The 138305-nt window shown below is 41.5% G+C and overlaps 4 protein-coding genes and 1 non-coding gene across 7 annotated transcripts in view; 2 read left to right on the forward strand and 3 right to left on the reverse strand.

Annotated features, from left to right (window-relative positions):
* Positions 1 to 3427: 3427 nt before the first annotated feature.
* LOC118006494 (60S ribosomal protein L37) lies at positions 3428 to 6275 on the reverse strand. Of its 2 annotated transcripts, none has more exons than XM_034999176.1 (4): positions 6161 to 6275; positions 5365 to 5500; positions 4821 to 4905; positions 3428 to 3543 (listed from the first exon to the last, which is right to left on the reverse strand). In XM_034999176.1, exons 1-4 carry the CDS (start codon positions 6161 to 6163, stop codon positions 3474 to 3476), a joined length of 294 nt encoding a protein of 97 aa, XP_034855067.1. In that variant the 5' UTR covers positions 6164 to 6275; the 3' UTR covers positions 3428 to 3473. The 2 variants fall into 2 exon arrangements, with proteins under 2 accessions (XP_034855067.1, XP_034855066.1); XM_034999175.1 differs by having other exon boundaries at positions 5317 to 5500; positions 6161 to 6247.
* On the reverse strand, positions 3624 to 3704 carry LOC118006587. The gene has a single exon (XR_004678124.1). It is a non-coding gene; the product is annotated as a small nucleolar RNA SNORD72 (small nucleolar RNA).
* A 2492-nt stretch (positions 6276 to 8767) lies between the features above and the next one.
* LOC118006489 (caspase recruitment domain-containing protein 6-like) lies at positions 8768 to 24064 on the forward strand. 2 transcript variants are annotated; one of them, XM_034999167.1, is made up of 4 exons: positions 8768 to 8818; positions 12658 to 12954; positions 14085 to 14636; positions 21595 to 24064. In XM_034999167.1, the coding sequence occupies exons 2-4, from the start codon at positions 12672 to 12674 to the stop codon at positions 23946 to 23948; spliced, it is 3189 nt and encodes a 1062-aa protein (XP_034855058.1). In that variant the 5' UTR covers positions 8768 to 8818; positions 12658 to 12671; the 3' UTR covers positions 23949 to 24064. The 2 variants fall into 2 exon arrangements, with proteins under 2 accessions (XP_034855058.1, XP_034855059.1); XM_034999168.1 differs by lacking the exon at positions 8768 to 8818 and having other exon boundaries at positions 12790 to 12878.
* A 29736-nt stretch (positions 24065 to 53800) lies between these two features.
* LOC118006559 (complement component C7) lies at positions 53801 to 111389 on the forward strand. Its single transcript, XM_034999270.1, has 18 exons — positions 53801 to 53997; positions 56313 to 56368; positions 58293 to 58368; positions 62121 to 62262; positions 64374 to 64521; positions 65895 to 66033; positions 71989 to 72159; positions 74255 to 74498; positions 76877 to 76987; positions 80387 to 80553; positions 82904 to 83132; positions 85196 to 85367; positions 87148 to 87235; positions 89638 to 89770; positions 100872 to 101063; positions 105639 to 105729; positions 109160 to 109344; positions 110962 to 111389. The coding sequence occupies exons 1-18, from the start codon at positions 53992 to 53994 to the stop codon at positions 111141 to 111143; spliced, it is 2532 nt and encodes an 843-aa protein (XP_034855161.1). The 5' UTR covers positions 53801 to 53991; the 3' UTR covers positions 111144 to 111389.
* Positions 111390 to 126413: 15024 nt separating this feature from the next.
* LOC118006511 (maestro heat-like repeat-containing protein family member 2B) overlaps positions 126414 to 138305 on the reverse strand; it is a 63457-nt gene continuing 51565 nt past the window's right edge. The window contains exons 31-42 of the mRNA XM_034999194.1: positions 137666 to 137823; positions 137030 to 137156; positions 136375 to 136562; positions 135150 to 135290; positions 134637 to 134748; positions 133868 to 134014; positions 133444 to 133626; positions 129047 to 129202; positions 128580 to 128714; positions 128068 to 128170; positions 126974 to 127039; positions 126414 to 126520 (exon numbers count right to left, since the gene is read on the reverse strand). Coding sequence (XP_034855085.1) covers positions 126414 to 126520; positions 126974 to 127039; positions 128068 to 128170; positions 128580 to 128714; positions 129047 to 129202; positions 133444 to 133626; positions 133868 to 134014; positions 134637 to 134748; positions 135150 to 135290; positions 136375 to 136562; positions 137030 to 137156; positions 137666 to 137823 — 1623 coding nt within the window. The remainder of the gene's footprint in view (positions 126521 to 126973; positions 127040 to 128067; positions 128171 to 128579; positions 128715 to 129046; positions 129203 to 133443; positions 133627 to 133867; positions 134015 to 134636; positions 134749 to 135149; positions 135291 to 136374; positions 136563 to 137029; positions 137157 to 137665; positions 137824 to 138305) is intronic.

The raw sequence follows: 138305 nt of genomic DNA on the forward strand, positions 1-138305 counted from the left end.
TAGTATTTCCCCCTCTTGCCTCCATTCTACTCTACTCCATCTCAGTGAAATGCACAAACCACCTCTTTGCCCTGGTCAGAACCCTATCATCCAAGACTCCTATCTTCCTGGTAATATTTTTGCACATATGACCTCATGGAATCCTCACACAGGCTATGTTACAGAAGGAAACAGGGCTCAGAAGCTCCCTTCGATTCCAATTTCAGGTATTCTCATTAGAGACCTTCCCAATACAGCCAGCCCCACTGCCACTACTTCAGTCCATATCCTTATGATTTTCACATAAACTTCAGAACCTGCTGCCTGATCTTCCAGCTTCAGTGACATCCATATCACCACCTTCTACACTTATCTTGCTAGTGAAAACGAATCATGCCACGGCAGGGTTGGAACCTTCAATGATTTACCATTCCTTCAGGCTAAAGTCCAAACTCCTTAGCTATGGTACTCGAAACCTTTCATGATTTGTTCAGCTTACCCCTCCAGATGCTTCTCTTGCCAACTCTCTCCCTGTCTCCTGACCTGATAAACCACAGTATCTGTGATTAAAGAGCCAGGTAAATAATACATGAGACATGAAGCACTTGATTATTTCTGCATCTCATTTCAGCAACACACTGGTATTACTCAACTGGTCCTGAGTACCCTCTGCCCAAGAAACAAAAATTTCTCAGCAGTTCAGTATGGGTAACTGAGCTACCTGAGTGGGTCAGGTGTACCTTTTACTGTCTTAATATAATTAAGTGGCACATCTTTTGTCAGATTGGGATCCACTGCCCAAACCTCAACCAATGCTCAGGACATCATCAGATACATCAGACAAGACCCGAACTTTCTGCAAACTATGACTCATCTGAATCCACCTGTTTGCTCTCTATTCTAAATGTGCCAACCCAGCATCATCTCTTTCCCATTTCTTCTCTCTGGGCCTTAAAATCAATTTAACTGAGCAGGGTGGTTTCATTTGGTCCATGAGCCTTCTATGATCTGCAGGGATAATTACCATAGCACCAGAGTAATTTTCCAAACTTAGTCCGTGCTAAGGGCCACAGGCACTGGCAAATGAAGTCAGCTCACCTTACACTCAATAAACACAAGCCTTTGTTAATACATCACTGCCCACCTGGCCCCTTACCCTTTGCACCAATGCTTTTCCTGACCCAGAATTCATAATTTCACAGGTGTTCAGGTCAGTGCCCATTTGTCCCACAGCCTACTATTTATTACATACTGGCCAATACCTAGCTTAGTGGGTCCCTCCATTACTCAGGAACCATTAGTGACACTGGAAGATTTCAGAAAGATGTTGACAGCTAATCAGATTTCAATTCTCTCAAGTACAGCTGAGCCTGAACAATGCAGGTGTTGGGGTACCAACAGCCCATGTAGTCAAAATGCACATGTAAGTTTCAACTCTCCAAAACCTTAGTCTACTGTTGATTATAAGTGTTACTGGTTAAGTCAACACACATTGTGTGTATATATTATACATTGTACTCTTACAATAAAGGTAGATAAAATGTTAAACTTAGTAAAGTTCATAGTACTGTTACTGCATTTATTGAAAACTCACAATTCAGGGGCGCCTGGGTGGTTCAGTCATTACTCAGGGTCCTGGGATCGAGCCCCACATCGGGCTCCCTGCTCAGCGGAAAGCCTGCTTCCTCTCCCACTCCCCCTGCTTGTGTTCCCTCTCTCGCTGTGTCTGTCAAATAACTAAAATCTTAAAAAAAAAAAAAAAAAAAAAATTCCAATGTGTGTTGTTCAAAGGCAACCTGTATATTAAAATCGCTGTTTTTCAATTTCATTAACTTGACTCTAATTACTTTAGGTTGTGACTATGGTAAAAGCAACTTCACTTCCTTACTATTGACTGTGCTCACAAGTCCATAAAGTTACCATCAGCCCTCCAGTTTGCCAGTGAACAGAGGCATGTAAGTTAGTAAAATCACACTAACGAATGACAACCAGCCTCCAGGAACCAGGCTCTAACAATACATCTCTGGAGCAGAGCTGCCACTCTGGTCTCACACCGGGAAGTCCAGTATGTTTAGATGAGCTGGGGCTCCCCCAAGTGAATGTAAGCCGTGATCTTAAGGATGTTAGAAGCTAAAGAAAAAAAGCAGGGCGGCGCCTGGGTTGCTCAATCGTTAAACACCCCACTCTTGATTTTGGCTCAGGTCATGATCTCAGGGTCTTGAGATCACTCAGCAGGGTGTCTGCTTGAGATTCTTTCCCTCTGCCCCTACCCCTGCTCACACACACCTGTGCTTGCTCTCTCAAATAAATGGATCTTAAAAAAAAAAAAGGCAGGAAGGCAGGACTTAGCTAGTATCTTGGGAAAGCATTACAGGGTGCAGTAAAGGTTAAGGTTCGGAAGGCACTGAAGATCATGAAAGTCCTTTATAGGTCAGGTTGTGATGAATGGGAAGCCGCAAATTACTCAGTACCTGGCCACTTTATTAACACTTGCGCTCCACTTAATCTCTGTTCTCTCACTCAGCAGTCCCAACTACATTGGCCTTGTCTCCTCATTGCAAAATACTGGCAATAAACCACCAGAACTGGGAAAGCGTGGCGAAAAATTTCAGTCTTTTAACACAGAAAAATCAATTATCACTCAGTTGACGGTTAAAGAAACTCTACTGGGGACCTATGTATCATTGCCTTTCATCTACAAATGTTAAGTTTATCTGTTTGGCTTTCCTTTACTTTGTACTCAATCCACTGAATTTGCATGTGACCCAACATTCTCTTAACCCATCCCACTCCAGGGTCTTTGACTCACACCTAGCAAGTAGCTTCAAATACTCAGCTGGCCACCTACATCACACACAAGCCTATATGCTAGATACCAAGCAAGCATTTTAGAGACTAGAATGAATTAAGATCACCTTTCCAAAAACAACTCATTCAATCACTATATCCTTCATGTTCTCACTGGTCTCCAAACCCTATGACGTAAGATTGATGACCACTCCCCAAAGTCATTAGACTATAACAGATGGATACTACTAAAAGCAGTTACGCTTTTTCATTTACTTTTTTTTTTTTTTTAAGTTTTACTTAAGTCTCTACACTCCACATGGGGCTCAAACTCGACCCTGAAATCAAGAGTTCCATGCTCCTCCAACTGAGCCAGCCAGATGCCCCTACTCTTAACATCTTAAACACCCGTATGTATCATGAGCTCTGCTGTGCTCATACTGCATTCTTTAAATCGTTTTCCAGTGTTATGTGCTTGAAGGAATCCTGGAATTCTGCTTGTTTCTTATCCTCCTAAGCAGTATCACAACCCAGTTCAAAAGGTAGTGCTCCAGAACAGTCACTTAACAAGTAAATCTAAATATTAGGCTGTCCCATCCCCAATCCTATGGCAATTCAATGATACTACAAGGCTATTAAAAATACCTTAGCACACCAGGTATTTTTTTTAAAACCAGAACGTTTATTGTGACTAATCGTTGAAATCCTTAAGATGAACTGGATGCTGCAACAGCTGCCCTCTTGGGCTTAGGTGTTGTTCCTTCACGGAATCCATGCCTGCATCGTATTAAAAATGAAAACCAGTTACTTCAGCAGTAATATATACATTTCAATTTTTATTAATACAGATTTAAATGAGCTTATCTCAGTTAAATGCTGAAATCAGTATCAGATTCATATGTTCAGACATTTATTTTTACAACCATCATCGATAAGCTACAATATTTTATTTACTTCCTTCTGCTTCAAGATACCTGTTTTAAACATACACTTAACTGCAATTAGAAAAAAGGTCAAGAATTTATTTGGTTGTCCCGATCACCGGGCCAGTACTTCTCTCCTGCTTGCATTAAGAGACCCATTTCTGAAAATGGGTCCCTAGGTTACCAGGCAGAGACCCTAAGTACTTTCCTTTAGTCAAGGCAAAACAAGGAGCATGTTTAATCGCTGACATTTTCCAAACTGCTTAACTATGCTTTACATTTTAACTCATTTATTATACATACACATCCTAAGGAGAAAGTGTACTGTTACCCCATTTTTAAAGGTTAGTCTGCCTTCAGTTCATGCTCTCAAACTCCTACATTACATAGCAGTCCACTCACTACAAGCCCACACTATTGTATTATGCTTTGAAGTGCAAAGAAGGTCTCCTCAGCACATAAACACATCGAAGGGTGTTGTGTTTACAAAGCCCCAAAATGCCTGGTGATCTTTTAGAGCTAGAAAATCTGGAATTGAGGGGGCAAAGGCCAGGGATTCTGCTAAGTTTCACACAGCACAGGACAGTCTACCCAACAAAGAATTATCTTAGTTGAGACCTAAATGACTAACGCCTTAAAAGACACCATTAAAATGCAGTTTCTCTGTAAGTTGGGGCTGAAATTCTCCATTTCTAACAACTCTAAAGCCTGACTTTAACAAGACAGTAAGATATCTTTCTTTCTATACAAATGCAGTAATTATGATGGTTTTCTATAGCAGATTTGCACAAAGCCACATTAAGTGAAGGCCCAATCCCGGACCTCAATCACCACTCTTGTCTTGACGAATTTTGGTAAGAAAGTGAGGTGTAACCTATCCCTAAGAAATATTATTACATTTTGGGCTGTCTAGCTCAAACCGCACTCTAGACATTTACTTATAATGTTGCTCATTGAGAGATTAACAAAATCCAGATTAACTGATCTGAAGGTTACAGTGGCAGCAGAAAAAAATACCCTCCAACACTTCATCCCCACTAACCGGGATAGTATCCTTATTTTAAAGCAGATTAAGGAGGTTCTTCTCCAAGCTCACAGAACCAGTTACGATGAAAACACAAAAAACTGTACCTGAATCTGCGGTATACGATTTTTAGGTGTCTCATTCGACCGGTCCCAGTGGTGTTTCGTCTTTTAGCCTTGGCACTCCAGTTATCTAAATAACACAAATTCAATCAAATGAGAGGGCGCCTGGGTGGCTCAGTTGGTTAAGCGACTGCCTTCGGCTCAGGTCATGATCCTGGAGTCCCTGGATCGAGTCCTGCGTCGGGATCCCTGCTCGGCGGGGAGCCTGCTTCTCCCTCTGACCCTCCCCCCTCTCATGAGCGCGCTCTCTCTCTCTCTCATTCTGTCTTAAATAAATAAATAAAATCTTTAAAACACAAATTCAGGTAAGGTTCTGACCTTCCCCACATACGTTATGGGCACCGTTGGTCAACATGCTTAAAGACTGCCTGCCTTGTTTTTTTAAATCCACTTCACCCGTATACAGATGCCCTTTTACGTTAAGTACCAACTAACGTCCCAAGCCACGCCCACTTCCCTACATCGCACACAGACTACTGACCTCCATCCCAACACCGGACACAGTCGGCCCGAAACACAGTCCACTTACACTTTCTCTTGCGCTTGGCAGGATAGCCGCACTTGCCGCAGGTGGACTTCTGAAGGTGGTAGGCCTTCGAGCCACAGCGGCGGCACAGCGTGTGCGTCTTATTGCGACGCTTCCCAAACGATGACGTCCCCTTCGTCTGCAAAGAGGAGGAACGATTTTGAGATCTCCTGATTTCTATACATATCCCGACATTTTCAGGAAAAGAAATTACTAAGATGTAAAGACAGGTAGGGAAAAGTTTAAAGACAATCTAGGGCTGAAACTGTGGCGGAACTTCCTAACTCCTTAAATGCAAAATCAGAGACCACTACCAGCATTTCACGGTATCTAAAGCCTTCTGCAGGGGTTGCTTTATTTTGAAATCGGCTACATTCTTTGAAGGAGAGAGAAAAGAGACAAGCCGCAAGACGAAATAACGTGGTGGTTTTCCCACCTACCCCGACCCCCAAACCTAAGAGCTCCTGCCAGGCCTCATCAACAATGAATTTTTTTGCTTACAGAGCCAAACACTCCCAGACCACGCTTCTTCCTTCAGTTCTCATCCGAGGGCAACGCTTCTCCAAAGATCAAAAGAAAACAAGGAACCTAGAGTGGCTCCTACTCCACGACTGTAGACTCAGCATCCCCAGGTCCAGTTAGGAGCCATTCTTCTGGCTCTTGAGGGCCACCGCATGCCCCTTTCCTGCCCACCCGCTCCCTCTATCAGCGACCTTGCCGGCCCCCTAAGGATGGCAGGGAGCGCGACGCACAGGACGAGGATGGAAGGCGATTCGGAGAACCACTGGAAACAACTCACCATCTTGTTTCCGCGGCAGACCCCAAAGAGGCCGGAAGAGGAGGCACTTCCGCTATATCGTGCTCAGAAGCTTCCGCCCAGGGAAGTACTTCCGGCAGGGCGCGGTGCACCGTTCTCAAACGTCCGTAGCCGCAGTGGGGGTGGGGTCTAAAGGAGGATGCAGAGCAAGGCAGGGCCAATAGGGGTTTCGGCGCTCCGCCGACGGGAGGGCTCACGGCTTCCTGGCGTCGGAACGGGTGTGTGTTCGCCGGACCCGCCGTGGCCGAGAACTACCTTGATGCCAGAACTCGGTTCTTTGTGCGGATGCTCCTGCTCTCCCGCCGCCTCGTGTTCTCGGATTTGTGGCCACATCGCGGATTTCGGTCCCCGAGCTGGTGGGGAACCTGTGGGGGTACCTCCGCGCTCCCGGCGTGGAGGGTTCCGGATGGGACTGGGATTCCCATCTGGGAGAAACTGGCCTCTCCGGATCCCTCCTCACCCGGCTAGAAGCTTGTGGCTGACGCTGGTTCTCCGGGAGGTCGCCGGCGGTTAGGAGGCACGGACCGGCCTCTGAGGAGCTGGGCTCCGAATGTTAAAAAGAAAGGCGAATAATGTTTTTTCTAACTGTAGTAGTTTAGAGGCAAATTTTTGATGTAAAATTTAAGTATGCTAAGGGATCACACGTGGAACCTTTGAATATAGGAAATCTGATTCGCCCCTTTAGGTAGGTAGGGCCTGGAAGTCTGTACTTAAGCCCTTTCTAAATAGATTCTGAGTTGGTGGTTTCCAGATCTTGATAGACGCTAATCCAGTTGTAACCTCGTACCCAGCAACGCCCCCACTCTCGCAAAACAACAAAAAATTAAAACATTTAAGAGTTAACAGGGAAAAAGATCCCAAAGAGCCATATAATGTGCTTACATTCTATGTAAACCGAGAATTCTTTACCTGTCACATGTGAAATAGCAAAAGTGACGGACTAGTCGGTGGCAGAACAAAATGAACTCTAGGAATCAGGGGTTTATAGGACAGTCCCTGTCCTCATGGAAACGGTAAATAGGGGGTAAAGAGGAAGCCAACTTGTGAATGCTTGGACCAAACTGCCATTCAGGGGGCTTTCTGGATTAGATGCTGTATTAGTTTCTTACTACTGTTCTAAGTAGTTACCACAAAGTTAGTGGCTTAAAACAAAACAAATTAATTAAGCTATACTGCTTTTTAAAAAATTTCATTTATCCAGAGGAATAAATTCTGGAGCTATGTTGTACCTCATTGTGCCTACAGTTAACAATACTGTATGTGTACACCTAAAATCTGTTAAGAGGGTAGATCTCTAGTTAAGTGTTCTTCTTAACTGCAGTTAAAACACACATTACGGTTGTGGTCACAAAGCTGAGATTGGTCTCACTGGGCCCAAGTCAAAGTGTGGGCAGGGCTGCATTATTTTCTTGGAGGCTCTGGAAGATCTGTTGTCACCTTTTTAAGTTTCTAGAGGCTGTCAGCATTCCTTGGCTTATTTAAATCCAGTTAAGAGTCTCCTATCACACCCTTCTGTGTCCCTCTTCTACTTTTAAGGCCCTGTTAAGTTAAACAAGGAGGTCATTGAACTGAGGTGGCTCTAATGCATTGGGGACCTACTAAGCAAACAGAAATCTAAGCCCGTAAATGCCTCAGGATTGGAAAACCAAAACACTAAGGACAGGATGCCTGGCTGGCTCAGTCAGAGGAGCATGGACTCTTGATCTTGGGTAGTGAGTTCGAGCCCCATGTTGCGTGTAGAGATTATTTAAATAAAAGCCAACAAACAAAACAACCACTAAGGACAACCAATCACAAACAACTAGGCCTAAAGCTATAGCCAATCAATTTCCTTTCTTTACTTTTGCACTTTCTCCTTCCCCTGGCTCCAGGAGGCTGAGCATTCCTAACCCACTTCTCATTTGGCACTGCCTTGTTAGAACTGAATTTTGCTCAAACTTCAAATTTTAAATATGCCTCTGTTTACTTTTTAACAGCCGCTTGTGATTGCATTGGCCCCACCAGACAACTTCCTCAGCTCAAGATCAGCTGATTTAGCAACCTTTATTTGTAACCTTAATTGTCCCTTGGTATGTAACCTAACATATTTATAGGTTGTATTAATTAGGACATAGACATTGGGAAGGACAGTGGGAGATCATTATTCTGCCTAGTACGGGTGTTAGAAGAAATGCGATTAGGAAAGGTAAGGCAGGTGGCAACCACTGAGGACCCAAGCAAGCAGTTTGACAGGCACTGTGTGAAGTTCTCTTTTACCTCAGACCCTCCCAGAACTTAGACAAAGTGAAATATTTTTCCTGCTCCTTGATGTAAAGTGGTTGTTTCTGATACCATACTATTTTGGCCCTGATCAGGAAAACCCCTGGCTCTTCAAAGCCAGTTTATAACTTCCAGGTTCCTATCCAAATGCCAGGGTTAGGTGGCATGGATCAACTTTTTTTTTTTTTTTTTGACAGAGACACAGCGAGAGAGGGAACACAAGCAGGGGGAGTGGTAGAGGGAGAAGCAGACTTCCCGCCGAGCCGGGATCGATGCAGGGCTCGATCCCAGGACGCTGGGATCACAACCTAAGCCGAAGGCAGACGCCCAACGACTGAGCCACCCAGGCGCCCCAGCATGGATCAACTTTTGAAACAGATGGTATATGCTATTCCTGATGTATTTGCTCTATGAAATGTTGCCTTTCAGCAGAGAATAATGGAGACTACGTAAATCCTGCATCCGTGATTCTGATACAATTCAAGTCTCTTGACAGAACTTGGCACTAGATCTGCTTTTCTCCCCCTACAATAAATGAAATTACTGCTGCCTTTTCTCTTTAAGACATCACATAAATTTCTTAGCTGCAAACAAAGTTTTTACTCCTTGTGATTGATTTGATTTGAGGGATGTATTTTCAAATCTGTATCTCCTGGCCACCCTTCCCCAGCTCCCTTACATTTGCATTCTAAGCCAGTGCAATGCGAATTTGCTATTACCAAAGAACTGAATTTAAACTTCCTAAGTTTAAATTTCTTTGCTAAATATCCCACTTAAACACTTTCCTTCCCATCAACTTTGAAATCTCCCAGGGCAGGTTCTTGTGGGAGGGGAGGGTATTTAGGGTGGAGCAGTGGGGAGGAGATGGGGTTTGAGGAGCCTATTATAGAATGCCTTACCAACCGAAGGGAATAAAAAAAGGGTTGGCAAACTTACTGATATTGCCTTGTCAAATTGTTAGTATTAGCTGGGATGCACCTCAAAATTCCTACTTCTTTTTTTCTTTAAAGATTTTATTTATTTGACAGAGGGAGACACAGTGAGAGAGGGAACACAAGCAGGGGGAGCGGGAGAGGGAGAAGCAGGCTTCCCGCGGAGCAGGGAACCCGATGTGGGGCTCGATCCCAGGACCCTGGGATCATGACCTGAGCCGAAGGCAGATGCTTAACGACTGAGCCAGGCGCCCCAAAATTCCTACTTTTGAGGCACATTTAGTTAAAACTCTTACCTAAAATTAATTTTTAGTATTACATAAGGATTTGCTTAATCTTTTTTCAACCTCAGGGACAGTAGAATTGAATTATTATCCTTGATTCTTAATACATCCTCAGCATTGGTCCATGCAGCATTGATCCCTGCCTTTATTTACATATTTAATTACCTTTAATAATATAGTAAGGACCTTTAAACTCATCCCTAGATGATATCCTACGTCTAACTCCATAATCTCCCTGTCCCCTTATCCCATCTTATCCCCAACTTCTCCTGAACCTAGGAAACCACCCTTCTTAACTTCATTATTTCCTTACTTTTCATTTTATATAATTTTTTAAAGATTTTATTTTTTTTTAAGATTTTATTTATTTAACAGAGAGATGCAGAGAGAGAGGGAACACAAGCAGGGGGAGTGGGAGAGGGAGAAGCAGGCTTCCCGCTGAGCAGGGAGCCCGATGCGGGGCTTGATCCCAGGACCTTGGGATCGTGACCTGAGCCGAAGGCAGACACTTAATGACTGAGCCACCCAGGCGCCCTAAAGATTTTATTTTTAAGTAATCTCTACACCCAACGTGGGGCTTGAACTTAAAACCCCAAGATCAAGAGTTGCATGCTTTACCAAGTGAGCTAGGCACCCACACTTTATACAATTTTAATGACTCCATGTATATTCCTAAAATGTGTGTATGCATGTGTATGTATTTAAATTACATTCAACTTTTAAAAAGGGTATCATGCGGTATATAATCTTTTGGGACTTAAAGTTTTCCTTTTATATTTTTATGATTATATTGTGGGTCACTGAAGTTCATTCTTTTTGAATAGTGCATACTGGTACATGAAATACTACAGTTTATTCACCTAGTATCCTGTTGATAGTTACTTAGATTGTCTTCAGGTTCTTGTGAACTATGGCACTGTAAATAAAGACCAACTAGGGGAGCTTGGGTAGTTCAGTCAGTTAAGTGTATGACTCCTGGTTTCCACTCAGGTCATGATCTTGGTGTTGTGGGAGAGGCCCTGGGTTGGGCTCTGTGCTCAGCGTGGAGTCTGCCTGGGATTCTCCCTCTGTCCCTCCCTCTCGTGTGCTCTCTCTCTCAAATAAATAAATAAATACTAAAAAAAAAAAAAAAAAGACCAACTAGATAGTTGGGTGTTTGGGTGGCTTAGTTGGTTAAGCCTCCTACTCTTGATTTCAGCTCAGGTCATGATCTCAGGGTCGTGAGATCGAGCTGTGTATGGTAAGGAAAATTGTGTCCTAAGATGGCCGACTGAGCCAGTGAGAGTCCCAGTCCTTGCCCTGGGGCTCTTCTGGGTTCTTCTCCCTGCTCTGCTTCCTGCGCACACCAATCTGGGTTCTTCTCCCTGTCCCGCTTCTCGCACGTGCCAAAAGTGCCAAGTATGTGGAAGTAGAAGTGTATAAATTGCCCCCTTTGTACTCGGGGCTGAGACCTTTGGAGACCACTCTCCTCTGAGCGTGCTGGCATTAAATGAACTTCCTGTCCTCCAAGATCTCCAGGTGCCACTTGGTTCTTCCAACGGGCAATCCAGTCCAGGTTCCGTAACATGTAGGTCTCTGTGCTCAGCACAGAATCTGCTTGTCTACCCCCTCCCCCACCTTGCACGCACATGCACTCACACATACTCTCTCTCTCAAATAAATAAATAAATAAAATCTAAAAAATAAATAAAAACTGAAGTCTGCTAATAGAAACAAAAATGTAAACTATTAAATATGCAGTAGTGTTTAAAGTATCCCCAGAGATAACCAGTGTTACAATTGGGGTATCTCTCTCCTGTCTTCTTTTAAATATATATCTATATATACATTTTATATATGTACATTATACACATTTTAATTTTTTAAACAAAAGTGGGATGTGTAACTTTCTGTCTTTCATAACAATATATCATGGATAGCACTAGTTGTCAATATACATAGACTTACTTCATCCTTTTATTTATTTCTTTATTTTTCTTTAAGTAAACTCTACCCCCAATGTGGGGGTTGTGCTCGTGACCCTGAGATCAAGAGTCTCATGCTCTACAGACTGAGCCAGCCAGGCACCCTGCTTCATCCTTTTAAACTGTTCTTTTCTGTTTCACTGCTGATGTATCAACATTTATTCCACAAATCCCCAATTTATGGAAATCCTGGTTATTTTAAGTTTTCCGCTGTTATAAACAATGTTGTCATGCAGATTCTTGCACATATATCTTTGGGCATTTGTCTGATTATTTCCTTAAGATAATTTCCTAGAAATGAAGTTGCTGAGTCAAATGGTATAAATTTGTGTGTTTATCAGCATTTATTTATTTTTTGCTGCCTATTGCCAGATTTCTCTCCTGAAAGAGTTAATCAATTCACATTCTTATCACAAATAGAGCTCAGAGCAGGGAATACCTAGTCCAAACTGAAGTTCAAGAGAGCCTTCTCGGAGCAATTGACCCTGGGGCTGAGTCAAGATGAGATGGACTCAAGTCATCAAAAGAGTAGATAATCTAATGTCCGCCATGCTACGGAAGGGAAAAATGAAGCGGGGGTGGGGGGTGGGGGAGTGGAATCGAAGGGGAGACAAACCATGAGAGACTATGGACTCTGAAAAACAAACTGAGGGTTCTAGAGGGGAGGGGGTGGGGGGATGGGCTAGCCCGGTGATGGGTATTAAGGAGGACACATACTGCATGGAGCACTAGGTGTTATACGAAAACAATGAAGCGTTCAACACTACATCAAAAACTAATGACGTATTGTACGGTGACTAACATAACATAATAAAATAAAAAAAAAAGGGGGGGAAGATAGATAATCTATAAGGAGCCAGGCCTGGGTGGGCTCAGGGCTAGATTTCCACACTGTCTTGCCTTGTTTGTACCCACTCTCTCCAGTGCCGGGCATCTTTGACCTGTTTAATCTTTGACAAATAGAATTATTCTTTGCCATTTTTTTTAAACCTGTATTTATGTACTATTGGAACGATTTCGTAATCCATTTCCTGGTCTAGAGGACAGAAGAACAATGGCTGCGGGGAGTGTTCCTTCAGAGATCATAGAAAGAGAACGAAAAAAGTTACTTGAAATCCTCCAACAAGATCCTGATTCTGTCTTAGATACATTAACCTCTCGGAGGCTGGTTTCTGAGGAAGAGTATGAGACTCTGGAGAAAATTACAGATCCCCTGAAGAAAAGTCGAAAGCTGTTAATTTTGGTACAGAAAAAGGGAGAGGTGAGCTGTCAGCATTTTCTCAAGTGTTTACTTAGTACTTTTCCAGAGTCAGCTACCATTTGGGGCTTACGGCATGGTAAGTTGGATTTCTATACTTTTTGGGGGGTGAGAAAGATAAGGCAGATTTCCTGAAAAAAGAAAATGATTGCCTTTTGTTTTCATTGGTCTATCTCCCAGAGATATTTTTCACTGAAATGTGATAGAGGGTAAAAGTGTCCAGGATCTTAAAAGCAGGGAACAATGTATCTTATTGGTTTAGGGGATTGATAATTTTTTGTTGAAACTGTATCCAAAACTTAAAGGTTTTTTTTGTTTTTGTTTTTGTTTTTAGTGCTAGTATAAACTGCTTACTATTCAATAAGTAAATTCATGGATATTTAACAACCCCAAGACCAAAGCTGCCTCTTTCACTTAGTATAACGATTTTGGAAATATCAGAAAAATGATTTTTAGCACACATACATGGTGGATCAGTAATTTCATTTTTTTTTCTGTGATAAGAATGCCAGCAGAAGCCTACTTTTCTGGAGCAATTCAAATGCTAATTCTCCAATATTTAAAGATAGTTCGCGGCAGATAAAGGAGTAATTCTTCCAGAATGGATTTAGCAATTCTGTAGATTATCACTAGAGGCAGGTGCAGCTCCTTTTTCTAAAGTTCTAAAAAATATTGAAAATTATTTTAAGAGATATTAGAGAGGTAGAGGCTCAGATAAAAAGGTTAATGCAAATGATCTCTAATGCAGGACAAGACCCATGTGCTTAGAGAAATAGATACTATTATTTCTAGGACTTACTATTCCAAATTCGAGCTGTTTGCTTCCTGATTAGAAATTATTAGGATCAGATTTCATTAGCAATGGCCCTAGGAAATCTGAGTTGGTTTTGGGTTACAGTAAAACCACAAGTAAGCACTATTTATAGGATTCACATTTTCTGTTTTACTCATGTACTCTTAGAGTTTGTTAAGAAGAACTCAAACTTTTGAGCAAGGTAGGAATGTGATCTGATTTTTTTCCAGTGAGAGAAAGAATGACAGTTGACTTGTTATTTGTGTGGGAAATGCTAGGTATTCCTATCCTCCAGTTTTGAAATAAAGAAGAGAGATGATGCTTTGAGGTCTTGGAAACTCAAGATATTATAAAATTTCTTTTTGTTAATTTGGAAAAATGAAACAACTGCCCCCCCCCTTTCTTGTTCTTTTCAGAATTTTTAAAGCATGAGAATATAGGACCTCCTCAGCCTATAAGGGTAAGCAAGAATTCAGAAGATGTTTTTTCCTCTGGAGAGAAACAGCCTGAGAATCCTGAGATCACAGTGTCCTTCACAGAGAAAGAACACCTGGATATGGGAACCTCTGAATCCTTCGGGGACAAGAAAACTAGTCATAAAGAAACTGCTTGGACCCCCAGGGAAAATGAGGAGGAATACAACACACCCAAAGTCATATTGCCACCTTCATTTGAGAACACTGAATATGAAATTCCAGCAACTATTGCATATTTACAGGATGGACAGAGATACGAGGAGCCAGATGATTCTCTGTACTTAGGAAAAGAGGAATATCTAGAATCTCTTGGATACTCTGAAGATGCAGAGCCTGCTGTGGAAGAAGAGAATTATAATGACTCAGAACACAGTGTTTATGATGGTGAAGAGGGTTCTGCATTTTCAGAAACCACGCACTTCTCTGATGAAGAACAGAGCTATGAGGATTCAGAAACTGGCATGTCATTGGAGGAGGAGAAAAGGATTGAAGGTATGGGAACAATTTATTTTTAGGTTTCCATGCCCTAATGGGGAGAAGGGGTGAGGAAGGGCACCAGATGTCAGCAGAAAAGCAGCTGCTCAGAGATTCTTTATGCCTCCCTAACCTGGAATTTCCTTAGAGGTGGGTGTTGACAGAGAGGAAGATCCAGGACCTACACAGTGGTGGACAGTATAAGCAAAAATAAATACTGATTGTCAGCTTATAGGTTTCTGCAGTCACCTCCATGATATATATAAGAAGTTGCTAACCACTAATTTTAGGTGTTACCTTCTAATGCTCAAATTAAGTCATTTTAGTGCCTTTGTGACCAATGGGATATGGAGGCTATGGGCCTAACTACTAAAGTGAAAATCAGAGAGGAGCCTGTGATGAATGAATAAGATCCCAAAATATTGTTACTTGGTTTGATCTAGTCATAAATTGCCATCGTGGTAAGGGAAATTAAATAAGTATCTTTAATTGGAATATTTCTCAATGAAAATTAGAAAACTGAGAAATGTTTCATTTGGAGAGATACTGTTTATGAAAATAAATATCACCAAATATCACCAAGTTCTGAGTAGAGGAGGGGAAAGGTAACTATCATCTCCCATTCAGTTCAAATCCTGGGGATTCATCATCCAGTTCTAGGTAGGAGAGGAGTAATGTCCTCCTCATCATACCTTGTATTAGTTTGCTAGGGCTGCTTTAGTCAAGTACCACAAATGGGGGACCTTAAACAATAAACAACAGAAATTTATTATTATCTCAGTTTGGAGGCTAGAAGGCAGAAATCAAGGTGTCTATAAGGTTGGTTACTTCTGAAGGCTGTAAAGGAGAATCTGTTCCTAGTTTCTGGTGGTTTGCTGGAAATCTTTGGCATTCTTTGGCTTGTAAAAATATCCTTCTCATCTGCCTTCATCTTCACCAGTTGTCTCCCTGAGTGCATTCCTCTAGGTCCAAACTTCCCCCTTTTGTAAGGACATTAGTCATATTGGATTAGGGCCCACCCTAATGACCTCATCTTAACTAATTATATCTGCAGTGACCCTACTTCCAAATAATGTCACATCCTGAGCTACTGGGGGTTAGGATTCCAACATATGAATTTGAGGGGTACATAATTTAACCCACAACACAAATCTTGTCCCACCCCCATACCTCTCCAGTCCATAATTATTTTTAGGCCTCATTATTAATTTTTATTTATTTACATATTTCACTTTTTGTATAGTGTTGACTTAATTATTCATTGCATAGTATCACTATTCTGCAAAAAACAAAACAAAACAAAACCCGTTTGTCTGCTTATTCCATTTTTTCTTCATTCTCCATTCCTCCATAGGTAACATTCTAATATGATGTGTTTCTTACATGTTACTGTTTGGTTTGTGTGATCTTGTTTTCTGTATCAGTTATTTATTGCAACAGTAGTTCTGCATAACAAAGCTTATCAAAATGGTAAGAGTCTCTGTTGGTGGCTAGGCAGTTCTTCTGGTCTTTCCTGGGTTTATTCAAGTGTCTGTGGTCAGCTGGCTATGGACTGGTCTGTCATCTCTTGGCTGGCTAGTCCGGACTTATTCTCAGACTTATTCTAGATGGGGCATATTCTTTTTTTTTTTTTTTTTAAAGATTTTATTTATTTATTTGACAGAGAGAGAGCACAAGTAGGCAGAGTGGTAGACAGAGGGAGAAGGAGAAGCAGGCTCCCCGCTCAGCAGGGAGCCCGATGCGGGGCTCGATCCCAGGACCCTGGGATCATGACCCGAGCCGAAGGCAGACGCTTAACGACCGAGCCACCCAGGCGCCCCTAGATGGGGCATATTCTTATGGTGAGGACAGAGGAGTATAAGAGAGAGAAGGTGAGAGAGAGGGAGAAAGAAAGAGAGACAGAGAGCGGAGGAGGCTTAGACTCAGAACTATCATGCCATCCATATTAGTTTCCTAGGGCTCACCAAAGTACTACAAAGGGTGGCTTAGAACAATGGGAAATTTATTGTCTCATGGTTATGGAGGCCAGAGGTCTGAAGCCAAGGTGTTAGCAGGGTCATACCATCTCTGCAGGCATTGGGGAAGGAGCTGTTTTAGTCTTCTCTCCCTGGTTTCTCGTAGCCTCAGTTATTCCCTGGCTTGTAGATGACCATCTTCTCTCTGTGTCTTCACATCATTTTCCCTCTGTGCATGTCTCTGTTTTCAATTTCCCCTTTTTGTAAGGATACCAGTCATATTGGACAGGGCCAACCCTAGTGCCCTCATTTTAACTTGACCTCTGTGAAGATTTTATTTACAGATCAGGCCACATACTGAGGTACTGGGGACTTCAACAAAACTTTTTTTTTTTTTGCAGGGGAGTGGGGAGTAGACATAATTCAACCCATTACACCATCACTCTGCCACATTCTTTTGGTCAAAGTATATCACAAAGACAGTGCAAATTAAAGGACTGGGGAAAATTACATACCACTTCTTTTTTTTTTTTTTTTAATGAAGTTTTTAATTTTACTTCCAGTATAGTTAACATACAGTGTTATACCAGTTTCAGGTATACAGTATAGTGACTCAGCACTTCCATACAACATCCAGTGCTCATCATGATAAGTGTGCTCTTTAATCCCCATCCCCTATTTCACCCATCCCTCACCCATCTCCCCTCTGGTAACCATCAGTTTGTTCTCGATAGTTAAAAGTCTGTTTCTTGGTTTGTCTTTTTCCCTCTCTCTCTTTTTTTTTTCCCCTTTTTTTCATTTGTTTTGTTTCTTTTTTCTTTTTTTTTTGCTGATGTCCTTTTTTTTTTTATTATGTTATGTTAATCACCATACAGTACATCATTAGTTTTTGATGTAGTGTTCCATGATTCATTATTTGCATATAACACCCAGTGCTCCATGCAGTACGTGCCCTCTTTAATACCCATCACCAGGCTAACCCATCCTCCCACCCCCTTCCCCTCTAGAACCCTCAGTTTGTTTCTCAGAGTCCATAATCTCTCATGGTTTGTCTCCCCCTCTGATTCCCCCCCCCTTTATTTTTCCCTTCTTGCTATCTTCTTCTTTTTCCTTTTGTTCAACATATAATGTATTATTTGTTTCAGAGGTACAGGTCTGTGATTCAACAGTCTTACACAATTCACAGCGCTTACCATAGCACATACCCTCCCCAATGTCTATCACCCAGCCACCCCATCCCTCCCACCCCCCACCACTCCAGCAACCCTCAGTTTGTTTCCTGAGATTAAGAATTCCTCATGTCAGTGAGGTCACATGATACATGTCTTTCTCTCATTGACTTTTTCGCTCAGCATAATACCCTCCAGTTCCATCCACATCGTTGCAAATGGCAAGATTTCATTCCTTTTGATGGCTGCATAATATTCCATTGTATATATATACCACATCTTCTTCTTACAAAGTAATATTGCAGAAAGCCAAAATATATCCAGAAAGCCATTAATTGGGGCTAATTTTTGCAACCAATCTAACACCTTTAGGAAAACAGGTCAAGAAAAGTTTCAGTAAGGGGCACCTGGGTGGCTCAGTCTTTAAGCGTCTGCCTTTGGCTCAGGTCATGATCTCAGGGTCCTGGGATCGAGCCTCACATCAGGCTCCCTGCTCAGAGGGGAGCCTGCTTCTCCCTCTCCAACTCCCCCTGCTGGTGTTCCCTCTCTCACTGTGTCTCTCTCTGTCAAATAAATTAAAAAATCTTTAAAAAAAAAAAAAGAAAGAAAAGTTTCAGTAATAATGTAGTTATGACTTGCAATGTAATTCTAATAGCTAACCAATCCACTCTAGTTGACTGGAGGCATATGGCTATCCTCTGTCTCTTTCGTCTGTAATATTTATTTATATATGTAGCTAGGAACTGAAAAAAAATCCAAAATTAATCTGATTCAAAGGAGAAGAGTCGTCATGCTTTTTGTTTTGTTAAATTTCATGACAAAAAAATATCAGTGTCGAATCTAAGTCTCAGGAAGGCTATGGTGTTGCTCTATGTGCTCTGTACTGTATAAGGTCGACTTGTATATAGACTGTATCAATCTCCTCCCTTCCCCTCCAGCTCATAGTTGAGTTCATCCAGTGGGAGGAACCCATAGATTTACCATTTTCTGCGCCCTTTCCCTCTTCCTGAAGGTCTAAGTTTTTTTTTTTTTTTTTTTAAGATTTTATTTATTTATTTGACACACAGAGAGAGATAGCGAGAGCAGGAACACAAGCAGGGGGAGTGGGAGAGGGAGAAGCAGGCTTCCCGCCGAGCAGGGAGCCTGATGCGGGGCTCTATCCCAGGACCCTGGGATCATGACCTGAGCTGAAGGCAGACACTTAATGACTGAGCCACCCAGGCGCCCCTGAAGGTCTAAGTTTTAATGTGATGTTGTTTCCCTTTAGTCTGAAGAATTTTATTTATTATTTCTTTTAGTGCAGGTCTGTTGGTGGGAAATTTTCTTAGGTTTTGTTTATTGAAAAATGTCTATTTTGCTTTCATTCCAGAATGATATTTTTGCTAGGTATAGAATTAGAGATTGGCAATTTTTCTGCCTTCAGCACTTTATGGATGCCATTCCTTTGTCTTTTGGCTTCCATTGTTTCTGATGCTAGGCCTGCAGTTTTGTTTTGTTTTGTTTTGTTTTTTCATTGTTTCCTATAAGTGTCATTTTTATTCTGGGTGATTTCAGGATTTTTTTCTTAAATTTTTTTTTAGCCATTTTGTTTTTATCCTCGTTAGGGTTTAGAGAGTTTTGTGAATCTGTAAAACTTTTTTTTTAAATCAAATTTGGAAAATCTTCAGCCACTATTTATCCAAATATTTTTTTCTGTCCCAGTTGCTCCCTCCTCTCTGAGACTACAAGTCTCTTTCTAAGACTAAAGTTTTTTTTTTTTTTTTTTTTAAGATTTTATTTATTCATTTGACAGAGAGAGAGAGAGAGTGCACAAGCAGGGGGAGCAGCAGACATAGGGAGGGGGTGAAGCAGGCTCCCTGTGGAGCAGGGAACCCAATGCAGGGCTCAATCCCAGGACCCTGAGATCATGACCTGAGCCCAAGGCAGGTGCTTAATTGACTGAACCACCCAGGTGCCCTTCTAGATTGCTAAATATCTCCAAAGAGACTTAGTTTTTTTGTTTTTTGTTTTTTTAATCTGTTTTAGTTTCCAATTAACCTAACTGGACTCAGATTTGAAATTCTCGTTTCAGTGGTTGGCAGCTAAAATCTCTGATCATTTCTTTTTGCCTTAGTTGGGCTGTTTTCATGAATTTTAAATTTATAAAAATGTATTGGGTTCTAGATATTATTGCTTCTTAACTTTTTCTTTTTCTTTGTATCCAGCTCTGTGCTTATTGATTGTATCATTGTTGCTGTGTATAAGATTTACTCTGTTGCTTCTTGGGGGTATCCCAAATGAGCTCCATAGTAACCCTGTTATTTTTTTTTTTTTAAGATTTTTATTTATTTATTTGACAGAGAGACACAGCAAGAGAGGGAACACAAGCAGGGGGAGTGGGAGAGGGAGAAGCAGGCTTCCCATGGAGTGGAGAGCCCGATATGGGGCTCGATCCCAGGACCCTGGGATCATGACCTGAGCTGAAGGCAGACGCTTAACGACTGAGCCACCCAGGCACCCCCATAGAAACCCTGTTATTACCTTGTCAAGAGTAGACATTTGGCCTGGCCTGTGTGAGTCCTGGTTTTTGTGCTGAAGAAATAGTGGGTTGTTGTCCAAAGACAAAATAGGTGATAGACAAGAACAGGACCTAAAAGCTTTCCTGCAACCTATCCTCTCACTGCCTCCTCTGGGAATCCATTTTGCTAGCCTCAACTCTTCCCTCACCTTCTTACCCCAAAACATATTCTAATTCAAGCAACTTTTAGACTGCCCAAGGATTTCTTAGAGTTACCTTTGTTAGTTCTTAAAATCCATACTTTTTGCTCACTTCTGTTGTTTCTTCCAGGGTTTTTTTTTTTTTAAAGATATATTTATTTGAGAAAGAGAGAGAGAGAGCAGGAAGAGGAGCAGAGGGAGAGGGAGAGAGAGAATCTCAAGTAGACTCCCTGCTGAGTGCAGAGCCCAACACAGGGCTCGATCCCACAACCCTGAGATCGTGACCTGAGCTGAAATCAAGAGTCAGATGCTTAACTGACTGAGCCACCCAGGCACCCCTCTTCCAGGTTATTTTTATAGGGGACCCAAGAATCTTATGCTAGTTTGCCCTCTACCAGAAGTAGAAAATGCTCTCTGGTCTTCTTTCTCTACTAAGCACTATTTCTGTATTCCCAAGAAGTGGTTAGGAGGTATATTAGAAAATGGGAGATCAGGAGAAATTAGGTACAACACATAAATTCTGAGAAATGTTTAATGGAAATAAAATCTTCCATTTCTCCAAACTTTAGCAAGAGATACATTTAAGAAAGAAAACAGTATCAACCTAGAAAATTCCTCACACATGTATATCATGAAGCATTAACAATGTTTTTCATTGCTGCATATAAACATTAGTCAAAAAATTGAAAAACCTAAATGATCATCAGTAGACAATGGTTAAATAAGTAATGGTCCATCTAAATCATGAAATATGATGGATTAGCTAAAATGAATTAAGTCAATCTCTGTATAAACTGATTTGGAAGAATTTGCAAAGAATACCATTAAGTGAAAAGAAGTTGAAGAATCATTTGTTTAGTATAATATCATTTATGTAAAAATAAAATAGCATCCACTAAATCAAAAGGTATATTTCTCTATATGCATGCATACTTATGTACTTGCACGTAATAAGGATAGGAAGCAAACATTCATAACATGTTGACATCTCTTAGAAGAAAAGTGGAATTGGCAGAGTGGAAAAAGGGCAATTTCACTTTATTTGTGTTCCATCTTTTCATAATGAAAATGTCAATTACTTATTTAATTTTAAAACTCCATGAAGGAAGCTTAGACTCTGAATGTGACATTCACTGAGTATCTTCTTCCCTACAGAAAGAAAAAATATGTTTAAAGATGTCCTGTCATGTTTGAACATGGATAGGAGCAGAAAGCTTCTGCCAGATGTTGTCAAACAATTCTCCTTAGATCGAGGATGTATGTGGACCCCTGAGACTCCAGGAGACTTAGCCTGGAATTTCCTGATGAAAGTTCAAGCTCTGGATGTGACAGCCAGAGATACAATCCTCAGACACAAGGTTCCGGGTGAGGATGGCAAAGAGGAATTGCTGGCTGGAGTAGAGAATTTGGAAATCAGGGACATACAAACCATTCATCCCTTTGATGTTCTTTGTGCCTCTATGCTCTGTTCAGACAGCTTGTTGCAGCGTGAAATCATGTCAAACATGTATCAGTGCCGGTTTGCTCTTCCCCTGCTCCTGCCAGATGCAGAAAACAACAAAAGTATCTTAATGCTAGAGGCCATGAAGGACATTGTGAAACAGTGGTCAACACAGTCTTCAGGAGGGCCTACAGTGGACACAGAAACGTTTCCGAAGATGCCTATCATCTCTTTTGTGCGCCTAGGATACTGTAGCTTCTCCAAGTCCAGAATCCTTAACAGACTGCTTGGTCCTGCCCAACCAGGACAATCACACAAAATCTTTCTCCATCAGGATTTTACTGTCCCAGTGCTTCCCCGGCAAATCTCTGATGGCCTGGTTGAGATAATGTGGCATTTTCCTGAGAGCGATAGTCTAAAGGAAAACCCTAGTTTTTTCCAAAAGCCTGTTGCTCTGGCCAACCTCCGTGGAGACTTAGAAAGTTTTTGGACACAGTTTGGTTTTTTGGTGGAAGTTTCCTCAGCTGTATTTTTTTTCACTGACTACATAGGTGAGAAGGAGTGGGACTTGCTAATGTTTTTAGGAGAAGCTGCCACTGAAAGATTCTACTTTGTCCTCAGTCCCCAGGCCCAGGAGAGTGAAGAGGCTCAGCTTTTCCAGAGGATTCTAAAGTTGAAGCTATCACAGCTACTGTTTTGGGAGGGGGAGGAAGCTGGGGAGAAAGGGAAGAATATGGAGGGTCTTCAAGCAGCTCTGCAGGAAGTGATGTCCTCTCCACTCAGATGTGTGTCCATGGAGGACATGGGCTCCCTGGCCAGGGAGTTGGGAATCCAGGTAGACCAAGACTTTGAGAACGTTCAGGGAATTCACAGTTCCCCTAGTGAAAACCTGGCTGGAACAGCTAAAGATGAGAGACAACAAAGATACAGTCAGCCAGAAAGCTCATCTGAAAGCCCAGCTGAGATGCCTGTAAGAGAGCCTGGGGCTAGCTGGAATCTTCAGAATTTCCACCACACCCCAGTATTGGAAAACTTCTGTCCTTTACCAACCAGAATTGGAGGTGACTTTAACCATGTTTCTTTGAAAGCCCCCTGGGTTATGGGCTCCTATTTTTGGTCAGAGCAGAGGTCTAAGTGGTTCCGTCCCTGGCCCTTTCAGAAAACAAGGGACTATGGTCGAGGTAAATGTTTTAGGTTTCAGGACTTCCAACCCCAGAGATTTTATTCACCTGAAAGATTTATGAAATTTTCAAGAACTGCTTGGGGACATCGCACGGATAAAACATTTGGGAGACCACCAAGACCTAAATCTCATCATGTACAGGCCTGGCCTGAGAGACCACAGACAACGGGAGCTCTTGAAAGATCTGGGGAAGTGGTCTCCCACTTAGGTCACTTCCATTCCCTGAGTTTGCAGTCAGCAGGAACAGCTGGGAAGCCACAGCCTAAGCAAGCCTATACCCAGAGAACACAGCCAACTAGGGCAACCGGGAAGCTTATGAAAACAATACCCCATATTGAAGGTCTTTACCCCCAGGCCTTTCAACCAGCAGGAGCCATACAAAAACCTGTAAGACCTGCTTCTCAGCAAGGAGCCAAACTGAAGACACAGGATGGGCCTTCAAATCCAGCTTTCCAAATGGGATCCTATCCCAGGCCCAATAGCAAATGTTTACCCAGCTCCCAGTTCACATCCAACCAGCCCAAGCCATCCCAGTTCAAGCAATCCCAACCTGTGCCCTCTCAACCCAAACCCACTCACACAAAACCCACTCAGCCCTGGCCCTCCCAAGCTAAACCCTTCCCACCCAAACCCACTCAACCCCAGCCCTCCCAAGCTAAACCCTCTCCACCCAGACCCACTCAGCCCAAGCCATGCCCACCCCAGGGCTCCCAATCTAACCCTTCTCAGCCCAGACCCACTCAGCCCAAGCCATGCCCACCCCAGGTCTCCCAATCTAAGCCTTCTCAGCCCAGACCCACTCAGCACAAGTCATGTAGGACCAGTCCTTCACAGGCTAAGTCATACAATCCAGGAGCAGGGCCCAAGAGGGCAGGGAAACGTTAAAATGCTTACTATGAAACAAATCCTTCACCCAGGCCGTTGCTATCATACGGCTACCTAAAGAAGAGTGGCAGTGATGGTAAGAGATTCCTATCATTATCATGACAGAAAAAAAAAAAAGATATGCACAGCCTAACTGGTATCATTAAAATATCTATAAGAATTGTGTCTACCAAAAGGAAAAATATGAAAAGAATTAAGAATAGAATCAAGGAGTAAATAAATTAACTGAACCCAATCTTAAGTATTAGGTAATATATAACCTGAATCCGAGGACTGGGGCTGTTGAGACCACCCCATAAAATAAGGCTCAGGCAGCCTCAGTGTTGCAAGAAAAACTGCTTTAGATGTTGGCTGCTCCAGAGGTGCCTTAGTCAAAGCTTTTTGGTTCAATATCAGCCACTAAGCAGATAATCTTGTTTGTTTGGGATGTTTAAATCCATTTACTTGTGATAACAGCTCCAATTTGCTTTGATGATGTAAATATCTCATCTGACCCTTACAGAAATAATGAGCTAAAAACCAATGAAATAAGTTATTTTGCATTAACTTGGGTATGATTTGTGTATGTTTTATATTTAAAGTACTTGTAATAGTTAAGGTAATTTGGCTTATTAAAAGATCTGATATCCTCATGATTTCAACTTAAAATGTATAATTAAAATTTTAATTTTAGAGTTATAAAGCTTGTAAAGAGCATTGCAATGTTTGTTTTTTTTTTTTAAAGATTTTATTTATTTTTTAGAGAGCGAGCGAGAGAGAAACAGCATGAGAGGGGAGAGGGTCAGAGGGAGAAGCAGGCTCCCCACTGAGCCCGGAGCCCGATGTGGGACTCGATCCCAGGACCCTGGGATCATGACCTGAGCCGAAGGCAGACGCTTAACCATCTGAGCCACCCAGGCACCCCAGAGCATTGCAATGTTTAAGAGAACATAAGATTCACAAAATTTTACAATTTTACTGTATTAGATTCATTCCTGTCCTAAACATTTGAGTAAGTTCTGCCAGTGAAGTTTAGTTAAGTTTGTAAATAATAGCAAATATTAATAAAGGGCCACTTAAAGATTGATGTTAAAATTTGCTAGGTGTAGAAATAAAATAATAAGATTTATAAATTGGATCAAGACCTCTTGTTTTTGAATTTACAACTTTTAAAAAATTAATACTAATTTTAAGTATTAAAATAGCCCCACATTGTCTTTTCTGGGTTAAAAAATTTTTTTCACCTTCAAGGACGCCAAGGGAAAAGAATCATATTGATAAATAGATGAAAAATGATCTTTGAAAAGGAATAACTAATTTCTGAAAACATTCTTATACTACAATAGGCATCCTTCATTTATGAATGTTTTAAACAATTAATATTGAGTATTTAGAGGGTGTTAAATCTCTAAAGTTACTGTAAGGATGAAGAAAGAAAGGACTATGCATGTAGATTTTTTATCTTTTCAAGAGAAAAAGCATAATAACTAGTTCATAACTACAAAATCTTTGGTGTAAAACTGGAGTTCCTCAATGAGAATAATCTTTTTGTTGTTTAAACCTTTTTTTTTTTAAGATCTTATTTATTTATTTGACAGAGAGAGACACAGCGAGAGAGGGAACACAAGCAGGCGGAGTGGGAGAGGGAGAAGCAGGCTCCCTGCTGAGCAGGGAACCCGATGCAGGGCTCAATCCCAGGACCCTGGGATCATGACCTGAGCCAAAGGCAGACGCTTAACGACAGCCACCCAGGCGCCCCTTGTTTAAACCTTTGAAATGAGCAATACTTGGTGATGTTTTTAAAAACATTTTTCTGAATCCTTCAAGATTAGTTCCTGGAGGACAGAACTGGTTGGATTCTTTTGTCACCAACAGAGTCTTTATCAGTCTGGGTCTCGGCAATATATAAATGGTACATCCAGTTTAGACACTTTGAGGAGCGTCTCATAAAGGAACTATTTATAAAGGGCTGGACAAAATGTAAAAATGGGGCAAAAGAGAGTGCAACCCCTTGCATCTAGTTAAAGTGAGGCACATTGCCACCCCAAGATCCAAAGGGAGAGAGGGGGCAATGCTCTGTGTGGGAAGGGTCTTGGGTCTGGTTGGTTGAGGGGGACAGCAGCCTGCAGTGACCCACAGGGAGCTGCCCTAGGGAATACATAGCTATTTATTCCACACCTCTGATCTGTCAGTGCATCCCCTTGGCCAAAGCCAACTGGAAACCAGAGAATAAGGAGCTCACCAAGGCAGTTCATGCTGGTCAGTCTTCGGGTTCAAAGGAGGGTGGAGAGTGAATCTGGAGGGGCAAACAGATGGTACCTAGCAGATTTCTCCCTTTCCATTTCATTCTTCCTTTTCGTTTTTTTTTTTTTTTCCTTTCTTCCTTCTCTTGCATTTATTTATTGAGCATCTATTATGTGTGAGGCAGTGCAAGTAGGAACTGAGAAGGTACGGAAAGAGAATGAGAAATCCTGCTACAGTAGTGAGATCCTATAGATCTGTTTCCTCTTTATTATAAAACTATAAGCTCATTATATATAGTTTCGAAAATGCAGAAATAGACAAGACAGGAACGTAAAAATAGTCTGTAATCTCATAACTCAGGGTAAGTGGTAATGTAGTCCTCTAACTCACTAATGACATTTTCATGTATTTTTTCTGTGTAAATATGTTTACAGGCAGCACTCAGTTACATATTCGAGTCTGTTTTGGGGTCGAATGTGGCAAAATCAAATACAGTGTTGGGGCAGGCAGTATGAGCAGTATGAAATGTTGGTTTTCCAGATGTCTTAAGAAAGTCTGAATTCAAGACATGAAATACAGTTTAAGGGCATCTTTATATAATGCACAAGTTCAATTGTTTTAAGTCAAACATATAAAAACTCAGAACCACTTTTTTGTATGTGTGTTATTTACTAAATTGAGAGCATTCAATTTGTACCTTTTTTTGGATAGCAAATTGAAGAGTCTACTCAATGACTTACCTCTTTCAACACCCGAAAATCCTTTCTTAAACACCTTAAATCAATTTATATTTTGTACAAGAAACCAAATACTTTTTTTAAACAGTGAAAAAAGTGTGCTCTTTGTTGAGATGCTTGAAAGGAATATATTCCAATGGGATACAAAGACAGGTCCTAGGGACAAAGCTGCCTCATAAATCATACTAACCTCATAAATCTAGGTTTTACCTACATGCATAGTGACCTTCTGCATTTGCTTATGTCTTAGAATTTTTTTTATAGTCCCCTTATGTGTTCCATTGTCCATGTACACATAGTGTCTATTAGGGAGGATAAATATGACACTGACTTAAAGGATTCAGAAATCTGATTTAATGGGTGGCTTTAAGTGGTAATTGGCTAAGGGTAGTTTTTAGTGTTCGTTAGGGTAAAGGCTGAGATGCTATAGCAAAGAGAAGGCTAAACTTAGTGGCTTAAATAATTTGGGAGCTAATTTTTCCTTCATGTAACAATCCAGCCTGTCTAAGCTGGTGGAACATCTCTTCTCATTAGGGTTAATCAAGAACTAAGTCCCTTCCGTTTTGTTATTCCATCTCTTTGGACATGGTCTTTTTCTGCACGATTGAAGCCACTTTCTTGTTTCCTTGATGCGATTTACAGAATGTGAGAAAAGCCAAATTCCAGAGAGACCAGCCTGACTTAAGTTAGGGATGATTTGGAAATTGTATACATCTTTCAATCACACTCCATTGGCTCAAACTTGGTCATATGGCCACATGTGGCTGTAAATGAGGTTGGGAAATGTAGTCACCAGCTGAGTGGCCATGCATCCAGGAAAGAGAGAAGCAGCATTTTGCCAAAATATCATAGAATATCAAGAATATCAGAGAGAGGGGCGCCTGGGTGGCTCAGTTGGTTAAGCGACTGCCTTCGGCTCAGGTCATGATCCTGGAGTCCCGGGATCGAGTCCCACATCGGGCTCCCTGCTCAGCAGGGAGTCTGCTTCTCCCTCTGACCCTCCTCCCTCTCATGCTCTCTGTCTCTCATTCTCTCTCTCTCAAATAAATAAATAAAATCTTAAAAAAAAAAAAAAGTTGTGCGTCATTTAATTGACAGTACTTTTAAAAAAAGAATATCAGAGAGAGGCCCAGAAGAGGAAGATAAAGTCACCAGATGGAATCCTAAAACACATCAAATGTTCATTCCTACCACCTGAATCATAATTTTTTGTTATTTATAGAATATATTATTTTAGTGATGGGAAGGGGTAATAATTACCTGAATTGATGGGAAGATTTTGAATGATGTTGCAGTGAAGAGAAGATTTTAGTTTATATACTTTTTATTTAAATAAAATAATTATTCTATAATAGAAATATAGACTGTTCCCTAATGCAAGGTGTCAACATTCTTCACACCCTCTTGGCAAGTTTCCTTAAATTCTGAAGCAGTGAGTGTATAATCTGAGCATGCATAAAAGTCACCTGAGGTGGTTGTTAACATTGCATATTATTAGGGTTCCCCTTAGAGATTGATTTAGTAAGTCCGGGGTAAGTCTGAGGAATGGCCTCTTAACAGGGACTATCACTGTTGCAGAAGATCGAGGGCCACATTCTGAAAACCCAGATATGGCCTGGGCTACAAACCTGTTTTCTGGTGCTCAGAGAAAGAAATTTTCATCTGCACCAGGAATTCAGTCTGGGATAATTTCCCTTCATTATCATTTTTATTAAATTCATTATTCATCTCCTGCTGGAAAATTGGGCACTAAAAAGCTGGTTTAATGAAGCAATAATGAGGTAAAAAGTCTTAGCCATTTAAGATCAGGACTGTTCTGTTCTACCCATAGGTTTCTTTTTTTTTTTTTTTTTAAAGATTTTATTTATTTATCTGAGACAGAGAGAATGAGAGAGACAGAGAGCACATGAGAGGGGGGAGGGTCAGAGAGAGAAGCAGGCTCCCCGCCGAGCAGGGAGCGGGAGGCAGGACTCAATCCCAGGACTCCAGGATCATGACCTGAGCCGAAGGCAGTCGCTTAACCAACTGAGCCACCCAGGCACCCTACCTATAGGTTTCTATATCTAACATTTCCCATTTTGTTTGCAACTTTTGTACCTGATTAAATTTATATATTTATTTATTTTTTAAAAGATTTTATTTATTTATTTGACAGAGAGAGAAAGACAGCACAAGCAGGGAGCTGCAGAGGTAGAGGGAGAAGCAGGCTCCCCACTGAACAAAGAGCTGGATGCGGGGCTTGATCCCAGGACCCTGGGATCATGACCTGAGCGGAAGGCAGACACTTAACCGACTGAGCCACTCAGGCGCCCCTGTACCTGATTAAATTTAAAACGCATCCTTTTATTTTTCAAAATGTGCTTTCTCCTCGCTCCATGCCTAAGACTTGATTTTTTTTCCCCTCAAGCCTCAGCCCTTTCTTCTTCTTCCCCAGTGTCACCAGTTAATATCATACTATTCTTTCACTAATTGGGTCTTGATTCGACACTCCCATGTCTCTAGGCCTCGCAGACCAGATAAACTTCTCTGGGTTGGCAGAAGCAGAGAGAAAGGAGAAGAGATCAAGATACTGACATGTTGTGTGTGTCCTCCAGATGGGCCCTTGCTGCCTATCCCCAGTCCTTGGTAAATTCCCCACTCCCACTTCTGGACCCGAGGTGGGAGCAATACAACCCAAACAGATGTGAATACTGTGGGCCTTTAATGTCTGTTCCACTTCCCATGTTTGGATTGGGTTAAGGGATGAGGTAAGAGAGGAGTAAATACTATTAACAAAAAAGTATATTAATTAGTCCTTCAAATATCATCACGACCCGACAGGAACCTGGGTAGTGGGGACAGAATGCCAGGAGCAGCTTGAGGAAGGGCTGCATTTAAGGGACAGGCAGGGGATCAGTGAGGTGCCAAGGGGAGGACTGGATAGAGAAGAGCCAAGAAGGTGTGGAGGACGCCCCCGGGCGGGGTGCGTTTCAAGAGGACAGCGCAGTCTATCTGGAGCGTTTTCTCAAATCAGGGCCCATTTCCTTACTTTGAGACTAGACTTACTTTTGATGCTTTTAAGATAAGGAATGAGATGAAAGTTTCAGAAACGAAAAGGAAGACCTGTCAAAGGGCTGTTATGCTGCCTCTTCACTCTGCCCCCACCGTATTTGAAACTCAACTGCCCATACGGTTTCAGTCCTGGGCAGCCCTGGCTTGCGCTGCTCGGTTCTCTCGACCGCGCTTGCCGCGGTGCCGCCTTGAGAATCCACTGCAGCGTCCGGAAGCCACACGCGGGGGCGCTGCTCCCGCCAGTGACTCAGCATGGCGCGGGTACTGGAGCTGGGGGCGGGGAGCCTCCCCAAGTCGGGGGACTCCAGCCGGCCGCCTCTGCGCTGGGCTCTGTGCCGGCAGAGACCTCTGAGCTGCACGGTGCTCTGAGGCTCACACACCCCCCGTGCCCCCCCCCCCCCCCAGTCCTGCCGCTTCTCTTTGCCTCCCGGGGTGTCAGGCCCGCATGGCAGCGGGAGGCCCTTCCCTGCCCACTCCTGCTACCTTCTCCCTTTTGCTTCACAGACTTTTCTCGCACGTGAATTCTTTTTTTTTTTTTTTTAAAGATTTTATTTATTTATTCATGAGAGACACAGAGAGGCAGAGGGAGAAGCAGGCTTCCCGCCGAGCAGGGAGCCCGATGCGGGGCTCGATCCCAGGACCCTGGGATCATGACCTGAGCCGAAGGCAGACGCTCAACCATCTGAGCCACCCAGGGGCCCTCTCGCACTTGAATTCTATCTTAGCATATGCTTCGTGAAGGACTTGAACTGGCACAAGATCTTTATGAAAAAAGTTCCTTCTTTTTTCCAAATGTCTGTGCATTCTTGGACACATCTCCTCCTCCCCCAACCCTTCCATGAGAGAGCAGACCCGGCGAATGTTGTCTATCATGCTGAGGGTCAACTTCAAAGAGGGAGGAATGCTTTGAGTCTTTTTAATGACCTCTTTTAGGCTGGACTTTAATTTGGAACATGGAGGGTTTGTTTGTTTGTTTTTACAAGATCTTGGCATGCACTGCATATTTCATCTGTTGCCCTGTCTTTAAGTATTCTTCTTTGCTTCAAGATAACAAAAAATCATTCACAATCTGCTATTCTCTTGTAGCCCATAAGAAAGAAGAAAAAAATCATAATATGGTGAGTGCCAGAATATTGCTTTAGGTCCCTCAGATCTCTTACAACGCGGGCTAACCGTGTCAAATACCTCTGAAAGATCCATAGGCTCAGAACCGAGCCAGGTGTCCTTGCATTGTGTGCTCATGTCAGTTCAGTTTTGGGAAGATAAAGGCACAGAAGCCAGGCTGAGCAGGGTCAAGATGGTAATGGGAAGCGAAGTGGACACTTCAGGAAATTTGATTGAGAAGGAAAGTGCTTCACTTATTTGGTCAAGAGAGGCTTTTCTGGGGTGCCTGGGTGGCTCAGTCAGTTAAGTATCTGCCTTCGGCTCAGGTCCTGATCTTGGGGTCCTAGGATCGAGCCCCGCATCAGGCCCTGTGCTCAGGGGTGAGTCTGCTTCTCCCTCTGCCTCTGCCCCTTCCTTGTCCACCCTCCCATCCCCCGCCCTGCGCTTGTGCTCTATTTATTTGACAGAGAGAGAGAGAGAGGGAGAGAGAGAGAGCATGTGCACAAGTAGGCAGAGCCGCAGGCAAAGGCTTTTCTTTTTATCATCCTCCTCCCTGCCTCTCCCCCTCCCTTTTTCCATCCTTCCTTTTCCTTTTCCCCTTTTTCTTCTAATCCATCTTCCTGTTTTCTAAAAAAACCAAGGTAAAATAATATTTGGAAAAAATTTCAAACACTGGGGAAATATATGTTGTTAGAAGTTCCTCATAATTCTACCCTCTGGGAAGCAGGAGTTCTCAATATCGGTTGCATATTAGAATATCTAGAGAGATACTTGAGCCTGATGTCAAGCCCACAGCCCATGTCAAAAACATGGCACCCAGATATCAGCATTCTTTAAGATTCTCTAGGTGGTTCCACTACACAGTCACGGTTGAGAACCACTGTTCCAGGACTTTGCTACTCCAAGTGTAGTCTGTAGACCAGTGGCATGAGCATCAGCATTTAACAGAATCTCAGCTCTGCATTTTAACAAGATCCCTTGATATTTCATATGCACTATAAAAATAGAGAAGCACTTTCTATAGAAAAATCATAAAAAGCAATAAGGAAGACTTTTTTTTTTTTTAAGGTGGCATTGATTCATGCTTATAGACTGAGAGGAAAAAGCGATAAAGGGGAAAAAATAGAAAGTATAAAACAGGATGTCATAATTGGTAGGGGATTGTCCCAGAAGTGGTGGGAGGTATAGAGCTGACAGCCTGTTGGGAAAAATGAACTTTGAAGAGGAAAGGGTATTTGTCATCTTATGACCCTGGAAGGAAGGATGATAGACTTACAAGCAGATCTGAGGGCGGGGACAGCAGTTGCCTCCTGATGGCTTTTGTTTTCTGCTTTCCTCTGGGAAGAAAGAGGAGAGGTCATCTGCTAAAAATGAAGAGGGCAAAGAGGACTAATGGCTACTGAACACTCACTTTGTGTCACACAGTCTTGTTTTTTTTTTTTTTTTTAAGATTTATTTATTTATTTGAGAAGGGGGAAGGGGCAGAGGGAGAAGGGGAGAGAATCTCAGGCAGACTCCCCGATGACTCTCTCTACCCTGAGATCATGACCTGACCCAAAATCAAGAGTCGGTTCCTTAACTGACTGAGCCATCCAGGCGCCCCTCACACAGTGTTTTACATACAAAAATCATATGTAATCCCTCCAACAGCCCTATGACGATTCTGTTATCCAGATGGGGACATTGATGAGGAAAAACATCTGTAAACATCTGTCCTGAGGTTCCTTCTCTATGTCTTCACTCCTTGGGTGACATGACTCAGTCTCCGGACTGTAAATGTTATCCACACGACCTCTAGTCCCCGATCTGTGCTACAAACTCCCCCCAGTCGTCAACTTGACCTTTCTAAAATGGTGCCTGCCTGATGGGTATCCCAAACTAGGCAGAAGAGAACTCATCCCAAAGCTGCACCCCAGCCTGGACCGCACTCACCATAATAAAGCTGAAAAGCCAGGACTTCTCCTGGTGGTGCTTCCTCCCCTCCCTTTACCCGTCCCAGGTCACTAAGGAATCTTGTCAACTTGATCTCCCTAGTATTCTGAGTCCCTGCACTTGGCTAACATCTCCGGTGTTACTGGGCCAGCCTAAGCCACCGTCGCCTCCTGCTGGGCCAACTGCCCTCTCCTCCCTTGCCATTGACTCCCTCTGACCTGTTCTCTGCCTCTCAGCCAGAGTGAGGTGTGTGAGTGTACGTGGCCATTTAACATCATACCCCCAATCAGGGTGGTATAACCACCCCATCACAGCTGCTCCGAGAGTGATCAATCATTTGCCGATCTTGTTTTACCGATGTTCACACCTTCACATTTTTCTTTCTTTCTTTTTTTAAGTCTTTAAAAGCAAATCCAAGATATTCATGTCATTTCAATCATAAATATTTCAGTGGATAGCTCTCATGGAGAAGGATTTTTAAAAGAACTAGAAGCAGAATGATGATGGCATTCTTAGTGCCCCAGTATGCTGTCCACGTTTATATATTTTATCGCATTTAGCCTTCACAGTGGTTTTGTGGGGTGGGCATTGCTAGATGATTTTACCTACAAGAAAACGTAGATTTAGAGAGTAAGGGACTTGCCCAGAGGGCTGAAATTTGAATCGGGAGTCCTTAAATTCCGTGGTGGTCACCCTTCCCACCTAGTCCCTGTTCCTCTTTCCTACGTGTGAGGGCTTCTGTCCTCATTCCTTAGTGCCTTGCATCTTGTGATCTTGCACTACTGTAAGAAAAGAGAAAATAAAAATGGGAACAATCCATATATTTTCATCGCTGAAAAAACAAAACAAAACCCATATAGTTTCAGATTTTCCTAAATATTTTCCTCCCAAAATTTAGGAAAAACATTATTATGCTGCCATCTTCTGGATCTTTTGAAATCTAACACATCAACAATGATACAGACCATTTAAAACCAGTTCTGTCCCGCTCTTTCTAATCTAGGGCTGACATACTAAACTGTGTATAATTAAAAGTATTTAGTTAATTGGAAAATTCTTTAAAAACTTAATACCTATCAAATAGGAAGTCTAAAGCTATATGTATTTATATATATAAATCTCAAAATATAAGTTATTTTTCTTTATAGGGGATGGAGACAAACATACACAGTAAAAATTTACAAGTAATTCAGCAGCCATTAATTTCAACCTCATCCAATGATAGTTTTTAAGATTAATGTTAATAGAGGTGGTGGGTAAAAAAGCTATTCATTGCTGGTGGGAGTATAAATTATTATAGTCCTCTGGGAAGGCAATTTGACTACATATATAAGAAATAAAAATAAAACACGTGTAACTCTTGGCCCAGCAAACTTACTTTATGAATTAATCCTACATATATTCTTTTTTTTTTTTAAAGATTTTATTTATTTATATGACAGAGAGACACAGCGAGAGAGGGAACACAAGCAGGGGGAGTGGGAGAGGGAGAAGCAGGCTTCCCGCGGAGCAGGGAGCCCGATGCGGGGCTCGATCCCAGGACCCTGAGCCGAAGGCAGACGCATAACGACTGAGCCACCCAGGTGCCCCTAATCCTACATATATTCTTATTGATATATGCAAAGATGTATATATGTGAAGAATGTACAATCTCACATTGTTTATAAAGGACTAGAAAAACCCAGAATACTTAAGCAAATGTGTTACTACACCTGTATGTAATTCTGTGAAGTTGGATGAAAATAATGTTGTAGTTGTTAATATGCTGGTAATAATAACTGATCTTGTAAGATTTTTTTTAAAAAGACGTTTTTAAAAAATACTTTGGCCCAGAACTGGAAATGCAGTTTTGCATGCTATGCTATGCAAAATAAGTACCCTTTCCTATTTTTTTTTTTTTTTACCAGCAGACATTTATGTAGTAGAATCTACATTTGATTTCTGTCACTAGAAGAATGATACACTCAGATTTTTAAGAATGGAACATGAGGCAGTAAAGTATAATCTTAGCTTCATAATCTGATACTATAAATAAGATAAAAATGATTTGAGTGTAAGTTATATTGTGTGGTTTTTACTCAAGAAAAATTTAAATTAACAGGAAGAAAACTTTGGTGCTCTGTGAAATCCGTACCATGAGGCTAAATTTATAGTGCAATGTCTTTTTACTTACTCATTATTTAATAATAAAATATTAGAGTAATCATGACTGATATTTATTGAGTTTTTTCTATGTGCTGAGTGCTGTTCTAAGTGCTTAGCATTGGAGATGTCGGTTGACTCCTCCAGGACTCTGGAAAGACAGTGTAAAGATAATATTCCTTCTTATTTAATAAAATTGAGAGTAAGGGAAGCTGAGTGACTTGCAAAGATCACACAACCAGCAAAGGGTCAAATCAGGAATTGAGTCTAAATACTTTGAATTCCTATGCAGTGTTCTTTCTGTTATACCCAAAAGGGTCAAAGGGAAAAAATCAGTGCAAATGTCTGTACCGAAATGTTTCATAACATGTAAGACGTGCTAGGCCCGCTGCTAGGCTCATCGTAAGTACTCAGAAAATACTGACCATAATTCTTGTTGTTGTTATTATTATGCTAAAAGGAAACAAGCCTAGGTATTTTTCTGAATGACACTGACAAGCATCCTTTCCCCACAACTCTTCCACTGAAAATTCTCAATTGCATTGTAATGTTTTCATACTAGTATGCAGCGTAAGACCCCTGAGGGCAGGTGTTTGGTCTGTTCTGTTTACTGCTACACCCTGACGCCTAGGTCACAGCTCAGACTCAAATGCTCAGCAAGTATTTAGTAAATAGATTGGGAAACTGGAAGTTTTTCTTGTTCTTCTTTTCTTTTCTTTTTTTTTGACTGTGACATCGTTGGCCTACTATTGGTCTGCCATTCTGTATAATTTTTTTTTTAAGATTTTATTTATTCATTTGCGAGAGAGACAGAGAGAGAACAAGCAGGGGGAGAGGCAGAGGGAGAGGGAGAAGCAGACTCCCTGCTGAGCAAGGAGCCTGATGCGGAACTCGATCCCAGGACCCTGGGATCATGACCTGAGCCGAAGGCAGAAGCTTAACCATCTGAGCCACCCAGGCGCCCTGCCATTCTGTATAATTTGTATGCTTTAGAGTAATGCTTCTCAAGTCTTAGTGGTTATGAAACTTCCTTGTCCAACATATAGATACCAGAAAAAAAGTAGATCCCTAGAAAACTTCATTAAGTATTTGTATACCTTGATGAATACACCTCCACCCAGGGTTTGGTTTGGGCCTCAAGACTGATGATGCCATGCACACATCAAAAGGGTATAAAAATACATAAAGAAGTTTCTGGGGATAAGATATCCCCTGGGTAGGCTTCCCAGCTGGCCCGAGAATGGTGTGAGAACAGGGAGAGGGGCTGGCTTGATGTTTTATTGTGATTTGGGTGTGAGACTGGGGTCTCTTCCAGGAAGCTGCACACATCACTTTTGCTGGCATCTCCTTGGCCAGAGCTTAGCATCATGTCCTCGCCTAACTGCAAGGGAGATTATAAAATGTAGTCTTCACATCATCATGTGCCCAGTTCAACATCAGAGTTCCATTACTGCATAAAAAGGGAAGAATGAACATCAGGGGACCAAAACACTCTTGGATCCAGTTACTGAATGACATTAGGTGGAATAACATTAATTATTTCAAGTCTTCTGTGTATAGTTTGCTACTTTTATAATTTCTAGTTAGTGTTCCAAAGGTTGCTATTTTGTAACTTATTTATGGGTTTTAATATGTTCCATAGCATACTAGGTAGGCTGGGGAGATGAAGTTTAATGGAACAGAAAAGGGGGAAGGTGCTTGGGTGGCTTAGCTGGTTAAGCCCCTGACTCTTGATTTCAGCTCAGATTAATGATCTCAGGTTTGTGAGATTGAGCCCCGTGTCAGGCTCGGTGTTGAGCAATGGGGCCTGCTTAAGATTTTCTTTTTCCCTGCGCTCCTCCTTCCTCCCCCCGCCCCCCCAAATAAAGAAAACTAAGATTTATTTCTGGCAATATGCCAGGTACCTGATTGGAGACTTTCATATATATTTTCTCATTTGGACAAGGCAAGAGAGACAAGCAGAAAGAATTATTTCATTCAGGGCCAATCATTGGCAAAATGGTAAAGAAGGCAGTTTTTTTTTTTTTTTCCATAACTCAGGTTTTCACTTTCAATAGGTCTTTTCTAAAACGTGTTTTTTTTTTTTCCCCAAGATTTTATTTATTTGTCAGAGAGGTAGAGAGAGAGGGAGAGAGCGAGCACAAGTAGGGGGAGTGGCAGGCAGAGGGAGAAGCAGGCTTCCTGCTGAGCAGGGAGCCCGATGCAGGACTCGATCCCAGGACCCTGGGATCATGTCCCGAGCCGAAGGCAGATGCTTAACCGACTGAGCCACCCGGTGTCCCTCTAAAACGTGTTCTGTGTGTCTATTCTTTTACAGCAAAATATCCAACATAGAACATAACTGAAAATACTCTGCTGTGCAAAATGGTATGTAGGACTTAAGTACAAGTGGAAACGTCATTTGTCCAAATAAATACTTAGACATAATCTGGGGTCTTATAAAATAGTATTTCAATTAGATGGTTTCTAAATCTGATTGGTTGAGTTGCCTGATCTCTGGACCCCAAATAACAGTCGTTCTTTCCCTGCCCAAACTGAAATAACCAAAATGTGGGAGCATCAGGGCCGGTGGTTGGTGTGATTGCACTTGGTTCCTTTTCCTAAACTTTTCCCTTCCATCATACAAAAATGAGTTGACTTGGGTAAAAGACAATAGAATTTTCTCAAAGGAGAGTGGTTCATATGGTAAATATGGTGAGTATTCTACACGAATCCCTTGGTTCCTATTTCTAGTGAGATTGCAACCAGATGACTTTCTTTGATTTATTATACAGAACAAGAACAAGGGCTCTGTGATATTGTGATTCATAATAAGAAATTTATATTTGGTCTTCTTCCCCTTTCTGGCACGGAGATCCTAAAACTCTTAGAATGTTCCTGTGATGAAAGCCATAAAAGTATGTCTTGTTATGTCAATGCAATGACTTTTAGACAGCACCTAAGTGTCAGGGCTGATTGCCAGGCGAACCAACCATGTGATTAGAGGGTTGGAACTTTCAGTCCCACCCCCTGACCTCTAGGGAGGAGAGTGGGACTAGAGGTTGAATCAATGGCCAGTAATGTAATCAATCATGACTATGTAATGAAGTCTTTATAAAAACCCAAAAAAGGGACTCCTGGGTGGCTCAGTCGTTAAGCGTCTGCCTTCAACTTGGGTCGTGATCCCAGGGTCCTGGGATCGAGCCCCGCATCAGGCTCCCTGCTCCGCGGGAAGCCTGCTTCTCCCTCTCCCACTCCCCCTGCTTGTGTTCCCTCTCTCGATGTGTCTCTTTCTGTCAAACAAATAAATAAAATCTTAAAACAAACAAACAAACAAACAAAAACAAAAACCCCAAAACACCGGGTTTGGAGAGTTTCCTGGTTGGTGAACAGGTGGAGGTGCTGGAAGAGGGCATAGAAACTCTGCATCCTTTCCTCATGCCCTGTCCTAGGTATCTCTTCTATCTGGCTCTTCCTGAGTTATATACGCTTTTATGATAAATTGCTGATCTGGTAAGTAAGATGTTTCTTTGAGTTCTGTGAGCCTCTCTAGCAAATTAACTGAACCTGAGTAGGCGGTCATACGAACCTTTCACTTATAACCAGTCAGTCATAAATATAGGGAAAAACCTGGACGTGAGGTTGGCATCCCCGGTTGGAGGGGGGCTCCTTAGAACCTCCAATTTTTAGTCGGTTGGTCAGAATGCAGGTAACAGCCAGGGTTTGCAACTGGAAGCTAGAGTGGTGTGGGGGTGGGGGCAGTCTGGTAGGACCGAGTCCTCAACCTGTGGAATCTGGAGCGATCTCCTGGTAGACAGTGTCAGAATTGAGTTGAATCCTTGGACACCTTACTTGTGTCCTAGAATTGCTTGGTGTTGTATGGAAAGACTCCCCCAGCCCCATTTTCAAGTTGAGTCTCAGAACACTGGAAGGGGCTCCATCCAGCCCTTGAGAATGCTGGATCATGCACCTGGAGAAAGGCTCTTCCACCTGCGGGTTTGGCAATCCTCCAGCATTCGAGGCGCCCAGGGTACGTGACGTCAGCTCCTTTGTGTTCATGCTGCAAAGCCAGCCACCGGCTCACAGTGTTGCAGGCATAGGAAACCGCCTTGGCTTTTCAATTCGGCTTGCTTGGCAGATTTTCTAACATCAGCTGCCGGACTGGGAAAATCTGCTGGGTAGATGAAAGAGAGTGAAAGCTGTAGCTGCTCCACGAGAGGCCGTATTACCAGCAAACTCCCTCTGGTGCTATGTGTGCTTGCCTCTTCTTCCTAAGAACACCTCCTTGTAGTTACCCTGAAAGGCAAAGAGCAGGGCTGGAGCAAGAAATGTCTGTTGACACTTGTCAGAGTGGCCTTCCAGAAGGAGAACACCTCTTGCCCTTTGGGAAGATGGAATATATAATCCACTGTGCCTTCGTCCAAGGAGTCAGCAGCAACCTGTTGGCTCACACGTGGCATCCGCCATAGCAGCTTCACCCACTCGCTGGGCCACTGCAGTCGTGGAGATGGCAGTGGTGATGCTGTCGTCAAGAAGCAGCTGACTTGCCGAGTCCCGGCAGCAGAATGGGCTGGAGGGGGAGGTGAGGCCAGAGTGGGAGCTTTGAGAGCCGGGAGTGTTGGTATCGGCTGGCTTGGCCCTGCCACTGCCGAGACGGAAACACTAAGGTGTTGCTTGATTTCTTTCTTAGGTTTTTCCTTGCCTTTCTTTTTTCTTTTCCCTTTCAAGTAGGACTCTTTAGTGGCCCAGCCCGGAGAAGGATTATTTGAAGCAAAGAATAAATTGTTGTTGTTGTTTTTTTAAGATTTTATTTATTTACTTGACAGAGAAAGACATAGCAAGAGCAGGAACACAAGCAGGGGGAGTGGGAGAGGGAGAAGCAGGCTTCCCGTGGAGCAGGGAGCCCGATGCGGGACTCGATCCCAGGACCCTGGGACCATGACCTGAGCCGAAGGCAGACGCTTAATGACTGAGCCACCCAGGCGCCCAAGAATAAATTGTTAAAGCTAAATTTTAGGCTTCATGACGGATAAATATTTGGATAAAAGGTATCTGGAAAGTATACCCTGAATAAGTGCGTGAAAATCGGCATGGGGGACTTTTTCATTGAAAGAGAAGCGAAAAAAGAGAGGGCAGAAGACAGAGGCTGGGGCACCTGGAAAAGTCTTTGCAACGTGCTAGGGTTGCTGCTAACTCAGGAGAAACACTGCTTTACTGTACTGAATCTATCCTAGAAACAACAGGCTCAATAGCTCCTTTCATTACCTGGGAGCGTAATTCATCCCTGGCATTCTTTCTGCATGTTTTGAAGGCTGTTCTCAGATGGAATATAAAATGCTTTAGAAACCAATTTTAGTAATTGGCAGCATCATATTTTTTATATTCTTGCTGAAGGGACTTAGGGTGAACAGTGGGTCAATTTTATCTTTTTTTTTTTTTTTTTAGCCAAAAGGGCACATCACTCAGCAGAATACTTAGTGGCTATGAGAGTGAAAACCAGTTCCCCCAGCATAAGGTGTGAGCAACATATTGGATTAGAAAGCATAATATGCTTTCTTTCATGAAATAGGCCTAATCAATATACTTTTTATACTTTATCAGGATCATTCATCAATTATTATTTATTTTTTTTTTTAAGATTTTATTTATTTTTTTGACAGAGAGAGACACAGTGAGAGCAGGAACACAAGTAGGGGGAGTGGGAGAGGGAGAAGCAGGCTTCCCGCGGAGCAGGGAGCCCGATGTGGGACTCGATCCCAGGACCCTGGGATCATGACCTGAGCCGAAGGCAGACGCTTAACGACTGAGCCACCCAGGCGCCCCTCATTCATCAATTATTGATGAAACACTAGGCAAAGCTTTTCTTGAGAGCGTTAGAAACTCTGGCTGGAGTTGCAGCCCTGGGATCTGGGATTGTATCTGTGAATGTTATTCTGCAAAATACCCTGAGCACTCACTATGGGCCCAAATGAAGAGTGTCACTGGGTCTCAGAAATGCACTTGTTTGGGGAAACATTTAAATATCTCTGCTGGAACGAGGGTCACATAATCATTCCATCACACAATGCTTACTTGTAAAGAGAATGGGGATGCAGTCTCACTGAGTGCAGGGTTGTTTCCAAGCAGAGTTTTTAAGGATAAGGAAGGCTGGCTCCTTAGGTTCTTACCGTGAGTAGACAGGATGGGATCTGGGCAACAAGGGGAAGAATTGGCCTCAGTTAGGAGCACAGAGAGTTCACCTGTGGTAGCAGAGGGGAAGGCAGAGAATTGGAGCACGGATGCTGGTGGGCATATACAATGGGAGCGTGTGGAAGTCCTCTTATAATGCATTCCGTTTCATTAATGAAATAAGAAAGGTGTGGGTTAAGAATGAGTGTGAGGCAGTAGATATCAGAGGTATGGTATGAGGGAAAAATTAAGTATGAAGTACTTATCTGCAAGTGTTCCCATGTAAGAAGTCTTGGATTCTTTTTAGTCTAGGTTACACTCACCAACTTTCCCCGTTGCACCCACTACCTATCCCTAGCATCCTGATTATCAATATTAACTAGAAGCCAGTGAAGAAAGATTGAATGTCAAACTTGACAAGATGCGTGAGAGAGGAATGTCATAGGGGACGGACATGCAAGACAAAGAATGGTTAAGCCCAGGATCGATTCTTCCAAGCCCTCAGGGGCTGAGAGAGAGCTCTGTTTCTGTCACTTAAAATTACTCATTTTCATGTTTACCCCAGTGCCTCAGAAGACACCAGTTTAGTTCCAGGGGTGAAAGTTGGGGCAGAGGCACTTTTTCTGGATAGACTGAGTACTGTAAACCAATTTTCTCTGACAGGCATTGCGGGGAATCTGGAGATCAAAAAGACTCGGTGTGGGGCACCTGGGTGGCTCAGTCGGTTAAGCGACTGCCTTCGGCTCAGGTCATGATCCTGGAGTCCCGGGATCGAGTCCCGCATCGGGCTCCCTGCTCGGCGGGGAGTCTGCTTCTCCCTCTGACCCTCCTCCCTCTCACGCTCTCTGTCTCTCATTCTCTCTCTCGCAAATAAATAAATAAAATCTTAAAAAAAAAAAAAAAAGACTCGGTGTGAGTCCAAAGTTACCTTCCTTCTCTTCAGAGCTTCTGATTCTACATGAGGTAGAGTATCAGCTACTGAGTTAGGAGTATAAAGAACAAATACATTGTAACCAGAGGGGACACAGAGTACATTTGTTCCCTGGGAGTAGTGGAAGCTCTCAGTGAAATGGAGAACAAGGTTATTACCAGAGACAGGAGTTAAGTTCATAGGAGAAGTTTAAAAAGGGAAGTGTGAAATAGTCATACGGAACAACTGAATGGACTAGGCAGAGTAGTGTGATTACCACTTAAAGAACCACCTGAGGCTCATGGTCATGAATTTAAAGTAAGACCAGTCAGAGCGTACAGGAAGAGAAGTGGACTGGATTTAACCAGGTTTGTGATTTTGATAAATAAATAAATAAGTACACACACATACACATACACACACACACGCTAGGGATCGATGATGGGATGAGATGGGGAGAATTGACTAGGGGAGCTTCAATCAAAAGAATGCAAGAATTCTTACACTGAGGCGCTTGTGGATAACTACTTCATCCTTTTCCTCTCTTCTCATGCATTCAATCTCCCTCTTTTTCCCCCTCTCTCTCTTCACACATACACACACACACACAGTTTAAATATATAAATTATATGTAATAAAGAGGGGAAATAAAAGCATAAATTTGTATTTTCCTATATTTGCATAAAAGAAACCCCAGAAAGATATACTAAAACTAATACAAATGGTTACTTACCCAAATGCTTACTAATAGGAGGGTAGGGGGACAGAGATGGAGTCCTTCCAGTCCTTCAAAAATTCTTCCCAAAAATAGTAGAGGGCAGAATATGTTCCAACTTACACTATGAGGCTAGTATTACCCTGATATAGAATCTAGAGATAGACATCACAGGAAAACTACAGACTAATATCTCTTATTGTTATAGCCACAAAATTTCTCAAGGAAAAACTAGCAAACTAAATCTGGCAGCATATAAAAAGGGTTACATACCATGGCTAAATGGAGATTTATTCCAGGAATGCAAGACTGGTTCAACATACGAACATTAATCATTGTAATACACTTTATTAAAAGAATAAAGGACATAACCCATACAATCATCTTAAGATGCAGAAAAAGCTTTTGACAAAATCCAATGCCCTCTCATGATATAAACACTTAACAAAATAGGAGTAGAAGAGAACTTTCTCAACATTTATGAAAAACCACATTATAAAAAACATTTATGAAAAACCCATAGCTGCCGTCACACTTTTCCATTATTATTATATTTGTTATGGTGTTCTGCGCTCGGTGATTACAGATTGCTGAAAGCTCGGATGATGGTTAGCATTTTTAGTAATAAAGCATTTTTTTTTTTAAAGATTTTATTTATTTATTTGACAGAGAGAGACACAGCAAGAGAGGGAATACAAGCAGTGGGAATGGGAGAGGGAGAAGCAGGCCTCCCGCTGAGCAGGGAGCCTGATGCGGGGCTCGATCCCAGGACCCCGGGATCATGACCTGAGCCGAAGGCAGACGCTTAACGACTGAGCCACCCAGGCGCCCCAGTAATAAAGCATTTTTTAAACATTTTTTATTGTTATGTTAATCCCCATACATTACATCATTAGTTTTAGATGTAGTGTTCCATGATTCCTTGTTTGTGCATAACACCCAGTAATAAAGTATTTTGAAATTAAGGTGCGCACATTGTGTTTTTAAACTTTATGCTGTTGCACATTTAATAGACTACAGTATAGTGTAAATTAACTTTTATATGCACTGGGAAACCAAAAACTTTATTTGATTCACTTTATTGTGATATTTACTCTATTGCAGTGGCCTGGAACCGAACCCACAATATCTCTGAGGTACGTCTGTATATTCTCAAGAAAAAAAAAATGAAGTGGTATATATACAAAATATTATTGATATATATCCACAGACTATTGTATATTCTGGTACATCCATAGAATACTATTTAGCCATAAAAGGAATGAAGTACTGATACATGGGCTACAAAATGGATAAACCTTGAAAACATTATGCTAAGTAAGAAGTCAGACACAAAAAGGCACATATTAGTGATTTTATTTGTATGAAATATCCAGAAGAGGCACATCGATAGAGCCAGAAAGTAGATTAGTGGTTTCCAGGAGCTAGAGGTTGTGGGCAATGGGGAGTGACTGCTAATGGATATGGGATTTCTTTTGGGAATGATGGAAATATTCCGGAATTAGATAGTGGTGATGGCTTCTCATCCACGTGAATATTTTTTAAACCACTAAGTTATGCACTTTAGAAGGGTGAGTTTTATGTTGTGTGAATTATATCCCAATAAATAAATATACCGGACAGTCAATAAGGGAGGAAATGATATGGAGGGTGGGGCTATCCACTGACAGTATGGATGAATGAAGGGGTATATAAATCAGAGATATATTCTACAGAACTGATGACTGATTGGGTGTGGGAGGCAGTGAGAGGGAGGAGAAATTCAGGAATGATTCAGAGGTGCCTTATCATCTTGTATTTCATTGATTTATTTATGTATCTGCCCATCCCATTAGAATACATCTTCCTCCACCTACCCTGTCTAAATACATAGGGTCCGTTCTGCAGGGAAAGGGAAATAAGTGGCAATTTCAGACACACTTCAGATAAAACATCAACAAGGATTTCTATTTTCATGGTTCTGTTTTATGCACTTCAAGAGCGTTGCTCAGTTTCCCCTGGGAAGAGAGAGGTTGCTTCCTGTGGACATCCTTTGGACGATTTTGAGGTTTCCCCATTTTAGTCTTGATGAGAGAAGCACTAACCTTTATTGACTCCACATTAAGTGTTGGATGTTCTTTTTCCCAAAGAGGTGCTGTCTTTACTTCACCTGGCCACAGGTTTTGGAAAACTTTTTTTTTTTTTAAAGATTTTATTTATTTGTCAGAGAGAGAGCGTGAGCACCTGAGCCAAGCAGGAGGAGCAGCAAGCAGAGGGAGAGGGAGAATAGACTCCCCGCTGAGCAGGGAGCCCGATGCGGGGCTCAATCCCAGGACCCTGGGATCATGACCTGAGCCAAAGGCAGATGCTTAACTGGCTGAGCCACCCAGGCGCCCCTGAAGACTTTTTTTGGACAATAAAAACTTTTATTAATATAAGTTGATTTCACTTTTTGCTTAATCAAAGTTATAATAATGCAGCTGTCAGCTGGGCCTTCTCATTGGTATGAACCATCACTCACAATGCTAGTTGATACAATTTTAATCTAAAGAAAAGGATCTTGATACTTTGATAAGCCTGTACATTCTCATTAAATTTAATTAATTATTTATTTTACATTCTCATTTTAGATCATGTAAATTTCAATCAGTAAAATAGCTCTTGGTCCTGGTGACTATCTTCACAGACCCGTAAGAATCTAACGTCACATAGTTGGTAATTTCCCTGGTAATTAATTATTAATCAGTTTCCTTCTGATTAATTGCAAGTTGATTGTTTTCAGGAAGTCACTCAAATTGTGTATCATTGGAGGAATATCTCTGGATAAACTGGTTTGCTAAAATTTTTCTTTGGTTCACATTTGTTTATGGATATATTTTAAAAACTCACTTATTCATGAGTGTGGAAGGTGTGGAGTTCTATATGTACTCAAGATGCTTCAGTGTGCATTTTACATATTTTGAATTTCATCAGCCCTACAAAGATTTCGTCATCCTTTTATTTTTCTTTTAAGAAAACTGCAGGTTGGGGCAGCTGGGTGGCTCAGTCGGTTAAATGTCTGCCTTCGGCTCAGGTCATGATCCCAGGGTCCTGGGATCAAGCCCTGCATCAGGCTCCCTGCTCAGCGGGTGTCTGCTTCTTCCTCTTCCTCTGTCTCTCCCCCAGCTTGTGCTCTGTCTCTCTCGTGAGCTCATTCTCTCTCCCTCTTGAATAAATAAATAAAATCTTTAAAAAAAAAAAGAAAGAAAAAAAAATTGAGGGTTAAGGGGCACCTGGCTGGCTCAATTGGAAGAGCATGTGGCTCTTGATCTTAGGGTCATGAGTCCGAGCCCCACATTGGGTGTAGAGATTACTTAAAAATAAAATCTTAAAAAAAACAAGAAAGAAAATTGAGAGTTAAGAGGAGAACCCAGACAGCAAGTGGTAAAACTTAAATTTGAGACAGGGTTTGTCCGATGTCCTTCCTGGCAAACGACGTTCTCCCGAGAAGCAGGCCCACACTAGCTGAAGCTGAAGAAGGAGCAAGAAGAATGTGAAACGAATTTCTTGATGCATATGGGTGTCTTACTACATCTTCACGTGTACTGAAATACATATGACCAGTGCCTGTTATTCATATGCTCACTATGAAATGAAGTAGCATACATTTGTAAACATGATCACATAAAAATTTAGGAAATATATCAACGGTGCACTCAAGTGAAGATCTATGAATCACCAGATCCACCTGGCCTCCAGACCAATCTTTCGGCCCTGGTAATCATGAGGCATTTCATTAAGATGCTTGTTTCTATTATTGCAGTGTGCATCCTCACAATCTACCCCAACTCCTTCACACAAATGAATAAGCAAACAAGCCAAGGAAAGACAGAGAATCTTTAGGATGCTATTCTACAGTACTATGAGATAAAACAATGACAGAATAAAATTAAGTAATTTTCAATTTCTTTTTTTTGAATAGGTAATGCATTCATTAATGTATTAGAAATATAAGCTAGGATAAGGTAAAAGGTCTTAGTCCCATCTCTTTTTCTATCCTATTTCCATCTTTCCACCTAGTGCCCTTCTCATATGTATGCCCCATGAGATAACAAGATAACGATTTTTATTAGTTTCTTGTGTATTCTTCCAGCATTTCTTCATGCAAGTATAAACCAGTATGAATATATACTCCTTTTAACCCCAAAGTAACTACTGCTCTGTATTTTTCCTTTTTCTCCTTAACAGTGTATTTTATAGATCTTTCCATATCAGTACGTAGAGAACCTCTTCAGTTTTTTAGATGTGTGTAATGTTCTATTTAATGTGTATACCATTATTTACCTAACCAATCCACTATTGATGCTTGTTTGCGTTGTTTCTTTCTTTTCTTTTTTTAAAGTAGGCGCTATGCCCTATGTGGGGCTTGAACTCACAGCCCTGATATCAAGAGTCACATGCTTTACTGACTGAGCCAGCCAGGCGCCCCTAATCTTTTGCATTCTAGTTCACATTTATGGGATGAGGCTTACTATAGTCTAGGCATGGTGATAATTGCTTTACCTGGATTTATTTAATAGAACAACCCTATGAATTAGATAATATTATTTCTACTTTTCAGATGGCAAGGAAGGAAGCAAGAGGATCAAAGAGGCTGAGCAGCTTGCCCAAGGTTTGAATCCAGACTCTCTGCCTTTAGAACACGTATTTGTACACAGATCAGTGCCTTATTGCTTTCAGGAGAATTCTTACTTTTAAGAAGTCTCTAGTTATGTATTTGTGACTGTTCTTCACTGTTTTCTAAAACTTTTTCACAAACATTTGAAGAGTTGTATAAGTCAGGATTTTATTTCTTTCTACTACTCATTCTTTATTTTTTTCTTGGCCTGTGGAACATGTAATGATTAATCTGATATCTAAATATATCTCTAGAGACAGCTTAAGGAGATAAAACTTAAAATCATGACATAGATTTGACATTTTCCGAAAGTGATTACTTTTCATTTTAGAGCTATAATATGCTGAACTTTTTTTTTAAAGATTTTTTTTATTTATTCATTTGTCAGAGAGAGAGCACAAGCAGGGGGAGATGGGGCAGAGGGAGAAGCAGGTTCCCGCTGAGCAAGGAGCCCGATGCGGGACTCGATCCCAGGACCCTGGGATCATGACCTGAGCCGAAGGCAGATGCTAAACCGACTGAGCCACCCAGGCGTCCCAATATGCTGATATCTTGATCTGGATAAACAACAACAACAACATCAACAAACCAGCTTTCTGCATAGACACCCCAAGGTACTGTGCAGATCAGATAAATGACCTTGTCCTTTGCTAGTCACCCTTCCTCTGCAGGTCTTTACACAAGGCAGGTGTGGAACCACGAAAATCTTTGCATTTTGTGTCTTCCTTCTCAGAGCTCTTTGACTTAATTCAAATTTAAACCAAATGAACTATATCTCGGCCTTGCAGACTACCGCCACAGGGTGCATTGCAGAAAACTGAAAAACCCAGATGTTAGAAACCCAAACCAAGCCAGGCCTTCTCCTAAATTTAGCAGGTGCCTGCCACTATTGAAAACCTTGAAACGCATTAACGACAAAGTGTCGTATTGCTTCCTGATTGTATTTGGATCCTTGCCATCTGCAGCCATCGGGGCCACCGAGGCAAAGGCTAGTCCTGTGTTGTAAATGACAACAACTGTCTACAAGGAAGTGTAATGCCCTGGAAGTATTTCTTAATCTATTTAAACCTTAAACATCATTCTTAGGGACTGGATACCAACGGAGAGTACTAATCTCGTGACCCCACTTTTTTTTTTTTTTTTGGTGACCTCACTTTAATGCAGGCAGATAGTCTCTCCTTTGCTGTCCTGCCCGCCGCTCCCTTGTGGTGTATTCAATAAACTTCTATCTCCTTTAAAATAAATAAGTAAGTAAATAAATTAACTAAATAATGCGCAAATCACAGTATTGAATGCAGTGCTCCCAGCAGAGATGGGCAGCTTCTTATTAGGTATATAATAAAGCCATTTAACAGTCATTGTTTTGCTGAAAAATTCCTTTAGATAAGGAATTGCCTGCCATATTTCATTCTCAAACTATTCACACCATGACACTTTAATGGAAAAAGAGATACCACCTGGAGTACTTACTAGCTTAACAAGCACTTGACTGGGAGACTAAGAAGATTCAACGGTTCTCGCTCCTGAGCGGTTTAACTCCAGAGCCTAATGCTATTCGATTACTCGAGGCACTGCAGCATGCCTGCCACTAGGGGGTAGTGTTGCTTTTTGCTCCAATTCCTGGCCGGTTCAATTCTGACCTTATCAGACTTAACAGAAGATAGGAAAGGAGGCTTTATTTTTCCTCAGCAAGTTTATTCCTCTTAGGCGCCTACAGTCAGTGGAACAATTTAGGATAAGATGAATGGCTAGCAAATGAAATAGGCTTGTTAAAATGTTTTCAAATATCTCCCCAAGGTGGACCATAACAGCTTCTTGATATCATCAGCGGTCTGTTTCATTAGGGTCTGGGGATGTTCAAGTTTTTGAAGTGCTACCAAGGGAAGTGAAGACTAATGGGGAATAGGGAGTGTGTCATAGCAGGAGATACGGAGAGGCCTGAGCCCTTGTGGACCCTTCCCCAGTCTGGCAGAAATCTGCTTTCCTCTTCCCTGGATTCAGTATTGGCTCCGATACCATTTGCTAAAGCATGTCTGCTATGCCAGTTTTGAAGCTTGTCAGAAATACAAGTTCTGGGGTCACATGAGTTTGGGAAATTCTGGTTTGAAAAAAGTTTTAAGAAATTTTACTTGGTGTACAACTTTTAGAACATTTACTTTACAAAGCACTGTGCAGTGTGCTTTGTGAATCTAAGGCTGAGCATTTGCTAGAGGTAGACACCGTAACAGTGGTTCTCAATGGAGGAGGGCTGATTTTGCCTCCTGGGGGCATTTGGCAATATTTGGAGACAATTTTGACTGCCATGACTAAGGAGGAGTGTTACTGGCATCAAGTGGGTAGATACCAAGGATACTGCTGAGTGTCCTCCAGTGCACAGGACAAACTCCCCCAACACCCCTCTACCAACCAAGAATGATCACATCCTAAAGGCCAATAATTCAAAGGTTGAGAAACCCTTCTCTATAATATATGCAGCTTCTTATACTTATTTTTTTTTTAAAGATTTTATTTATTTATTTGACAGAGAGAGACACAGTGAGAGCAGGAACACAAGCAGAGGGAGTGGGAGAGGGAGAAGCAGGCTTCCCGCCAAGCAGGGAGCCTGATGTGGGGCTCGATCCCAGGACCCTGGGATCATGACCTGAGCTGAAGGCAGATGCTTAATGACTGAGCCACCCAGGCGCCCTTCTTATACTTATTTAAACATAAAATTAATTATTTTTCTTGAGGTATCTTGTAGCACCAGAATGGAAAATATGTGGGGAAACTCTGCCCTCAGTTTATCCACAGTGTTTTAATTATGTTTCAATTGCAATGTAGTGTGGTTTTCCCTCAATACTCCTTCTCTTTGATCTCCACTTGTCATTGTTGACTGACATCTCTGTGATTGTCCTGAACTGGTTTGACAGTGCGTTGTTTTCGTTTTACTTCTCCTTCTGTAACCTCTCTCTTTCCTTTTTGGCTCTTCCCCGTTCTTCTGCTCCCTGGGAAGTGGCATGTCTTACGGTTTTATACTTCATTGTGATCATTGTCCCATGACTTCACTTCTCTATGATCCTACTGCCATTGGCTCTACCTATATCCCTATCCAAGGTTTTTTTTTTTTTTTTTTAAAGATTTTATTTATTTATTTGACAGAGAGAGACACAGTGAGAGAGGAACACAAGCAGGGGGAGTGCAGGGGGGAGAGGCAGGCTTCCCGCCAAGTGGGGAGCCCGATGCGGGGCTCGATCCCAGAACGCTGGGATCATGACCTGAGCCGAAGGCAGGCGCTTAACGACTGAGCCACCCAGGCGCCCCCAAGGTATTTCTTATATTCCTTTTCAAAAAGATAGACATTTCTGGTTATGTGTTGGTTGTTTTCTCCAAAATAAAATGTCCCCTCTCCAAAATCACCTCTTCCTCTTCTACTTCCTGTTTCTCTCCTTTATTAATTTGTTAAATTTTTCCAGTTTTCTCAATCAGAGGTGGAATCATGTTTAATCACTAAGCCTTGTGAATTTCCTGGTCTTCTGTCCATCTCTTCGTGAATGAGGCCTTGATTACCCTTTGTCTGACCACTCAGATAAATTCCAAATCATGTGTCCTGCTTCCACTCCTTACCTATGTGGTCTGTGTACTACCACTGTTTTGATCATCTGAAAACAGCTCTTTGATTCTTTCTTCAAAACTTCCATTGAGTGAGTTCCCGTTGTCCTTTGAATAAAGTCCATACAACTTACACCAGTAGTCACATTTCCCACAGTAAGGCTCCCACCTGCACTTAAAGCCTTTGTTCTAACGACTCCTCCATTGAAATTCCTCCTGTTGAAGAAACACTGTTCATGTGAGAGCAAAGATATGGAGATGGGAGAGTGCAAAACACTTGGGGAAAGGAAGGTTTTGTAAACTTTTTAATTGATCTCTGGGATACAGTCTCTGTGAACTGAACAATTCAAGTTCTAAATTATTGTAGATACACTATATGCATGTGACATCCTCTAGACTAAGGATACTCTATACATGGGCTCATATGATCCTTATAGCATGTAAGGAATAAAAATAATAAGAGATATTGCTCAAGGCTTCTATCTGTCAAAATCTTTAGCCTGTTATATTATGCGTCCTCAGTAAACATTTGTTGAGGGGCGTCTGGGTGGCTCAGTCGGTTAAGTGTCTGCCTTCGGCTCAGGTCATGATCCCAGGGTCCTGGGATCGAGCCCCTCATCGGGCTCCCTGATCCGCGGGAAGCCTGCTTCTCCCTCTCCCACTCCCCCTGCTTGTGTTCCCCCTCTCTCTGTGTCTCTCTCTGTCAAATAAATAAATCTTTAAGAAAAAAAAGAAAAAATAAACATTTGTTGAATTAGAATAAACAAATTAATGAATGCATTCATGTACGAATGACAAGCTACCACAGCAGTGCTGTTGGTATCTCCTTATATCCCCTCAACACTCATTGCTACGTGACAAAGGCAAATATCTGCAAATACTGCTGATACCTGCAACAGTCTACTTGAAGGCGCTTTCCCCTCCTAGCTACCAGTGCTGCTCAGCCTACTGCCAAGGCAAACTAGAAGTGTTGGAGAGTTGAGTCTAGAGCCACCCTCAATCAATGATAGGGTGTTGGTTGATATATCCGCTTAGTTGGAATAACTCTGAGAAGTACTCTGCAGTGTCCCCCAGATTTCCACACTGGGACTGAGTTTTAATTGCCACAGTGGTACCTTGCAAGGTAAAGTACCATTTACTGACTACCTCTCCTTTCTTGTCTCACTTTCCCACCCCTCAACAGTGCTTTGTAGGAGCACTTCTCAAAGCAGAAAACAAAACAAAAACAAACAAAACCCAACCAAAACCCAAACCAAACCCCCCCCAACCCCCCAAAAAGTCTACTTGCAATTGATTTCCTGTCTGAGAATCTGCTTTTGGGGGAATGTAAATGAAGCCCTTGAATGTGGAATTGTACATTGAGTACTTTTTTTTTTTTTTAAAGATTTCATTTTTCAGTAATCTCCACACCCAACACTGGGCTTGACCTCATAGCCCTGAGATCAAGAGTCACACACTCCACTGACTGAGCCAGCCAGGCGCCCCTGCACAATGAGTACTTTAGAAGAGTCCATAACATTTGGAAATCATGCAATTGGAGTTCAACAACAACAACAACAAAATCTTTCAGGAATTATGGGTCATCTTCTCTGTGGCAAAATTTCTTCCACACAAATCACTAATGGTTTTAACAAAAGATATGGAAGATTTGTCTCTGGAAGCCCATTAATTTATGAGGGGAGGGTAGGGGTTGGTCTCTATTATTCAAGTTCTTTGGATAAAGAAAGAAAGAAATCATTAAAACTAGAAAATATTCACTAATGGAATGTTTAGTTATAAAATTACTCTCAACTCAAAAAACCCTTCCCACTTAACACTTACGTCTCTCCTATTAATGCCCTAGCAGCAAGTGTCAGAATATTTGGCCAAACCATGTGAATCAAACCATAGCTTCAGAAAATCTGAAATATTGCCCCCAAAATGCAGCATTCATGCAATCTATGAAAGTGATGTTGAGAACTGCTAGGATCAGTGCAAACCTGTGGGGATCGAGGATCTGGCAGAATTAGCCAAGATAATAACCAAAGAGGAGACAATGGACAGAGGATGATGAACATGATAGGAACTTTCCAACAGTGATCTCCACATCAAAGGATTAGGGTAAGAACTTGGGAAAATTAGTGAATGCTCTTTAATATGTTTGCAAAACATGATGCTGTTTTTGACCTTTCTGTTGAAGTCAAGCATGAGGGGATGGATATAATATTGTGTTAGGCCATTGTGTGTGTGTGTGTGTGTGTGTGCCCGTGTGTATTTGTTGTTTCGTTTTCCTTTTTTTGTGTGGGGGGAGGGGTGGAAATTCCACCCCAGAATATTCCATTTATATTCTGAGTGACAGAACTGCATTTAGATCTTTTTTTTTTCTCACAGTGTTTAATCTCAAAGTCTAGTGTACAACACCCTTTAAGAGAATCATGAAAACATCCGCTTAGTTTAGAAGATTGAAATAGAAAGGAGGCTTATCCCTTGCCTTACACAGAGTCTCCTTTGGTTGAAAATCACTTAAACATCAAACTGAGAACATTGGCTGCCTTTCTTGATTTACAGATGTTTTCTTAGAACTATACTTCCAAACAGTTCCAGCTGGCTATAGTTAAGGCCTGTGTAAGTTGATAAGATGCATCTGGCTTCAGGACATGGACTAAATAGAGGCACAGGCTCTTCGTGTCCCCAGAGAATCTGGTTGGGGTAGGAGCTAAGTCTCAGAACCACTTGCTTTATTTATGAGTGCCAAGTTAATCTCCAGCAGGGAGAGACAGGGAGGGAGCAGGCTGCTGGGCTCTTCCTGCTGTTGAAAATTCACCAGGCACTCAGTGGAAATTTTCTTCCTTTCTTCTGCCCTGAATGTTTCCCCAAACATGAAGGTAAGATAATAATTTCATTACTTTTGTAAATGAAGAAATCTCAAAAGGGAGTGAGGCTTAACCAAAATGACTCAAATAAGGAGAAGACATGGGAAAATAGGAAAGAGAAAGATCTGGGGATAACTTAAAAAAAATCCTTCTTTAAATATATTTAACAATTCAGCCAAAGTGAATTCCTTTTTCTTGTTTTGCAGTAAAATTACTGGTTCGGAGGTCTGGGAATCAGAGATTGGAGACAATGTTTATGAAAGTCCTGAGAAAGCCATTGAGAAATACAGTAGTACCATTGTTATTTCTTAGGGAAAAATTCCCTCCAGTGTATTTTGTTCGTTTATTTGTTTAATTTGGGGCCACGCCATGAAACCCCATGATTTGACTTATCTAAGAGCTTTAAAGAAGCGAGTTTGGAGACTTGGAATTTTAGAATTTGGAATCCTGGATGAAAGAAAGGGTCAGGAATGTGAGAGTGGAAGATACAGATGGATGGAAGGCAATTGAAAGTTTACCAAGTACACGTGTTGGTCCAGTGCAATGTATCCCTCTCCCAACTTGAAAGTATATAATCAGTCACCTGTCACAACCCCAGTGCAGCTCCTTCTGACCAGGGGTCCTGTCCCTGTGCTTTAATAAAACCACCTTTTTGCACTGAAGACATCTCAAGAATTCTTTCTTGACCATTTGCTCTGAACCCCAACATTTCCACATCAGGGAATGATACTCTAGTCATGTCTGGGAAAATCTAAAGGCACAAGCTAACAGACAGAGTAAATCAACACAGCAGTATTGGTTACATCCTGGATATCCAGAGTTTGACAGGATCAGGGTGTGTGTAGATCTCCAAGGGACCCAATGTGGACCCCCTTTTTGGCTCTTGCTCTCTCCTTCCTGCTGCTGTGACTCTGGAGAAGACAGAGGCAGCTTGGAGAGGTGGGGAAGGAAAGCAGAAGAATGAGAAGAAGGAATTCTGAAGCAAACACGACCCCACCTGTGTTAGGAGCATCTGGGACAAGGGAGTAGGAGAGAGATTTAAAATCAGATGCTGAATTGAAATTTGCCTATTTAGATTGTTTCAGAATTTTTGTTTTCTGAAAATGCGACTATTTGTTAGTGCCTGGGAGTGACTAAAAAAGCTGTAAGACAGGCTTTCCCAGAGGGAGGAAAAATGAGTTGACATAGCACAGAGTAAAGACATTATTGAAAAATAATTATTGCAGTTTTTAATTAAAAAGAAGAAAACCCTTTAAAGGACTTTTACACTGGGTCATGAATTGGATACATTTGATAATGTACAGAGTCTCTAGTAAAGATTTGAATTATATTCACGGACACCTTCAGTGGTCAAAGTAGGGAAATACATAAAAATAAAAATAAGATAATAGAAATCACCTATAATTTTGTAACAGAAATAAATGATTACTCTTTTTTTTACTCTTTTTTTAAAAAAGATTTTATTTATTTACTTGACAGAGAGAGATACAGCGAGAGAGGGAACACAAGCAGAGGGAGTGGGAGAGAGAGAAGCAGGCTTCCCGCCGAGCAGGGAGCCCGATGCGGGGCTCGATCCCAGGGTCCTGGGATCATGACCTGACCCGAAGGCAGACGCTTAACGACTGAGCCACCCAGGCGCTCCATAAATGATTACTCTTTACTATATTTCTTTCTAGATTTGTTTTTAATACATGTTTGATTTTTCAAGCAAAATGTAACCCTATTTTACATACAGTTTTGTGACCTGCCAGATCTTCAATATTTAGGCTGGTGCTATCACATAAAGAAGATTACAAAAGGCCTTGGAGGTGTTTTACACCTGAGCCAGCCACAGAACTAAGGGTCACGGTGAGCATCACCGCCCTCTGGCTAGAGAAGTGCTTCAACTTTGGTTAACTTTTCATTTATAAAGCTTATTTCCCGTCTAACTACTTATTCTTGGCTGGTCTTTCTTCGAGGCTTCCTCCGCTCCGGGTGTCCTTAATGAGTGTTGAGGTTAGAACGAAGGAGAATGGAGAAAGGAATGAAAAGATCCCTAAAGAAATGCTCTAATGAGTTAAGTTTTCTATTTGTTTGGCCACGACATTCCCCTGCCCCTAGTTGTCTTTACCAGAATGAAGAGTAGGAGATGAGTTCAACAGAACTGTATTAAACTTTGATTTAGAATGGAAATTTAAAGGACAAGCAGAGTCGTTGAGCCTGGCCGTGGTTCCTTCCTTCTTTATATTCCCAACTCAAAAATCTTGACTTGTACAAATGTATTCGCTTTCAACTCATTAAAGAAATGCAAACTAATGTTTTATTCCTCCCTCCCTTGCCATCCCCAGGTAATAACTTTATTCATCTTGGTGGGATTTACAGGAGAGTTCCAAGTTTTTTCAAGGTGAGAGTTTTTTTGGGATTGTGTTGGAAATCATTAAAAATTGTTTTTTTTATTTTTAGGAAGATCTTTAATACATGACCTGATTTTTACATTGCAGCCTGAACATCCTTATCCCTTCAATACTTTATCTTTCCACACTTTGAGAAAAGGCAATGATAGCGAAAGCTTGTTTTATTCTTATTCTTATTTTATTTTTTTCCCGTAAGGAAGAAACCTGAAGGCTAAAAATACCTAAAGGTTTTCTTCTTGTCCTAGTACCGTGATTTTCCCTGCAATTCAGATTATTACACCAACCTTAGAATTGACGTATCTTAGAGCAGAATTTGATTTTTGAATGTAGTCATTGCAAAACATTCTTTGGATTTTAAAGGTTGACAGGTTTTTTTTTTTTTCTTAATTGAAATATAGTTGATACACAATGTTACATTAGTTTACGTTGTACAACATAGTGATTTGACAAGTTTATACGTTATGCTATGCTCACCGCAAGTGTAGTTCCCATCTGGTTGAGAGTTGGTTTTTTTTTTTTTTTTTTTTTTAAGAAATTAGGTTTATTGACTCTTGAGATCTGGAAAAAAGCCAACCTCATTTATCCATGGCCTTGTTTTGCTCTCACTGTCGGTTGGATGGGATAGGACCAGGTCAGTTCACTTTATCGAGCTATCAGAATATGTGCCAGGAGCTGATCTAGTGACGGGGATGCAAAGCGGACCAACACAGTACTGAGAGTCCACTGGATGATTCAGATCTTGAAATAGTCAATTTCAGTACAGATGTGCTAAGATTCCTGGAAGAGGCCTGCATGCCCTACTGTGGGAGCACAGACGAGAGAAGGCCAAGCTAGCTCCCCTTCCTAACCCTTGCTGTTTGGGGAAGGCTTCTGTCTGTCCCTGGGACGCAACATAGAAAAATAGCAAGTTCCAATTGTTCAAAGGTCACAAACACTGAGGAATTTGGATCATTGTTGCCATGTCACAACGACAGATTAGCAAGCTTGGCTCCATAAAAGCATGTGAGGGACACACACTACAGGGGGGACACCTTACTTTCAGGGTCACCTCACAGACTTAAGGTGAGCACAAATCACCTTGACTCCAGATGTCTCCAAGGCTAGGAATGTGCTCGAAATCCAGGAATCAGGAGTCTGAGTTCCTTTACCTCTTGTAAAATGTGCTTTTGGGCTAGGCCAAGCCGTGTGATCTTCTTGACAAAGCTGGAGTTAAGCATCACATGAGAACCGACTCTCCATTTTTCATGTATTTTAGTGGAGTGGAGTTGTTTAAACTCAAATTGACCCTACTTGGGTGTGTTCTTGAGAAGTAGCCTAAATGAACGGGGGAATATCTAAAAATAAATTTCTGTCCCTTTAGTCTTGGCCAGTTTTTAGTTTCTCACTTCTCATAGGGTCTTTTTAGAGCTTTTTCTCTTCCAGTGAAGAGTTTCTGTATAACTCTTCCATTCATTATTCAGAATCCTCTCAAAGGCCAGAATACCTTCCTCCTATATGTTCTCACCTACCCTCCCAAATGTGAACACTCCCTCATCTATATTTCCACAACACATTGTACCGGACACATTTCTGTTATGAAATCGATCAAATTAAATATATTGTATGATCGTATTAGGATTATTTGTTTATACCTCTGCATCTTTGTCCTCTCCCCTATCCGTAGTCAGTGACCTATCTCTCATTGTGTCTACAGCTCAGGTGTCTAAATAGTGTCTGGTACATTATAGATGCTTAATAAATGTTAATCTCTAAAAAAGCTGGTCCCTTCCCCGTATATTTTTATATGTCTCGGGATGCTTTTGGTGCCTCTTACAAAATTGTGAAGGATTTTTTTTTCTTTTTTTTACTATTTTTGACCATTCTTTGTGTTTCCCCTCTCTTTATCTTTCTATCTGATTTATAACAATTTGACAGAGCCTCCACTCCAGTCACTTGCCAGTGGGATTCCTATGGATCGTGGTCAGAATGCAATGGTTGTACCAAGACTCAGGTAGGACCATACAAAAACTTTGCTCTTGGGGCGCCTGGGTGGCTCAGTCATTAAGCATCTGCCTTCGGCTAAGGTCATGATCCCAGGGTCCTGGGATCGAGCCCCGCACCAGGTTCCCTGCTCGGCCAGGAGCCTGCTTCTCCCTCTCCCACTCCCCCTGCTTGCATTTCCTCTCTCGCTGTCTCTCTCTGTCAAATAAATAAATAAAATCTTTAAAAAAAAAAAAAAAGATATTCATGAGACCATATAACATTGGAATATTTTAAAAGGCAGAAATTAGACTTGAGAGCCATGGAAATAGCTTTTAAAAATCTACCTGTGTTAATACAGATTGTGTATTTATACATCATTAAGGATATACCAAAAATAGGGGTGCCTGGGTGGCTCAGTCATTAAGTGTCTGCCTTCGGCTCAGGTCATGATCCCAGGTCCTGGGATCGAGCCCCGTGTCGGGCTCCCTGCTCGGTGGGGAGCCTGCTTCTCCCTCTCCCACTCCCTCTGCTTGTGTTCCCTCTCTCGCTGTGCCTCTCTCTGTCAAATAAATAAAATCTTAAAAAAAAACAAACAAAAAAACCCCACTTTGCTCTTATTCTTTATTTATTGTATATATTGTTTATATTGAAATAGCTGATGTATAGACAAATGACATTAGCTTTTGACATGTTATTTTTTGTTTCTTAATATAATTATTAATTTAAAGGGAGAAAAGTATGGCTTTAGTAATTAATAATGTAATAAAGTAATTCCTGCATTCTTATTTTTCTTGCAGGACTTTTCTAAATCTTACATTAGAGCCTAGAAACATACATAGGATAAAGCAATTCGCTAACTCTTTAACTATTAGAGAAATAGAAGAGCATGAAATGAAGTTAGTAGGTAGTTCAAAATCTCACTACTGGGTTCAACTTTTCTTCTTATTTAAAACTAACACTAGCAAGTACAAAATGGCTGCTTTGTTTTACCTCACAAATAGTGAATGACCACAAAGAGTGAAACATTTTGCACTTTTTTTTTTTTTTTAAGATTTTACTTTTAAGTAATGTCTACACCCAACGTGGGCCTCGAACCCACTACCTGGAGATGAAAAGTTGCCTGCTCCACTGACTGAGCCAGCTAGGCCCCTCTGCATTTTTAAACTTTTTAAAGTTTAATTTCTAAGTAATACAAATAAAATGCTGGACTTGATCTGGAGATAATAGAGTACTTCTAAAAGTGTCTGTTTTATTCCCTTTATTGTAAGTTATTCACTGGAGAAAACATGGGAAAGTATATATAAAGAAGATGCTACTTATAATTCCACCATTTAAAAGAAACCAATATACCATCATTTGGTATTTATTTTCTCAATTTATCTTCTCTGTGTGTTTATAATTTTTAAAAATAGAATTGTTTGATTAAGTTTTATATTCCACTATTAAAAATTTTTTTTGTTTATTTAAAAAAATTTTTTTTAAGTAAACTCCATGCCACACGTAGGGTTTGAACTCATGACCCCAAGATCAGGAGTCACATGTTCAACCAACTGACCCAGCCAGGGGTCCCTATATCTTACTGTTTTTTTGTTTTTGTTTTTTTTTTTGTAAGTAGCCTCTGCACCCAGCATGGAGCCCAACATGGGGTTTGAACTCACAACTGTGAGATCAAGATCTGAGCTGAGAGCAAGATCAGGCGCTTAACCAACTGAGCCACCAAGGCACCCCTCTACTATTTTAAAATTATACTTTTGGCATGAATTTTAACAGCTCTATTATTTTCCATTATATGCATATACCGATCTTATTTATCCACTTTCCTATTGTTTGAGACTTAGGATATGTACATTTTTGTTATTATAAATAAAACTTCAGTGAACATTTTTGTACATAGAAATCTGTCCTCTGTTCTGATAATTTTCTCAGGATAAATTCCAAAAATATAATGCTTGTTTTAAAGGTTCTAAACATTTGAATGATTAAGTATGTTTTTATTGAAATATAATTAGCACATGACATTATTTTAATTTCAGGTATACAACATGATTCTATATTTGCAAAATATTTTAAAGGTGGTTCAGCTTGAATAAAAATGTGTATTTAAAAACCACTTTTTAATTATTAAGAAAACAGAACCATATTACAGAAGATAATTTCTGTTTTGAAGCATCATCATGATCATCATTTTCATCAAGCATTTGGTACCTACATGAGTGGTATTTACAAAGCAAGTTACACGAATGCAGAATTTGGCTCTGGGGAAATAGATGACTACTCTGATTACGTGAATAACAAGGCGAAAGTCAAACACCAACTACAGAAAACATTTTTATAATTTAAAAACAAGTTAAGAAGGAATGCTAAAAAGAAAGAGATGGAAAGTATTTTTCATATTAGCAATTTTTTTCTTTGCATGAAGGTCATCATGCAATGATTACGTCCCTAGGTTATAACGACAAAATTTTCATCCAGAAAGAGACAAGTGAGGATGAAAATAGGGTCATAAGATCAGAATCTGTCAGGTGAGAATTTGATTGTTTGCAGTGGGCAGCACCATCCAGAGAGAGGGAAGCACTCTTTAGACAAACAACACAATCTGTGCTTTGGAACTTCAGAAAAGGACAATTTAATAAGACACATGTGAGAGGTGTCATCATCAATTAAACAGAGAGACTAAAAACTTATCAAGGAACTGTACTGAGTCCCATTCCCCACTCCTGTTCCTCCACAGCTCCTCTGCTTAGACACAATGGAAGGTGCCACTGTCAGGCCCAGGCTGACAAAGCTGCTCACAGAGTAAATTACACTACTGCGACCCTATGTCCGAAAGAATCCCCACTTCTAACCCAACTTAGGATGGATGAAAAGATTCAACTTTGGCTTGTGATGAAGGATAGAAGCAGAAGTGTGTTCACAGTTAGCCCAGAAGCCTGACCTATAGCCTGCATAGTTCCCACAAGGATCAGATACTGAGGGTCTCATGATTGCCTGTTCATCTCGCTGATAGTTAATACTGAGCCCAATGATAAGCACCAGAGAGATCCTGCAAAAGTAGTTTTATGAGTAGAAATTCGAAAAAGACATTTATGATCTGATACTCCCTGCACGTCTCCTCCCCCTTGAGACTAAGTATATAACCACCAGCTTCATAGAGCAAAAGTACAGCTCCTTCTGCCCATGGGCCCTTGTCCCCGCGCTATAATAAAAGCACCTTTTTGCACCAAAAGCATCTCAAGAATTCTTTCTTGACTGTTCCACTCCTGGCCCCACATCAGTTTGTATATATCCTGTCTTCCCTGTTGGTATTTGCTCAAGGCTTAAATTCTCTGGAAGGTCAGATTTTGTTTATTTTTTTTTAATAGGGAAAAGGTGAGTACAGGAAGAGGCTTACACAATGCATTTGATTGCTGTTGGGAGGGAAAAGGATTTTGTGGACCTCTTTTTGTTTAAATATTAGATACATGTCTTCATATTGATTAAGTGAATTTTAGAATGAATTATTTGTTTCTCAAGTAGCTTGATGAGTTCCTCTATTTTTCCCATACTTTCTTTCCCAGAGATTTGCCTTGACATATTTCCCATTTCAGAGGCCATTGATTTTGATTGTCTAGTAGAATTCCATTGCAGAGGTAGCTTCATCTTTGGACTAGGAGGTTTTACATCTGCCCCCCAGAACAATTTCCTGAACACTGATTCTTCAATTGTATTAATGTCTCTTAGATTTTGTTTCTCAGATAAAGGAAAGGACATGTCAAAACGCATTGCCTGTTTTGTGTTTAGACTCGCAGGCGGTCAGTTGCTGTTTATGGGCAGTACGGGGGCCATCCTTGCGTTGGAAGTGCATTTGAAACACAATCGTGTGAACCTATAGTAGGATGTCCGACAGAAGAGGGATGTGGAGAGCGGTTCAGGTGTTTCTCAGGTATCTATTTTCCATTGGCTTGGACACTCCAAGCAGAGTGTAGATTCAAATGCTATTTGATTAACTTGCTCAGTATGTATTTGTTCAATTTTACTGAATTTATAGTGGCCTAAGAATTGATTTTATTGGCATATTAATTATACACTCAGCTATCATTATTTCAAATGCAATATCATTATTTCATCTGGTAATAAAGGTGGAGCTACTCCTTGCTTCTTTGAAAAGAAATATGACTATTGACAGACCCAAGCAGCCCTTGACACTGCATTTTTGGTGAAGATGCAGAGTGAGTCTGGTACATCAAGATTGGGCAAAAACAGCGTTATTGCCCAAATTACTACTATGTTCACAAAAAAGCAACACTGATTACCTAGTCAAGAAGCAGTACAGGTCACTCCTATGCACAGGGTGATTGAAACCTAATTTCAAGTTTGGGCACTGAGTATTTTTTGCCCTACTGTTTAGGTAGTGTTTGTGCAGTCAGATTAATTCAACAACCTTTAGCAGATATTTATTATTCTTATTAGGCTCCAGATATAGTGGTGAGGGTTGTGGATATGTAAATGAAACACATAGCCTCTTCCTTCACAAATATTGAAGTTTATGGGCAGAATAGTACATAAATAATCCCTGTGTTAGAAGTGCTCCTCCACAATACCTGTTGAACTCCTAGTTTTCTTTCAAAACCAAAATCAGATGACTCATCTTTTAGGAAGCATTCTTTAACTCCTAAACTGATAGAGATAACTAACAAATCACTTCTCTGTGTTCCCTATGTACATCGTACCATCTATAATCTGGAGTTATCTGTTGGCCTGGTTATCTCTCTTGTGAACTCCTTGAGGATATGGATAATATTCCTTTAATTTTTGCATCTGAAGTAACACAGTAGACTCTCAACAAATGTTTTTTTGCGTTGGATTGAGTGAGACCCCAGTGGGGTGCATGCTTTACCATCAGAACAGTTGTATGCAATACATACTCTGAGGACATAAACGAAGGACTTGTATTATAGCCTGTGGTGTAGGGATGGAGATAATATTTAATTTGATTTTTGAGGAACAAGTATGTGGCAGGTAGAGAAACCCTCCTAGGCTGAGAGAAGTGTAAGTGCAAGGTCAGTGGAGATGACAGAAAGCCTGGCCTTTTAGTCATGTAGGTGTGATGAGGGGATAGGAAGCAGGTAGAAGAATGGCTGCGGACGATGCTGGGGAGGTAGGCAAGGGTTAGATCATCTGGTGCCCTTCAGTGCTTCCTTGGCGCCTGGGATGTAGATCTATCAGAACAATTACATTGCAGGATTATAATGATCTATGTCTTCATAGTCCTTCCTACTAGATTGTAAAGTATATGAAAAGCCCAACATACCATTTTTATTTATATTTGTGCCCTAACATCTGGAAGAGTGCCTTGCCCAGAGTAGGTGCTAAAGAAATGTGGAATTTTAAACTTTTGACCCAGTTTCCATGCTCTCAAAAGCTTACACATCAAATCACCAAAAAAAAGCAGAGCTTTGGCATCTTGGTCAGTGATTACAAAAAAATAAACTGAAAGTTGAAGGGCAGGATGTCAATGTATCCTCCCAGTGGTTGGCGCCTTTTGATTTTGGGAAGATTCAGACAAACAGCTTGATTATGGGTGGAAGGCTGGATTTTGAATTCAGCTTTTATTTTCAATTTTGTTTCCAGATGAGATCAGAATCAATTTTGTGTGTTAGAATATGAGGGCCAAAATAATCACCAGGCCTTTCCTGGACACCTTGAAAATTGATCTCAAATTCACAGTAAAATATTAATGCAGTGTTGGGGGTCAGGGGCAAAACCTTTTTTTTTTTTTAAAGATTTATTTATTTATTTTAGAAAGAGCAATCATGAATCGGGGGAGGGGCAGAGGGAGAGGGAGAGAATCTTCAAGAAGACTCCCTGCTGAGCACGGAGCCCCACACGGGGTTCCAACTCATGACCCTGAGATCAGGACCTGAGCTGAAGCCAAGAGTCAAAGCTCAATCTACTGAGCCACCCAGGCACCTCTGAGGCAAAACTTTTTTGATCCCAGGTAGTTTTTGCCTTCTTCCCTCTTTTATTTTGTGTGGGGGCTTGTCTTGTGTATAGGCCAGTGCATCAGCAAATCTTTGGTTTGCAACGGGGATTCTGACTGTGAAGAGGACAGCGCTGATGAAGACAGATGCGAGAACTCAGAAAGCAGAACTTCCTGCGACCTTGATAAACCTCCTCCCAACATAGAACTTACTGGAAATGGGTAAGGTACTGGGCAGCTTCCTGTGCATATGGATGGGTTGTAGCTTTTCATTTTGTTTTTATTTTATGGCTTGGTAAATCTAATAACAAATCATAATAGCTAAGCTTTTGGCTCAGAGCTCTTTGCCACATCCTAAAACATTTAAAACAAAATTTTTTGAAGTTTTATTTATTTAAGTAATTTCTACCCCCAATGTAGAGCTCGAACTCACAACCCCGAGATCGAGTTGCACGCTCCCCGACTGAGCCAGCTGGGTGCCCCAGAACTTTTAATTCATACCTGTATACCTGAAAATATATGTGGAAAATGTAGAGTGTCCAATTGTCCCTGGACTATCCTGCTTTTAGCACTGGAAATCCTATGTCCAGGGAAACCCCTCAGACCTGGGAAAACCTGGATGTTGGTCACCTTCTGGGAGAGAGGTAGAAATAGAGAGACAGAGGGAGAACTGGTGCAGTGACAATGATGGGAAGCTACTTAAGAGAATGAAGAGATAATAGAATAAGAACAGAGAAAGAAGAGAGAAAGTGGTGTGTTGGAATATTTAGGCTTGAAAAGTAATTGTCTAAACCAGCTGGAAACTTTCATTTTCAAGTGAAGTTGGGACAATCCCATGTTTGTCTTTTCAAAAAGAATTGTGAAGAACTTTTAAGGGTCAGATCCAAGCTGAGATTTCAAGGCTTTAAAATAGTCTATTTTAGAATGATAGTTAGAGGTGGTTTTTCTATAATATTTTAAAATTCATTAACAGAGAAATGGTAAAATTACTCTAAAGGGTATACCATTCAGTATGCTAAGAGGCAATTTAGTTGAAATTCCCTGTAGAAAGTTCCCTTTTGGGGCACCTGGATGGCTCAGTTGGTTAAGCATCTGCCTTCGGCTCAGGTCATGATCCCAGAGTCCTGGGATTGAGCCCCGCATCGGGCTCTTTGCTTAGTGGGGAGCCTGCTTCTCCCTCTGCCTGCCGCCCCTGCTGCTTGTGCTCTCTCTCTGTCAAATAAACAAAATCTTAAAAAAAAGAAAAGAAAGTTCCCTCTCCTCAAGAGTAATCTTAATTGTATTGGTTTTATCTATAGATTCAACTCAAAACCAGCTTTTGCTATAGATACAAAAGGGCTGTGTGTTTCCCAAACATGTTCTTAGGCTGAAGGGATGTTGGATTTCCCCAGCTATTAGTTTTAGCTATTACACCACCCAGGGGAGGTGGATAATGTATGGTGTGCATTAGGATACTGTTCTCTTTATTTGAGCTCTCTTGAAGAGATGCTTAACTGTAATATATTTCAAGATTTTCTAGAATTCCTTTTTCAGCAAGTGCTGTTTCTGGTTTTTAATCATCTTTTCTTCCTTCCTTTTTTTTTTTTTTTAAACAGTTACAATGAACTCACTGGCCAGTTTAGGAAGAGAGTCATCAACACTAAAAGTTTTGGTGGTCAATGCAGAAAAGTGTTTAGTGGGGATGGAAAAGATTTCTATAGACTGAGTGGAAATATCCTTTCCTATACATTCCAGGTACTTAATTTCATTGATTTAATTTATTTTTAACGTGTGAATTATTGCCAGAGATCATTACTTATATGATATTGATTTTTTGGTATTTGTTGAGAATTTATTTGTGGCATAATACTTGGTATTTGTTGAGAATTTATTTGTGGCTTAATATTTGGCTTAAACAAATGTTTTATATGGGCCTAAAAAGGATACACATTCTTTAACTCTGGGGTACAAGGCAATGATACTTTAAATTTGTCTCATTTAAACTGAACTATTCTGTTGTCTCATTTTCAAGTCTGTGGACCATATGGGCCCCAGACTGGATGGTCTGTCCCTGTGTGGGTGTCAAAACTCAAGGCCCTGGTCAGGACTGGTTGTAATAATCTTAGTGTCAGCTCACTTAAAAATGCTTTTGTTTTTAAATTGTGAAATATTTCATGTATACAAAAGTGTGACAAATGTAAACATACAGTTTGAAGAAAACTAATAAAACAAATACTCATATATGCCCACCACCCACCTTAAGAAATAGAATATTGCCAAAGACTGATTTAAATGCTCTCATCTACCCCTCTCTGGCCACATCCTCCCCACCCCCACTCCCTAGACAACCACTGTCTTCTGTTTTGTATTAATCACTTCTTTGTCTTTCCATATACATTTATCTCATATGTCTTTGTCCCTAAATAAAAACTTATGATTATTTGTGCCTGTTTTTTGGCCACTTATAAAAGTAAATCCTATAGTATATATTCTATGACTTTTTTTTTACTCAAAATTATGGTTTTGAAATTTATTCATGCTGATGTAGATGACATTTTTATTGCTGGTTCCATTTTTTTTTCTTATGAAAATGCCTTGCACATTCTTGTGCATGAGTTCCATGCAAATGAGCTAGAGTTTCTCTAAGGCACTTGAGTTGCTGCCACACAGGTTATGTATAGGTTACACTCTGCTCAGCAAAGTTTCCAAAATGGATGTGCCATCAACTTATACCAGATCAGCAGTGTGGAAGGGGGGCCCTGTGCTCCCTATCCTTAGCAATGTCTGCATTGCCAGAATTTTCCATTTGACTTAGGGTCGCAGGGACTCCATTCCAGGCTTCTGCTTCTTGTAAGCTGTTTCTGTCATACACACCTAAACTTGTTCTGTTCCAGGATTTCCACACAAAATCCACTCACACAGAAACAGTTATGGTTTTAGGGGGAGAATCCTGAGCATATGAAGGGAATATAGAGGAAAGATTTTCTGTTGCAGTCATGCCAACGCATTCAACAAAAAAGGTTGACATCCTCCATCACAAAACATCTATCCTTCTAGAACTTCAACAAATCAAAGTTTCTGGTCTCATCCTATTTCAGCCTCTTGTTCTCTTCTGCCAAGACCTCCTCTTTCACTTCTTTGCTCTCTTCTTCCCAGAATTCTGAAAATTTCCAGTTCAGTGCTTCTTACCTATTACTCCCGAATTTGTAGACCAAAACTATTAGGATGTTCAGACAGAAGGGCTTTTTGTTTACCAAACTTAACCCTCTTCAGAATGCAGTTTTAATTATAAATAGCAAACAGCATCCTCCTCTGACTTACAGTAGAATAAGTTACATTTACGAACTACTGTGTCATGGGGGCACCTGGGTGGCTTAGTCGGTTGAGCATCTGACTCTTGATTTTGGCTCAGGTCATGATCTCATGGGTCATGAGATCGAGCCCTGTTTTGGGCTCTGTGGTCAGTGAGGAGTCTGCTTGAGATTCTGTCTCTCTCTCTCTCTCTCTCCCCCTCCCTTGCTCTCTCTCTCTTAAATAAATAAATAAAAATTTTTAAAAGACTTTATTTATTTGACAGAGAGAGACAGTGAGAGAGGGAACACAAGCAGGGGGAGTGGGAGAGGGAGAAGCAGGCTTCCCGCCGAGCAGGGAGCCCGATGCGGGGCCCGATCCCAGGACCCTGGGATCATGACCTGAGCCAAAGGCAAATGCTTAACTGGCTAAGCCAGCCAGGTGCCCCAAAGATAAATTTGGCCAGAAAGAAAGTCAGTCGTTGAAGAGGTAACCCAGTGTGAAGATTGGGATAGTAAATGCTCTCCACAGCTCAGATAGACCTGAGGCCCCTGGGCATTCAGCTCTTTTGAGTGGAAGATGGCTTTTGGCTTGTTGGCACATAAATATTAGTAAATAAACATGTAACAACAATCAGTCAGTCCATCTTATAATCTCTGTTTCAGTTATCAGGAGTGTAGTTTATCCAGGGCAAACCTGGTTTCTTGTTGACTAAGCCATTATCTTTGATGCCATGCACTTTCTCTGTTTGCTCATATTTTTCTTACCACAAGGAAGCCTTGGACACAGAAACACGTTCCTCTTCCATGGCCACTTTGGGAAGGTACCACTTTGCTAGTTCAGTCTGGAGAATGTTGAAAGACTGTTATGTTCATCGTCAGCTTGGAAAGAGTTGCAGAGGGGAGTAAAGATGAAGGTAGAGAAAATGAATTACTTCCTGGATCCTCCTGTATTTAGTCTTGAATGTACTTCATTATATTTTTGGAACAGAGATCCTATGTGCATATCAAGTAAATAACAAAATCATATTCTTTTTAAAAAGACTTATTTATTTATTTTAGAGAGAAAGAGAGAGAGAGCATGAGCAGGGGGAAGGGCAGTGGGAGAGGGAGAGAATCTCAAGCAGATTCCCTGCTGAGCATGGAGCTCAGTGTGGGGTTTGATCTCACCACCCTGAGATCATGACCTGAGCTGAAATCAGGAGTCGGACGCTTAGCCGACTGAGCTACCCAGGCACCCCGGATCTTTTCTTTTCTTTTCCCTTCTTTTCTTTTTTAAAAAATACTTTATTTATTTATTTGACAGAGAGAGAGCGAGGGTGAGAGAGCACAGCAGCGGGAGGAGCAGAGGGAGAGGGAGAAGCAGGCTTCCAGCAGAGCAGGGAGCCCGATGTGGGACTCGATCCCAGGACCCTGGGATCATGACCTTAGCTGAAGGCAGATGCTTAACCAACTGAGCCACCCAGGTGCCCCCTTCTTTTCTCTGTAATAATCTAAAAATGTGGGTACTGTCATTTCTATTTTACAGTTGAGGAAACTCAAGACAAAAAATGCTGAAGAGTTTACCCACAATCATAAAGTTAATAGATAACAAATATGGACTCTGAACCCAAGAAGTGTGTGTGCAGAGCCCTTGCAGTACACTCTACTTAGGTGGGGTTAGAATATACATACATTTGATAGGAATGAGCCAGTAGAGAATGAAAAATTGAAGCTGTGGGAGAGGGAGTAAGCAATCAATTTAATAAATCCTTAGAAGTGGTGGGAGGGAATGCAATAGAGATGAGACAGAAATTAGCTTTAGATGGAGGAAGGACACCTGTGGAGGAAAGGAAGTGAAGAAATGTAAATACATTTGTGGATTTGTTAGCCAGAAGTTTAGGAGCTCTCATGTCTGATAATGGGAATGTTTGGAAAGAAAGAGGTTAAGGTCATTTTCTGAGAGTGAGGGAAGTGGTTCTAAGATTGAGGGACTGAGGTAGGTGCAGAACCTTTGAAATAGATACTGTAGAGAATGGGAGAGAAAGAGAATGGAAATATAGGGCTGCTGCACTGCTTTGAGGGTTCCCCTGAGACTGGAAATCATGAGTGGACTTACAATGGTACTGATCGGTTAGCTGTGTGATTTTTCTATCATAGTGCTAAGCAGCTTGGCTGCGAGCATTGAACCGGGGCTGGAATTCTGCCAGGCAAACATGATGGCAGAGCAGATCTAGGCAAGGGAGTTAAGGTCATTGGCGAGAGACTGGTTGAAGTCATGAACCATGAGGTCTATCTGAAAAGGAAGGAAGTGAAAAAATGAAGGTGCTGATAGAGAGAGAGAAGGGAAGCCAAGTAGAGGAACTTGTGTCTATAAAGTTGAATAATGGCTCTGGTGATAATAGAATGAGAGTCAAACGAGTAAGAGGTGGCAGGATGTAGGATGTTTGAATTTGTGATTTCAGAGGAGGGATCAGTCTGGGTGAGTCTAAGTTGGATGGAGAGAGTCATTTTAGGTCATTTAAGTCAATTAAGGGTCATTTAAGAAGATCACATTACCTTGAAAAAGATGACTCTTGCAGCTCTGTGTAGAGTAGATGAGAGTGAGGAGATGCTGAACTAAAGCAGCTAAAGAGGCTTATTTGCATTAATCAAGTACTTGAATTGCAGATTTGAAGATGAGGGAAAATAGGCTTTTTTTTTCTTGCATTGAAAGGAAGATAGATAACTTCTCTTTCTTAAGAGAGATAAAAAGTAAATTTGTGTCGATCTAAAACCAAATAGGACCGAAACACTATCTAGTGGTTGCAGAAATCTCTGATGGCATTCTTATTAATGTCCTCTTTCTAGTCAATAATAATACATATATTCTCCATCTCAGTCTGAGCTGAATTTTTGCCTTTGACTTTTAAACAAACCAATTTCATAATGTAATGAAAATAATGCTCTAACAAAAGATATGAGTAAATCTATCTTTTCTTGTCTTCTGGCATGTTCTTAGCATGCATGCATAATTTTTAACATGGGCAGTGATAAAAGTAATACAATATTTTCTGGCATTTTGATGAATTTTTTTCTAGTCTCTTCTTCTTCTTCTTCTTTTTTTTTTTTTTTTAAGTAGACTCCATGCCCAGCATGGAGCCCAAGGTGGGGCTTGAACTCACAACCCTGAGACCATGACCTGAGCTGAGATCAAGAGTCAGACACTTACCTGACTGAGCCACCCAGGCACCCCTGAATTTCTTTCTAGTCTTTTTTTGACTGGGGAATATACTTGTATGGTTGTAATGAACAGGATTATCACATTTATACCCACTTTCTCATTTAACATGAATATTTTTCTTCATAGGCATCATTTAAAATGGCTACATGGTATTCTGTCATTTTCATTCTTCTTAGGTTTGTGTTTAAAGTGTATCATATCCATCAGTTTAATGTTCCCTGTGCTTATTTATACTTTGATCTCAAACACAGATGTGTATGGCTATATGCTAAGAACACAAATGCTTGTGGAAGGACAGTTACTGATTTGACTATTTATGCAGAGCAGACACTGAGAGAGGGAGTCAGCTTGTGTGTCTTGTTTTATTTTCATGGTGCTTGACATTTTTTAGCAAATTAATTGCCCACAATTTAAAAAAAGTCTGGAGATCTTTGTGTCAAGATTTCAGATTTTTCTCTTTTCTTGAAAACAGATAATCTGTCAATGCTAGAACTTGTAGTTACATATGGTAACTGTATGATGGATTTGAGTGTTGGTGTCCCTTTTCAACAGTGTGTGTGTTCACTTCATCACCCTGCCTTCCACGGGATGCCTCCAACATTTATATTACATGCCAGCCCCCATGGACATTTTATTTTGACACTTGATCTAGGATAAAATAAGGAAGGGATAAATAAATGATTGTCTTCTTTGTCAGTGCTGGGGCTCTCCCTTCCCTGTTAGCCACATGTGACTATCCTGTTGTCTGCCTCAAAATTCCTTTGGGATGGCCTTTTCTTCTACCCTCGCTCATAAGGAAAAAAAATTGCATCTCTGTTCCCCTCTTTTAGCTGAAAAATCAAGAACCAAGGGCTTTTCAGTTCTCTGTTAGTGTAATTCTGTTGATTTGCTGACTTCTGGGTTAACTGTTGACATTAAAAGAAAGTGGGAGATGTTTGTACACAGATGTGTTCTGTGAATTACTTGGAATTGCCATTATTGACACCATGTCTCCTTCTTAACTAAGAGTGGTTGTAGAATGGACTCTATTCCTTATACTCATATGGGCCCGGTTGTAATGAGAGCCACAGTCATTTTGTGTCAATGAAGAGCTTTGTCTTTTTGGAGAAGACTGTTTGAAGAAAGTATCCACGTTAAAGGATCCATGGCAAAAGATTTTTGGTTATATCCAAGGCCTTAATTTGGTTACAGCAAAAAAATTTTTCATTTTCTTTATAGGTGAAAATAAATAATGATTTTAATTATGAATTTTACAACAGTAGCTGGTCTTATGTAAAGCTTACCTCGGCAGAACATACATCATCTAGTAGGAAAAGCTCCTTTTTCAGATCTTCATCATCTTCTTCATCTACTCATACTTCACATACCAGTGAAATCCACAAGAAAAAGGTTAGTATGAAATATTAGTTGACTTTTCCATATTTTACTGCTTAAATATTTCTAACATTAACAAAAGTGTATTTACCAAACAGATCAGCTTTCTTTTTTAAATTAGGGTAATAATATCCTCTTCAAAGGGACAATGTAATATATTTCTTTAAAAGGTAAGATTGTGTCTTGTTAGTTCTCTTGGATAATATATTTATTTATACTTTTTCTTTTCTTTTTTTTTCTTCTTTTTTTTTAAGTAAGCTCCATACCCAATGTGGAGCTCGAACTCAGGACGCTGAGATTAAGAGTTATGTGCTCCACTGACTGAGCCAGCCAGGCGCCTCTATACTTTTTCTTTAAGATTTTATTTATTTATTTGACAGACAGAGAGAGAGAGAGAGAGAGCTGTAGGCAGAGGGAGAGGGAGAAGCAGGCTCCCCGCCAAGCAGGGAGCCCGATGGGGCACTCGATCCCAGGACCCTGGGATCATGACCTGAGCCGAAGGCAGACGCTTAACGACTGAGCCACCCAGGCGCCCCCTTATTTGAAAATCTTAAAAAAACATTACTTTCAGATCTACTAGTTAAAATTTTCTTAAATTTCTAATTCATGATTACTATACATGGTTATATAAATGTTATATACAGTTTAAAAAATCCAATTAGTATGTGCTTCCTAAACACTAACACTTAGAAGGTGCATAAAACTAAAAGATTTTGGAACACTTTATTACTTTTGAAATACCCAAATTTTTGTCTGAGGAAGTTAAAAGCCTTATTTTTAGATACTTTGTTGTTTTGAGATACTAAAACTTTTACCTTGGGCAAGCTGAACAGTTGTGAGAGATTGCACTGGCTGATGCACACCCTGCTGAAGAAGTTTTCATGCTGACCATCATTCTAAATCTGCATATTTCATCTCATTCTTGAAGTCAGTAACTTGATTAATAAATCACAGGAAGTATAAAGGAATAGTGGTTTTGCTTGTTTCATGACTAAGAAGCTGACTGTGGAGATAGGAGTTATATAAACATTTATTATTTTTATACTACATTGTTCACAGAAGTGAGGATTTGGTATAAGGTAGATCTGTCTTGGACATCATTACAAGGTGCTTAGGAAGTGTTCAAAGACCTCATTGTATCCACTACTGGGTACTTACCCAAAGAATACAAACACTAATCCAAAAAGAGAGATGCCCCTATGTTTATGGCAGCATTATTTACAATAGCCGAATTATGGAAGCAGCCCAAGCGTCTATGGATAGACAAATGGATACAGAAGATGTGGCATATTTATACAATGGAATATTACTCAGCCAGAAAGAAGAATGAAATGTTGCCATTTGCAACAACATGGATAGATCCAGAGAGTATGATGTTAAATGAAATAAATCAGAGAAAGACAAATGCCATATGATTTCACTCATATGTAGGATTAAGAAAATGAATGAACAACAACAAAAAAGAGACAAACCAAAAAGCAGACTCTTAATTATAGAGAACAAACTGGTGATTACCAGGGGGGAGCTGGGTGGAGGGATGGGTGAAATAGGAGATGGGGATGAAAAAGTGCATTTGTTGTGATGAGGACTGGGTGATGTATGGAATTGTTGGTTCACTATATAGTACACCTGCAACTAATACAGCACTCTAGGTTCATGACCTTAAAATAGAAAAACGCCTCATTATGAAGTGAGGGACCCCAGTATGGAATATAATTTATATGGTCACCTTACCTATAAGTCATTGTGTACACCCTAGGGTCATACTATTTTACATACTTATTTGTGAAATTGTTTAGCAGTTAACGGAGCTGATTCTCTTTTTTTCTAGTTGGGAAGGGCATAACTCCTTGGTTTTGAGATTTTAAATGTCATATATGCAAGAAATTACCATGTTATCACTCAGATATTATTCCTGTTTGGGATTCCAAAAATCCCATAGACTGCGTCAAGTGAGTGGACCCAGAAAAGACCTCATCAAGCATCAAAAATAGAAATTCATATAGTCTGGTTGGGGGTGGCAGCTGATGGAGACACTGGGCAGCAAACTAATTCCACTGCCTTTTTATCACCAACCTAAAACTCTTTTTATGCTCTCTTCTTTCCATAGAGTCATCATTTGTTGGTTGTCCAGAACACCGTGGAAGTGGCTCAGTTTGTCAATAACAATCCGGAATTTTTACAACTTGCGGAGCCATTCTGGAAGGAACTCTCCTTCCTTCCCTCTCTGTATGACTACAGTGCCTACCGAAGATTAATCGACCAGTATGGGACACATTATCTGCAGTCTGGGTCCCTAGGAGGAGAGTACAAAGTTCTATTTTATGTGGACTCAGAAAAAATCAAAAACAATGGTAAAGTATTAAAAAATTATTAAATACAAGCATTGTAGGAATTTTAATGGGGGAAATAACATGTAGTTAGCTTAAACTTTCAGAGCTTTAAAATGTGACAAATAGAGATTAAATTACAAAGGAATCCAAAATGGCAAGAATCCATTATATTCTACTCAAAATTTTTAGGCTCTAAGAAAAGCCAGCCTACTCTTTTGGATAGTACCCTGAAACGTGAGATAGTCATCATCATTGGCTATCCTCAGAGGGTGTTGATTGGGTTTTTGGAATACTTTTTAACCTTATCCATTTCTCAGCTTAAGTAATATTCTTCAAGGAAAAGCTAATGAGGAATTATATTTCAGAAATCAAAATGTTTTAAAGAAGTATTTTGTTTACCTCTGTTATTACCACTCACATTCCTTTAAGAAAATCTGCTCTGGATATCACAAGTTTGCTTACTACATAATTCTTGTAACAATAGCTTAAATTTATCAGAGGCCTTTCTTTCTTTCTTTCTTTTTTTTTTTTTTTAAGATTTTATTTATTTATTTGAGAGAGAGAGAATGAGAGAGAGCACATGAGAGGGGTTAGGGTCAGAGGGAGAAGCAGACTCCCCGCCGAGCAGGGAGCCCGATGCGGGACTCGATCCCGGGACTCCAGGATCATGACCTGAGCCGAAGGCAATAGCTTAACCGACTGAGCCACCCAGGCGCCCTATCAGAGGCCTTTCTTACAACAGGCAAGTTACATATGTTAGCAATGATCCTCACTGCTACCCAGTGAGGGGGCCACTACAATTCCTGTCTTACAGACTGAGAAACGGCGACTCAGTGCTATGATAAGATTCATCCTAGGGCATATAGATTGTAAGGAGGTCTAACTGGCTCCAAAGTCAGCTGAGCTTTTTCCTTATGCTATGTTGTTGCTAGAATTGCCTGATTTTTGTTAGAACCAGTGCACACCACTGAGTTTATGATTTTTTTGACCTCATAGAGGAGAGTCCTCGCCAGCTGTCCCAGTGCGGGAGGGGAGAGGGTGATGTCTCAGTGTCCATTCCTTCTCTCCAAAGACCTTTTGGCTCTGGTTTACTAATATTCTAAGTCAAACCTTCTCCTTCCCAACTTTGTTAAGTTGATATTCACAAATCCTTCTCCATCCAAATCACCTCTTTAGGGTCTTTCTCTTCAGTCAAGCCTCTTTACAACCGTGGAGGAGAGTAAGACTTATTACATGAGATTCAGGGGAGATCTTGTAACCTTCCTTCCCTTGTGGCTGAACTACAATATTTTTCTATGTTTCTATTGCCTTATTTTTTTTTCCATTGAGCTTAATTTTTACCAATTAAGATTTAGCCAGAATTTGAACTTTTCTAACTTCCCTGGTTAGAAATGAATGTACAAACACAGGTTTTTTGTTTGTTTGTTTTGTTTTTGTTTTTTGTAGCAACAACAAAGGCAATGTTTCTTTGGAAAATTAGTCCAGCAATGGCTTAACCTAAATTCAGTTTCACTGTTCCCCCCACTTTTTTCCTTAGTATTTAAAGAAATGGAGAGAACTTTTTTAAAGCTTTCCAAGTTGGTCAAAGTATTTTTTTTGAGTAAAAATTTTACTCTTGAGCAGTTTCTGTTCTTCCTAAAAGTTCTAATGGAAATATAATTAAAACTGCTGAGTTATAATAATATATGCCCCCAACTGTTCTTTAAGAAATATTGAGATTATTATAGTAGAGTTAGCAAAATTATATGAGAAAAATATATTTTCACACTTTATTATTTTCTATCCTTCTTAAAAAATGCATTGGCAAAACTCTATTTGATAATGGATAGAAATTGTTACATTCTAAGGTTATGAGTCATGAGAGGGAAATGTTGGAAACCAGAGATGGTAAAGATATTAAAATAGAGAGATTAAAGCAGTAGACCTCGGGTTTTAGGAATTAATTACTGTAGAACCAGAACCCAGTTTGGGGTTTCCAGCAGGTGGATGGGGACGATTACATGCCTACTTTTATTGATTTGCTGTATGCTTGAGCAGCTGACTGTGGATGGGCCAAAGATATCACTCTTTGGGGTGTTCAGTTTCTGTTCCTTCCGCTGTTTCATGTAGAAATCATCCCAGTCTTCTCCCCTTTCTGGTCAAAGCTAATAGGAGCCAAAATTTGCATTTGAAAGTAAGTTTCAGACACATGATGCTTCATTCCTAGATATATACATGTATGATTATTTTGTTTAATAACAAATATCAAATATTCCTTTTTCTGACCCTTGACCCTTCTAGAGCTCTTGAGCTCAATAGTAGGACATAACCTCTTATCTCCATTCTCACACCTGGCTGCATCTCAAAAGGAGTTTTTTAACAAATGCAAAAATTAAGCACCTTTACAACTTTTCCCTCAGGTCTTGGTTCAGCAGATCTGAAGAGATGTGCTTCCTCAAGTTTCAAATTTTTCTTTACATCATCAAAGGGCAAATGCCAAAAGCTGGAAGAGGCCTTAAAATCAGATTCAGGTAAATAAGAAAGGGGCAATTTGCTTTACAAACTTAATCTCCATCCCTCTCTCTTGTGGCTAATTCCTGGCCTCCAAGGGCCTTTGAGATTTTAACAGGTGTTCTATTTTATGTTTTTTATGTATTTGGTTATGTTTGCCTCTGATCTCTCTTTCATATGTCATGGCAGTGAGACATCATGCAGAGTGGGAAGTTCACTGGTTATCTCTGTGCACTGTAAATGTGTCCTCAGTGTATCCTACCTTTGTCCCCTATGATGACTGCTGGCAATCAAGCTTAGAAAAAGGACACCAGCAGGAGAAGATTCAGTTCCACTCTGACATGGATGCTCAGTGCACTTTTTGGTGCATGCTGCTGCTGGTGCTGGTGCTGGTGGGAGAGGGAGTGGGGAAGGTGGTGTGCTATTCTTTGAGTGATTGAAAAAGGAACTGGAAAAATAAACTGATTTAGATTGTATCTAGATGCCATGTTCAGGAATTGGGATTTCATTCTGATGACAAGGGGTGCCGTTAAAGGATTTAATACAGGGAGTGACTAAATGAAAGATTACAAAGAACATTGTAGAGAAAGAAGAGGGACTGAGAAAGGATAAACTGATAGGATAAGAACCAGGAAAGAAGTGCCTGGCTGGCTCGGTTGGTAGAACATGCGACTCTTGATTTCAGGGTCATTGAGTTTGAGCCCCACGTTGGGCATAGACCCCACTTAACCAAAAAAGAAGAAAAAAATTAAGAAAAACAGGAAAAAAAATGAACCTGAAAAGATCAGTGATATTAAAAGTAAAGGAGAAGGAGAGATAAACAGAGAAATTCTAGAGAGAAGCTAAATAAGAGAAGGACTGGAGACTGACTCTTCATTGAATTTGGTGATTTCAACTTACTGGCCTTACAATGAAGAGATTCTTAGTGTGGTAGCAATGGACTGAGTGGTACTAGAGCTTAAGTTCTCCCAGGGTGGTGGCAGAAATTGGGGCAAAGGTGAAGACTGACTCAGGTGTCAGAGTTCTTACCGAGGAAGTGGGGATTCTTGGGATGCTGGCAGATGACTGCAGGAAGGAGGGAGACAGAGGAGTGAAACCAGGTTTATTTACTCATTCACCTCCTTCATTCATCAACTGTTTCTGGGGCCTGGGTGGAATTTGTTCTAGGCGTTGGGGTACAAGCGGTGGCATGCCCAAGAGAATGCCTGTCTTCATGGAGCTGACATGACAAAGGAGGAGGACAGGTTTTTGAAAGAAAGGGAAATATAGTGATCTGGAAATAGAAATGAGAGTGGGAGCTTTGGGAAGCTCAGTAACATGAGCAACTGGAAGCTGCTCACTGATTTTATTTTATTTTGTGTTTAGCAAACACATAGTGTTTACTATGTGCCCAGCACACTTTTAAGTGATTTACAAAAATTAGCCAACATATTCTTCCTATCTAAGAGTTAGGTATTATTCATATTCCCATTATACAGACAGGGACACTGAGTCACGGAAAGGTTGCCCAAGATCGCAGTTGGTAAGTGTCAGACATGAGATTCAAGGGCATGACATTTGGCTTCACAGTCGGGGCTCCTCATTGTCGCACCAGGCTGATTGTCTAGGGGAAGACAGATTGCCAGCTGGAGCAGGGAGCTCACTGAGGTGTGGACGCAGAGGCTACAGGCTTAAAAATAAAATTAAAACTGATTTCTTAGAATCTGTAATTCGTAAAAAGGTCTGCCAGTGAAGCCCGTGATTTCTCCAACTTTAGTATACACCGAGATAATCTGAGGAAGCTTGTTAAAATGCTGATTCCAGGGCTTTCCTCCCAGCTGTTCTCTCATACATCTTGGAGCCCAGAAATGTGTAGTCATTCCAGGTGGTTTGGAGTCAGGTCCTGCAGGGACTGGATGTTGTGACACGCTGCCTTCAAAGGGAGACTGTTTGCATATTAAAAACAGAGCTAATGATGAAGATGAGGAAATACTTGGTAATTTATTAAAAACATCAGGCTTTAATAATTTCTGATAAATGTACAGTTTTTGAATTTGAAAAATTTTATGAAAATTTTATGAAATTGCAAAATTTAGTTAAAAGAAGTGAACTGAAAATCACCCCAAATCCGGTCTGCAAGAGAGGAATTTCCAATCATGACCAGTGTAAAAATCAACCACAAATGGAGACAAAAAGATTCCTGAAATTATAGGGCACATAAATGTGGAAAAGAATTCAATTAATATTCACTGCTTAGAACACTCTTCATGTGTTAATGTATGCCTGTTAATTAATAGCTTTTTTGCTTATTGTTAGTATTCCAGATGCAATGAACTCCCCCCATTTTATTATGAAAAATTTCAAACAAACAGAAAGAACATAGTAATAAATACCCATAAACCCACCTCCTCTATGTAACGATTATTATGACATTTTCCTGTATATAATGGACATATAATATTTATAATGTGGATTATTCAACAATATATAAATATTATATATTTAAAATATTTATAATTGTACTTGAACCATTTGGAAGTAAATTTCATGATGCTTCATCCCAAAATTTATGCATATATTTTCTAAGAAGGAATACAGCCTCCTATATAACGTAATGCTCTTATTATACCAAGAACATTAAGAATATGAACAATAATTCCCTAAAATCATCTACTTTCAGGTAATGATTATGATTTTCTTTTTTTTAAGATTTTATTTTTTAAAAGATTTTATTTATTTATTTGAGAGAGAGAGAGAACGAGCATGTGTGTTCCTGTGCATGCACAAGCAGGGGGAGGGGCGGAGGGCAAGGGAGCCAGAGAATCCCGAGCTTAATGCGGGGCTTGATCCCACAACGCTGAGATCATGACCTCAGCCAGAGCCAAGAGTTGGATGCTCCACCGACTGAGCCAGCCAAGCGTCCCTTCTCTTTTCTTTTAATAGACATTTTTTTTAAAGAGTAGTTTTAGGTTTACAGCACAATTGAGCAAAAAGGACAGGGTTTCCATATACTCCTGTCAGAAACTGAGGCCTCCCCACGATCAGCATTCCCCACCATAGTGGAATGTTTGTTCCAATTGATGAACCTGCATTGACACATCATGATCACCCACAGTCCACAGTTACGTTCAAGTTCAGCCTTGGTGTTGTACATTCTGTGGGTTTGGACGGATGTCTAATGCTCTGTATCCACCATATAGGATCATACAGTGCATTTTCACTGCTCTAAAAATCCTCCGTGCTCCACCTATTTATTTCTCTCACCCACCACTGCTGACAATCACTGATCTTTTTACTGTCGCTATAGTTCTTCCTTTTCCCGAACGTCATAAAGTTGGATGGGTTGTGTTTTAGTGCTTGATAGACTTTTCACTTTCATGTTCTCCTTTTCGTTTCGTTTGTGCATCCTGACTTACTTGATTTGATTTCTCCTTGTGTAGGAACTCAGCTCAACGTGCTGCGAGGGGACCCGTTTGTCAGGGGGGGAGGTTCAGGCTTCGTGTCTGGTCTCAGTTTCCTGGAGCTGGACAATCCTGCTGGAAACAAACAGCGATATTCCTCCTGGGCAGAATCTGTGACTGGTCTTCCCCAAGTCATAAAACAAAAGGTATGTCCTGCTCTGTTGAAAGCAGCACAAAGCAGGCATGTTTCTTCGCACTGGGAAAATGAGATTAAATCAAGGTGGTTAAACAGAGACAGCTGTGATTAGCATTTTCTGTATCACAATTATGTTTTGTATAGTGAAATGAATGCATACATAATAATAAACAGAAGCTTCATTATCTTCTATGTCCATAATTCAATTGTAAAGGTTAAATGTCTTGTAAATACCAAGAGAAATTAATAACGAAATTTGCATATTAAGCTTTTGACCAAAATTTGATTATGTTTTCCTTGGTCTCTTATTCAGAGAATTATAGATTCTTGCAAGAGGAAAGCATTTAGGCTTGTCTAGTGTCCCATCAGATTACCTTTCTTCCTCTGGCCATGGCATGTAGGCTCTTGGAGACGTGTACATTAAGATAGAACAAATTTGTCTGGCCGAATTTTAGGATGTTTTATTGACACAGTTCTTTTATAATGCAACATATGTGCTTCTAAAAATCCGAGAACTAGGCAGAATTGCACAGTAAAGACCACCTGACTTATGGGGAAAATGGGGTTAAGGACACCAAACTCAAAAACTTATCTGTGATAACTCATTTAAAAAAAAAAGACAGACATCAGTAAAAACAATAGCATGGGTTTCTATGTGTTAAATTGTTAAGAAATGCAGCTACTACATTAAGGTGGCACAATTCCTAGAAAAAGACTTGAAGCTTGCTGGGTGATGGGAGGGTTGGAGCTTCTGAATGATTGTGAAGCGTTAGAAGGAGAGCTACCAGAGGACAGACAGCTGTAGCCCCAGATGTGGATGGGTGAAGGTTAGTACAGGCAGTGACCCTGATGATGTCTGAAGTGTGTGTTTGTATGTGTGCGTTTTGTGCAATCCTATCTTGGGTTGTGTCCACTTTTCTGATTTCACCTGGTTTTTCTTGTGGATGAAATTGTACATAAGAACACGCAAAATTTGCGATACGATCATAGTGTTCCCTAATACATCTGTCTCAATGCAACAAACTCACATTTTCAAAACAAATGCTGTAGCAGAACTGATTCTCTGATCTGTTCACTGTCATGGGAATCAAGCAATGTCCCAGGTGAAACTTGGATACATTTTACAACCCCCCAAATCACAATAGCTCCTTGAGTACCCTCCTAACACCACATGCACCCACTTGCCTCGGAATAAGGGTGAAGGGAGGAGGGTAGTTTTCCCAGCAGGTCTTATCCTGAAGTGCCACCATCGATATTCACAATGACCTATTTTCAATACCAGAGCCCCATAACAAATCTTGAAAAATTCGAAATTGTTGATTAGGGAGAAACAGACATTCCTTCTCATTCTCACCTCTGCTCTTCTCCACATCGGACTGTAACTATCATAGGTAGCTGTGCTAACTCACTATCAGTGTATGTCCACGCGAGGCCATGCAGTCTGTTCTTTCATGATGCGGTGTAAGAGAGCTCGGGCCGAGATGGAGGGAGATGTGGCTGAGTTTTTGAGTTATCCTCATCCTTGCAGTGATGTGCTGCCACCAACTCAGACCTTCACAAGAGCCAGTGGTGCCTATGTCTTCCCAATTCCACGGTCATTGGCATTCCAGTGGCAACCTGAGATTGGCCATGGGGAGAGTTCTTATACTGCAGAAACTGGCAAATGCTACAAATCAGAGCATTTTTGCTCTTAGGAGAGCAGATTGTTAAAGCTTAGCCAGCACATCTAGGGTCTCCAAGTTGCTTTTCACTAGACGTATTCAACACAGAACAATAATGCCTATCTGTTTTATTTTTATTATTTATATTTTATTTTTGGGGGGGCAGCAAAACAAGGTTTATTGAGCGAGAGTAAAGCTTATTGAATGATAGAATGCAAAGCTCCCAAAGAGGGAGGGGACCCGAGAGGGTTGCCCTATCTATCTGTTTTAAACTTCTTCAGGGAAAAATAGTCACGGTCTCCATTAAGAGACATGTTAAGTCTCTTAGAGTCAGGGTATTTAATTGTAAATTTATTTGCACTTGCTTCTTCACTGTAATTTAAATGTATTTCCTTTTCTTCTGTCCTCTGCAAGGGTGGAAATGTACTGCCTTCAAAATAATCTTTCAATAACTAGAAAATGGATGTCCTGTTGGTTTTGAAAAATTTTATGCAAAATACTTCTTACTTATTTATTCCTATTTTTCCTTTTGCCTTGCAAAGAAAGTGAATTGCTTTCTTTTTGTTTGAACAAGAAACAATTGGAATTAACATGAGTGGCTTTTCATTTTATTTTAATGGGGATTGATCCTAAATGCCAGAAGAAAAGTGTTCTTGCCTAAAACCCTGATTATTGACCATGATGTCTTTATCTGTATAGCTGACACCTTTGTATGAGCTGGTAAAAGAAGTACCCTGTGCCTCCGTGAAAAGACTATACCTGAGGCAAGCGCTTGAGGAATATCTGGATGAATTTGACCCCTGCCATTGCCGACCTTGTCAAAATGGTGGCATTGCCACCGTTGAGGGGACCCAATGTCAGTGCCACTGCAAACCATATACATTTGGTGTGGCTTGTGAGCAAGGAGTCCTCGTAGGGAATGATGCAGGTCAGTGTGCTGAATTTTTGCTGGTTATGCTGGACACCATGAAAAGGGAATCACTCTTTCCGTCTGGCCCTTGACATTGTGCTTCTTTGTGTATGGGCACTTTAATTTAGTGTCTCCCTTCCTATTTCACTTCTGGGTTCAAGCTACTGGGTCAAGGCCCTCTGTTGTCTCTGTTTTCCTGTCTTTTTTTTTTTTTTAAGATTTATTTATTTATTTGAGAGAGTGTGCACGCAAGGAGGGGGAGGGGCGGGAGAAGAAGAGAGACAAAATCTCAAGTCAGACTCCCTGCTGAGCATGGAGCCTGAGGGATGCAGGGCTCGATCTTACGACCATGTGATCATGACCTGAGCCGAAATTAAGAGTTGGACACTCAACTGACTGAGCCACCCAGGAACCCCTCTGTTTTCCTGTCTTAATTAACAGACCCACCATGCCCTCCATTGGAATGGATTAATGCTTAATACACCTCTGTCCTTCCATAGTCATCTCATTAAAGTTTTGTCATAACATAGGTCTGTGGAGCTGGTGTATGCATAGCTTAACCTTTCTGATGGTAAGCTCTTTGAAATATCTCTTTTTATTTTATATTATGTTCCATCAATCAATTATTCACAAATACTTTTGAACATCTGCTGAATGTGCCCAACTGAATGCTTGGTACTTTAAGTACCTTAGTACAGAACTATGTGAGGTTGACTTTATGAGTAGACAACGTACGAGACAATTTTGTATTTATTTATGTCTCTCTCCTCTAGGAAGCTCATTTCTTAAGGTCAGAACGATGATTGCTTTTTTTATCCCAGAGCCCACAGGGCTTGATTCATAGAAGTCACTTAATAAATGTTTGATGAATGAATGACTACATGACTAAACTATGGTTGCTTATAGACAAGCATCAAGAAGGCATCCTTGCCTCCCATTCTCTTCCCAAGTGGCCTGTCTGGTCAATTGAAATTCCACCACTTTGATTTCATTTCTTTGGCTTGGATGTCCTGTTATTTGAGAAAATGGAAGCTCCCCCTGCTGGTAAGGGTTGGGGTAACAATCATAATATATCAAGCTATTATTACGCCCTGTTAATATGCTCAGGGGACTACTTTATTAGCTCAATTTCTAATTATGGAAGAAAGCATAAGGAAGCTCACGGGAAAATATTACAAAATTAGTTTAGTTTTGGCATGTGTGATACTGAGGAGTGGGTCACACAGTAGAAATAGCTAAGGAGCGGTGAACATATCTGTCTATCATCAGGAAGTAATGCTTCGGCGGCATGGTTTCTGAGATCAGTTTCTAACTAGGAAAGCCAAGTTCTTAGACTATAGTGCAAGTTCTCTCTTGCCTCCCCCAAGGAATATGATGGGGGGAAATTGTAAAAGCACTGTTAGTGGTGAATTGGCCCTGAGTTGGAAGGTGGCCAGCCTGGGCTGAGCAAGTGCCTCTGGACTGAGGGATGTGGACAGGAGGCAGATGCATTTCTCCTGCTTAGGCACTTCCTCATTTAATAGTGCCAGCTCTGGGGTCAGGTGTAGGGAATACTCAGTAGATTATGTTCTCATGCTCCATCACTGCTTTTATAATAGAAAGGTTCACAATAGGAACTGCTGTAACGAGAGGAGCCTGGACTCCGCGGTAAGGCCATGTTGCTGTCTGGACGTGGCTCTTGGCAGCCATTAGGGCACTGGGCATGACGTTCAACCACCTTGTCTTAGATTCCACACCTATCAACTGAGAATGGTCACAGACCTCCTGCCCATCTCGATTCATTCTGGAGAGAATTAAATGAACGGTAGAATGTCTGTAAAAGTGCTCTGAAACAGTTGCAAAATAATAAACAAATTTAAGATATTATTGCAAGAAGCTCGTTAATGCAGCCTTAATCTGGACAAACCTAGTCGGGATGCAGAGACATTCTGGTCATTGTAGAAGAACTCCTGAACCGAGTGAAGGGAGTGGGTGCCCAGACCGTCCCCTCCCCCAGGAACCACCTGAGCGGGAAGCTCAGCACTAAGCTCTGAAATCTTCCTCTCCGAGGCTTTCTGAACCAGCTCTCTCTTATCTTACAGGAGGAGTGGATGGGGGCTGGAGTTGCTGGTCCTCTTGGGGCCCCTGTGTTCAAGGGAAGAAAACAAGGAGACGAGAATGCAATAACCCACTGCCCAGTGAGGGTGGGCGATCCTGTATTGGAGAACCATCGGAAAGCAGCCCATGCGAGCATGAGGAGCTGGAGCATTTGCGGTAATAGCGGCCGGACCTCCTGGCAATTGCATAGAACGCAGTGCCCTTGGCAGTAAGCTTGAGGCCATCTGGCCGAGGAGATCTGAGCAGCTTTGGCATCAAGCAGATCCGCCACCTACTTGCTGGGTGACCTTGGGCAAGTTACTTGCCACACCTCTAAAATTAGTATAATCATAGAAGGTAAAACAATGGTAGGGTGTTGTCAGAATTAAATGAGATTCAGCACAGAAAGTGATCAGCACCGTGCCTGGCACATAGTAAGCATTCATTAATAGTTGTATTACTTTTCAGATATACCAATCCTATTCATTCATTCATTCATTCATTCAGGAGTAAGCATAAAGCCAGATGCTGGAGATGGCTAATATCAAGACTGATTAGCCCAGCTGTCTGACACCAACTTCTCATTTGCCAGGACCTTGCAAAAGCTATCTCAAAATGCTTAGTTGATGGATTATACCCATCGGTCAGAATTCTTCAGGCCACACCTTACTGTTTTACACTGTCTTTACTAACCTCTTTTGATCAGGAATTGGCAAAACATTCTAGTAAGATAATTGGAAGGTCATGTGAGTTGAAGAAAGCTATAAGATAGTTAGGTATCTGGTAGAAGCATAGGGAGGTGGGATGCCTTTTTCCTAGGTATTTGGTGCTTCATAATCCAACAATAATGAATATCTCATGACCAGGAGGCTGGTGAGCATATGGCATTATGGTAGGAGGAAAAGATGAGGGTCTCCATTGGAGAAGCCCTCTGCCAGAGTTGCCATATTTCCCCTGCCTCTAGACAGAAAGCTGGAGGGAAAGGAGCATCCTAAGGAAGGCATTGAAGGAATTCTCGCTCTTCTTGGTGCTTAGAGGGGAAATCTCCTCCTGTTCCACACAAAGAGGAAAATTACAACCAAGACTTCACACTTGTGAGTTTCCTCAGAATATGGCAAGCGTATAAGGAACTCAGCTGAGGAGGAGGCAACACTCAGAGGCCATTTGTCATGTTTTCCCTCAGATTTCAAATCTCTGGAGTGGGGGTAATACTGGTGGCATGCTAGTTTTGGGGGAACTACTGAAAACTATTGTTTAATGTTGGATATCACTGTGACTATTATCAGGAGCTTCGTCTAGAGATGGCCTTGTGGGAGGTAGAAAGAGCATGACTTTAGGAGCCTAACTGACTACAATGTGAATGCAGCCTTGATATTTATTACTTTATAACCTTGGACAAGTCATTCAAACTTCCTGAGCCACTGTTTTTTTCACATACCTCTTAGGGCTACGGTGAATGTGAGTAGAGATAATGCACATTTGTAGAGCGGCCGCCAAGGTACCTAGCATATAATAAACGCTCAATCAAAGCTCGTTACTATTTTTGTGTTACTTCTCTTGCAGGATCGGTGTTACTGCCTTATTTTTAATACAGAGTTAATTCTGTGTTAAAGGCATTTCAGAAGCAGACAGCAGGAGAAAAAGTAGGTCTGAGACAGGTGACCTCTAGAAATCACATAAAGTAGGTGTGTTGTCCAGTGACTTCTATTTTCTTCTCTTTCTTTTTGTTCTTCATACTACTGACTTACTAGCTATTTTTTGGAAGCTTGCGTTTATATTTGAGTCTTCTAGTACAGGATATGATCAGATAGCGATTCTGAGAATGGCAGTCACATCCACGTATTTATGTGGATGGAGTCCCTTCAGATGTAAATGAAAAACTCACTGTGCTGTAAAATATTTATTCTTCTGTGGAAATCCATCACATTAATTATGTTTTGTTTCCTTTTCCTTTCAGATTGCTTGAACCACATTGTTTTCCTTTGTCTTTGGCTCCAAAAGAATTCTGTCCATCACCTCCTGCCTTGAAAGATGGATTTGTTCAAGTTGGTTATGGAAGATATATTATTTTCCTTTACATATATACCCTTTGCTCCAAGTTCTCTCTCTCTACTGATGTCATAATCTATTTCCTTCTTCCATGACGAAACAGAGCTAAAAATAGTTTATATGTGCATTTCAGTTTAGTGGTTTGTGACTTTTCTTCTTTGGCCCAAGGTGATTAGAATTCTGCAGAAGGCAGTAGATCTTCTGTGGTCAGGTAAATTAGTACTGCTGCCCAGTGAAATTAGAAATGTAATCATGCCAGAGGGCTGCTGAACATTTCCATTTTGAACACTAAAATAGGAATCCATAAGCAAGTTCTTCAACAAAGAGAACTTTATTCTTGCCACTGAAAAATGTCTTTAAAAATTTTTTTCATAAATATGAGGTTTGGGATGAAATACTGGGTTTATTCCAGAAGCCAGTAAGACATTTTGCCAGTGTTGGTGAGATACGGGTCATTATACTTTGAGCAATTTTCTCGTTCAGGAAGGAACACAGGTCATCTGCCACTTGTCGTTCTAGGGCATTTTTTTGGCTTTGGGGCCATATTAATTCATGTTCTTCTCACTGCTTGTTATGATGAGGCTTTGGCCCCAAGCAGTGAAGTGTCTTTCTGGCTCACATAAGAGATACTGTCCATCAGGACCCTCTCAGTGCTGCCAGTCTTTCTTTCTCCACAAGGATTTGCCTTTCAAATTCCAGGCCCTTAAACATACACTCACTGACATTTCACTGAAGTTTCCCCAAATGTAGGTAATGGAAATGGAGGAGGTGTGTGTGTGTGTGTGTGTGTGTGTGTGTGTGTGTAGAGAGAGAGAGAGAGAGAGAGAGACAGGGGAATGTATCCAGCCTCTCTAACACTCATATGTCCCAATACAGTTACCACAATCGATAAAATTCCTGAAGGAAACATAGGCTTGGAGAACAAGGCCAAGCAAACTTGTGTGGTTCAGCAAATCGTGAACTGTTGTCCCAAACTCCAGTGCATGTGTGTCCTGTAAGGAGCCAGGGGTTCTGAACACTGCCCCACAGATGGGCTGCATCACCCAGGGAACTTAACAATAGAGATTGCTGCTTGTCCCTTATCTTCCATTTTTTTTCTCATTCTGTATATTTAGGGTAGAGCCTGAGAGTTGTGTTTTTTTTTTTTTTTTAAGTTTTTACTTATTTATTTGAGAGAGAGAGTGAGAGGGCATGAGTTGAGGGGGGGGCGGCGCACAGGGACAGGGAGAATCAGACTCCCCACTGAGCAGGGAGCTTGATGTAATGGGGCTCCATCCCAGGACCCTGAGATCATGACATGAGGTGAAGTCAGTCACTTAACCAACTGAGCCACCCAGGTCCTCCCCCCGCCCAACTTTTAATTGCTACTAGTTGTTCTGATACAGAGTTAAGTTTGGGCACTGTTGAGTTCAACTTCCCCATATAGCAGTCCCCTTTGCAAGGCAAAGGGAGGCCTAGAGACTAGCACCATAACAAATCAAGTGTCCTTCCCCATTTTCTTCAAACCTCGGTATTAACTTGGGCCCTCTGTTTCCTACCAACTCCCATGATGGAGCCAGCCTGGGCTAGGACTGACAGTGAAGAGAAAAAGGCACCATGGGATTTTGTTCTAATACCTGGAGCAGAACAGGTCCAGCTTCCAACCCTCCCCTTGGGGTCATTCCTAAAAGATGAGGAAAGGAACTAAGAGAAACCCCAGAAGAGCATGATCACATCCTTAGGTCTTAGACTTCAAATTCTTCCTTGCTTCACTGTGAAAGCTCACCTCCTGGGATCACAGGCCAACACCATGTGCTTGAATCTGGCCCAGTCCCAGCAGCGCTTCCCAGACAGGGTAGGGGTTGGAGGGTGGAATGGGAGAAGATCAGCGTTCTGCTTCCTCTAAACGTCATCAGTGAGAAACTTAAACTTTCATGCACACGCTGATAGGATCTGAATATTTCTGTCTGTTCCTACTGGCTTTTATTAGGCAGTATTGCCAATGAAGAGTCCATAACATCTTAGTGTGAAGAATTGACTGACAAGTACCTTTCCAAAATCCAAAAACAAACTGTCTTTTCCTGAAACATGGGGGAAAACAGTGACGTGGGCAGTGTCCACTAAAGTAATTTTAATAAATGCTTACGACAGTGCTTGGTATCTTGGGGACAATCAATAAATTATAGTAGAGTAGCGTTAATGGCTTTGTTTCAATTAATGGTAGTACAAGTGTTGTTGATTAGGACCGTACAGGGAAAAATGTTTTTATAGATAATTTTCTAAATTAGTTATTTGAACTTAGTTTGCCTGATGATTCAAAGAAGGCATGATTGATAGGCCAAATATATCTAAAGAAACATTCTGTTAATGCACAATAGACATACTTTTTTCTCTCTGTCTCTCTTTCATTTCTGTATAGGATGAAGGTGTGATGTTTCCTGTTGGGAAAAACGTAGTATATACTTGCAATGAAGGATACTCTCTTATTGGAGACCCTGTAGCCAGATGCGGAGACGATTTACAGTGGCTTGTTGGGGAAATGCACTGTCAGAGTGAGTGGCCTTGGCTGTAGTGTATAACTTAAAATGAGAGAATCATGGGGAAGAGAATGAATCAAGATGAACCTCTGCTCACTGTGTGGCCCATGTCTTGACCTCCCTTTCCTGAGAGGCTCATATGATCCTGTCCAGGTTTCAGTTGTGTCTTGAAAAAGCCCTCAGCGCTCTCTAGCTGATAGTGCTCCTGTTAGGGGAGGCACATTTTACTGCAATTTTAAAGTTTCTGGTGCAAATTAGAATAGGTCAGGGAGCTCAGGTCTGGCGCAGACCTTCAGAACATCCTCTATAACTCAATTTCTAGGGATGTACCATCATCAGTGTACTTCTTCAAATGCTTTGGGTCCTATTCTGTTCAGATGTAGGCACCTGAGTACGTGCTTCTGCTAACCAAGCTAACGCTACTGTTGGCCTTCCATCTCACTCGTACTGCAGTGTAAGTTGGTTTGGTGGATGGATAGAGCTGTAGAGACATATTTTTCCTCTATCAGTTGGTCTATGCGATGTGAAAAAAGCCCTAGTGTACACATGTACATTTTTTTTCTCTTGGGTATGTATCTCCTAGTGAAATTTTGAATCATAGGGTGTATATACATTTAGACTTAGTAGATGCTACCAGTCTTCCAAATGGTTGTACCAACTTACATCCCTACCAGAACCTGGGAAGCCAAGATAGCTCTGTATCCTCACCAACACTTGACATCATCATTCTTTTAAAAATTTTAGCTGTCCTGGTGAGTGTGTAGCAATAACTTATTTTTTAATTTGTATTTTTTTCTGGTGACTATGATGTCATGCCTGTTTTCATGTTTATTGGCCATTTGCATATCCTCTTTGATGAAGTGACTGTTCAACTTTTGGCCCCTATTTTCTGTTTGTCTTCTTCTTTTTGATCTGTAGAACCTCTCCTCTTCCTCTTTGTCTTTGTCTCTGTCTGTCTCTCACTCCTAGAGTCCTTGAGCAGAAATTACTGAAATAGAATATAAACATTTCCTACCTCGGAGTGATAAAGCCAAAAGTTAGTTCTTCAAAATGTTTAATGAGATGCTTGTGCTTGAAGAGCTTTTTTCCTTTATTGTGAATCTACTGATAAGAAATGGTCCCAGTCTTTGTTCATCTTAAAATGTCTTTATTAAAAAAAAAAAAAGTCTTTATTTTATCTTTGTTTTTGAAGGATATTTTTACTGGGTAAGGAATTCTAGGTTAGCAGTTATTTTACTTAAGGCCTTTAAAGATTTTATTCCTTCCCTTTTGACTTCACTGTTTTCTAGTGAGACATTTACTCTGAATCTTGCTGTTTCTGGTTTGAAAATCTTATGTCCAGCTACTTTTGAGAATTTCCTTTTTTTCCCCAGTGCTTGGGTCTCAGAAGCACCTCCACTGTGATGTGCCTAGGTGTGACTTTCTTTGTCTTTACCGTGGTTGATATTCGAAGCACTTCTTGAATCTGGCTTTAGTGTCTTTTGTCAATTTTAGGAAATTCTTGACTATTGTGTCCTCATTGACTCTGTCCCATTCTTGCTCATTTCTCCTTGTGAGACACAAATGATGTATTTTTTAGACTGTATATATTACCTACATTCTTTTCTTTGTTTTACATCATTTTTCCCCACTCTTTGTTCCATTCTAAATGATTTTTTAGATTTTATTTTTTATTTATTTGAGAGATAGCGGGTGAGAAAGAGAGAGCACAAGCAGGGGGAGAGGCAGAGGCAGAGGGAGAAGCATGGGGCTCCATCCCAGGACCCTGGGATCATGACTTGAGCTGAAGGCAGACACTTAATGGACTGAGCCACCCAGTCGCCCTCTCTGTTTCATTCTAAATACTTCCTATTGATCTATCTTCCAGTTTATCAAGTCTCTATACGGTTGTATATGATCCGCTTTTAAGAACTGTTGTGTTCTTAATTTCATTTTCCAATTCTAGATATTTAATTTGTCCACTTTTCTATACTTTCTTATTCTCTGTTGAAATTCTGCACCTTGTTATTTAATTTTTTCCCAACATGTTAATCACAGTTATTTCAAGGTCTGTTGCTGTTAATCCCAATATCTGGACCTGCTGTGGATCTGTTTCTATTGTCTTTTTTGGGGAGTTTGTTTAATTCTTGTCCTTTTGAATGTTAGATTAGTTTTGATTAAATGACAGACTTTATGTGTAAAAAAATAAAGGAATCATTTGAGGTTTTGGGTGATGTTCTTCTCTTCCTATAGAAAAGATTTGATTTTGTTTCTGGCAAGCAGTGAGGCTGTTTTATGTCTTGTTTACCTTTATTCCTAGGGTGTGGCCATTAAGGGATCCCAATAGAAAGTCTGGGATTTCTCCCTAGGTTCCTCCTTTGTGATGGGAGTAGACTTAACTCTTGATCCCTTAGTCCTATAAGATTGTTAAAAACTACCAGCTTTTCAGCCTCTGAGCTGCAGTTCCTCCTTAGTTCAGCAGTCTTTCAGCTTTTTTTTTTTTTCAAACTACAGATACCTCAAGGAGAAAGGCATTACCAAATGTTGTAGACTTGTATCTGTTACATCCCCAGCAGCACACAACATAATTGGCTAAATATAGGCATTCAATAGATTTTTTTTTTTTTTTAAGTTAAGCATGTTTAATATATTTAAAGAAAAAAAAATTTAAGGTACAGAGATTATGAAAGATAAACAGGCATATTTGAAAGCCAACCAAAAAGAACTTTTAACAAAAGACAAACATAAAAACTGAAATAAGAAGAACCTCAAATGATGATTTTTTTTTTTTTGAGTAGAGAATAAAGAATGTGAAATGCTTTATTTATTTTCTCCTTTTTTTTAAAAAGATTTTTAGAATTTTTTTTTACTAATATATATATATTTTTTATTCTTATGTTAATCCCCATACATTACATCATTAGTTTTAGATGAAGTGTTCCATGATTCATTGTTTGTGCACAACACCCAGTGCTCCATGCAGAACGTGCCCTCCTCAATACCCACCACCAGGCTAACCCATCCTCCCACCCCCCTCCCCTCTAGAACCCCGTTTGTTTCTCAGAGTCCACCGTCTCTCATGGTTCGTCTACCCCTCCGATTTCCCCCGCTTCATTCTTCCCCTCCCGCTACCTTCTTCTTCTTCTTTTTTTTTTCTTAACATATATTGCATTATTTGTTTCAGAGGTACAGATCTGAGATTCAACAGTCTTGCACAATTCACAGCGCTTACCAGAGCACATACCCTCCCCAGTGTCTATCACCCAGTCACCCCATCCCTCCCACCCCACCCCCCACTCCAACAACACTCAGTTTGTTTCCTGTGATTAAGAATTCCTCATATCAGTGAGATCATATGATACATGTCTTTCTCTGTTTGACTTATTTCACTCAACATAATACCCTCCAGTCCCATCCACGTCATTGCAAATGGCAAGATCTCATTCCTTTTGATGGCTGCATAATATTCCATTGTATATATATACCACGTCTTCTTTATCCATTCATCTGTTGATGGACATCTTGGCTCTTTCCACAGTTTGGCTATTGTGGACATTGCTGCTATAAACATCGGGGTGCACGTACCCCTTTGGATCCCTACTTTTGTATCTTTGGGGTAAATACCCAGTAGTGCAATTGCTGGATCATATGGTAGCTCTATTTTCAACTTTTTGAGGAACCTCCATACAGTTTTCCAGAGTGGCTGCACCAGCTTGCATTCCCACCAACAGTGTAGGAGGGTTCCCCTTTCTCCGCATCCCCGCCAACATCTGTTGTTTCCTGACTTGTTAATTTTAGCCATTCTGACTGGTGTGAGGTGGTATCTCATTGAGGTTTTGATTTGGATTTCCCTGATGCTGAGCGATATTGAGCACTTTTTCATGTGTCTGTTGGCCATTTGGATGTCTTCTTTGGAAAAATGTCTGTTCATGTCTTCTGCCCATTTCTTGATTGGATTCTTTGTTCTTTGGGTGTTGAGTTTGATAAGTTCTTTATAGATTTTGGATACTAGCCCTTTATCTGATATGTCATTTGCAAATACCTTCTCCCATTCTGTCAGTTGTCTCTTGGTTTTGTTGACTGTTTCCTTTGCTTTGCAAAAGCTTTTTATCTTGATGAAGTCCCAATAGTTCATTTTTGCCCTTGCTTCCCTTGCCTTTGGCGATGTTTCTAGGAAGAAGTTGCTTCGGCTGAGGTCAAAGAGGTTGCTGCCTGTGTTCTCCTTTAGGATTTGGATGGACTCCTGTCTCACATTGAGGTCTTTCAACCATTTGGAGTCTATTTTTGTGTGTGGTGTAAGAAAATGGTCCAGTTTCATTCTTCTGCATGTGGCTGTCCAATTTTCCCAACACCATTTGTTGAAGAGACTGTCTTTGTTCCATTGGACATTCTTTCCTGCTTTGTCGAAGATTAGTTGACCATAGAGTTGAGGGTCCATTTCTGGGCTCTCTATTCTGTTCCATTGATCTATGTGTCTGTTTTTGTGCCAGTACCATGCTGTCTTGATGATGCCAGCTTTGTAATAGAGCTTGAAGTCCGGAATTGTGATGCCGCCGGCTTTGCTTTTCTTTTTCAACATTCCTCTGGCTATGCGGGGTCTTTTCTGGTTCCACACAAATTTTAGGATTATTTGTTCCATTTCTTTGAAAAAAGTGGATGGTATTTTGATGGGGATTGCATTGAATGTGTAGATTGCTCTAGGTAGCATTGACATCTTCACAATATTTGTTCTTCCAATCCATGAGCATGGAACATTTTTCTATTTCTTTGTGTCTTCCTTAATTTCTTTCATGAGTATTTTATAGTTTTCTGAGTACAGATCCTTTGTCTCTTTGGTTAGATTTATTCCTAGGTATCTTATGGTTTTGGGTGCAATTGTAAATGGGATCGACTCCTTAATTTCTCTTTCTTCTGTCTTGTTGTTGGTGTATAGGAATGCCACTGACTTCTGTGCATTGATTTTATATCCTGCCATTTAACTGAATTCCTGTATGAGTTCTAGCAGTTTTGGGGTGGAGTCTTTTGGGTTTTCCACATAAAGTATCATATCATCTGCAAAGAGTGAGAGTTTGACTTCTTCTTTGCCAATTTGGATGCCTTTGATTTCTTTTTGTTGTCTGTTTGCTGTGGCTAGGACTTCCAATACTATATTGAATAGCAGTGGTGATAGTGGACATCCCTGCCACGTTCTTGACCTTAGGGGGAAAGCTCTCAGTTTTTCCCCGTTGAGAATGATATTCGCTGTAGGTTTCTCATAGATGGCTTTTATGATATTGAGGTATGTACCCTCTATCCCTATACTCAAGAGTTTTGATCAAGAAAGGATGCTGTACTTTGTCAAAAGCTTTTTCTGCATCTATTGAGAGGATCATATGATTCTTGTTCTTTCTTTTGTTAATGTATTGTATCACATTGATTGATTTGTGGATGTTGAACCAACCTTGCAGCCCAGGGATAAATCCCACTTGGTCGTGGTGAATAATCCTTTTAATGTACTGTTGGATCCTATTGGCTAGTATTTTGGTGAGAATTTTTGCATCCATGTTCATCAGGGATATTGGTCTGTAATTCTCCTTTTTGATGGGGTCTTTGTCTGGTTTTGGGATCAAGGTAATGCTGGCCTCATAAAATGAGTTTGGAAGTTTTCCTTCCGTTTCTATTTTTTGGAACAGTTTCAGAAGAATAGGTATTAATTCTTCTTGAAATGTTTGGTAGAATTCCCCTGGGAAGCCATCTGGCCCTGGGCTTTTGTTTTTTGGGAGATTTTTGATGACTGCTTCAATTTCCTTAGTGGTTATAGGTCTGTTCAGGTTTTCTATTTCATCCTGGTTCAGTTTTGGTAGTTGATACATCTCTAGGAATGCCTCCATCTCTTCCAGGTTATCTAATTTGCTGGCATAGAGTTGCTCATAATATGTTCTTATAATTGTTTGTATTTCTTTGGTGTTGGTTGTGATCTCTCCTCTTTCATTCATGATTTTGTTGATTTGGGTCATTTCTCTTCTCTTTTTGATAAGTCTGGCCAGGGGTTTATCAGTCTTGTTAATTCTTTCAAAGAACCAGCTCCTAGTTTCGTTGATCTGTTCTACTGTTCTTTTAGTTTCTATTTCATTGATTTCTGCTCTGATCTTTATTATTTCTCTTCTCCTGCTGGGTTTAGGCTTTATTTGCTGTTCTTTCTCCAGCTCCTTTAGGTGTAGAGTTAGGTTGTGTACTTGAGACCTTTCTTGTTTCTTGAGAAAAGCTTGTATTGCTATATACTTTCCTCTTAGGACTGCCTTTGCTGCATCCCAAAGATTTTGAATAGTTGTGTTTTCATTTTCATTGGTTTCCATGTATTTTTTTAATTCTTTAATTTCCTGGTTGACCCATTCATTCTTCAGTAGGATGCTCTTTAGCCTCCATGTATTTGAGTTCTTTCCGACTTTCCTCTTGTGATTGAGTTCTAGTTTCAAAGCATTGTGGTCTGAAAATAGGCAGGGAATGATCCCAATCTTTTGGTACCGGTTGAGACCTGATTTATGACCTAGGATGTGATCTATTCTGGAGAATGTTCCATGGGCACTAGAGAAGAATGTGTATTCCGTTGCTTTGGGGTGGAATGTTCTGAATATGTCTGTGAAGTCCATTTGGTCCAGTGTGTCATTTATTTTTTTTTAAAAGATTTTATTTATTTATTTGAGAGGGAGAGAATGAGAGAGAGCACATGAGAGGGGGGAGGGTCAGAGGGAGAAGCAGACTCCCTGCCGAGCAGAGAGCCCAATGTGGGACTTGATCCAGAGACTCCAGGATCATGACCTGAGCCGAAGGCAGTCGCTTAACCAACTGAGCCACCCAGGCGCCCCCAGTGTGTCATTTAAAGTCTTTATTTCCTTGTTGATCTTTTGCTTAGACGATCTGTCCATTTCAGTGAGGGGGGTGTTAAAGTCCCCCACTATTATTGTATTGTTGTTGATGTGTTTCTTTGCTTTTGTTATTAATTGCCTTATATAATTGGCTGCTCCCATGTTAGGGGCATAGATATTTACAATTGTTAGATCTTCTTGTTGGATAGACCCTTTAAGTAGGATACAGTGTCCTTCCTCATCTCTTATTATAGTCTGTGGTTTAAAATCTAATTAGTCTGATATAAGGATTGCCACCCCAGCTTTCTTTTGGTGTCCATTAGCATGGTAAATGGTTTTCCACCCCCTCACTTTCAATCTGGGGGTGTCTTTGGGTCTAAAATGAGTCTCTTGCAGACAGCATATCGATGGGTCTTGTTTTTTAATCCAGTCTGTTAGCCTGTGTCTTTTGATTGGGGCATTTAGCCCATTTACATTCAGGGTAACTATTGAAAGATAGGAATTTAGTGCCATTGTATTGCCTGTAAGGTGACTGTTACCGTATATTGTCTGTGTTCCTTTCCGGTCTATGTTGCTTTTAGGCTCTCTCTTTGCTTAGAGGACCCCTTTCAAGATTTCCTGTAGGGCTGGTTTTGTGTTTGCAAATTCCTTTAGTTTTTGTTTGTCCTGGAAGCTTTTTATCTCTCCTTCAATTTTCAATGACAGCCTAGCTGGATAGAGTATTCTTGGCTGCATATTTTTCTCATTTAGTGCTCTGAATATATCCTGCCAGTTCTTTCTGGCCTGCCAGGTCTCTGTGGATAGGTCTGTTGCCAATCGAATGTTTCTACCATTGTAGGTTACATATCTCTTCTCCCGAGCTGCTTTCAGGATTTTCTCTTTGTCTATGAGACTCGTAAGTTTTACTATTAGATGTCGGGGTGTTGACCTATTTTTATTGATTTTGAGAGAGGTTCTCTGTGCTTCCTGGATTTTCATGCCGTTTCTTTCCCCAAATTAGGGAAGTTCTCTGCTATAATTTGCTCCATTATACCTTCTGCCCCTCTCTCTCTTTCTTCTTCTTCTGGGATCCCAATTATTCTAATGTTGTTTCGTCTTATGGTATCGCTTATCTCTCGAATTCTGCCCTCGTGATCCAGTAGTTGTTTATCTCTCTTTTTCTCAGCTTCTTTATTTTCCATCATTTCATCTTCTATATTACTGATTCTCTCTTCTGCCTCATTTATTCTAGCACTTAGCGCCCCCATTTTTTATTGCACCTCATTAATAGCCTTTTTGATTTCTACTTGGTTGGATTTTAGCTCTTTTACTTCTCCAGAAAGGGTTTCTCTAATAACTTCCATATTTTTTTCAAGCCCAGCTAGTATCTTTAAAGTGATGATTCTGAACTCTAGATCTGACATCGTACTAATGTCCATATTGAGTAGGTCCCTGGCAGTCGGTACTACCTCTTGTTCTTTTTGTTGAGGTGATTTTTTCCGTCTTGTCATTTTGTGCAGAGGAGAATAGATTAATGAGAGAACAGAATGCTAGCAGAGTAACTACATCCCCAGAAAATATACTCTAAACAAATCAGAAAAGACCTGAAGCAGTGAGATAAGAAAGGGAAAGAGAGAAAAAAGAAAAAGAAAAAAAAAAGAAAAAGATAAAGATAAAAACAAAAACAAACAAAACAAAACAAAACAACAACAACAAAAAAAACCAGAATGTGATCAAATATGATCAGGCTGGTATATAGATCAGTGCCACACACTAGATTTGGGGTGTATTTTGGTCTTTTAGAAGAAAGTGCCTCCCAAAATTTTAAAGAAAGAAAAACTTATATATGTACAAAAATAAGGGTTGATATGATGAAGGGATGGACTATGACTGTAAAAATGGAAATTATAAAAAATTTTATAAAAGGAATTGATAAGAAGTTGTTTGAAAAAAGAAAGAAGAGGATTTAAAAAAAGAAAAAAGAAAAAGAGAAAAAAAAAGGGAGAGGATGTGATCAGGCAGGAGAATAGAAAACACCATATACTAGAGATTTAGGGTATATTTTAATCTGTTAGAAGAAACTATCTCAAAATTTTAAAGGGAGAACAACTTATATATATAAGCCAAAAATATGGGTAACTACTATTAAGGGATAGAATATGACTCTAAAAATGAAAAATAAAAATGTTTTTTTTTTAAAAAGGGATTGATAAGATGTTGGTTGAAAAAGGGAAAAAGAAAAATTCAAAAAAGAAATAAAAAGACAAAAAGACAGTTAAAAAAAATTAACTTTAAAAGACTAAAGAATCATGGTAAAAAAGCCGTGAATTCTATGTGCAGTAGTCCCCTAGCGCTGGAGTTCTGCCGTTCTCATTGATCGGTGAACTTGGTCTTGGCTGGCTGTTCTCGCTGATCTTCTGGGGAGGGGCCTGTTGCCGTGGTTTCCAAATGTCTCTGCCGGAGGCGGAATTGCCCCGCCCTTGCCCCCTCCTGGCTAAGTAATCTGCTCGGGTTTGCTCTCCGGGGCTTTTGTTCCCTGCGAGCTTTCCGTACAGCTTTGGAGGTGGAGAGTGAAAATGGCGGCTTCCCAATCTCCGGCCCGGAGGAGCCGAGAACTCGGGCCCGCTCCTCAGTGAGCCCCCAGAGAAAAGCCGTCAGTCACTCCCATCTCCCTGGTCTCCGGCCGCACTCCGTGCTCACCCGGCCTGTGACCGCGCATTTCTATCTCTGGCACCCGACCCGGGTGGAGTCTCCAAACCCAGCAGATCCCTGCGGTGCACTCCCGCGCGGCTCCTCCCGGGGGAGGAAGGTGAGTCTCCCCGGATCTGCCGCTTGTTGGGTCCCTGCTGGAGGAGCAGTGGCCCGACTGGGCCGCGGATCACGGTTTATGGCCACCCCGAGCTGAGAGCCCGCGCCTGGGCTCCGCCTCTGCAGCCGGCTTCCCTGCTCCGATATTGGGAGCTCTGCCACACTCAGGCACCCCCGGTCTTTCTGTGACCCCGAGGGTCCTGAGACCACACTGTCCCGATGGGTTCCACCCCCCGCTTAGCCACCAGAGTGACGTCCCTCAGCGGAGCAGACTTTTAAAAGTTCCGGTTTTGTGCTCCGCGGCTCTATCACTTGCCAGAAGCGGCCAACGGAGGCCCCTCCCCCACCGTCTATCCTCCCGAATATCGCCGCGGATTCACTTCTCCGCACGTCCTACCTTCCAGAAAGTGGTCGCTTTTCTGATGAGAGAGTTGTTGCTCTTCTTTTCTTCGATCTCCTGTTGAGTTCGTAGGTGTTCAGAATGGTTTGATCCCTATCCAGCTGAATTCCTGAGAGGAGACGAAATCCAGGTCTCCTATTCCTCCGCCATCTTGCTCCGCCCCCTAGATGTTGTTTTTGAATTAATGAATGAATGGAGTTTCTGATGGAAATGGTAAAGAAACAGAGCAGGATTTTTTTTTTTTTAAAGATTTTATTTATTTATTTGAGAGAGAGAGAATGAGAGAGAGCACATGAGAGGGGGGAGGGTCAGAGGGAGGAGCAGACTCCCTGCCGAGCAAGGAGCCCGATGCGGGACTCGATCCAGGGACTCCAGGATCATGACCTGAGCCGAAGGCAGTCGCTTAACCAACTGAGCCACCCAGGCGCCCCAGAGCAGGATTTTGTAGAATATTGTCCAAAGTCATTAGAGAGATTGCCAAGATTTTTTTTTAAATCATAAATTATGACTTGCGTCCCATAACTATGCATGTTTCTCTATTTCTCTTTTGCTGTTTTCTCAAGTAGAAGATTTGAGCTAATGAATGTAATCGAGTGAGAAAGACTAGAGATGGAAAACCAAAGACTAATACTTGTATGGTTGTAAGGTTAAAGGTGGTTCTTTAAAACTTTCAGATAGTAAAAATATCTAATTGGATATATGTTAATGATATGCAGATGAATAGTGCTTTTGGGAAAATTTTGGTGGGACTTCACCAGACCCGAGAGATAAGTGGCAGCTGTGAAAATCGTGGTACACAGCAGCCTGGGCTTTAGGACTCTGTTTATAAGTCTGGTTCATTTTAAGTGGGCATGTTGCTTTGAGGGTAGGGGTGGAGGATGGGAACTGTTTTGGTCTTCAGTCTTTCACTGGTTAATTACATGCCAGGCACTGTGGGACATGTCTTTCAGGGTATCCCAGGAGTGAACTTACCTCTTCGAAGCTCTTTGTCCTCTAATGTGAAAAAGCAGAGCATGTGTATTAGCACTATTCAAAGCTATCATTAAAAAAAAAAGATGGCTTAGGAAAGCAATGACCCTTGTATTCTGTTTTCTTTTATCTTTAGAAATTGCCTGCGTTCTACCTGCACTGATGGATGGCATACAGAGTCATCCCCGCAAACCGTTCTATGGAGTTGGTGAGAAGGTGACCATTTCCTGTTCACGTGGCATGTCCTTAGAAGGTCCTTCAGCATTTCTCTGTGGATCCAGCCTTAAGTGGAGTCCTGATATGAAGAGTGTTCAGTGTGTGCAAAAAGGTGAGTAGCTCATAGGTCTGTCCAAGGACACCTGCACTCAGTGCCATTCCTTTATGGCACTGAATGGACATAACTGTGAGTCATTCCCTCCATCCCTGCCCGTCTACAAGAAGGTCAGTTCGTAGACTGGATAACAGACTCTTTTTCACATGGCACAGGTAGACTCATGGGATGCAAGGAACAGCAAGGAGAGCCCTGGTGATTCTGAAACTAACTTAAATCCTTCTTACCGAAGATTAGATAAGTTTTGGTGCTAAGAAAATAAAGAATTTTTAAAAAATAATTTCCGGTTTTCTCCAGATTTTTGGAATGTACTTTTATTAAGTACAGAGTTGAGTTGAAGATTTATAAAAAATATCTATGTTTCACTCCTGGGCTTTCAGAGAGTTTATTAGCATTATTGAAATAGAAAATTTAGAAGCATTTACACTTAACACTGCAAAGCAGAAGTTATTGAAAGCAAAGTGTTGTGGTTTGTACGGATGTTCTTAATAGTGGAAATCCAAAAATTCAGTATTTTGAACACCAAGCAAATTAAAATGATCTTTTAAGAAGCTACAGTGAGAAGAGGTTTAGAAAGCCAAACCATTTCTTTTTAGAGCTATTTAAGGTAGGATGGATTTATTTTTAAAATCACCTCCTGTTTCTTCTTTGTTTGCATTTTAAAAAATAAATGAAAACACATGTTTGTGACAATTAAGAAACAGGAAGGAAGGAAAACGCATTTACATTCCATTTTGTATGGTATTCTTATTTTTCTGGTGAATGACTTTAATCCAATGCTAAAATTTGCCTTTTATGGTGAGGATGAAGTACTAGATTCTGTGAGTGATACCGTCAGGTGAATTCGATGGTCACAGCTAAAGAGAGGGCAGGCTGTACAGAATCCTCTGCAGCTGAAGGTGGACGTGGGCTGTGGTGTTAAACATAGACATTAATTGTCATCAGGAGGCAGCAGGGCCAGCCGGGTGCCCGCCATGCTGGTGCCCATGTGCTCATTAGCTGTCAGAGGTCCACAGCAGAGACAAGTGCTTTGTTTTCTACGGCACTGACACATCAATATGAATTTATCAGGGATATTTGAAGTAATGGACCTGTACCAGGAATTCTAAAATTAAAGAGAACAATGTACACTTGCTGAGGTTGCTCTTTCATTCCAAAGGAGATATTACATACTTGTCTTTCTAAAATGTCTGCTCCAGTCATTTTGTAGCACAATTTGGTATGAATTTTCTCCTACTCAGTAGCAAATTCTATTAAAGTTTCAGTTAAGGATATTTTTCAGGCCTGCGTGTTTTTCAGAAGACATGATGAATAAGAATAGTAACTTCCCTTAAAATAAGCCTATCACAAATAGAAAACTCCAGGTTTGTCAGCCTCCAAGGCTGATGTTTTAAAATAACTGCTATCAGTAGTTAGTCTTTTTATTTTTATTGCAGTAAAACAGACATAACATAACATTTACCATTTTAGCCATTTGTCAATGTACAGTTCAGTGCATTAAGTACATTCCCATTATTGTGCAACCATCATCAGCATCCATCTCCAGAGCTTTCTCATCTTCCCAAACTGACACTCCGTGCTCATTAAACACTAACCACTCATTTCTCCCTCCCTCCATCAATATGTAGTCTTGACGTAAAGATATATGAACATAACCAAGCTATATGTTCTTTCTTTCTTTTTTTTTTAAAGATCTTATTTATTTATTTGACAGAGAGAGAGATAGCGAGAGCAGGAACACAAGCAGGGGGAGTGGGAGAGCGAGAAGCAGGCTTCCTGCCGAGCAGGGAGCCCGATGTGGGACTCAATTCCAGGACCCTGGGATCATGACCTGAGCCAAAGGCAGCCGCTTAACGACTGAGCCACCCAGGTGCCCCCAAGCTATATGTTCTTAAATGCAAAGGTCTTTGGTCTAGCTAATTCTACCAGTGATTTTTCATAAAGAAATTATAATAACTTCTAGAAAACATTTAAAATCTAGAATTTCATTCTTATGAATGATTAGTAAATAAAGTTTAAAAAATATTTTTTCGGGGCGCCTGGGTGGCTCAGTTGGTTAAGCAACTGCCTTCGGCTCAGGTCATGATCCTGGAGTCCCTGGATCGAGTCCCACATTGGGCTCCCTGCTCAGCAGGGAGTCTGCTTCTCCCTCTCCCACTCCCCCCTCTTGTGCTCTCTCTCTCTCTCAAATAAATAAATAAAATCTTTAAAAATATATATATATTTTTTCTAGTTTTATTGAGAAATAATTGACATACATCACTGTAGAAGTTCAAGGTGTACATCATTGATGGTTTGATTTATATCTATTGTGGAATGATTACCACAGTAGGTCTAGTTGACATCCATCATCTCGCTAAAATACAATTAAAAAAAAAGAAAATTTCTCCTTGTGGTGAGAACTCGCAGGATCCACTCTCCCAACAGCCTACCCGTATATCATAGAGCAGTGTTAACCATAGTCTCTGTGTTGCACTTTACATCCCCAGTACCCATCTGTCTTATAACTGGAATTTTGTACCCTTTGACCACCTTCTTTGCATTCCCTCTCCCCTCTCCCCTGCCTCTAGCAAATAAACTTCTAAGCATAATGCAGAACTCATTTATATGACTTTATCATTGAACTTTAGTTTTGGTACATTTAGATTAGACTTTCTCATCCCCAACACTATTGGAATTTTGAACCTGGTAATTCTTTGTTGTGGGAGCCTGACCTGTGCATTGTAAGATATTTAGCAGCATCCCTGGTCTTCACCTACTAGATGCCTGTAGCACCCCCTCACCCCTGGTTATGCAAAAATGTCTCTAGACATTGCCGAATTGCCACTGGTTGAGAAGCACTGATCTAGATAACACCATCTTTTTGTTGTTGTTCAGTGAGGGAGGGGCAGAGGGAGAGTGTGAGGGATGGAATCTGCTAAGTGTGGTGGCCCAAGGTGGGGCTGGATCTCATGACTCTGAGATCATGACCTGATCCGAAATCAAGAGTTGGACACTTAACCGACTAAGCCACCCAGGCGCTCCCTGAAGAACACCATCTTAAAAAACATTTTATTTTGGAACAATATTAGATTTCAGAAAAGTTGCAAATACAGTTTTTGTATACCCTTCACCATGTTCTCAAAATATTAACATCTCATATAACTTGACATAATTTAGTGGGTTAATTAAGACATTTAATATTAGTATAATACTATTGACTAAACTACAGATTTTATTTTTTCTACTATATCCATTTAATGGTCTAGGATCCAATTCAGAATACTACATTGCATTTAGGATAATAGACTTTTAAAGGGAAGTGTTTAAAGAATGAGTACTCATTACAGATGTGGCTGGACATGGCAGGCTATGCTTTACATTGCTGCCATTTTTTACAAGTTATGAATTGTTCATGAGATTTTACTGTCATGTCTAAAGCTCTTACGTTTTCCAAATTAAGGAAGTATTGCACAGTTTGTGCATCCATAAAAATATGCTCCTCAGATAAATTACCTTTATAGATATATCCAACAAAGAACTAGTTTTATGATGGGAAAGTATATGCCACTGAATTCCATTGTCATGAAGCTGGCAGGCAGTGGAAATAGCAGGATATTTTAGGCCATTCACCTTGTAATCAGGGATAGCTGAGGAGATGGCCGTCAAATCAAGCTCTTGTAAGCTGGACCAAGGTGTTTTCCTGTCAAAATTGGAATGATGGTTGACTTTGATCAGTTTGTAGAAAGCACAAAGCAATGGAAAGGATTTTATTAAATGTAAATACCTCTAGATATTGATTCACTATTGAAGGGAAACCAATTAGACATTTACATGTGAGAAGTTATTATACATCTTGGGGTACTAGGGAGTTCTCCATGTATAGATCACATTATGTTGCTTTCTGTCCCACTATAGACAGAGTGGGTAAAATGCAGTCCAGACAACAGTTTATAAATCGCAATTTATTAATGAAAGGGAGCCTTCTCCCCTGGCCTTGAGTTGAGACAAACATGGACTTAAATCCTGGCTTGGCCAATCTGTTAAATATGTGAACTAGCACCAATTTCTTAGCTTTTCTGACCCTTTGTTTGTTTCTTTTTTTTTTTTTTTAAGATTTTTATTTATTTATTTGACACAGAGAGAGCACAAGCAGGGGGAGCGGCAGGCGGAGGGAGAGGGAGAAGCAGGCTCCCCGCTGAGGAGGGAGCTTGATGTGGGGCTCGATCCCAGGACCCCGGAATTGTGACTTGAACCGAAGGCAGACGCGTAACCGACTGAACCACCCAGGTGCCCTTGACCCTTAATGTCTTTAACTCTGAAGTGGGCATCTGTTAAGGAGGATTAAATATCACAATAGTCAATGCTCACACAATAGGAAATGCTCAAGAAATGGTAACAATGAAATTATTTGTAGGGTACTCCTAGGAATGCTCTGTCTCCTGTAAAATGCTTTACAGCTTTGTTTTTCAACTGTACAAATTTGTGGCAGTTGAGAATATTACAGAACCTGGTTCAACAATTAAAATAACATCTTGTTTACCATAAAGAAGCTCTTCGAATGACTGCATCTCCCTTATCCTTTTCTTTCAGAGGCCCCTTTGCCACCAGCAGTGCCCGAATGTCAGCGCTGGGAGAAACTGCAGAATTCAAGATGTGTTTGTAAAATGCCCTATGAATGTGGGTAAGCTCTGCTTTTGCTTTTTAAAAAATTTTTATTTTATTTTATTATTTTTATATTTTATTTTTATTTGTTTTATTTTATTCAAGATAAAAAAAAGTGTGTCAATAGATGCTAGTCTCTCTGTTAGATCGAAGGTGCTGCTGACCAAGGGTTAAGGATCTTTGTTTGCGTCTTAGCCTGGCCCATCTACTGTCTGTTATTTGCCTGGGTCACCCCAGGCCTGGCAACCAGCGGCGTTACGCAGTGTTCTATTCCGTCTAGAGAAAGGCTGAAGGACTCGGGCACTGCTTGTTTTATACATGAAATGGGGCAAAATGAAAACACTGTCACTCGAGGATTTAGAGCTTGAGGAAATTAGGGTTGAAATTCCCTTGAAATATAAACTCTTATGCAGTGTTCCAACAGAGATAACAAGTAGCTGCTTTTCCGATTCTCGAAATGGCTGTGTCTTGAGATGGGCATTATAAGAATGCCACCCAGCTTGCAATCACTCTGCTGTAGGTGGATAGCTGAAGTAGGTACTAGATGTCTGGGTTATGGTCCTAGTGGGACAAGGGAGTCTGACTGCCTTAGGACAAGAGGAGCTTTCCCTAGCGGGACTATTTATAGACATGTGGGCAGAGGGAAGGAAACTGCACGCCAGGGGGCAGTAGTCCCTGACTGCCAACAGCCAAGGTGCATATCTGTGCCCGGGGCCTGAAGCAGTGACAAGAGGGGCTTTTATGCAAAGCTGGAGACAGAGAAGACTGTGCAGATGGCAGCTGAGGAAGAGCTGAGTCCCTCATTTTAGGAACCTCAGAGAACGCCCCCCCCCCCCCCCCACCGCCACCCTGGAGTGAGCCAGGGCACTAAACATCCCTCCAATCTCCTGCCATTGATCAAATGCACCTGAAGCTAGAAGATAAGGAAGTGGTTCATAGTGTCAGCCTTCCTGGCAGTGGGGCGGAGAATGGAGAGTGAATCTGGGGAGGCAAATGGGAGAAATCTAAGCCCCCAGATTTATTGGTCATCTTTAAGTTTGAATCAAAACATATGATTACTGACGAACCATGAGAGACGATGGACTCTGAAAAACAAACTGAGGGTTCTAGAGGGGAGGGGGGTGGGAGGATGGGTTAGCCTGGTGGTGGGTATTGAGGAGGGCACATTCTGCATGGAGCGATGGGTGTTATGCACAATGAATCATGGAACACTTCATCTAGAACTAATGATGTAATGTATGGGGATTAACATAAGAATAAAAAAAAAACCATACGATTACTGACCAATTACAGTTGACCCTTGAACAATACGGGGGTTGGGGTGCCGAACCCTTCACACAGTCAAAAATCCACATACAGCTTTTGACTCCCCCCAGAACTTAACTACTGATAGCCTACTATTGGCTGGAAACCTTACCAATAACATAAATATTTTTTTAAAAAAGATTTTTATTTATTTATTTGAGAGAGAGAGAGGGTGAGAGAGCACAAGCAGGGCGAGTGGCAGGGAGAGGGAGAAGCAGACTCCCTGTTGAGTAGGGAGCCTGATATGGGGCTCCATCCCAGGACCTTGGGATCATAACCCGAGCCGAAGGCAGACGCCTAACCGACTGAACCACCCAGGCGTATATACTGTATTCTTACAATAAAGTGATCTATAGAGAAGAAAATACTATTGAGAAAATCATAAGGAAGAGAAAATACATTTGTAGTATCAAAACAAATCTCTGTATAAGTGGACCGGCAGTGCAGTTCAAACCAGTGTTGCTGGAGGGTAAGCTGTACTTGGCTTTCAATTATTATTGTCCCCGAAACACACACCTAACTCCTTGAACGCCTACAGTGGGTAATGGTGATTGTGGCAGTATCTTATTTTTTTTTCTTTTTTAAAGATTTTATTTATTCATCTGAGACACAGAGATAGAGAGAGAGCACGAGCAGGGGGAGAGGCAAAGGGAGAGGGAGAAGCAAGCTCCCCGCCGAGTCAGGAGCCCGATGCGGGGCTCGATCCCAGGACCCCGGGATCATGACCTGAGCCGAAGGCAGACGCTTAACCATCTGAGCCACCCAGGCGCCCCTGTGGCAGTATCTTATAAGAAGTAACTTCTTTCGAGAAAAATATAGCCAAACAGTGTAAATTGTAATGGTCGTCCGCCCAGGGTGTTCTGACTGTGGTGTTATTTTTTTATGAATCATTGTTGACTTTGATTCACTTTCATCCTCTTTCCAACTTTTCTGATTCATTTACTTTATCTGTAGCCTGCTGTTTATAGACATGGTGTGAGCTTTCTATCAGATACTGATAACAAGGTGGCTTTGCCAGGTCTCTGCCCTTTGAGCTGTTCTGAGTAGTTCAATTTAAAGCTTAAATAAGCAGATAAAAGAAAGATACAAGGATTTGTTTTTGTGATGTAAATAACTCCAAGTAAATTTAGCTCTTGGTATTGAAGAAAATATTAGAGCTAAATATATATAAAAATAAATATAAACTCCATCTACCATACAAAAATACTTTGTTGTCTAAGCGTTCACTACAGTAATGCCTTCCTTATCTATCAACATTCAGGAAGGTGTTTGTTTTTATTAGTGACCTTTCCAAAAAGCCGAATCTCACCATTTTAGCATGCATGCTTAAGAAACAAAAAAGTAATATATTTTTATAGAAATATTTCTAAACTACTTTGTAAACATCAATACTTTAAAAAAATCCCATTGATTATGTTAACTTTGTTTTCGTTTTTTGAGAGACAATGAAAGACTAAGGAACTGGTCCAGGTTAAAGGAGATTAAAGAGACATGGCAACTGAATGGAGTGTGTGATCCTTGGACTTTGGAGAGGGAAAAAAAGATGTAAAGGGCATTTAGGGAACAGTTGACAAATATTGTCTATGAAATAGATAGTAGTATTGTATCAATATTAAAAATCCTGATTTTGATAACTATACTGTAAAAAAAAAATCCCATTGAAAAATACAATTTCATCTTCTCTTGAGGATTTGGTCATCAAGTGTTGGACAATGCCATACAGGCCTGCTGGCTTGGGAGGACCTAATTTCTGCAGTCAACAGTCCCAACAGACTACAGTCTCTGAGTGTGTGATCTTTGCTGATTTTCTGCCTCCTTCCTGCTTGTCAACCCACCAGTGTCCTGAGCAGAACTTGCCTTCTCTTCTAATTTGCTGTATCTGATCTGCTCTAGATGAAACTAGAGCAACACGAGACACCTAAGCTTGTAAAAATTGTGAGCAAATAGGAGCAAAATATGTTCATTTTGAAGATCTGAGGAGGGTGAGCCCCAGGCATGAAGGAGATCGAAGTTTCTGCTCCATCTTTTTGCTGTGGCTGGTAACGTCGGAGGCCCTGAGCTCAGAGCCTCTCCTTTCGCTTCTCATCCTCCATTTCGAAGACTGAAAATCTTCTAAGTAATGTAATTTAAAAAATTTGTTTCAGATCCTCCTTGGGTGTATGTGCTCGAGATGAGAGAAGCAAAAGGATACTGCCTCTGACAGTTTGCAAGATGCATGTTCTCCACTGTCAGGGTAGAAATTACACCCTTGCTGGGAGGGACAGTTGCACTCTGCCTGTCCCCACTGAGAAAGCCTGTGGTGCCTGCCCACTCTGGGGAAAATGTGATGGTAAGGGGCATTTCATATTTGTAACTATAACAATGCGAAGGTAGTAGTACTGAGGTTTCTAAAACTGGGGGTTCTAGTTTAGCAGCAAATCCAAGCAGATCCCTGAGGATGTGAAAGTCTAGGCTGGTCCAAGAGTGAACTGTCCTTGCCCACAGCCTTCCCTGGGGAGCCGGGGCGGGGGGATCGAGTACCTAAGAGAACAAAAACCCATCCTCAATGGTTTGACTGTCCTCCCAAACCCTGGTGCTTCCCATTTCCCCTTCATGGTTCTTGCTCCTTGTATTATCCAGATTATGTATTCATTTTAAAAAATAGACTCACATAAAAATACCTATTTTTAAAAAAGGACATTTTCTTATCACTTTCTTAAAAGGAACTATCGCGTGCCATAAATATTAGGTAACTATAAAAATACATGTAAAGAAACAAAATAAGGTTGTAGAGTCTAGCCAGATGGGGCTGGCAGCTTGAGGGGTACTGCTTCTGTGGGAGAAAGGGAGTTTAAAAGATTTTATTTTTATTTATTTGAGAGAGAGAACACCTGAGAGGGGATAGGGTCAGAGGACGAAGCAGACTCCCTGCCGAGCAGGAAGCCTGATGCGGGACTCGATCCAGGGACTCCAGGATCATGACCTGAGCCGAAGGCAGTCGCTTAACCGACTGAGCCACCCAGGCGCCCTGAGAAAGGGAGTTTAGCAAGTGTTAGGGGAGTGTTAAAAGCCTGTCAGTGCCAAGGTGACACTTTCTCCTAGAAGTACTCAGAAGAATTTGAAGACGATAGAAAAAGGAGTTACTTTTTCAGCTCGTGGCTCGAGATTTGCCAGCACTACGTCCCAGTAGCACTTAACGATGATCTTAAATAGCACCCTTGCATGGCCTTCCTCTCAGTTTTAGCTACACTACTAAGGGGGAAAGCCTGCGTGGCCGGAGCCAAGTCACTGCCCTCAGTTTCCCCATCTGGGGAAATTTGGGAGCTGGACTGTGTGATCTGTGAGATCTCTGCCAGCAACTCATGCCCTCCCCGTGGCCTGTACCAGCCGGGCCCTTTTCCTCTCACTCCGGGACAGTTCGTGGCCCAAGCCAGGACGTACTGAACCCCAACCACTGGGTCACATTAGGATTGGCAGTCACCAGTGGGCTGGCCAGCACCTGCAGCGCACATGGTGAATTCCTCCCCAACTCATTTCTGGCTTATTTTTACAGGCTATATGGCCTTTTGCGTCTTATGCCCTGTGTCTCAAGGTGAATTGAATTCTTTTCTTTGTCCTTGTTTGAGCCTTGCAGCAACTTGGTCTTTGCTGAGGTCTGCTTATCTGTCAGGGGTTGAGGGATTTATATTCAGTTTCCGGCTTCCCTAGACAGCACGAGAGAGGACTGGGGAGCCCTTGACTTGGAGAGAGCTGGCGCACGTGGGTCCGGCCAATCGGCCTGGCCAGCCTCAAACCCTGCTTATCCTCACTTTCCCGGTCCTACTGCTTTCCCAAGGGGGGCTGGTTGCGGCCCCCGAGGCAGGCGCTTCTAGAGATCTCTGTAGAGCATCGTGATTTTGGAGGTTATGTGCCTGGACTCTCCCCGCTCCACCGCGTGCCATTAAGCCTGCGTCGTTTATGTTTCCAGCCCAGAGCGGCAGGTGTGTCTGCAGAGAAGCCTCGGAGTGCGAGGAAGGCGGCTTTCGCGTCTGCGTGGAAGTGGACGGCGTGGAGCAGACGATGAGCGAGTGCGCGGCTGGCGCGCTCAGGTGCCGAGGGCAGGACGTCACTGTCACCAGCACAGGGCCCTGCGCCGCGGGGACCCCGTAGGCTCCCGGGCCCCGGGCGGAATCCCACAGCCCGCTGTGGCTGAGTTCAAACACACGTAACTGAGTGCTTGAGGCGACTCTGCCCGCCGGGGGGCCCCTTCCTTCTCCGGGCCCTGCACCGTCTCTCCCCAACGCCCAGCTGCGCGCACCAGCACAGCGCCCCCCGCCCCCCGCCCGGTTCTGCCAAACCCGAATCCAGGTAATAGGCCTTCTCTTCTTATGTAAAATGGCAGTCAGGATGAACAACGCACACAACCTGTGCAAGAGCTGACTGTGTGTGCTTGGACACATTGCTCACTTGTCTGGACCTTGACTTTCTAAATCCGAAAATTAGAGGCTTAGACCAGAGAAACTCGAATCCTCCGTTCAGCCCTAGGATTCTTTAACACATGATCGACCCCACCCATGGGCCAGAACACACTGTACAGATGGATTAGGAGAAGAGGTAAGATGAGAGAGGTTGGCTTCGCTCAGGGAAGCTGAATGCTTAGGGGACCGTGAATGGAAAAAGACAGATACAATTATCCACCCCAAGCAGCCGTCTCAGGCTTCCCCCTGTGACTCCAGCACCACAGGCAGGGATCCGAACCCCGGAAATGTCAGAACCACTGTGCTATCCTCGCTGGCACCTTCTGCCTTCTTGTCTGAGCACAAATACAATCCCCTCTTCTCTCTGGGGCTTTTCTCTAGGGCGTGTCAAGCGCAAGAACTGCAGTTTGCCGCCTTTCCCCCCTTTTCTTTTGTAGGAAGCGTGAGTTCATGCCTGAGCTATTGAGAGATTGTGATTTGACAGCTCAGTTTTCTCGCATATGAATACATGCTTGGATTTTTCAGGGGCCGCACAGGTACATCAATTTGAGACATTGGCCTTCTTTTTATTCCTTATTCATCTTTCTGCAAAACAAAAAAGCAGCTGTGGGAGATGGAATGAGTAGGCTTAAGTGGAATTTAAAATATGCTTTCATATACAAATAATAACTGTACTTTTCTGGTACTGATAAATACATTTCAACAAAAGCTTAGTTAAAACGACAATGATTAAAATCTCATTAAAGATACTATTCTTTGGAGTTTTTTTCAACCGTATTATGTTTAATTTTAAAGAATGTTTCCACGAAGAATGGCTAATGTGTTCTTTTTAAATATATTTTTACTTTTTAAATTACTTTACAGAGGTATGATTGACATGTAAAAAGCTATACAAATTTAATGTATACAACTCCGATGAGTTTGGGGATAAGTACGCATCAATCAAGACCATAAACATCTATCACCTCCTGAAGTTTTCCCCCACCTCTCTTCTCATTGTTGTTGTTATTTATTTATTTTATGGTAAGAACACAACATAATATCTTCCTTCTCAGAAAACATTTTTAAAAAGAGTTTATTTATTTATTTTAAAGAGAGGGCTTGCACGGGACAAGGGGGAGGAGCAGAGGGGAAGGGGAGAGGGAGATAACCTTCAGCAGACTCTGCATGCTGAGTATATCCTGAGCGTAGAGCCTAATGTGGGGCTCCATCCCACCACCCAGGGATGATGACCTGAGCCAAAACCAAGAGTCACGCACTCAACTGACTGAGCCATGCAGGCGCCCCCCTTCTTAGAAAATTTTAAGTATATGTTAAAGTATTGTTAGCGATAGGCATTTTGGCTAACACATAGCTACAGCAATGCTGTATAGTGGATCTCCAGAACTTCCTCATCTTGCATAACTAAACCTTGCTACTCTTTGACCATCATGTCCCCAAATCCCCCCTCTCCTCAGCTCCTAGAAGCCACCATTCTACTACTCTTTTCTTTATGAACTTGACTATTTTAGGTTATACACATAAGTGAGATTATATAGTATATCTTGCGCTGTTTGCTTTATTTCATTTAGCATAGTGTCCACTACGTCCATCCATATTGTTGTAAATGGCAGGATTTCCCTCTTTTTTCTAAGGCTGAATAACATTTCATTGTATGTATATACCACATTTTCTTTATTTACTCATCCATGGATGGACACTTAGGTTGTTTCTATATCTTGGGTATTATGAATACCTCTTCAGGATCCTGATTTCAATTCCTTTCGATATTTGCTCAGAAGTAGAATTGCAGATCATATGGTAGTTTTTTTTTTAAATAATTTTTCGAGTAAACTCCATACTATTTTCCACAATGGCCATGCCAGTGTGTTCTTACCTGAAACCCAGGTCTGATTCAGGTCCAGCTTTATATACCACATTGTCCCTTGAATGAAGATTCAGATAGAATATATGGAAGTTACAAGGAGGCAGGTTTTGGGATGCCTGGGTGGCTCAGTTGGTTAAGCGTCTGCCTTCAGCTCAGGTCATGATCCCAGGGTCTTTCCTGGGATTGAGCCCCACATCGGACTCTCTGCTCAGTGGGGAATCTGCTTCTCTCTCTCTCAAATAAACAAAATAAAAAAATACAAGGAGGCAGGTTTAAATAGATTGAAAATGATAGCGTTCAGAAATGTTTAATTGAGGCCAACTGCATTTGTTAGAGGTTATTAGGGAGTTAATTTCTATCCTGGGTAGGGGGATAGGTTTGAAAATGCCAGGACCACATGTAGATCCCAGAACAAAATTGAACAAGTAATTTCTTTGGGAGGAAGAGATCAGTATCCTTCCAATAACTTCTCCCCTTGTCTTACGCTAGTATAGAGTTAAACGTCTACTACTTATGCACCATCACCCTCCTTTCCTAACTAGTACAGAGGATATGGTCAAATTATCAAGTGCTATAGGAGAGGTCAAATGAAGTCTGAAAAAAAAAACAAATTAGCAGATTTGACAACTAAGGTTTGAGAAAGAAGTTTCCCAGAGTTAATGAAGGAAAAGTAAGGGGTTAGTGAAGAGTTGGTGGGGAAGGAAGGAGCAGTGAATGAAGTTGTAGAGAGATGCCATCTTGAAAAATTAAATTTTGTGCCTTTTTTCTTTTCTGAACATTCTTACACTTGACCTTTCCTCTAGTAGAGGAATAAAAGAATTAGGATCATTGCAATGAGTCTGCAAGGAGAAAGTAACTTTCAATATTAAGTCTTTTAAAATGTTTTGAAACTTTGAAAATAAGCTCTTGAACATCTAAAGAGAAGGCTTTGAGGAAAGCCAGGAGGACTGTTTATACCATGAAAATTGACTGCATGGAGAATGTGGTAGGTAGTGTGAGAATTTCCTCTGCTTGCCCTTTCCTGCTGCTCAGACAGGTGAGGGTCCTCTGGGTTAGAGTGGGATATAACCTTGGAGGAGAAGGCAGAAAGTGTTGATGTCAAAGTTGTCTGGACCTAGTCGGGGACAGAGGAGGAGGAAGGAATTGGCAGTTGCATAAACCATCACTAGCTTTAGGGAGCTATGTGCGAGCCGAGCCACATCCCACAAGTCATCACTCACAATTTAAAGGGACACTGCAAGTCACCTGGGCAGAGAAGCTGCTTTGGAAGATCTTCTAATCACACCGGAGAGTGTCTTTTTAAAAAACAATTTATTTAAATTCAATTAATTAACAGATATTGTATTACTAGTTTTAGAGGTAGAGTTCAGTGCTTCATCAGTTGCATATAACACCCAGTGCTCATTACATCATGTGCCCTCCTTATTATCATATGATTTCACTCATATGTGGAATTTAAGAAACAAAACAGGATCATAGGGGAAGGGAGGGAAAAATAAAATAAGACGAAATGGAGAGTGTCTTCTTATGACACTTCACACATTTCCTAATAACTGACCAACGGAAGTGCTGCTTATCAATGCCATGAGGTTTTGTGAACCCCATCCAGACTGCTCTCCCTCCCTTCCACCAACAATCTGGGATACTTGTAATCCCTTAAAACAGAGGGAAGGTTCTTACGTTTAGGTGAGGTATAGTGGGGGTGTGGAGTGGCAAGCGGAAATATCTGACAAATGACCCCTGGAACTCTGAGTTACCTGGCAACTAGCCAGCTAACCGGTTAATATGATCAAGGGCTCCCCCCTCAGCTGGAAATGTCATGGCTAATCTCAGCTTCATATGAGAACTGTGAACCCATCCTGTTGTTAAGCAGTCACTCAGCGCTACAGGTGCTGGGCAGATGGTGTACCCAGCATCCAGAAAACAGGTTGTTATGTGCCTTTACCTTTTGCTTAAGGTAAGTATGTGTATTAATGAATATTCTTGAACCCCATAGCTTATCATCCGTTCTACATTTTCTTTCTATGGATACCAAATTTTCTTACACCCACACACTCACTGACTTGCTAACCCACCATAGGCATTCGGATTATTTCTAATAGCTGGTGGAGGAGGTCATCATGAACTTGAAGTTAAACTAAGATGCTACATGATTTGCGTAGGAAATGAAGTAAGTGTCCAGGTGTACCTACTCTACCTACTCTTTATCTGAGGTTGGAGAGAGAGGCAGATGAGGGACAAGACAAGAGAAAAGAAATGAAAAAGAGAGAGAGAAAGCATTTTTAGTACAGGATTAGCAGAACCGAGCAGTCACATTTGTCCTGCTACCTACCAGTGCGCTGAGATTTTTCCTTCTTGATGGACTAACGTGTATTCAATACTTGTGCTCGAAATGGAATGACCTGTTTCTCTTTCAGAACACTGAGCCAGAAAGCAACCACAGTAGGAGGCAATTTCCGTTAATATCTGAGAAACCAGAGGTATATGCATGCCTTTCAGTTACCCTGGTCTTTCAGGCAGCTCACACATTTGGGGACAAGAAAGCTGATGGCATGATAGGACTCCCTGCTGTGAAAACCAAAGCACTTACAATTTGTCTTTTTATTTATTCCTGTCAGACAAAGCTCCAGATTTACACTAAAAACATCAATCACGTAGGGAAATTTGCTTTTTTAAGCCAAGGGTTAACAAGACCAGATAGAAAGACTGTTGTTTGAGAAGAAACGGGATGATGGTGACTAGGTGGATAGAAGAAAGACAATAAAATGTTATTTTTGATTTGCAGGCTGAGGACAATTTCCTGCAAAAGGACAAACATAAAGAACTGCCCCGTTATCACTGCTATTTGCACGCATCTTTAGGAGAGGAGACTTGTACTGAATATCCAGGGGCGGGGCCTTAGGTACATAGCAGATCAGTGATGTTCAGGACAGAGATGCACTGACTTGAGGCAGAAAGCATATGTGCTGCAGAATCATTCTCTTGATGCTGATCAAGTCGGCTAGGAACACAGAGAGGTCAAGGAATTTTCTATAATCGTGAAATGGAATTTTCTCATCAAAGGAAATTTTCCCAGACATCCTCAAGAGGAAGTGCTTAACACGAAAGGCTCAGCACTGGTGTATTATTAGACTATATGCAACCCACGAGTACATTATGACAGTATTTAATAAAGGGCTCCAACTGAACTCCAAGTCTGGAAATTCTTCTCTGCACAGTTACTGAGCATTAAGAGGAACTCCTGAGGTCAGGTGTGATGTCAAACTGGACAAGCCCACTAACTGGATGATTACAGCTCTATGGGATTACATACTTTGGTATGATGATAAGGAGCCCTCCAAAGTACCTTGAGTCTCTTAAAAATATGGTGATTGGCTTTTTACGATGGACATGGTCCACAGAATTCATTAGATGTGAGAGAAGGCACCTTTGAGGAGATCTTGCCCCCCAAATTCCTCTAGACTGGTCAGGATAGGGACTTGTCTTATAGGGTTCTGTGCTTCTTGTAGCTCAGTGCATTGGTTGTTTGTGCTCAATAAAATGTCTATTTTATAGTCATATTTCTATAGTCACATAGCTAGTTAGCAGAAGACCTAGTTTGGAAATGGCTTCCTAGGGTAATGCTCACCTTGTTTCACTGCAGTGCTGGCCTTTTTTCTGTGCTGTAGCCGTGTGGTTGTTGTTTGAGTTGTGTCTTGCCAGATGTGGGAGAGGTAATGAGCCATGTGATGTGGCCTTTGGTTCACATGCGGGGGCTGGTATTCTGAAATACTAACTTGGCCTTAAATAGGTACACTTTGTCTTTGGTGCCATGGAAGTATGCCCCTCCTATCTCTCTTCTTTTTTTCTTTTGCATAAAGATGGCAGATTTCCTCTCACTGTCCCTGTGGAGGATTGATTAAGGGTGAAGAAGCTTGCTGTTGAGAATCATGGTAGAGAATGAGGCAGAGGACTTAAAGAAGAAACTTAGAAATTCCTGAATCTAAATAATATTGACACACAAGCCTACATTCTGGGAAAGTTAATCTTGGGATGCTGGATTATTAAGAGATCGCTGCTCCTTTAGCAGTGGAAGTGGCTGGAGTTGACAGTTCCCTTGGACATAGACTGGGAATTATGAGCCTATGATGGACATTCTTTCCCATTTCGTTGAGCAAAAGAACAAGACTGTCTAGTCAGTTCTGGTGGCTATAACAAAATATCATAGACTGGGTGGCTGAAACAATAAACATTTAGAGGTACCTGGCTGGCTCAACTGGTAGAGCTTGTGACTCGATCTTGGGGTGTGAGTTTGAGCCCCATGTTAGCTGTAGAGATTACTTGAAAATAAATAAGTAAACTTAAAAAATATTAAAAACTAACAAACAAGCATTTATTTCTCACAGTTCTGGAGGCTGGGAAGTCCAAGATTAAGCTCCCGGCAGATTGGGTGTCTGGTAAGGAGGACTCTTCCTGGTTTGTTGGCAGCTATTTTCTTCCTGTGCCCTTACCTGGTGGAAAGACAGGGCTTTCTGGTCTCTTCCTCTCCTTCTGAGGGCACTAACCCCATTATGGGGGGTTCTACCCTTATGACCTCTGACCTCATCTAAACCTAGTTACCTCCTAAATGGTTCACCTCCAAATGCCATCACATGGGGGATTAGGGTTTCAACATACAAATTTTGAGGGGATACATTTAGTCCATGACAGAGACCACAAGCTGCTGTGATTTAATTGTCAAACGTGTTGCTTCATTCACTGGGTTTGTATGGAATCTTACTTCATGAGCTTGCCTTCTTGCAATCTTGGCAAGTAATGCAAAGACATCAAAGTAAATTTACTGAGCCAGATACATTTTTCTCTGCGTATTGTGGGAGACATTTTTCTTTCACATTTCTCTCGTATTAGTGCTTCAAATGCCTAATACAGGTCCTAAGCCGCTCAGGCTAGGACGTGCGATCTCTTCCGAGAAGGAATGTTGGAACCCAGTCCTGGGATGTGGAAAGCAAAGACCTGACTGCCAAAAAAGAGCAGCATTAATATTTAAACCGAAAACTTCTTTCGTGCTTATGGGTGTCAGTCCCTGCTGTGCGCACTTTATATATATACTAACTCATTTAATCAGTTCAACAGCACTATGAATAAATACCGTAATTAGCTTCAATTTACAAATGAGGATGTGGAGGCACAGAGAAGCTAAGAAATTTAGTGAACCTCACGCAGCAAATGGAGGAACCATGATTCGAATCCAAGCCCTTTGGTTCAGTTGATCATACCCTTAACCACTATTCTGATGTGTTACAGATGGTAATAGCACTTTGCATTGATATAAGACTTTAACAGATTCTAAAGTTTTTGGTATACTTGGTCTTATTCAAAATAAGCAAACATTCAGGATAAGATTTGGTTGCTGAAATAAAAAGTCAGTAGTTAATTTCTGTAACTTTTCAAAAAGATTCAGCTGTATAAAAATGATGAATTTCTCAGACTTACCTTTCAAAATGGATTGAAATAAATTTTTGGAGTTCTAGTGCTCCTTGATCTATACTGTGTGTATGGGTGTGTATGTGTTTGAATGGGTCCATGGATATATGCACCTGAAAATGGGACTAGTAAGGTTTGACCTTGAGGATATGGAGCTTTAATAAACACTGGCTTATTTTATTAAATAACATGTAACTTTCTAAATATTTTGGGGATTTCAAGATATCTTTCTGTTGTTGATTTCTAGTTTAGTTCTATAGCAGTTATAGAAACTGCTTTATATGATTTCAATATTTTTCAATTTATAGAGATTTGTTTTATGGCCCCAAATGTGATCTTTTTGGTGCATAATCCATGTACACTTGAAAGGAAGTTGCATTCTGTGGTTCAGTGAAGTGTTCCATACATATCAATAAGGTCAAGTTGATTGATAGTCTTGCTTAAGTCTTCTATAACCTTGTTGATGTTCAGTCTGCTTGTTCTATCAGTTATTGAGAGTGTTGACATCTCCAACTGTAAATGTGGATTTATCTATTTCTCCTTTCAATTCTATCAGTATTTGTTTCATCTATTTTGAAGCTCTGGTATTAGGCACAAAAACTTTTAGGATCATTATGTCCTCTTGATGAAGTGACCCACTTATTGTCATGAAATGTCTCTTTATCTCTGATGAATTCTTTGTGTTGAAGTCTACTTTGTCTGGTATTAATATAGCTATTCCAATTTTCCTTTGACTAGTATTAAAGTAACATATATAAGTAGTGTATATATAAGTAGAGTGTTTTAGCGTTCTCCAAAGAAAGAGAACCTCTCTCTCTCTCTCTCTCGATATAAAATATATGTATATTATATGTTTATTATTAGGAGTTTTCTCTGTGATTGTGGAGGTTAAGAAGTCCCATTATCTACCATCTGCAAGCTGTAGATCCAGAAAGCCCCTGGTATAAATGCGAGTCCACTTACATGTGACTGCATATTGCACAGAATTATCCGTAAACCAGGCCCGAGTTTTCTCTTCCTCTGTCAACTGATTATAGGGAGCACCCCGTGAGGCCACAGGTGCACATTGGGAGAGAGAAGGCAGCGTAGCTGGAGTAAGAATATTTCGGGTCACTTCTTCACGTAACTTGTGCCTTTAGGACCTGCTTGGGCCTGATCACTTCTATGTGATGATGGAGTGCTGCTGTGCATGCCCAACTTCATGGCTTGGTGTGTCAGATAATATCCAGTAAATGATGGGCAGCTCAGGGTGCATGGTAACTTGGTGGTCCACGATTAAGCATTTGGGCTCTACTAAGGCCTACTAGCAGGCCAAGAACTCTTTCTCAAAAGGAAGGTAGTTTTCTGTGGAGGATGGCAGGGCTTTGTTCCAAAATCCTAAGGCCCTGGACTGGGATTCCCCTGTAGGGACCTGCCCAAGGCTCTACCAGCATCCCTATCTGCCGCCAACACTTCAAGCACCATTGGATGTGCTGCATCCTGTAGCACAGCAGCTCACAGAGCAGCCCGGATCTGCTACAGAACCTTTTCTTATTCTATGATCCACTCAGCACTGGGATCTTTGAGGTCAGTCAGTAAATGGACTGGGGTGACATACCCAGTTGAGGAATATGTTGCCTCTAAAATCCAAAGAAGTTCAGTAGGCATTGTGCCTTTCTTGGTTGTAGGAGGGGCCAGATGCAACAACCCGTCCTCCACCTTAGATAGGATGTCTTGACATGCCTAGACACTGGCCTCCTAAAAATTTCACTGAGGTCCTTGAATTTAGTCAGATTTGTGTCCCACCCTCTGATATGCAAATGTTGTACCAGTAAGTCTAGACTAGCTGCTATTTCTTCCTTATTTGGTCCAGTCAGTGTAATGTCATCAATGCAATGAGTTGGTGTGTTATAGAAAAGGAAGGTGATTGAGATCTCTGTGAACTAAATAATGACATAAATTCCACTTGATCATGGTGTATGATCCTTTAAATGTGCCTGAATTTGGTTGGCTAATATTTTGTTGAAGATTTTTGCATCTGTGTTCATCAGGAATATTGGTCTGTAATTTTCTTGTGCCTTCCTTTCTGGGTTTGGTATCAGAGTAATTCTGGCTTCATAAAATGAGTTTGGAAGTGTTCCCTCCCATCTTCCAGATGCAGTATAATTTGATTCTTCATTCGGTATTTAGCTGTCTTTATTTCTTAATAAAACCTTTCTGCTGTAGTCAGGTTTCACTCTATCTAGAATGTTACAGACTAGAAAATGGCCATGCCCATAGGCCTGTCTACCCTCATCCACAGGCCTGAGCAGAACCTCCAAGGGTTGGATAAGATTTTCTTATGATTCCAATGGGATCAGAGTAAAGATAAGTTCCTTTTTTAAAAGATTTTATGTATTTATTTGAGAGAGAGAGAGAACTAGCCAGGAGGTGGGGGGCAGGGGTGGCAGGAGAGGGAGAAATAGGCTCCCCGCTGAGCAAGGATCCTGAAGCGGGGTTTGATCCCAGGACCCTGGGATCATGACCTGAGCCAAAGGCAGATGGTTAACCAACTGAGCCCCCAGGTGCCCCTAAAGATAAATTCCTATTCCCCCTCTACTCTCTGAAAAATTAAACGAGTCTTAGTTAACCTATCCTTCAGGCTAATAAACAATTCTCCAGGCTCTCCAACTCCAAGACAGGGCCGCTTTTGACCACTGTGCAGTTAAGAAGTTGTTAGGCATTGGTCAGTTTAAGCCTCAGGATTTATCTCTGAGAATATTTGGAGAAAGTGGTAGGTAATGTAGAAGGATTTCTTATCTTGTGGTTTTTAGTGGCTCCCAAATTGAAAAAGAAGCTATGAGTCACATATATTTATAAAATTGTGCTCTCCAAATTTATCTTGCTTGCAGGATAACTACATAATTCAATAAATAAAATCCAGGACGGTTTGTCCAGAAGGAATACAAATAAGTAAGGATGTTTTGTTGGGTAAATAAAGTTTGACAAAGTAGAAGAAGCAAATACCATTTCTCATGTCACGACTTGGCCATTTTATACACACGCACACGCACACACTTTTGTAACGAATCCCACTGTCTTCCCCTCAGGTTGCTCTTGACTCTATATGTTTTCTACTGTCCCAGTTTTAGGGATACCTGCCAAAAATGAGTAAGAAAGAGAAATTCCAAGAAATGATAATTCCCAGAGTGCCGCCAGATAAAATTGCTTGTCAGAAAGTTGCTCTCTGTCAGGGGCTTAGATGAAAGCTCCTGATTAGCTCACAGGTTCCTACCATGTTCAATGGACCATCTATTCTCTAGTTACATACTTAGGTAATCTAAAGGATAATGGTAGGGTTGGGGGCTAAATCTAGTAATAAAAGAACACTATTAGAAAATCTTTGTTACAGGGCGCCTGGGTGGCTCAGTTGGTTAAGCGACTGCCTTCGGCTCAGGTCATGATCCTGGAGTCCCGGGATCGAGTCCCACATCGGGCTCCCTGCTCAGCAGAGGGTCTGCTTCCCCTTCTGCCCTCTTCCCTCTCGTGCTCTCTGTCTCTCATTCTCTCTCTCTCTCAAATAAATAAATAAAATCTTAAAAAAAAAAAAAAAAGAAAATCTTTGTTACAATTTCAGAGTGTCTTGAGGGTTCCAGATTCTTCTGGAATCTGGTCTTGTACTTTATCCTTTAAAACTAAGGCTGTGGAGGGACAGTGCCAATTAAGCAATTCCCTGGCTTCTTTCCATGGAAGTCCATTTCTTTCTTCTCATCTATGATCTTTGTTCTCTTTTCTGGTAAAACTATTTTAGCAGGGTCAGCCAAGCTAAATCCCTGATTTACCAGCAGAGCCCTGGCTTTCACTGTTGGGTCAAAGGGCAGAGTACTGAATTGCAAAACAAGTGCTCTTGAGCCCTTTAAAGAAGTGCTAGCCCATTAAGCATCTCTAGCCTAAAGTAAACACGAGTTAAAAATGATTATTTGTACAAATAATAGTGAGGCAACCAACAGGAGTGAGGAACCTGTTAATTTCTTCAGTGGTTCTTGAACATGCTTTTCCTCCGTAACTCTAATTTCCCTGAGACCTTCCCGAAGTGTTTCTCCCTTGGGCGATATGCATCTATTTGAACCACGGAGATGAACCCGTTGGAGGACTGACTGGCAAGAGAGGCTTCGAGGCAGGCTGGGGGCAACGCTGAGAGGGAGGGATTAATAGAAATAATTGTTGGGGAGAGCAAAGAGATCTAAACTGTTCCTGCCACACAGCCTGACTGTGGCTAGTGTGATGTGAGAGCAAGTCAGAAGGCTTTGATGTGTACTTCAAGGACTCTGAAGTAGGCACAGCAGGAGTACCAGCTGCTGAGCTGAGATCTTCTGACTCGGGCGGGGGTGGGGGAGCTTGGGGGGTGGGGACAGTCTCATTTTCAGCCTCCCAAGGAGGGCAGCAGCTTTCATGGGGCCAGCAACATGGCCCCATGGAGGTGGTGTAATCAGCGGGCTTTATATACCAATTGCTGAGGTTACATTAAAATTTGTGAGTCTAATGATACATTTGTTCATGTTATTAATATATATATTGTATAGATAACATTTACTTAACCATGATCCTGGGCCAGGTTTCTAAATGCTTTGCATGTACATTAATACATTTAATCCCCGCAATAGCACCTTGAAGTAGATATTATTATCCTAATTTTACAGATGCGGAAATTGAAGTACAGAGGGGTGAGTTAAATGGTTTCCCCAAGTCACACACAGCTTGTAAGGGCTGTTGCTGGGATGTGATAAAAATTTGCTGGGAATTCTTGTCAAGAGAGAATCCTTCTAAGATTAGGGTTTAGACAGATAAAATTTCAATGGCAATGTGGGTTTCATGTAGCTGTACTACCTAATTTGTTTTTAAAATGAAGTACAGTTGACGCACAATGTTACATTAGTTTCAGGTGTCCAACAGTGTTTCAACAAGTCTAGATGTTATGCTGTGCTTACTGCAAGTGTAGTTTCCATCTGTCCCCATGCAACACTATTACAATGCCATGTTCTGCTTAATTTCTCTCAATCAGTGATGAGGAAGGCTCTTTGTTGGATGCTAGGAGGGGTGGAGAGTGGTAGTGGAGATATATAAATTAGTATCAGACAAAGTCCTGTGTCAGTCAATTTATACTTACGTTGAGAATGTCCTATAGTTCTGAGGTGGCTCAGCTCAAATTCTCTTAGGACTCTTTGCCCCAGGTTTGGAAACTTGTCTTGTATCCACTACTACTACTTGTATGTACTACTGTGGCTACTAGCTACATATGGCTACTTAAATTAAACTTAAAATGTTAATTCCTCAGAGTAGCTACATTTCAAGAGTTCCATTGCCCTAGGTGGCTAGTGGCTACCATATTAGTCAGTGCAGATATAGAATGTATCCTTCACTGCAGAAAGTTTTAGTGGACAGTGCTATTTTGAAAAGTCTTTTGGGGCGCCTGGGTGGCTCAGTTGTTAAGCGTCTGTCTTCGGCTCAGGTCATGATTCCAGGTCCTGGGATCGAGCCCCGCATCGGGCTCCCTGCTCCGCGGGAAGACTGCTTCTCCCTCTCCCACGTCCCCTGCTTGTGTTCCCTCTCTCGCTGTGTCTCTCTCTGTCAAATAAATAAATAAAATCTTAAAAAAAAAAAAAAAAGTCTTTTGACTTGAGATGACCTGCCAAAAGAGGCTGAATAAACCCATATCTCTTATTTTCTTTTTCTTGCTCTGTTTCATATATATTATGCTTGGGAATAGCTTCTGACTTCATTAAGAATTTAATGAAAGCCGTTACCCCGAAAATGCACCGACACAATTATACACAGAAATTTGCATATAACTTTGGTGGTATCATGGACTCTTCGTGTAATAGTTACCCACCGGTGCATAGCAAATTACCCCAAAACTTAGTGGCTTAAAACAACAAAGATTTATTATCTCATATAGTTTTGTGGTCCAGGAATTCAGTAGTTCAGCTCAGTGATTCTGGCTCAGGACTCTCATTAGATTAAAGTAGGGTTGCCAGGTTTAGCAAATAAAAATAGAGGATGCTTGTTTAAATTTTAATTTTAGGTAAACAATAAATACTTTTTTTCAGTATAATAATCTTATACTTTACTGAAAAATATTCATTGTTCACCTGAAATTCAAATTTAATTGGGCATTCTGTATCTTATAATCCAGTCATGTGTCAGCTGAGGCTTTCATCGTCCGAAGACTTTCAGACGAGGGCTCATGGATCCATTTCCAAGATGGCACATGAACATACCTAGCAAGTTAGCTCTGGCTGTTTGCAGAGGGCATCAGTTCTTTGCCACATGGAGCTCTTTTTGGACTGCTTGAGTATTTCCCTCACATGGTAGCTGGCTTCCCCCAGAGTGATTCAAGAGAGTTCAATACCATTTATGACCTTACCTTGGAAGTTACACTTGGTAATTTCTGAAATATTGTATTGATCACACAGGTCACTTCTATTCATTGAGGGAGAGGATTAGATGAATACCAGAAGCAAGAATCACCGGGGGCCATCTTGGAGACTGGCTCCATCTTCTGGAATTTATACATGGAGTTTGTAGCCTATAAGTTCCATGACAGTAGAATTTTTCTATTTTTTTTTTCTTCATAGTTGTAGCCCTGGTGGCTATAACAGTGCCTTATAAATTTTAGGCACTCAATAAGTATTTGTTGAATGAATGAATAAATGGACTCAATTCAAATTCTCAGACCTAAAATATTCCTTTGGTCCCTAGAAGGTCTTGTAGGAACAAAAGATGCTTCCCCAAAGAGGTGGAGGATGAAGACATTAGAATATAGTAATAGGAATTTGTAAAGGGATGCATCAATTTAATAATGTTCTTAATGAATGATGGTGTTGGTGGTGGTGTTCAACAAGGGCCAGCCTCTGTGTTAGAAACTTCTTGTTATGTACATAATTTCACGTAGGCATTGTGAAAAAGAGTAAGGAGTTATGATTCAAATGCTGTGAAGAAGGTTAACACATGCATGTGCACACATGCACACACACATGCACAAATAGGCACACACACACCCCCACCCACAAACACACCCATGCACCCATGCCATTCAAAGGAAGGAATGCTCTGGGATAACAATAGAAAGGAAACCAGGAGATTTAATACAGTGTCGAAATGGGTCTTTTGTAGAAAAGCACCTGGCATAGTCTCGACACAAAAATGACAACCTGAGAAAGAACACACAGGTTAAAGTTTATCATAAGCCTGCTTTTTAGAAAGTAAAGAGTGTGGGTTGTAATTCAAGGTGGGCAGCGATAATAAAGGACAGGGCTATGTGTGGAAATAACAGCGGTCCTCTTAATGGCAGCAGACTTGTTTCAGGTTCTGTCATTTTTTGGGATCTGTTGGGACATAAGCTTCCCAAGATAGAGGGGTAACCTGCGCAAAGGTTACCTACTCCCTGAGTAGGGAGTGCGAATGTGCTCTTGAGTGGCCAGCACCACTCAAATCACAGGTTATCGCTCAAGTGAATTTGTGGGATTTACTTTTTACTAATGGAAGTCGGCAGGGAGACCCTGGAGGGTAAGGAATACACCATCTCTTTCCTCAAGATGCTGTACGTTTGTAGGTTGTGAGGATGAAGACAGGAGTCAGTTGTAGAAAAAGCCTAGCAGTTTATTTCCTGATGGTTTACAGAAGGACATTTAGGTCTTTACACCTTCTCAGGAGGGTCTGCAAGGCAGCTTCGGCTGCTCTCTGGACACTGATGCAGGGGTCTTGCCGAAGTGCTTGGAGCCCTGAAACAGGAAGAAAAGCAAGGTTCAGTGATTGAAGAAAGCCAAGGCTCAAGCTATGCCGCAGCTTGAGGCTCTACGTTGAGGGTCAGCTCTATGTGGAGCTGGGGGTCCCATGCTTATGTTCTATCCCAGTGGGTAGGATTTGGATCTGCAAGCTGAGAATCTATTTTAACACTGAAATAGGGGAAGAGAAGATCCTGACCTTGTAATCAGTAGGTTTATAGACAATCAGAAAATAACAGTCTGTGGGGAATGATGCCTGCAAAGGGCTGGAGCGGGGGGTTGCTTTATACTCAGGAGAAATTCCAGTTTCTAGGGAGCATTAGAGACAATCATGAGGTACTAGGGTTTTCAGTTTCTAGGATAACAGGGAACTTGGTGCAGCATTAGCTTTTCTTTCTGAAAGATATGTCTTTAACAATATGCTGAGCAGAAACTAGGGTTGGTACTCACGTGTGGTCAGTTGTTCTTTGTCTAATAACTGCACATATTGGCTGGTCAAGTTGAGAACAATGGCATCTAAAATCAACAGGGGAAACAGATACTAATTTCATTATAGAGGAAGAGGCCATGAAAAGCATGTCAGGTCAGACTCTGCACCTGGTCAGAAGTTAAGTGGTCTGGCTAGTGAATGAGCAAATTATCTGATTCTTTTTGTGACCCCAGGATGATGCCAGGGTGATGTCTCTTGGGTTTTGAGTACCATGTCTGGAAGTGGTCCCTCACCCAACATGTACTTGGGAAAGATCACGAAGTGTCCTCCCAGGGGGTGCCAGTTATTGTCAGGGTTTCAAACATGTGCCAGATAGGATCCTTGTCTTCAGAAAGTTTACAGTGTAGCTGGAGGGATCATTCATTTGATCCAATAAGAAATCCTTAGCTTTTAACTCAGTCTTAAAGGTGGCCAAGAGAGTAGGCCTGTTCATGGTGGGCTGGATTAGTTAGAATAGGCGTCATGATAAAATTTAGAATTTCATAATTGAAGGATCCTCAGGGATTCACTTACATTCCTCTTTTATTTCATAGATCAGACAAAGAGGTAACACAGAGAAGTTAAGTGAATTGTCCAGAATCAAATAGCAGAGCCAAGATCGGCTGGTCTCCTCACTGACACGCTTTCCACTTGTATTATGTAGCTGCTAAAGCTCTCAGCTTCAACCCAGCTTGAAAGGTTTACTATGGCTTATGTTAAGGGAGGATGCAAAGGAAGCATTTAGGCAAGGCAGCAGGCTTGGGCAAAGACTTGGGCAAAAGAAGGAGCGACGACTAGGAACCAGAAGAGACATGAGGGGGGAGGGTCTAATGGGAGGAGCGGGGGTTTTGGGAAGTCAGAAGATGTTACAAGTTTTCATCTGCAAAAGGGAACAGGTTCCTTTGAGGGAAGATATTCCAAGATGCAGAACGAATTCCTTTCTGGCATTTTGTTGTTGCTGTTGTTGCTGTCATCCCAGTCATACCCGTGTTCATGGTGGAGTAGCTTCCCGTTGAAGCAAGACTAGATGGCAAGGAGCAGATCATCTGAGTAGGGAGTGCGAATGTGCTCTCACCTGTGAGTTTGGTGGCAGCACTCCGGATCATCTCCCAGGTGCTGCTGAAGAAGGGGAACGAGTGTGTGTGGAGGATCCACAGGATTTCCTGGTTTTTCTTTGCCTAAAAGAGATGGATATTACAAAGAGGACAACTGGGAAGTGATCCACTATGAAATTTGGCATCCGGTAGGTCCTACAAAAGGAAACTAAAGGCCACGAACACTCACACCGCCATTAATCATTCTACTGGAAGATGTCTTATGGTTATTTCAAACCTGAATTTAATCAGAAAAGTACTGGGCCTTGCGGGACTAATCAACTGGTGTGTTTCAGGAATCTCGAAGAACATAGCCCAGTCAGGACTGGGAAAGAGCGGAAGGTAATGGGGCCAGATACCAAGAATCGTTGAGATCCTTCCAAACCAGTTCTGACTGTGGCCACAGATCCCTTGCTGTGTTGTCTGCCTTTCTGGGATCTGCCTGGACTCTGGGCTGTGCAGCGTTTGCAGGCAGCGTTTACGACACACTCACCAGTTTCACACAGAACTGCCTGTAGAAATCCCTGGCCCTTGGTAGATCCTGACCATCAAGGAGATGATCTAACACCCCATAGAGTTCCTGAAGGCCCAGGAAAGGGATGCAGATGATCAGGACATCACGGCAAGCCTAAGAAACAGAGTGTTTCAATCACCGTCTATAATGCTGGATCTCTTTCTGGAAGGGAAGGATGCTGCCTAGTGCTGGGAGTGGGGCAGTGGACACCAGCGATGTGAGGGGCTTAAAGTCAGTGCTGGTACCTTCCCAGTTTCAAAGACGGAAGAGCAATCTCAGACAGAGAGAGCAGGCAAGAAAGAACCTAGGGTTGAAGAAGCAGTTTTCAGGTTCGGTTGAGAGAGGTGGCCTCAGATCCAGCTTCTGGACCAGCTAGACCAGAGTTACTGGCACGTGCCGGCCGTGGGGGAGGAGGAGGTGCGGATGTCTGTACAAAGGCCACTTACTGCTCTGATCTTGGGATTGGGATCCCAGAGGTGGAGAAGGAATGAAATCATGCTCTTTTTTATTTCCTCCGCAAAAAAAATCTTCCACCTTCTTCCTGTTAGGGATGCCAGATTCTCAAATAAGAAGATGGCAGTCAGTCTCACATCATCCTGCTCCTGTGGTGACAGACGCATGTCATGGGTGAGTCGCCCTCACGGGCCACTCCCGGCCGGCACCCACCCCCACCCTGGCCGCCCCATGTCAGCAGAGGGAGGCTGCAACACGGTCGCCGGTGTGCTCTTGTCACAACCCCTCTGTGCGCCAAGAACGCCCTTCCATTCCTGGCAGCTCTGTACTCACACTCTGTGAGTTTGAATGGCCACGGGTCTGGGTTTAAGTGATGCTCTAGAGCTGGAGACTTGATTTCTATCATTGAGTAGCTACTGGGGAAACAGACCACAGGAATGGTAAACAGGGCGTACCGGGGGCAAGAGGCCAGGGAGGGTTCCTGCTCATTGTGTATTTTATACAAATTAGCCTGATGGCATCACTAACCTAGAATTCTGGGGCTTCTAATCTAAATTGCCCAAGGCCCGAAACTCTTCTCTAAGATCCCAAATACTTTCCAATGGGATTAAAGGCAGCTCAGAAGTTTGGGCTCTGGGTCTCGGAGACAGAGAATATACAAACAAGTGCCTAGCCCTACGCTTGCATATGTGAAATTTTGGAACCTCCTTGCTTGTTGTCCAGCATGGTAGATAATGATTTTAAGAACCAAAGGGTGAGGTGGTGGAGAAAGATGGCCTCCTGTTATCCCAGATACTTTGCTGATACTGATCAGAGTTCTAACGAACACTGGATTTTCTGGAGGTTTTTCTTTCTTTTTTTCCCTCCCAGGTCTAGCAAACTGGTTTAGAATACCCATATAAAGGCAGAGGGATGAAGAGAAAAGTCGTCCTGAGTCGCAGAATATTATTTTGGATTAGCAATAAGCAAGGGCCAATGAAAAGCATCCCCATGAATATGAGGAAAAGAAGAGAGAGTAGTATTAATTTTGATGGCAAGGTAGAATGTGTCAGAAATGGGCACATAAACAAAAAAGCCACAGAAAAGGAAGTTAATAAAGATCTTCCAGAAAATATAAAGATGGCTGGTTGGGACAAGGCCAGAAAAGTTAAATGAATACATGAGACATGACCTCATATCATAGAAATGGAAGTAGAAATGTTTAAATGTACTAGGAATGAGGTCAGGATATATTTTTAAAAGGTCTATTTATTTAAAAGATTATTTATTTACTTATTTGTGAGAGAGAGCATGAGTGAGGGTGAGCGGGGAAAGGGTAGAGGAGTAGGGAGAGGGATAGGGAGTGAATCTCAAGGAGAATCCCTGCTGAGCATGGAACCCAATGTGGGGCTCAATCTCACAACCCTGAGGTCATGACCTGAGCCAAGAGTCAGACGCTTAACCAACTGAACCACTCAGGCACCCCTATTTATTTATTTATAAAAGATTTTATTTTTAAGTAATCTCCACACCCAACGTGGGGCTTGAACTTACAACTCTGAGATCAAGAGTTGCATGCTCTGCTGACTGAGCCAGCCAGGTGGCCTAAAAGGTCTCTTTTTATTTTATTTTTTAAAAAAGATTTATTTATTTATTTATATGACAGAGAGAGAGGGAGAGAGAGAAAGAGGGAGGCAGAAGGAGAAGCAGGCTTCCCGCTGAACAGAGACCCCGACTCGGGGCTCAATCCCAGGACCCCGGGATCATGACCTGAGCTGAAGGCAGATGCTTAACCGACTGAGCCACCCACAGGCACCCCAAAAGGTCTCTTTTTAGAAAAAGAAAACAGACCAATTACAAAACACCAAAAAGGTAGAAAGGTATTTACTTTTTTCAAAATCTTCTAAATTTTCTGAAATCAAACGATAGGACCTAATGATAGGTCAAGGAATGATAGGAAAAAGCAGAAAAAAAGCAGCAAACCTGTTGTGGGTGCTGAGATACTAGAGTTTAGTGTCCTTGTTTCGAGTTGAGAAAATGGAGTCACACAGAGTAAGGTGATTGCTCGGGGTTGGTGCAGGGGCAGGAGTGAACAGGGCGCGGTGCGTATGGTGGCCACCATATTTTCTGTTCTACCATTTCGTTGGAGTGTCACCATGTTTTGAGAATTCCAAGAAAGTGCTTAAATATTGAAAGAAAGGGAGGAGGAAAGAAACTTGGAGATGACAGAATTGTATGCTTAATCTATAGAAAACTATTGGGGCTAAGTTTCATAAAGTATAGTTCAATTTACTTGTGGGAAGAGAGCAGTAGCAGAGAATGAGTAGCATGTCATTACTAAGTCCTAAGTTTTTTTCTTTATCCAGACTTCACTTTTATACAAAAACGATGGAACTGATACTTATTGGGGGTGAGAAGGTTCTAACCTAACAACCCAGCAAGACTTTAGAATTTTTTCCTTCCGCATAAGACTGAGAAACATTATCTTTTTTTTTTTTTAAAGATTTTATTTATTTATTTGAGAGAGAGAATGAGAGAGGGAGAGCATGAGAGGGGGGAGGGTCAGAGGGAGAAGCAGACTCCCTGCCGAGCAGGGAGCCCGATGCGGGACTTGATCCTAGGACTCCAGGATCATGACCTGAGCCGAAGGCAGTCGCTTAACCGACTGAGCCACCCAGGCGCCCCGAGAAACATTATCTTGACCACAAAACTCATAGGTGATTATTGGAGGCTCAGATCCAAGAGAACTATCATCACTGGATCCACGACAACCCCGGGGAAGCTAATAAACAGGTGGGGTGCTGTAGGGGTGACTTCAGCCCTTTGCTGTCAAAGATTGTCATCAATCATCTGTGTAATAAAAAAAGGAACATCTTTGTTATTTTACAGAAGATACTATATTGAGTGGGAGCCAAGTAAGCAGTTTTGAGGACAAGATGAGAATTAAAAGGAATGTTGATATATTGGAGAAAGTAGCTGGACACAAGCAGAAAGCTGCTTTCGAAGGCCGGGATTAGGCTAGCAAGGAAATAACGGAAACCGAAAAATACACAACTGGAGAATTATCGACTGTGGGCATATATTGCAGACTAAAATCTAGAGGCCTATGTTGTTAACAAATTGCCAAGGAGTCAGGAAGAAAGGGCAAGATTTAAAAAAAAAAATTGGAGTGGATAAACAGGAAAAAATCAGACCTGAGAGGGAATTTTTCTTTAGGTTGTCTTCAGTACTTTGCAGGCCACATCTAGAGACACAACAGAGTTGCTGGCTTGTAAAATATTTAAAGAGCTGAAAAATTAGGTTTATGATGAATAATGGAGGAAATGAAGACTTTTCAGTCTGGAGACTGGAAGGTAGAAAGGTAATTTAATCAAGCCTTAATGTTTAAGAGGAGGAAACCAGCAGTTTTCCATCTCCTCTGACAACACAACATGAGGAAAGAGGTCTCGATCACAAAAATGTATGTAAGTTGGAGGGGAAATAGATTTTTACTCTGATGACAATGAATAAACCAAAATAAATAATAAAATCTAGTTTTCCAGGAGGTACAAAGGAAAATGGCCGTCCTTTGCCTGGGGTCACTGACTGATCTTTTTTTGAATTGATTTCTAGGCTATTGACTAGATTGGGGGTTTTACAGAAGCTTTTTCTGTGAAAGGCCAGACAGTAAATAATTTAGACTTCGGAGGCCATATGGTTTCTGTAACAACTAATCAATTCTGCAGATGAAGTGTGGAAGCAACCATAGACAATATGTAACTGATGAGCATGGATGTATGCCAATGAAACTTCATTGACGAAAAGATGCTCTGGGCAGCATTTGGCCCTCCGGCTGTGGTGTCTCCTGACTCCTAGATTAAATGAACCACGCAAGCATTTTGAACCTTTGCATCTTGGACGTGGAGAAGAGTATTGGAGGTGAGAAGACCTTTATTTGGGCCCTTGCTCTCTGTTGAGTACTGTCATAATTTGTGGGAATGAGACAGGGAAGAGAGGAAAGCTACCAAAAGGCATTATTAAGGAGTGTATTTCCCTTATGGGCAAGTGGGCTCAATCCTTCTGACAGAGGAGGAAGCTGAGGAGTTTATTTGCAAACTTACATTTCTTGTTGTTCTAGGGTTCTCCCCCAACATGTCTGCACTCCTCCCCCCCACCCCCACCCCGCCCTGCTCAGATCGATCATGATTCCTCAGCCAGAGAGTCCCCTCAGGGGTCCCCTCAGGCAGAGGGAGAGCCAGGAAGCCAGCAGCCTGCACGGGGACTGTACCAATGATCTCTGTGCTGGGAATGCACAATGGGAAGGCCAAGGAAGAGAGATGGGACAGCGACGTTGCTTGCTACAAGAACTACCTGAATCTCTCTCTGTTCGTTCACTTTTGGGGAGGGAAGATTCCTGAACAGGCTCACTTACGTCTTCAAAGAAGGTTCTTGTTTGCAGCACTATCTCTTTGAAGTAGAAGCTCACATCTCTGTCTGTGAGCAGTTCCAGGATCTTTTTTAGAGCCTTCAAGCTTTCACAGACGACTTCGGTGCGGGCCAGGTGATACAGGCCTCTGATGACAGATTCTAATATTATCTGCTTATGCTTCTTCACCTATTTTGAAATAAGGTCTCTTAATCTCGAAAACTGTTCTACGTGCAGGTGGCGGAGGGTAGGGGACTCCCAGCAAGGAAATTAGAATTCTGTTAGGGTCACAGTTTCTTCAACCCGAGAGATACCACTGTAACAATTTATTTGGATTTTTACTTAATTACTATGCAACCACGAGGTGTGGGTTAGTAAATCATTATTTTCAATTCTACTTGCATGTCTCCCCGCCCCATACTCCTTTTACCTTGTGAGGGGCTCCATAAGCTGTATTACCAAGTCCTCGGATGGCCATTTGCCTCAACGTCACATTGGAGTCCCAGGCACTCTGATCCATGAGGATCAGCACTTCCCGTAGATTCCCATGCTTCCAAAGGATTGGCTCCTTCACGAGCTGAAAACAACCACTTCGCCCCTTTAGTGAAGGGAGTGGCCTCCCTCCAGGACAGTGACGAGTGCATCATAGATACAATGAAAGTGTAGGGTCCAGCCACTCATGAAGAGGAGGAGGAAGCCCTGGGGTGAATCAGCAAGTGTTGCAGAAACTAATCTCTAGATACGAGCAGCCCCCAGGTCAAGGTTACACGATGACAAGAACCACGAGACCTAGTTAAGAAGAGGTTTTCTAATCGAAATGGAAAAATGGGAAAACAGGAGTTACTGACAATGTTCCTTCCCTGGGTCGGCTGGGACAACCTTTGTGCCAGGGTGTGAGGTGACAATAATATACCATTGATTACTTTTTATTTTGTCCCTGTCGTAGTTATTCTCCAGGCTTCTCTGTCCTGGGAGGGTTGGTTTCTGCAGACTGGAGCGAAGGAAGAGGTTGGGGGTGGGTTCTTTTTTTCCCTCTCTCATTCCCTGCTCGGGTACCATATTTCTGGCAGTGGCTGGGGCTCTCCACACCCCAAGCTCCCCCAAAGGGCCAGCTCCCACTGAACTCTTGACCCTGAGAGAAACGCCCCCAAGGGGACCCAGAGAGCCTGCTGAGCAGTGACGTGGCTGCTTTCTCTTGCCTCAGAGAAGAAAGCTGTGCCGGTGACCCGGTAGTTCTCCGAGGAGGAGGTGAGAGATGAGAAGAGTTGCTCCATGATGTCCAGTATGATGCCACGTTGCCTCACAGTGCTCCTAGAAAACGCAAGGCTCCAGTTGTAGCAGAGACTTTGTTCTTTCTAAACTGTGGAGGACACTTTGGTCTATTTCTCTCTCAGGAAAATAAATGATCTAAAAGGGGATGTTCGACGGAAGAGCACTAATGCTTCAACTTGGAAATAGCTTATCCAAGTGCCCAATCTAGGTGCAGTTTTCCTACCACTGTTCACTGCATCACTATGTTTTGGGGGAGTGGTGGGATCTGGGCTGCTCCCACCATCTCTTCCCACGTCCCTCTGCTCTTTCTTCCTTGTTTTTCCTCCTGGACTATAAGTCCTTAGTGAGTCCACTGCTCCCAGTGAAGCTGTCTACATTGCATTTTTACTCGATTTTTAGTTTTCTCCTTTGTGTCCAGTTCTAGAAGGCCCGCCCATTACCTGGCCAGTGCACATACTCCTACATGGTGGGTACTGGGACTGCTGAGGAGGGTCCACAAGTTGTCCCCCTCATCAGATTCCTTGGCAAGGCCTTCTTTCATGGCTTGGGCTTGCACACACTTCAGAGTCACCGTCGAGAGCCTGAAGGAGACAGTCGGCATCACAGAAGTAAGCCAACCCCACGCAGGGAATTGTGAATCCCCAAGTTCACTCTGTCTGTTCCCCACAAGGCTCCCTCACTCCTGGATGAAGGGACACCGTGCAAGGGGAAAAACCGACTGCCTGATCTTACACTTTAATTTGGGGTCAGAGGGGACACGGAGATTATCTGAACCAGTAAGTAAAATGCCACAAAACTTCATCAACCTCTCAGGAGAAAATAAAGCCCAAAGGATGGAACGTGCAAACTCCTCTCTTTTGCTTATTCTCAAACAGCCCTCCGGAACCAGGACGCGTCTCACAGTGGATGATGTGTCACGACGGTTGGCCAGACAGTGGTCGTGCTGGAGTCAGGAGGGCGGGTGCAGGCCCGGGTATGTGCGTGGATGGAGGCAGGGCCCTTGATCCTGCTGTCATTTTAGTGAAGTGACATATATTAATGGAACTACATGTGTTGGGCCTAAATGCTGCTTAGAAGGTCTTTCGAAAGATTGATTTGACACCGGAATAAAAAGTTATGCAAAAGGACAAGGAAACAGAGCCTTGTGATAGAGGATAAAAATCTATACCTAATCATTTTAAAAGAGTTCTTTGAATAAATATATAGCAAACATTTGAAAGTATAAGAAAGCATTGATTCATGGCTTAGTTGGGATTCTTTCTTTCTTTTTCAATACTACACAAAATAATTTTGCTTCCTTCAATGGGTGACGTCTTCAGTTTGATAAAATATGGTGTCGATTTTTATTTTTCTTCTTTCCTTGGTGGCCTTGGATATCACAGAATTCCAGCCTTCCTTGAAGGGTCTCAGTGAGAGAAAACAAATGAAACAGAGCTCTGTGGAAGCACACAGAGCAGCTGTTTGTTGTTCTGGGGCCGTTCTGGGCAGAGACCCTGGGGCCCGGCTCAGGGAAGAAGAGTACCAAGGGCTCAAGGTCAGCGGAGCCTTGTTTGCTCCTGGGTAGTGGAGGCCGCAGCGGAAGGCATAGGCCTTGGCTGCCATGGCCCCTCGTCTAGCGTCTGGGATCCCGACAGCTGGGGAGGGCCCTCCTGCCTGGCCATGTACCTGCAGGGGTCTGCGGTCTGCTGCCGTTCTCCCTGCTGCATTACTCGCCGTCTGTGGCTCCAGGGGGAAGTGGGCATTTTCTGGCCCAGTGTGCAGCTGACCAGCTTCAGGAGTAGAGCGAACACCTCCGGGTACAAGGCGGTGATGGGGGTGCCTGTTGATACCACTTCATACATAGCACAGGCCACCTGAGGGGAGAGAGGGCCCCACGGTCAAGCAGGCCCCTTTCCTCCCAGGACATCCCCCGGGCCTCATCTTCAAGTTTGCTTTTCTCCCCAGAGGATTGCTTTCCAAGGTGACCACACTCATGGTAAAAACAAAGCAAAACAGAGCAAATTCCAGGGGGGACCAGTCAGGTTACATGAAATCTCTTCCAGCGCTGACGTCTTTCAAAAGGGTGCTTTTGGATCTCTTGAAGACACATTTGGAAATACAGATACACGGATTTTCTTTGAGATGATGAGAAATTTGGTTCTAAAAGCGACAGCCGCAGACAAAATTGCCACCGTATTTGTCGAATCTAAGCTGGAGTTGATTTAAAATCAGAGTACGAGAGGGGAAGAAGTATGATTAAGGCTACATCACCAAGTTCCAGCTGGGGACAGACCACGTAGTGGGACGCTATTCCAGGCATGTGATGGGTTGTCCAACTCACTGAAATCGCCTCCATCCCGGCTAGGTCGTCTTCTAATTCATTCTCAAGTTTGTCTGTTAAGGCTCTCAAGAGCTTACTACTGGAGGCTATGTTCTCAGCCAGAGCTTTCCACAATGTCTTTGTGTCCCTAGAGTGGTAAGGCAGGAAGCTGATAAGAAACAACTCTTTGGATTATGAGCGTTTTCATCTGTTCCCCTCTAAAACAACATTATGACTAATCAAAATTTCAAGGACAGATAGAGATGCTAACATGCCTGGAAATAAGAAGGATGTGTGATTTAACAGTCCAGCATTCTGGACGTGGGTGACTTAGGTTTGTTGATGTCCATTAAGGCAGAAACCTCTCCCATAGGTGTATTCTAGGCAACCAGAAAGAGGAGAAATACTCATTTTTCTAATACTCATTTATTCCTATGATATATATATATATTTTTTTAAAATCTCATTTAATGAGGATATGTATATGAAAAACACTTGGAGAAACGTCCCTTGTGATTCAAACACCATTTTTGAAATTATTATTTAGGTGAGATGTTCTCAACCTTTGTTTTTGCTTTCTTTCTCTCAAACCACTAATTCTTCCTCAATGCAGATTAGCCTTTCCTAGGAGAATGGACTGGCTCAGTTAGAATCTACCTGTCAAAGGGCAGAGGCTTCTGTAAAAGGTTGGCAACAACTGCATCCATGTGAAAGCTGGCGATCTGAGAGACGGCTTCCAGCATAAACTGAAAACTTTCTTCCTTTTGCCTGAGGACTGGCATGTGATGGTAAATCATGCTCAAGATCTCCAACAGCTAAAAGAAAAAAACAAAAAGCCAAATCAAACAAGAAGTTGCCATTTTTCCTCTACATGAATGACTTAGGACACATATAGTCAGCATATTATTCATGGGTGGTTGATGAATTATAAACCAGGTTAAAAATAATAATCAATTCTGCATGACCTATCTCTTACTCAGGGGGATTCTAGCTATACTGGGTGTTAATTCTTAAGTCGATGTAGCAAATATTTGGTGAAAGGCTGCATTAGGCCAAATATTGTGCTAGGCATTGTGGGGAATTTACCAAAGATGAATAAGATGCGGCCCTTTCTCAAAAGGAATCAGTATTCTAATAAAGAATGTTAGCCATACTGGGTGATGGACATTGGGGAGGGTATCTGCTCTGGTAAGCGCTGTGAACTGTGTAAGACTGATGAATCACAGACCCGTACCTCGGAAACAAATAATACATTATATGTTAAAAAAAAAAAAAAAGAAGAAGATAGCAGGAGGGG

Source organism: Mirounga leonina, unplaced genomic scaffold (genome assembly GCF_011800145.1).
Source record: "Mirounga leonina isolate KUSES-001 unplaced genomic scaffold, KU_Mleo_1.0 Mir_97, whole genome shotgun sequence".
Classification (NCBI taxonomy): domain Eukaryota; kingdom Metazoa; phylum Chordata; class Mammalia; order Carnivora; family Phocidae; genus Mirounga; species Mirounga leonina.

What these genes read in the sequence shown, in the direction of transcription:
- LOC118006559 (XM_034999270.1), top strand. An exon ending in AGAAAAAATCAAAAACAATG is followed by an intron (nt 74,499 to 76,876) that starts GTAAAGTATTAA and finishes CTTTTCCCTCAG; the next exon opens with GTCTTGGTTCAGCAGATCTG. An exon ending in GGCCTTAAAATCAGATTCAG is followed by an intron (nt 76,988 to 80,386) that starts GTAAATAAGAAA and finishes CTCCTTGTGTAG; the next exon opens with GAACTCAGCTCAACGTGCTG.
- LOC118006489 (XM_034999167.1), top strand. Translation starts at nt 12,672, where the DNA reads ATGGCTGCGGGGAGTGTTCCTTCAGAGATCATAGAAAGAGAACGAAAA. An exon ending in CATTTGGGGCTTACGGCATG is followed by an intron (nt 12,955 to 14,084) that starts GTAAGTTGGATT and finishes TGTTCTTTTCAG; the next exon opens with AATTTTTAAAGCATGAGAAT. An exon ending in GGAGGAGAAAAGGATTGAAG is followed by an intron (nt 14,637 to 21,594) that starts GTATGGGAACAA and finishes TCTTCCCTACAG; the next exon opens with AAAGAAAAAATATGTTTAAA.
- LOC118006494 (XM_034999175.1), bottom strand. An exon ending in TGTCCGGTGTTGGGATGGAG is followed by an intron (nt 4,906 to 5,316) that starts GTCAGTAGTCTG and finishes TGTGTTATTTAG; the next exon opens with ATAACTGGAGTGCCAAGGCT. An exon ending in ATCGTATACCGCAGATTCAG is followed by an intron (nt 3,544 to 4,820) that starts GTACAGTTTTTT and finishes AATACGATGCAG; the next exon opens with GCATGGATTCCGTGAAGGAA.